Source organism: Heptranchias perlo, unplaced genomic scaffold (genome assembly GCF_035084215.1).
Source record: "Heptranchias perlo isolate sHepPer1 unplaced genomic scaffold, sHepPer1.hap1 HAP1_SCAFFOLD_553, whole genome shotgun sequence".
Taxonomy (NCBI): Eukaryota; Metazoa; Chordata; class Chondrichthyes; order Hexanchiformes; family Hexanchidae; genus Heptranchias; species Heptranchias perlo.
In genome coordinates this window covers 7,501-150,274 of record NW_027139574.1, presented here as the reverse complement: position 1 = coordinate 150,274, position 142,774 = coordinate 7,501, and the positions used below count along the sequence as shown (strand labels likewise).

Genomic DNA, 142,774 nt, shown 5'->3' with positions numbered 1-142,774 from the left:
TAGGTGAGGTATATCCTGTGTGTGAGGTGAGGTATATCCTGTGTGTGGGGTGAGGTATATCCTGTCCGTGGGGTGAGGTATATCCTGTGTGTGAAGTGAGGGATATCCTGTGTGTGGGTGAGGTATATCCTGCGTGTGAGGTGAGGTATATCCTGTGTGTGAGGTGAGGTATATCCTGTGTGTGAGGTGAGGTATATCCTGTGTGTGAGGTGAGGTATATCCTGTCCGTGAGGTGAGGTATATCCTGTGTGTGAGGTGAGGTATATCCTGTGTGTGGGGTGAGGTATATCCTGTGGTGAGGTGAGGTATATCCTGTGTGTGAGGTGAGGTATATCCTGTGTGTGGGGTGAGGTATATCCTGTCCGTGGGGTGAGGTATATCCCTGTCCGTGAGGTGAGGTATATCCTGTGTGTGAGGTGAGGTATATCCTGTGTGTGGGGTGAGGTATATCCTGTCCGTGAGGTGAGGTATATCCTGTGTGTGAGGTGAGGTATATCCTGTGTGTGAGGTGAGGTATATCCTGTGTGTGAGGTGAGGTATATCCTGTGTGTGGGGTGAGGTATATCCTGTGTGTGGGGTGAGGTATATCCTGTGTGTGAGGGTGAGGTATATCCTGTGTGTGGGGTGAGGTATATCCTGTGTGTGAGGTGAGGTATATCCTGTGTGTGAGGTGAGGTACATCCTGTGTGTGGGGTGAGGTATATCCTGTGTGTGGGGTGAGGTATATCCTGTGTGTGGGGTGAGGTATATCCTGTGTGTGGGGTGAGGTATATCCTGTGTGTGAGGTGAGGTATATCTGTGTGTGAGGGTGAGGTATATCCTGTGTGTGAGGTGAGGTATATCCTGTGTGTGGGGTGAGGTATATCCTGTGTGTGGGGTGAGGTATATCCTGTCCGTGAGGTGAGGTATATCCTGTGTGTGAGGTGAGGTATATCCTGTGTGTGAGGTGAGGTATATCCTGTCCGTGAGGTGAGGTATATCCTGTGTGTGGGGTGAGGTATATCCTGTGTGTGAGGTGAGGTATATCCTGTGTGTGAGGTGAGGTATATCCTGTCCGTGAGGTGAGGTATATCCTGTGTGTGGGGTGAGGTATATCCTGTGTGTGAGGTGAGGTATATCCTGTGTGTGAGGTGAGGTATATCCTGTGTGTGAGGTGAGGTATATCCTGTGTGTGAGGTGAGGTATATCCTGTGTGTGAGGTGAGGTATATCCTGTGTGTGAGGTGAGGTATATCCTGTGTGTGAGGTGAGGTATATCCTGTGTGTGAGGTGAGGTATATCCTGTGTGTGGGTGAGGTATATCCTGTGTGCGAGGTGAGGTATATCCTGTGTGTGAGGTGAGGTATATCCTGTGTGTGGGGTGAGGTATATCCTGTGTGTGAGGTGAGGTATATCCTGTGTGTGGGGTGAGGTATATCCTGTGTGTGAGGTGAGGTATATCCTGTGTGTGAGGTGAGGTATATCCTGTGTGTGGGGTGAGGTATATCCTGTGTGTGAGGTGAGGTATATCCTGTGTGTGAGGTGAGGTATATCCTGTGTGTGGGGTGAGGTATATCCTGTGTGTGGGGTGAGGTATATCCTGTGTGTGGGGTGAGGTATATCCTGTGTGTGAGGTGAGGTATATCCTGTGTGTGAGGTGAGGTATATCCTGTGTGTGGTGTGAGGTATATCCTGTGTGTGAGGTGAGGTATATCCTGTGTGTGAGGTGAGGTATATCCTGTGTGTGAGGTGAGGTATATCCTGTGTGTGGGGTGAGGTATATCCTGTGTGTGAGGTGAGGTATATCCTGTGTGTGAGGTGAGGTATATCCTGTGTGTGAGGTGAGGTATATCCTGTGTGTGAGGTGAGGTATATCCTGTGTGTGAGGTGAGGTATATCCTGTGTGTGGGTGAGGTAAATCCTGTGTGTGAGGTGAGGTATATCCTGTGTGTGAGGTGAGGTATATCCTGTGTGTGAGGTGAGGTATATCCTGTCCGTGAGGTGAGGTATATCCTGTGTGTGAGGTGAGGTATATCCTGTGTGTGGGGTGAGGTATATCCTGTGTGTGGGGTGAGGTATATCCTGTGTGTGGGGTGAGGGATATCCTGTGTGTGAGGTGAGGTATATCCTGTGTGTGAGGTGAGGTATATCCTGTGTGTGAGGTGAGGTATATCCTGTGTGTGGGTGAGGTATATCCTGTGTGTGAGGTGAGGTATATCCTGTCGTGAGGTGAGGTATATCCTGTGTGTGAGGTGAGGTATATCCTGTGTGTGAGGTGAGGTATATCCTGTCGTGGGGTGAGGTATATCCTGTGTGTGAGGTGAGGTATATCCTGTGTGTGGGGTGAGGTATATCCTGTGTGTGGGGTGAGGTATATCCTGTGTGTGAGGTGAGGTATATCCTGTCCGTGGGGTGAGGTATATCCTGTGTGTGGGGTGAGGTATATCCTGTGTGTGGGGTGAGGTATATCCTGTGTGTGAGGTGAGGTATATCCTGTGTGTGAGGTGAGGTATATCCTGTGTGTGGGGTGAGGTATATCCTGTCCGTGGGGTGAGGTATATCCTGTGTGTGGGGTGAGGTATATCCTGTGTGTGAGGTGAGGTATATCCTGTGTGTGAGGTGAGGTATATCCTGTGTGTGAGGTGAGGTATATCCTGTGTGTGGGGTGAGGTATATCCTGTGTGTGGGGTGAGGTATATCCTGTCCGTGAGGTGAGGTATATCCTGTGTGTGGGGTGAGGTATATCCTGTGTGTGGGGTGAGGTATATCCTGTGTGTGGGGTGAGGTATATCCTGTGTGTGAGGTGAGGTATATCCTGTGTGTGAGGTGAGGTATATCCTGTGTGTGAGGTGAGGTATATCCTGTGTGTGGGGGTGAGGTATATCCTGTGTGTGGGGTGAGGTATATCCTGTGTGTGAGGTGAGGTATATCCTGTGTGTGAGGTGAGGTATATCCTGTGTGTGAGGTGAGGTATATCCTGTGTGTGAGGTGAGGTATATCCTGTGTGTGAGGTGAGGTATATCCTGTGTGTGAGGTGAGGTATATCCTGTGTGTGAGGTGAGGTATATCCTGTGTGTGGGTGAGGTATATCCTGTGTGTGGGGTGAGGTATATCCTGTGTGTGAGGTGAGGTATATCCTGTGTGTGAGGTGAGGTATATCCTGTGTGTGAGGTGAGGTATATCCTGTGTGTGAGGTGAGGTATATCCTGTGTGTGAGGTGAGGTATATCCTGTGTGTGAGGTGAGGTATATCCTGTGTGTGAGGTGAGGTATATCCTGTGTGTGGGGTGAGGTATATCCTGTGTGTGAGGTGAGGTATATCCTGTGTGTGAGGTGAGGTATATCCTGTGTGTGAGGTGAGGTATATCCTGTGTGTGAGGTGAGGTATATCCTGTGTGTGAGGTGAGGTATATCCTGTGTGGTGTGGGTGAGGTATATCCTGTGTGTGAGGTGAGGTATATCCTGTGTGTGGGGTGAGGTATATCCTGTGTGTGAGGTGAGGTATATCCTGTGTGTGAGGTGAGGTATATCTGTGTGTGAGGGTGAGGTATATCCTGTGTGTGAGGTGAGGTATATCCTGTGTGTGGGTGAGGTATATCCTGTGTGTGAGGTGAGGTATATCCTGTGTGTGAGGTGAGGTATATCCTGTGTGTGAGGTGAGGTATATCCTGTGTGTGAGGTGAGGTATATCCTGGTGGTTCGTGTGAGGTGAGGTATATCCTGTGTGTGAGGTGAGGTATATCCTGTGTGAGGTGAGGTATATCCTGTGTGTGAGGTGAGGTATATCCTGTGTGTGAGGTGAGGTATATCCTGTGTGTGAGGTGAGGTATATCCTGTCCGTGAGGTGAGGTATATCCTGTGTGTGAGTGAGGTATATCCTGTGTCGTGAGGTGAGGTATATCCTGTGTGTGAGGTGAGGTATATCCTGTGTGTGGGGTGAGGTATATCCTGTGTGTGAGGTGAGGTATATCCTGTGTGTGAGGTGAGGTATATCCTGTGTGTGAGGTGAGGTATATCCTGTGTGTGAGGTGAGGTATATCCTGTGTGTGAGGTGAGGTATATCCTGTGTGTGAGGTGAGGTATATCCTCTGTGTGAGGTGAGGTATATCCTGTGTGTGAGGTGAGGTATATCCTGTGTGTGAGGTGAGGTATATCCTGTGTGTGGGGTGAGGTATATCTGTGTGAGGTGAGGTATATCCTGTGTGTGAGGTGAGGTATATCCTGTGTTTGGTGAGGTATATCCTGTATGTGAGGGTGAGGTATATCCTGTGTGTGTGGTGAGGTATATCCTGTGTGTGGGTGAGGTATATCCTGTGTGTGAGGTGAGGTATATCCTGTGTGTGGGGTGAGGTATATCCTGTGTGTGAGGTGAGGTATATCCTGTGTGTGAGGTGAGGTATATCCTGTGTGTGAGGTGAGGTATATCCTGTCCGTGTGGGTGAGGTATATCCTGTGTGTGGGGTGAGGTATATCCTGTCCGTGTGGGTGAGGTATATCCTGTGTGTGAGGTGAGGTATATCCTGTCCGTGGGGTGAGGTATATCCTGTCCGTGGGGTGAGGTATATCCTGTGTGTGAGGTGAGGTATATCCTGTGTGTGAGGTGAGGTATATCCTGTGTGTGAGGTGAGGTATATCCTGTGTGTGGGGTGAGGTATATCCTGTGTGTGAGGTGAGGTATATCCTGTGTGTGAGGTGAGGTCTTTCCTGTGTGTGAGGTGAGGTATATCCTGTGTGTGAGGTGAGGTATATCCTGTGTGTGAGGTGAGGTATATCCTGTGTGTGAGGTGAGGTATATCCTGTGTGTGAGGTGAGGTATATCCTGTGTGTGGGGTGAGGTATATCCTGTGTGTGAGGTGAGGTATATCCTGTGTGTGGGGTGAGGTATATCCTGTGTGTGGGGTGAGGTATATCCTGTGTGTGAGGTGAGGTATATCCTGTGTGTGGGGTGAGGTATATCCTGTGTGTGAGGTGAGGTATATCCTGTGTGTGGGTGAGGTATATCCTGTGTGTGAGGTGAGGTATATCCTGTGTGTGGGTGAGGTATATCCTGTGTGTGATGTGAGGTATATCCTGTGTGTGGGTGAGGTATATCCTGTGTGTGAGGTGAGGTATATCCTGTGTGTGGGGTGAGGTATATCCTGTGTGTGAGGTGAGGTATATCCTGTGTGTGGGGTGAGGTATATCCTGTGTGTGAGGTGAGGTATATCCTGTGTGTGAGGTGAGGTATATCCTGTGTGTGATGTGAGGTATATCCTGTGTGTGAGGTGAGGTATATCCTGTGTGTGGGTGAGGTATATCCTGTGTGTGGGGTGAGGTATATCCTGTGTGTGAGGTGAGGTATATCCTGTGTGTGGGGTGAGGTTTATCCTGTGTGTGAGGTGAGGTATATCCTGTGTGTGAGGTGAGGTATATCCTGTGTGTGAGGTGAGGTATATCCTGTCCGTGAGGTGAGGTATATCCTGTGTGTGAGGTGAGGTATATCCTGTGTGTGGGGTGAGGTATATCCTGTGTGTGAGGTGAGGTATATCCTGTGTGTGAGGTGAGGTATATCCTGTGTGTGAGGTGAGGTATATCCTGTGTGTGAGGTGAGGTATATCCTGTGTGTGAGGTGAGGTATATCCTGTGTGTGAGGTGAGGTATATCCTGTGTGTGAGGTGAGGTATATCCTGTGTGTGAGGTGAGGTATATCCTGTGTGTGAGGTGAGGTATATCCTGTGTGTGAGGTGAGGTATATCCTGTGTGTGAGGTGAGGTATATCCTGTGTGTGAGGTGAGGTATATCCTGTGTGTGAGGTGAGGTATATCCTGTGTGTGAGGTGAGGTATATCCTGTGTGTGGGGTGAGGTATATCCTGTGTGTGAGGTGAGGTATATCCTGTGTGTGGGGTGAGGTATATCCTGTGTGTGGGGTGAGGTATATCCTGTGTGTGAGGTGAGGTATATCCTGTGTGTGGGTGAGGTATATCCTGTGTGTGAGGTGAGGTATATCCTGTGTGTGAGGTGAGGTATATCCTGTGTGTGAGGTGAGGTATATCCTGTGTGTGGGGTGAGGTATATCCTGTGTGTGAGGTGAGGTATATCCTGTGTGTGAGGTGAGGTATATCCTGTGTGTGAGGTGAGGTATATCCTGTGTGTGGGGTGAGGTATATCCTGTGTGTGAGGTGAGGTATATCCTGTGTGTGAGGTGAGGTATATCCTGTGTGTGAGGTGAGGTATATCCTGTGTGTGGGGTGAGGTATATCCTGTGTGTGGGGTGAGGTATATCCTGTGTGTGGGTGAGGTATATCCTGTGTGGTGGATTGGTGAGGTATATCTGTGGTGAGGATATCCTGTGTTGGGTGAGGTATATCCTGTGTGTGGGTGAGGTATATCCTGTGTGTGGGGTGAGGTATATCCTGTGTGTGAGGTGAGGTTATCCTGTGTGTGAGGTGAGTATATCCTGTGTGAGGTGAGTAATCCTGTGTGTGGTGAGGTATATCCTGTGTGTGGGGTGACGGTATATCCTGTGTGTGGGGTGAGGTATATCCTGTGTGTGGGTGAGGTATATCCTGTGTGTGAGGTGAGGTATATCCTGTGTGTGAGGTGAGGTATATCCTGTCGTGAGGTGAGGTATATCCTGTGTGTGGGTGAGGTATATCCTGTGTGTGAGGTGAGGTATATCCTGTGTGTGAGGTGAGGTATATCCTGTGTGTGAGGTGAGGTATATCCTGTGTGTGAGGTGAGGTATATCCTGTGTGTGAGGTGAGGTATATCCTGTGTGTGAGGTGAGGTATATCCTGTGTGTGAGGTGAGGTATATCCTGTGTGTGAGGTGAGGTATATCCTGTCCGTGAGGTGAGGTATATCCTGTGTGTGGGGTGAGGTATATCCTGTGTGTGAGGTGAGGTATATCCTGTGTGTGAGGTGAGGTATATCCTGTGTGTGAGGTGAGGTATATCCTGTGTGTGGGGTGAGGTATATCCTGTGTGTGAGGTGAGGTATATCCTGTGTGTGAGGGTGAGGTATATCCTGTGTGAGAGGTGAGGTATATCCTGTGTGTGAGGTGAGGTATATCCTGTGTGTGAGGTGAGGTATATCCTGTGTGTGAGGTGAGGTATATCCTGTGTGTGAGGTGAGGTATATCCTGTGTGTGAGGTGAGGTATATCCTGTGTGTGAGGTGAGGTATATCCTGTGTGTGAGGTGAGGTATATCTGTGTGTGGGGTGAGGTATATCCTGTGTGTGAGGTGAGGTATATCCTGTGTGTGGGGTGAGGTATATCCTGTGTGTGAGGTGAGGTATATCCTGTGTGTGAGGTGAGGTATATCCTGTGTGTGAGGTGAGGTATATCCTGTGTGTGAGGTGAGGTATATCCTGTGTGTGGGGTGAGGTATATCCTGTGTGTGGGTGAGGTATATCCTGTGTGTGAGGTGAGGTATATCCTGTGTGTGAGGTGAGGTATATCCTGTGTGTGGTGTGAGGTATATCCTGTGTGTGAGGTGAGGTATATCCTGTGTGTGAGGTGAGGTATATCCTGTGTGTGAGGGTGAGGTATATCCTGTGTGTGAGGTGAGGTATATCCTGTGTGTGAGGTGAGGTATATCCTGTGTGTGAGGTGAGGTATATCCTGTGTGTGAGGTGAGGTATATCCTGTGTGTGGGGTGAGGTATATCCTGTGTGTGAGGTGAGGTATATCCTGTGTGTGAGGTGAGGTATATCCTGTGTGTGAGGTGAGGTATATCCTGTCGTGAGGTGAGGTATATCCTGTGTGTGAGGTGAGGTATATCCTGTGTGTGGGGTGAGGTATATCCTGTGTGTGAGGTGAGGTATATCCTGTGTGTGGGGTGAGGTATATCCTGTGTGTGAGGTGAGGTATATCCTGTGTGTGAGGTGAGGTATATCCTGTGTGTGGGGTGAGGTATATCCTGTGTGTGAGGTGAGGTATATCCTGTCGTGACGGTTGAGGTATATCCTGTGTGTGAGGTGAGGTATATCCTGTGTGTGAGGTGAGGTATATCCTGTGTGTGAGGTGAGGTATATCCTGTCGTGTGGGTGAGGTATATCCTGTGTGTGAGGTGAGGTATATCCTGTGTGTGGAGGTGAGGTATATCCTGTGTCGTGTGGGTGAGGTATATCCTGTGTGTGAGGTGAGGTATATCCTGTCCGTGTGGTGAGGTATATCCTGTCGTGTGGGTGAGGTATATCCTGTGTGTGGGGTGAGGTATATCCTGTGTGTGAGGTGAGGTATATCCTGTGTGTGAGGTGAGGTATATCCTGTGTGTGAGGTGAGGTATATCCTGTGTGTGGGGTGAGGTATATCCTGTGTGTGGGGTGAGGTATATCCTGTGTGGGTGGTATCCTGTGTGAGGGTATATCCTGTGTGTGGGTGAGGTATATCCTGTGTGTGGGTGAGGTATATCCTGTGTGTGAGGTGAGGTATATCCTGTGTGTGAGGTGAGGTATATCCTGTGTGTGAGGTGAGGTATATCCTGTGTGTGGGTGAGGTATATCCTGTGTGTGGGGTGAGGTATATCCTGTGTGTGAGGTGAGGTATATCCTGTGTGTGAGGTGAGGTATATCCTGTGTGTGAGGTGAGGTATATCCTGTGTGTGAGGTGAGGTATATCCTGTGTGTGAGGTGAGGTATATCCTGTGTGTGAGGTGAGGTATATCCTGTGTGTGAGGTGAGGTATATCCTGTGTGTGGGGTGAGGTATATCCTGTGTGTGGGTGAGGTATATCCTGTGTGTGAGGTGAGGTATATCTGTGTGTGAGGTGAGGTATATCCTGTGTGTGAGGTGAGGTATATCCTGTGTGTGAGGTGAGGTATATCCTGTGTGTGAGGTGAGGTATATCCTGTGTGTGAGGTGAGGTATATCCTGTGTGTGAGGTGAGGTATATCTGTGTGTGGGGTGAGGTATATCCTGTGTGTGAGGTGAGGTATATCCTGTGTGTGAGGTGAGGTATATCCTGTGTGTGAGGTGAGGTATATCCTGTGTGTGAGGTGAGGTATATCCTGTGTGTGAGGTGAGGTATATCCTGTGTGTGAGGTGAGGTATATCCTGTGTGTGAGGTGAGGTATATCCTGTGTGTGGGGTGAGGTATATCCTGTGTGTGAGGTGAGGTATATCCTGTGTGTGAGGTGAGGTATATCCTGTGTGTGAGGTGAGGTATATCCTGTGTGTGAGGTGAGGTATATCCTGTGTGTGAGGTGAGGTATATCCTGTGTGTGAGGTGAGGTATATCCTGTGTGTGAGGTGAGGTATATCCTGTGTGTGAGGTGAGGTATATCCTGTGTGTGGGGTGAGGTATATCCTGTGTGTGAGGTGAGGTATATCCTGTGTGTGAGGTGAGGTATATCCTGTGTGTGAGGTGAGGTATATCCTGTGTGTGAGGTGAGGTATATCCTGTGTGTGGGGTGAGGTATATCCTGTGTGTGAGGTGAGGTATATCCTGTGTGTGGGTGAGGTATATCCTGTGTGTGAGGTGAGGTATATCCTGTGTGTGAGGGTGAGGTATATCCTGTGTGTGAGGTGAGGTATATCCTGTGTGTGAGGTGAGGTATATCCTGTGTGTGAGGTGAGGTATATCCTGTGTGTGAGGTGAGGTATATCCTGTGTGTGAGGTGAGGTATATCCTGTGTGTGAGGTGAGGTATATCCTGTGTGTGGGGTGAGGTATATCCTGTGTGTGAGGTGAGTATATCCTGTGTGTGAGGTGAGGTATATCCTGTGTGTGAGGTGAGGTATATCCTGTGTGTGAGGTGAGGTATATCCTGTGTGTGAGGTGAGGTATATCCTGTGTGTGAGGTGAGGTATATCCTGTGTGTGAGGTGAGGTATATCCTGTGTGTGAGGTGAGGTATATCCTGTGTGTGGGGTGAGGTATATCCTGTGTGTGAGGTGAGGTATATCCTGTGTGTGAGGTGAGGTATATCCTGTGTGTGTGGTGAGGTATATCCTGTGTGTGAGGTGAGGTATATCCTGTGTGTGAGGTGAGGTATATCCTGTGTGTGGGTGAGGTATATCCTGTGTCGTGAGGGTGAGGTATATCCTGTGTGTGAGGTGAGGTATATCCTGTGTGTGGGGTGAGGTATATCCTGTGTGTGAGGTGAGGTATATCCTGTGTGTGAGGTGAGGTATATCCTGTGTGTGAGGTGAGGTATATCCTGTGTGTGAGGTGAGGTATATCCTGTGTGTGAGGTGAGGTATATCCTGGTGTGGGTGAGGTATATCCTGTGGTGAGGTGAGGTATATCCTGTGTGTGAGGTGAGGTATATCCTGTGTGTGAGGTTGAGGTATATCCTGTGTGTGGGGTGAGGTATATCCTGTGTGTGAGGTGAGGTATATCCTGTGTGTGAGGTGAGGTATATCCTGTGTGGTGGTGAGGTATATCCTGTGTGTGAGGTGAGGTATATCCTGTGTGTGGGTGAGGTATATCCTGTGTGTGAGGTGAGGTATATCCTGTGTGTGAGGTCGAGGTATATCCTGTGTGTGGGGTGAGTATATCCTGTGTGTGAGGTGAGGTATATCCTGTGTGTGAGGTGAGGTATATCCTGTGTGTGAGGTGAGGTATATCCTGTTGAGTGAGGTATATCCTGTTGTGTGGGTGAGGTATATCCTGTGTGTGGGGTGAGGTATATCCTGTGTGTGGGTGAGGTATATCTGTGTGTGAGGTGAGGTATATCCTGTCGTGTGGGTGAGGTATATCCTGTGTGTGAGGTGAGGTATATCCTGTGTGTGAGGTGAGGTATATCCTGTGTGTGAGGTGAGGTATATCCTGTGTGTGAGGTGAGGTATATCCTGTGTGTGGGTGAGGTATATCCTGTGTGTGAGGTGAGGTATATCCTGTGTGTGAGGGTGAGGTCTTATCCTGTGTGTGAGGTGAGGTATATCCTGTGTGTGAGGTGAGGTATATCCTGTGTGAGGTGAGGTATATCCTGTGTGTGGGGTGAGGTATATCCTGTGTGTGAGGTGAGGTATATCCTGTGTGTGGGGTGAGGTATATCCTGTGTGTGAGGTGAGGTATATCCTGTGTGTGGGGTGAGGTATATCCTGTGTGTGAGGTGAGGTATATCCTGTGTGTGAGGTGAGGTATATCCTGTGTGTGATGTGAGGTATATCCTGTGTGTGGGGTGAGGTATATCCTGTGTGTGGGGTGAGGTATATCCTGTGTGTGGGGTGAGGTATATCCTGTGTGTGAGGTGAGGTATATCCTGTGTGTGGGGTGAGGTATATCCTGTGTGTGAGGTGAGGTATATCCTGTGTGTGAGGTGAGGTATATCCTGTGTGTGGGTGAGGTATATCCTGTGTGTGAGGTGAGGTATATCCTGTGTGTGAGGTGAGGTATATCCTGTGTGTGGGGTGAGGTATATCCTGTGTGTGAGGTGAGGTATATCCTGTGTGTGAGGTGAGGTATATCCTGTGTGTGAGGTGAGGTATATCCTGTGTGTGAGGTGAGGTATATCCTGTGTGTGAGGTGAGGTATATCCTGTGTGTGAGGTGAGGTATATCCTGTGTGTGAGGTGAGGTATATCCTGTGTGTGAGGTGAGGTATATCCTGTGTGTGAGGTGAGGTATATCCTGTGTGTGAGGTGAGGTATATCCTGTGTGTGAGGTGAGGTATATCCTGTGTGTGAGGTGAGGTATATCCTGTGTGTGGGGTGAGGTATATCCTGTGTGTGAGGTGAGGTATATCCTGTGTGTGGGGTGAGGTATATCCTGTGTGTGGGGTGAGGTATATCCTGTGTGTGATGTGAGGTATAGTCCTGTGTGTGAGGTGAGGTATATCCTGTGTGTGGGGTGAGGTATATCCTGTGTGTGAGGTGAGGTATATCCTGTGTGTGAGGGTGAGGTATATCCTGTGTGTGAGGTGAGGTATATCCTGTGTGTGAGGTGAGGTATATCCTGTGTGTGGGTGAGGTATATCCTGTGTGTGAGGTGAGGTATATCCTGTGTGTGGGGTGAGGTATATCCTGTGTGTGGGGTGAGGTATATCCTGTGTGTGGGGTGAGGTATATCCTGTGTGTGAGGTGAGGTATATCCTGTGTGTGAGGTGAGGTTTATCCTGTGTGTGAGGTGAGGTATATCCTGTGTGTGAGGTGAGGTATATCCTGTGTGTGGGGTGAGGTATATCCTGTGTGTGAGGTGAGGTATATCCTGTGTGTGGGGTGAGGTATATCCTGTGTGTGAGGTGAGGTATATCCTGTGTGTGAGGTGAGGTATATCCTGTGTGTGAGGTGAGGTATATCCTGTCGTGAGGTGAGGTATATCCTGTGTGTGAGGTGAGGTATATCCTGTGTGTGGGGTGAGGTATATCCTGTGTGTGAGGTGAGGTATATCCTGTGTGTGAGGTGAGGTATATCCTGTGTGTGAGGTGAGGTATATCCTGTGTGTGAGGTGAGGTATATCCTTTGTGTGAGGTGAGGTATATCCTGTGTGTGAGGTGAGGTATATCCTGTGTGTGGGGTGAGGTATATCCTGTGTGTGAGGTGAGGTATATCCTGTGTGTGGGGTGAGGTATATCCTGTGTGTGGGGTGAGGTATATCCTGTGTGTGGGGTGAGGTATATCCTGTGTGTGAGGTGAGGTATATCCTGTGTGTGAGGTGAGGTATATCCTGTGTGTGGGGTGAGGTATATCCTGTGTGTGAGGTGAGGTATATCCTGTGTGTGAGGTGAGGTATATCCTGTCCGTGAGGTGAGGTATATCCTGTGTGTGAGGTGAGGTATATCCTGTCCGTGAGGTGAGGTATATCCTGTGTGTGAGGTGAGGTATATCCTGTGTGAGAGGTGAGGTATATCCTGTGTGTGAGGTGAGGTATATCCTGTGTGTGAGGTGAGGTATATCCTGTGTGTGAGGTGAGTTATTTCATGTGTTGGTACTTGATTTTATTTTTCTTTTGATGGGATCTTGCTGTGCACGCAACGACTCCTGCCTCTCCCTCCATGACCAGAGTTTGGAATGAAAGTTTTCTCAATTTTATGGACGGGCGGCTGAGACCCATTGCCTGCGACTCCTGCCCCGTGAGTGATCGTCAGCACGGTCCGTGTGTCCTGGAGGGCCACGAGTGCAGGAATTGCCTCCAGTCGGTCGAACTCAAGCTGAGGGTTTCTGAGGTTGAGGGGCGGCTGGAGTCACTGCAGAGCGTCGGGGAGGCTGAAGGTTTCCTGGATCGTCCGTTCCAGGAGGTGGTCACTCCCCCAGCCACAGAGTGTCCAGGATAGCAAGTGGGTGGCCATCTGACAGGGTGGGAAGAGGCAGGCAGTGCCGGAGTCTTCTGGGTGTGGCCACTCTCACTCCGGTATCAGCATCGAGTATCAGTGAGGGTGACGACACCTCGAAGGAGCGGAGTCCTGAGCGTTGGAACCTTGGGGCAAAGGTCTGCACAGGGTGGGCAAAGTGAAGTGTCGAAATACAGTCATCATCGGGGGTTCGATAGTCAGGAGGACAGACAGGCGTTTCTGTGACTGCCGTTGTGAGTCTCACATGGTGTGTTGCCTCCCTCGTGCCAGGGTAAAGGACATCACTGGGAGAGTGCAGAACATTCTGCGGGGGGAAAGGGGAACAGCCAGAAGTTCTTGTCCATGTGGGAACCAACGACACAGGGAAGGGAAGGGATGAGGTCTCGCGGTCAGAGTTTCAGGAGTGAGGGAGGAAGTGAAAAATGAGGACCTCAAAGGGAGTGATCTCTGGATTGCTCCCAGTGCCACGTGCTAGTGATTACAGAAATAGGAAGGTCAGGCAGGTTAATGTGTGGCTCGAGATATCACAAGTGGCTCGAGATATCACAAGTGGCTCGAGATATCACAAGTCAGGAGTGTGATGGAATACTCTCCACTTGCCTGGATGAGTGCAGCTCCAACAACACTCAAGAAGCTCGACACCATCCAGGACAAAGCAGCCCGCTTGATTGGCACCCCATCCACCACCCTAAACATTCACTCCCTTCACCACCGGCGCACTGTGGCTGCAGTGTGGACCATCCACAGGATGCACTGCAGCAACTCGCCAAGGCTTCTTCGACAGCACCTCCCAAACCCGCGACCTCTACCACCTGGAAGGACAAGGGCAGCAGGCACATGGGAACATCACCACCTGCACGTTCCCCTCCAAGTCACACACCATCCCGACTTGGAAATATATCGCCGTTCCTTCATCGTCGCTGGGTCAAAATCCTGGAACTCCCTTCCTAACAGCACTGTGGGAGAACCTTCACCACACGGACTGCAGCGGTTCAAGAAGGCGGCTCACCACCACCTTCTCAAGGGGCAATTAGGGATGGGCAATAAATGTCGGCCTTGCCAGCGACGTCCACATCCCGTGAACGAATAAAAAAAATAAATAAATTGGTGCAGGAGGGAGGGCTTCAGATTGTTGGGGCATTGGGACCAGTTCTGGGGCAGGAGGGACCTGTTCAAGACAGATGGGTAGCACCTCAACAGAGCTGGGACCAATGTCCTCATGAGGAGGTTCAGTAGTGGGGAGAGGGGGGTTAAATGAATTTGCCAGGGGGATGGGCACCAGGATGTAGTATTGGAAAGGAGGAACAAGGTGCACAAAGGATTGGGAGCGACAGATCGCACTAGGTTAAGAAATAGTACAGTATTAGATAGGATCAGACTAAGACAATACGAGAAGGTCTACGATAGGTTCACAGTGCACGTGTGTCAACACACAAAGTGTGGTAAACAAGGTCGGTGAGCTACAGGCGCAAATAGTCACATGGGAATATGATGTCATGGCAATAACGGAGACCGGGCTCAGAAAAGGGCAGGATTGGGTACTAAATACTCCGGGATACAAAGTGTTCAGGAAAGATCGGGAAGGAAAAAATGGAGGGGGGTATGGTGGCAGTATTGATTAAGGAGAATCTTGCAGTGCTGGAGAGAGAGGATGTCCTGGAGGGGTCAAGGACAGAATCTATTTGGTTCGAGTTAAGAAACAATAGAGGTGTCATTACACTACTGGGTGTATTCTATAGGCCACCAACTAGTGGGAAGGATATAGAGGAGTAAATTTGCAGGGAAATTACAGAGAGGTGCAAGAACTATAGACTAGTGATAATGGGGGACTTCAATTATCCTAATATAGACTGGGATAGTAACAGTGTGAAGGGCAGAGAGGGGGAGGAGTTCCTGACATGTTCAAGAGAACTTTCTTGATCAGTATGTTTCTGGTCCAATGAGGCAGGAGGCATTGCTGGATCTGGTTCTAGGGAATGAGGTGGGTCGAGTGAAGCAAGTGTCAGTGGGGGAACAGTGATCATAGTAACATATGGTATAGATTATTTATGGAAAAAGACAAGGAGCAACCTAGAGTAAAAATACCCAATTGGAGGAGGGCCAATTTCAGTGGGTTGAGAACGGATCTGGCCCGGGTAAATTAGAATCAAAGATTGGCAGGCAAAACTGTCGTCTAACAATGGGTGGCCTTTAAGGAGGAGATGGTTCAGATGCAGTCCAGGTACATTCCCACAATGGGGGGAAGGGTAGGGCAACTAAAGCCAGAGCTCTCTGGATGACAAAAGAGATAGAGAGTAAGATGAAGCGGAAAAAGAGGGAGTATGTCAGGTGTCAGGTTGATAATACAAGTGAGAACCAGGCTGAACATACAAAGTTCAGAGGGGAAGTGAAAAAGAAAATATGAGGGGCAAAGAGGGAGTATGAGAATAGACTAGCGACCATCATAAAAGGGAATCCAAAAGTCTTCTATAGGCATGTAAATAGTAAACGGGTCGTCAGAGGAGGGCTGGGGCCGATTAGGGACCAAAAAGGAGACCTACTTATTGAGGCAGTGGGCATGGCTGAGGCACTAAATGAGTACTTTGCATTTGTCTTTACCAAGGAAGAAGATGCTGCCAGAATCTCAGTAAAAGAGGAGGTCGTTGAGATACTGGATGGGGTGAAAATTGATCAAGGAGGTACTAGAATGGCTAGCTGTACTTAAAGTAGATAACTCACCCGGTCCGGATGGGATACACCCGAGGATGCTGAGGGAAGTAAGGCGAGAAATTGCTGAGGTACTGGCCATAATCTTCCAAACATCCTTAGACATGGGAGTGGTGCCAGAGGACTGGAGAATTGCAAATGTTACACCCTTGTTCAAAAAAGGGTGTCAGGATAAACCCAGCAACTACAGGCCGGTCAGTTTAACCTCGGTGGTGGGGAAACTTTTAGAAACAATAATCCGGGACAGAATTAACAGTCACTTCGACAAGTGTGGATTAATTAAGGAAAGGCAGCACGGATTGTTGAAGGCAAATCGTGTTTAAATAACTTGATTGAGTTTTTGATGAGGTAACAGAGAGGGTCAATGAGGGCAGTGCGGTTGATGTGGTGTATATGGACTTTCAAAAGGCATTTGATAAAGTGCCACATAATAGGTTGTCAGCAAAGTTGAAGCCTATAGAATAAAAGGGGCAGTGGCAGCATGGATATGAAAGTGACTGAGTGACAGGAAACAGAGAGTAGTGGTGATCGGTTGTTTTTCGGACTGGAGGGAGGTGTACAGTGGTGTTCCCCAGGGGTCAGTGCTGGGACCACTGCTTTTCTTGATATATATTAATGACCTGGACTTGGGTGTACAGGGCACAATTTCAAAATTTGCAGATGACACAAAACTTGGAAGTGTAGTGAACAGTGAGGAGGACAACAGTGTGCTGAGAGTTCGGTACGTGTGGGAGTTGAAGGGTTAATCTCTTTAAGGGTTAATCTCTTTAAATCTAGTGCATATTGCTTCAACTGTTTAAGGTCAATTTAAAAGTTTAAATTTCTAAGTTTCTGTCTGGCTTCAGCAGAGAGCTGCTGTAGCAAGTTAATTGGTTAGCTAGATTCAATTGGTCCCTGAAGGTGGGGCAGGCCTGACTCATCTGAGTCTCAACTGTAGAAATACAGGGGCCTGTCAGTGCGGACAGCACGGTGTGAGGACAACACAGTGTGCTGAGAGTTCGGTACGTGTGGGAGTTTGGTAAAGTGGGGGAAGGAGGTGCTGCTTTGCCTTGCTTTTCCTGCAGAGCGGTAGTGGACCTGAGAGCGGTGAGCGGCGGTAAAGAGCGAGACCAGAGCGGGGATAAAAACAGCGCAGAGAGAGCGAGAGTCCAGTCGGTGAGCGGCGGTAAAGAGCGAGACCAGAGCGGGGATAAAAACAGCGCAGAGAGAGCGAGAGTCCAGTCGGTGAGCGGCGGTAAAGAGCGAGACCAGAGCGGGGATAAAAACAGCGCGGAGAGAGCGAGAGTTCAGTCGGTGAGCGGCGGGAGAGAGCGAGACCAGAGCGGGGATAAAAACAGCGCGGAGAGAGCGAGAGTTCAGTCGGTGAGCGGCGGGAGAGAGCGAGACCAGAGCGGGGATAAAAACAGCGCAGAGAGAGCGAGAGTCCAGTCGGTGAGCGGCGGTAAAGAGCGAGACCAGAGCGGGGATAAAAACAGCGCAGAGAGAGCGAGAGTCCAGTCGGTGAGCGGCGGTAAAGAGCGAGACCAGAGCGGGGATAAAAACAGCACGGAGAGAGCGAGAGTTCAGTCGGTGAGCGGCGGGAGAGAGCGAGACCAGAGCGGAGATATAAACAGCGCGGAGAGAGCGAGAGTTCAGTCGGTGAGCGGCGGGAGAGAGCGAGACCAGAGCGGGGATAAAAACAGCGCGGAGAGAGCGAGAGTTCAGTCGGTGAGCGGCGGGAGAGAGCGAGACCAGAGCGGGGATAAAAACAGCGCGGAGAGAGCGAGACCAGAGCGGGGATAAAAACAGCGCGGAGAGAGCGAGAGTTCAGTCGGTGAGCGGCGGGAGAGAGCGAGACCAGAGCGAGGATATAAACAGCGCGGAGAGAGTGAGAGTTCAGTCGGTGAGCGGCGGGAGAGAGCGAGACCAGAGCGGAGATATAAACAGCGCGGAGAGAGCGAGAGTCCAGTCGGTGAGCGGCGGGAGAGAGCGAGACCAGAGCGGGGATATAAACAGCGCGGAGAGAGCGAGAGTCCAGTCGGTGAGCGGCGGGAGAGAGCGAGACCAGAGCGGGGATATAAACAGCGCGGAGATAGCGAGACCAGAGCTCACTCTGAGAGCGAGACTCTGAGACCAGCGGCAGTTCGGGGTGACGTCACCAGTCAGAAAGTGACGCGGCACAGGGGAGGCAGCTGATTGGTGAGTAGGTTCAGGTGAGTATTTCTACCATTTTACTGTAAGTAAAGTAATAAGAAAGGGAAGATCTGCAGGTTTTATAGCAGATAGTGGTTTTTTTTAGTGAACCTTGGTCCCTAGTATAGTATAGTTAACATTTTCTAATTTCAACGTAATTTAAAAGGGGTAACTAAGCTAAGGCAAGTCATGGCAGCAGACCTCGCACCCGTGATATGCTCCTCCTGCAAGATGTGGGAAGTCATGGACACTACCAGTGTCCCTGCCGACCATGTGTGCGGGAAGTGTGTCCACCTGCAGCTACTGACCGATCGTATCTCGGAGCTGGAGCTGCGGGTGGACTCACTGTGGAGCATCCGCGATGCAGAGAAACTCGTGGATAGCACGTTTAGCGAGTTGGTCACACCGCAGGTAAAGGGTATACAGGCAGGAAGTGAATGGGTGACCACCAGGAAGAGTAAGAGATGCAGGCAGGTCGTGCAGGGGTCCCCTGTGGCCATCCCCCTCTCAAACAGATATGCCACTTTGGATGCTGTTGGGGGGGATGACTTATCAGGGGAAGGCAGCAGCAGCCAACTTCCTGGCACCACGGGTAGCTCTGCTGCACAGGCTGGGAGGAAAAAGAGTGGCAGAGCTATAGTGATAGGGGACTCAATTGTAAGGGGAATAGACAGGCGTTTCTGCGGCCGCAACCGAGACTCCAGGATGGTGTGTTGCCTCCCTGGTGCAAGGATCAAGGATGTCTCGGAGCGGCTACAGAACATTTTGGAGGGGGAGGGCGAACAGCCAGCTGTCGTGGTGCACATAGGCACCAACGATATAGGTAAAAAAGGGGATGAGGTCCTAAAAGCAGAATATAGGGAGTTAGGAGGTAAATTAAAAAATAGGACCTCAAAGGTAGTAATCTCAGGATTGCTGCCAGTGCCACGTGCTAGTCAGAGTAGAAATAGGAGGATATTTCAAATGAATACGTGGCTAGAGGAATGGTGCAAGAGGGAGGGATTCAAATTCCTGGGACACTGGAAACGGTTCTGGGGGAGGTGGGACCAGTACAAACCGGATGGTCTGCACCTGGGCAGGGCCGGGACCGCTGTCCTAGGAGGAGTGTTTGCTAGTGCTGTTGGGGAGGGTTTAAACTAAAGTGGCAGGGGGTTGGGAACCTGAGCAGGGAGAGAGAGGAAAGCGTAACAGGAAGGGACAGAAGGTATGGAGTAATAGGTAAAGTGTTAAAAAAGGAAAAAGCAGGAACTAAGCGTCACAAAACAGATTTGAAAGTTCTTTATCTGAATGCACGTAGCATTCGTAATAAAATGGACGAGTTAACGGCACAAATAACTACGTATGGGTATGATCTTGTGGCCATTACAGAAACATGGCTGCAGGGTGACAACGACTGGGAATTAAATATGCCAGGGTATTTAACAATCAGGAAGGACAGGCAGGAAGGAAGGGGAGGTGGGGTGGCTATGTTAATAAAGGAAGGAATCACTGTAATACAGAGAAATTATATTGGGACAAAGCATCAAGATAATGAAACAGTTTGGGTGGAGATAAGGAATAATAAGGGAAAAAAAACATTAGTGGGCGTAGTATATAGGCCTCCTAATAGTTGCAACTCTGCTGGAAGAAGTATTAATCAGGAGATAGTCGGGGCATGTAATAAGGGAACAGCCATAATTATGGGGGATTTTAATTATCATATTAACTGGACAAATCAAATTGGGCAGAGCAGCCTTGAGGACGAGTTCATTGAGTGCATCAGGGATGGATTTCTTGAGCAGTATGTAACTGATCCTACAAGGGGGCAGGCAACCTTGGACCTGGTCCTGTGTAATGAGTCAGGATTAATTAATAATGTCCTAGTTAAGGATCCCCTTGGAACGAGCGACCACAACATGGTTGAATTCCATATCCAATTAGAGGGTGAGAAGGTTGATTCTCAAACAAGCGTACTGAGCTTGAATAAAGGAGACTATGATGGTATGAGAGCGGAATTGATTAAAGTGGACTGGGAAAATAGATTAAAGGGTAAGACGGTACATGAGCAGTGGTGTTCATTTAGGGAGTTATTTTACAACTTTCAAAATAAATATATTCCACTGAGGAAAAAAGGGTGTAAAAGAAATGACAGCCATCCGTGGCTAAGTAAAGAAATCAAGGATAGTATCCGACTAAAAACAAGGACATATAAGGTAGCCAAAGTTAGTGGGAGGATAGAAGATTGGGAATTCTTCAAAAGACAGCAAAAAGTAACTAAAGGATTGATTAAGAAAGGGAAGTTAGATTATGAAAAGAAATTAGCAAAAAATATAAAAACAGATAGCAAGAGTTTCTATAGTTATATAAAAAGAAAAAGGGTGGCTAAGGCAAACATAGGTCCCTTCGAGGATGAGACCGGGAAATTAATGGTGGGAAACATGGAGATGGCAAAAATGCTGAACAAATATTTTGTTTCAGTCTTTACAGTAGAGGACACTAAGAATATCCCAACACTGGACAAACAGGGGACTCTCGGGGGGGAGGAGCTAAATACGATTAAAATCACTCAGGAGATGGTACTCAGTAAAATAATGGGACTCAAGGCGGATAAATCCCCTGGACCTGATGGCTTCCATCCTAGGGTCTTGAGGGAAGTGGCAGTAGGGATTGTGGATGCTTTGGTGATAGTTTTCCAAAATTCCCTGGACTCAGGAGAGGTCCCGGCAGATTGGAAAACTGCTAATGTAACACCGTTATTTAAAAAGGGTAGTAGGCAGAAGGCTGGAAATTATAGGCCAGTTAGCTTAACATCTGTGGTGGGTAAAATTTTGGAGTCTATTATTAAGGAGACAGTAACGGAACATTTAGATAAGCATAATTTAATAGGACAAAGTCAGCATGGCTTTATGAAGGGGAAGTCATGTCTGACAAATTTGCTTGAGTTCTTTGAGGATATAACGTATAGGGTGGATAAAGGGGAACCAGTGGACATAGTGTATTTAGACTTCCAGAAGGCATTCGACAAGGTGCCACATAAAAGATTATTACTTAAGATAAAAAATCACGGGATTGGGGGTAATATTCTGGCATGGGTGGAGGATTGGTTATCGAACAGGAAGCAGAGAGTTGGGATAAATGGTTCATTTTCGGACTGGCAACCAGTAACCAGTGGTGTTCCACAGGGGTCGGTGCTGGGTCCCCAACTCTTTACAATCTATATTAACGATTTGGAGGAGGGGACCGAGTGCAACATATCAAAATTTGCAGATGATACAAAGATGGGAGGGAAAGTAGAGAGTGAGGAGGACATAAAAAACCTGCAAGGGGATATAGACAGGCTGGGTGAGTGGGCGGAGATTTGGCAGATGCAATATAATATTGGAAAATGTGAGGTTATGCACTTTGGCAGGAAAAATCAGAGAGCAAGTTATTTTCTTAATGGCGAGAGACTGGAAAGTACTGCAGTACAAAGGGATCAGGGGGTCCTAGTGCAAGAAAATCAAAAAGTTGGTATGCAGGTGCAGCAGGTGATCAAGAAAGCCAACGGAATGTTGGCTTTTATTGCTAGGGGGATAGAATATAAAAACAGGGAGGTATTGCTGCAGTTATATAAGGTATTGGTGAGACCGCACCTGGAATACTGCATACAGTTTTGGTCTCCATACTTAAGAAAAGACATACTTGCTCTCGAGGCAGTACAAAGAAGGTTCACTCGGTTAATCCCGGGGATGAGGGGGCGGACATATGAGGAGAGGTTGAGTAGATTGGGACTCTACTCATTGGAGTTCAGAAGAATGAGAGGCGATCTTATTGAAACATATAAGATTGTGAAGGGTCTTGATCGGGTGGATGCAGTAAGGATGTTCCCAAAGATGGGTGAAACTAGAACTAGGGGGCATAATCTTAGAATAAGGGGCTGCTCTTTCAAAACTGAGATGAGGAGAAACTTCTTCACTCAGAGGGTGGTCGGTCTGTGGAATTTGCTGCCCCAGGAAGCTGTGGAAGCTACGTCATTAGATAAATTTAAAACAGAAATAGACAGTTTCCTAGAAGTAAAGGGAATTAGGGGTTATGGGGAGCGGGCAGGAAATTGGACATGAAGCTGAGTTCGGATCGGTCAATGCCCTGTGGGTGGCGGAGAGGGCCCAGGGGCTATGTGGCCGGGTCCTGCTCCGACTTCTTGTGTTCTTTAGATTTGTGGTTGGGATCAGATCAGCCATGATCTTATTGAATGGCGGAGCAGGCTCGAGGGGCCGATTGGCCTACTCCTGCTCCAATTTCTTATGTTCTTATGTTCTTATGATAGTGATAGACTTCAAGAGGATATGGACAGGCTGGTGGAATGGGCGGACACGAGGCAGATAACATTTAACGCAGAGAAGTGTGAAATGATATATTTTGGCAAGAAGAACGAGGAGAGGCAAAATAAACTAAATGGCACAATTTTAAAGGGGGTGCAGGAACAGAGAGACCTGGGGGTGAATGTACACAAATCTTTGAAGGTGGCAGGACAGGTTGAGAAGGCTGTTAAAAAAGGAATATAGGATTCTGGGCTTTATTAATAGAGGCACAAGAGTACAAAAGCAAGGAAGTTACGCTAAACTTTTATAAAACACAGGTTAGGCCTCAGCTGGAGTATTGGGTTCAGTTCTGGGCACCGCACTTTAGGAAGGATGTGAAGGCCTTAGAGAGGGTGCAGAGGAGATTTACTGGAATGGTTCCAGGGATGAGGGACTTCAGTTATGTGGATAGACTGGAGAAGCTGGGATTGTTCTCCTTAGAACAGAGAAGGTTAAGAGGAGATTTGATAGAAATGTTCAAAATCATGAAGGGTTTAGATAAAGTAAATAAAGAGAAACTGTTCCCATTGGCGGAAGGGTCGAGAACCGGAGGTCACAGATTTAAGGTGATTGGCAAAAGAACCAAAGACAACATGAGGGAAAACATCTTTACACAGCGAGTAGTTATAATCTGGAATGTTCTGCCTGAAAGGGAGGTGGAAGTAGATTCAATCGTGGCTTTCAAAAGGGAATTGGATAAATACTTGAAGGGAAAAAAGTTGCAGTGCTGCAGGGAGAGAGCGGGGCCTGTACACTGTCTCCCTCTGTTTACACGGTTAAACCCTGCCCCTCGCCTGGAACTCCGTCTGAACGATATCGACAGGCGGGCCAGAGGGGGAGACAGAAGAGGAAGTTGACACTGAGAGTCACATGGTGTTTGGGTTCACACTTCCTCAATTAGTCGGACCATTGACCCGGGGAATGTGTGCTGAACTCTCCCCATTCAGCCCATATCGTGGTTCCAGTCACACTGACAGAGAGACACGTGGATTTAATCACACCACAATCACCCAAACAAAGATCGTCGGTCGGATGAGTTGGCTACGACCTGGTCTGTTTGGAATGCAGGAGGGTCGGGTCGGGGTGCTGAGGGAGAGTTTTGGCCTGAGCCCAGCGTTGTCGGGCTCTGATCTCGATGGTTAGATTTGTGGTCGAGAACAGTAAGCTTGTGGGGATGGTATTGCAGTGGTTCACATACTGAGGTCGAACCCCACAATGGGGCAAGTTATGAGACTTCAGGTCAGAAACCTCGTCCTTTTATGGTCGGCAGCAGAGCAAAGACTGACCGATAAAGGTGACAGATTTTGAATGGCCATATGCGGAGGGAATCTGCCTTTTATACAGGGTCTTTCACAACCTCAGGGCGTCCCAAAGAGTTTTACAGCCACTGAAGTACTTTTTGAACTGTTGTAATGTGGGAAACGCAGCCGCCAATATGCGCACAGCAAGATCCCACAAACGGCAATGTGATAATGGTCAGATCATCTGTGTTTTGTGATGTCTGTTGCGGGATAAATATTGGCCCCTGTACACCAGGGAGAACTCGCCCCTGCCTTTCCCTGAATAGAGGCCGTGGGATCTTTAACACCCGAGAGGGCAGACGGGGTCTTGGTTTAACATCTCGTCCGAAAGACAGTGCAGCGCTCCCTCGGTACTGGCACTGGGAGTGTCGGCCGAGAGTACAGGCTCGAGTCCCTGGAGAGGCGTTTCTGAGGTGGGAGAGTGCTGCCCTCTGAATCACAGCAATCTCGGCCCGGGTGAGATGTGGCCACTCGGTCACCCAGTGACTTCTGCTCCCTAATCCCTCGTGTCTTTGGACTTTGTTCCCGTGCCTCTTGTTCTGGGTTGGAATATCTGCCGTTCTGCCTGATCCTCACTTCCCTTTTGCTTGTGTGGAAATCTTGGTGCGAGAGGCAAAAATCATCTTCGGTCATGATCACCGTACCAGAGAGTTCAGAGACAATGTTCGCCACAATCTTACTCTTTACTGGACTGAAGGAAAGGTATTCTCCACCTCAGTCTCAGTCAGGGAATCTTTGTACAGTTCCTATCCTGCTCTTTGATCTGGCCTCTGGGTGATTCGAAATCTTGTCGGTAAATCTGACTGCTACTCTTAGCTTGAATGATGTACCGTAGGAGAGGGGCCTTTTCCACCTCTCCGGAGAGGACAGGGCTGAGTATAGAGTCAGGACCCCGCCAGTGTGAACTCATTCAGCAAATGAGGGATCGACTCCTGTCAGTGTGCCAACCGTTACAGGAGCTGGGGCTCTCTCCCTCTCTCTCTCTCTCTTTCCCTCTGTCTCTCTTTCTTCCCCTTTTTCTTACTCTCGTTCGGTCTCTCTTTTACCCTCCGTCGTTCTGCCCCTCTTTCTCTCTCTGTCTCTCTTTTACCCTCTGTCGTTCTGGCCCTCTTTCTCGCCCTGTCTCTCTTTTACCCTCTGTCGTTCTGCCCCTCTTTCTCTCCCTGTCTCTCTTTTACCCTCTGTCGTTCTGCCCCTCTTTCTCTCTCTGTCTCTCTTTTACCCTCTGTCGTTCTGCCCCTCTTTCTCGCCCTGTCTCTCTTTTACCCTCTGTCATTCTGGCACTCTTTCTCTCTCTGTCTCTCTTTTACCCTCTGTCGTTCTGCCCCTCTTTCTCTCTCTGTCTCTCTTTTACCCTCTGTTGTTCTGCCCTTCTTTCTCTCTCTGTCTCTCTTTTACCCTCTGTCGTTCTGCCCCTCTTTCTCTCCCTGTCTCTCTTTTACCCTCTGTCGTTCTGCCCCTCTTTCTCGCCCTGTCTCTCTTTTACCCTCTGTCGTTCTGCCCCTCTTTCTCTCTCTGTCTCTCTTTTACCCTCTGTCGTTCTGCCCCTCTTTCTCTCCCTGTCTCTCTTTTACCCTCTGTCGTTCTGCCCCTCTTTCTCTCTCTGTCTCTCTTTTACCCTCTGTCGTTCTGCCCCTCTTTCTCTCCCTGTCTCTCATTTACCCTCTGTCGTTCTGCCCTTCTTTCTCTCTCTGTCTCTCTTTTACCCTCTGTCGTTCTGCCCTTCTTTCTCTCTCTGTCTCTCTTTTACCCTCTGTCATTCTGCCCCTCTTTCTCTCTCTGTCTCTCTTTTACCCTCTGTCGTTCTGCCCCTCTTTCTCTCCCTGTCTCTCATTTACCCTCTGTCGTTCTGCCCCTCTTTCTCTCTCTGTCTCTCTTTTACCCTCTGTCGTTCTGCCCCTCTTTCACTCCCTGTCTCTCTTTTACCCTCTGTCGTTCTGCCCCTCTTTCTCTCCCTGTCTCTCTTTTACCCTCTGTCGTTCTGCCCCTCTTTCTCTCCCTGTCTCTCTTTTACCCTCTGTCATTCTGCCCCTCTTTTCCCTGTCTCTCTTTCTCTCTTTCTCCCTGATTTTGAAACACCATTGGGACTTGAACACTGCGTTTTAGCACTCACTATGATAGGCCAGACTGGGAGATCACTCACCATGAAAGGCCAGACTGGGAGATCACTCACCATGATAGGCCAGACTGGGAGATCACTCACTGTGATAGGCCAGACTGAGAGATCACCCACTGTGATAGGCCAAACTGGGAGATCACTCACTGTGATAGGCCAGACTGGGAGATCACTCACTGTGATAGGCCAGACTGGGAGATCACTCACTGTGATAGGCCAGACTGGGAGATCACTCACTGTGATAGGCCGGTGTGGGAGATCACTCACTGTGATAGGCCGGTGTGGGAGATCACTCACTGTGATAGGCCGGTGTGAGAGATCACTCACTGTGATAGGCCGGTGTGAGAGATCACTCACTGTGATAGGCCGGTGTGAGAGATCACTCACTGTGATAGGCCGGTGTGAGAGATCACTCACTGTGATCGGCCGATGTGAGAGATCACTCACTGTGATAGGCCGGTGTGAGAGATCACTCACTATGATAGGCCGATGTGAGAGATCACTCACTGTGATAGGCCGGTGTGAGAGATCACTCACTGTGATAGGCTGGTGTGAGAGATCACTCGCTGTGATAGGCCGGTGTGAGAGATCACTCACTGTGATAGGCTGGTGTGAGAGATCACTCACTGTGATAGGCCAGTGTGAGAGATCACTCACTGTGATAGGCTGGTGTGAGAGATCACTCGCTGTGATAGGCCGGTGTGAGAGATCACTCACTGTGATAGGCCGGTGTGGGCGATCACTCACTGTGATAGGCCGGTGTGAGAGATCACTCACTGTGATAGGCCGTTTTGGGAGATCACTCACTGTGATAAGCCGGTGTGAGAGATCACTCACTGTGATTGGCCGGTGTGAGAGATCACTCACTGTGATAGGCCGGTTTGGGAGATCACTCACTGTGATAGGCCGGTGTGAGAGATCACTCACTGTGATAGGCCGGTGTGGGAGATCACTCACTGTGACAGGCCGGTGTGAGAGATCACTCACTGCGATAGGCCGGTGTGAGAGATCACTCACTGTGATCGGCCGGTGTGAGAGATCACTCACTGTGATCGGCCGGTGTGAGAGATCACTCACTGTGATAGGCTGGTTTGGGAGATCACTCACTGTGATCGGCCGGTGTGAGAGATCACTCACTGTGATAGGCCGGTTTGGGAGATCACTCACTGTGATTGGCCGGTGTGAGAGATCACTCACTGTGATAGGCCGGTGTGGGAGATCACTCACTGTGATCGGCCGGTTTGGGAGATCACTCACTGTGATAGGCCGGTGTGAGAGATCACTCACTGTGACAGGCCGGTGTGGGCGATCACTCACTGTGATAGGCCGGTGTGGGCGATCACTCACTGTGATAGGCCGGTGTGAGAGATCATTCACTGTGATAGGCCGGTGTGGGAGATCACTCACTTTGATCGGCCGGTGTGAGAGATCACTCACTGTGATCGGCCGGTGTGAGAGATCACTCACTGTGATAGGCCGGTGTGGGAGATCACTCACTGTGATCGGCCGGTGTGGGAGATCACTCACTGTGATAGGCCGATGTGAGAGATCACTCACTGTAATAGGCCGGTTTGGGAGATCACTCACTGTGATCGGCCGGTGTGAGGGATCACTCACTGTGATAGGCCGGTGTGGGAGATCACTCACTGTGATCGGCCGGTGTGGGAGATCAGTCACTGTGATAGGCCGGTGTGAGGGATCACTCACTGTGATAGGCCGGTGTGGGAGATCACTCACTGTGATCGGCCGGTGTGGGAGATCACTCACTGTGATAGGCCGGTGTGAGAGATCACTCACTGTGATCGGCCGGTGTGGGAGATCACTCACTGTGATAGGCCGGTGTGGGAGATCACTCACTGTGATCGGCCGGTGTGAGAGATCACTCACTGTGATCGGCCGGTGTGAGAGATCACTCACTGTGATAGGCCGGTGTGGGCGATCACTCACTGTGATCGGCCGGTGTGAGAGATCACTCACTGTGATAGGCCGGTTTGGGAGATCACTCACTGTGATAGGCCGGTGTGAGAGATCACTCACTGTGATCGGCCGGTGTGAGAGATCACTCACTGTGATAGGCCGGTGTGAGAGATCACTCACTGTGATCGGCCGGTGTGGGAGATCACTCACTGTGATCGGCCGGTGTGGGAGATCACTCACTGTGATAGGCCGGTGTGGGAGATCACTCACTATGATAGGCCGGTGTGGGAGATCACTCACTGTGATAGGCCGGTGTGGGAGATCACTCACTGTGATAGGCTGGATGGTGAGAATCAGCTGATTGCTCTCGAGGAGGCCATTGCCATCGGGCGGTGTCCCGAACACCCCCCACATTCATAAGTAGTTTTCTAAAACTAACATTTCGAAATAAATAACCTGACACTCCAGCCCTAAACCTGTAGAGTAACAACACAACAACAACTTGCATTTATATAGCGCCTTGGATGTAGTAAAATGTCCCAAGGGGCTTCACAAGAGCGATTATCAAACTAAATTTGACACTGAGCCAAATAAGGAGATATTAGGACAGGTGACCAAAAGCTTGGTCAAACAGGTAGGTTTTAAGAGGGCCTTAAAGGAGGAGAGAGAGGCGGAGAGGTTTAGGGAGGGAATTCCAGAATTCAGGGCCCAGGCAGCTGAAGGCACGGCCGCCAATGGTGGAGCGATTAAAATCGGGGACGCACAAGAGGTCAGAATTGGAGGAGCGCAGAGATCTCGGAGGGTCGTAGGGCTGGAGGAGGTTACAGAGATAGAGAGAGGGGCGAGGGCCATGGAGGGATTTGCAAAACAAGGGGGAGAATTTTAAATTCGAGGCATTCCTGGAACGAGAGCCAGTGTCGGTCAGCGAGCACCGGGGGTGATGGGAGAACGGGACTTGGTGCGAGTTTGGATACGGGGCAGTTTTGGAGGAGCTCAAGTTTATGGAGGGTGAAATACGGGAGGCCGGCCAGGAGAGCATTGGAATAGTCCAGTCTGGAGGTAAACAAAAGGCAAGGGACGAGGGTTTGAGGAGAAGGTGAGCTGAGGCGGGGGCGGAGACGGGCGATGTTACAGGAGCAGGCTGCTTCCTGCATCACACTCACACACTGTTTGAGGAACGACTGTGCCTTTTTATATGTGTTGTTTGGTGATAAGGCCCAGATGTGCAAACCGGCCAGCTGGACAATTTATCAACGAGCTCTGCTTGTCTCAGATCCTTAAAATCAGATCAACAGGTCAGGCCACAGCTTGAGTACTGTGTACAGTTCTGGTCACCACATTACAGGGAGGATGTGATTGCACTCGAGAGGGTACAGAGGAGATTTACGAGGATGTTGCCAGGACTGGAGAATTTTAGCGATGAGGAAAGATTGGATAGGCTGGGGTTGTTTTCCTTGGAACAGAGGAGGCTGAGGGGAGATTTAATTGAGGTGTATTATGAGGGGCCTCGATAGAGTGGACAGGAAGGACCTATTTCCCTTAGCAGAGAAGTCAATAACCAGGGGGGCACAGATTTAAAGTAATTGGTAGAAGGATTAGAGGGGAGCTGAGGAGAAATGTTTTCACCCAGAGGGCCAACTCTCGGTTGGTGACGGTCCTACACAGGGGGACCCACGTCTATTTGCTGAACCCCTCCTTTTTAAAATTCGTTCCGGGGGGATGTGGGCGTCGCTGGCAAGGCCGGCATTTATTGCCCATCCCTCATCGTCCTGAGAAGGTGGTGATGGGCCTTCACCTGGGACCATTGCAGTCTGATCCAACATGCTGGGTGATCTCAGAGGGCCATTTGGAGTCAACTACGTTTGGGTGGGGACTGGAGTCACGTGGAGGCCCAGACCGGGTGAGGACGGCTGGTTTCCTTCCCGAAAGGACATCAGTGAACCCGTTGGGTTTTTTTACGACAATCCGGCAGTTTCATGGGCACTTTTACTGAGACCAGATTTTTGTTTCCAGATTTTATGAACTGAATTTAAATTCTCGACAGTGGGGTTTGAAGTCCAGATCTCTGGATGACTGGTCCAGCAACAGAATCCCGCCATGACCCCCAGTGAACAGAGAAAGAGGGACAGTGGGGAAAAGAGAATGCTGCGGGTCCATGGTTCAATGGGACGTCCCGAGTGTGGGAGTTGTTTGGGGTCATTAGTGGAGGGAAGATCAGGAGAGATAGGATCCTGGAGCAGGAATAACTTCCCCCTCCCTCCCTCTCCCCCCATCCCTCCGCCCTCACCGTCCCCTCCCCCTCTCGCCCCTCCCCCTCTCGTCCCTCCCCCTCTCCTCCCTCCCCCTCTCCTCCCTCCCTCTCCCCCCATCCCTCTCGTCCTCACCGTCCCCTCCCCCTCTCGTCCTCACCGTCCCCTCCCCCTCTCGTCCTCACCGTCCCCTCCCCCTCTCGCCCCTCCCCCTCTCGCCCCTCCCCCTCTCGTCCCTCCCCCTCTCGTCCCTCCCTCTCTCGTCCCTCCCTCTCTCGTCCCTCCCCCTCTCGTCCCTCCCCCTCTCGTCCCTCCCTCTCTCGTCCCTCCCCCTCTCGTCCCTCCCCCTCTCGTCCCTCCCCCTCTCGTCCCTCCCTCTCTCGTCCCTCCCCCTCTCGTCCCTCCCCCACTCGTCCCTCCCCCTCTCCTCCCTCCCTCTCTCGTCCTTCCCTCTCTCGTCCCTCCCCCTCTCGTCCCTCCCCCTCTCGTCCCTCCCTCTCTCCTCCCTCCCTCTCTCGTCCCTCCCTCTCTCGTCCCTCCCTCTCTCGGCCCTCCCCCTCTCCTCCTTCCCTCTCTCCTCCCTCCCTCTCTCCTCCCTCCCCCTCTCCTCCCTCCCTCTCTCGTCCCTCCCTCTCTCGGCCCTCCCGCTCTCCTCCCTCCCCCTCTCCTCCCTCCCTCTCTCCTCCCTCCCCCTCTCCTCCCTCCCCCTCCCCCCACGTCCTCTGTCCTTCTCAATTCCACTCCAGGATATGTCGAAACATGTCACCGTTTGCAAAACGTCCTCTGCAGGAAACCCTAAGATGTCGCAGTCCCGTGAGACTCCGTCCGTGACAGGGGGTCAGGGAATCAGAGCCTCTGAACCACGTCTGGAGCCTGCCTTTAACATGGCGGCAGGGTCTCAGCGAGGGCGGGGTCGGGGGGCGAGCGGGAAACCCAGAAAACATTGCCTGACCTTTTCGTACGCGACCGTTACTCAATTGAAGGCCCTTAACGTGGCTTCCGGGTTTGGCGTCTCGCTGCGGACGCACTCCGGGCCAGAATATCGCGCTGGGTCCTGGAATATTTAAAGGGCCATTGCAAGCATGGCTTTCTGTGGGAGGAAGGAGACATTTAAAGGGCCAGAGCAGCAGAGGAGCGAGCCGGCTTCTGATTCAGCTGACTCCGCACTTGTGTTGTTTCTGGCTGGCGTGAGGAGCAGGAGGGACGGGCTGTACCCGGGGGATAGGAGGGAGTGGCCGGGCCTCTGCCACCCAGGAGGGCCTGGCTCGAGGTGGCAGAGGAGCTGAGCAGCAGGCCGTGGGTGCAGGGAGCGATTTAATGACCTAACCAGGTCAGGAAAAGTACACTTACTGTTTGACCAACATCCTATGGTGTCCATCAACCCCCGCCTCACACTCTGACCCGCGAAGCCTGCTCCCTCACATCACTCCTCGCACCCACTTAAGGCTCAAAATCAACTTACCTTCACTTTCTGGGCACTGCCTCACCTCCTCATTTGTGACCCTCCCACTCCCACTCACCCCAATCCCGATCCAGTGATGAATCTGTCTGATGCTCACCCTCTGATGCTTTGCCCAAAGCAATGCACCCATCGGGTGAGCCCCTCACCCTCACTCACTCGTCCGTCCCCTAGTAGGAGAGGAGAGGGCAAAGTGGATGGGCGAGGGGTAGGACTGGAGGGGGGCCTCCGCAAATGGTGGTCCTGACGGAGGAGGAGGTGTTTGAGCCCAGACGGACGGTGGAATGACTGGCCGGCCAGTCTGGCACTCTACAAAACGGCTGGTGACAGAACTTTTAACATCTCTCCACACACAACACGAATTGATGTTCTCAATGATTGGCCTGCTCCACACCTCAGGATGCTCATCGCAAACTAACTTCTCCGATGTTTCTTAATATTGTTCTATCTTCTCTTCACAGATTGCTGAGGAACCACAAGGCATGGGGGAGGGTGATTCCTCAGAGGAGCTCCAGGCCTCTGAGGGGGCACCGTCACATCTGAGCGAGCCATCCACCAGCACAGATACTCGCACCTCGGTGGGTCCCCGTCCTCAGTGAGTTGGGTTGTCACCTGGTGAGTCACCACTCACAAGTGAGCAGGAGCAGACACTGGTGGCAGGGGCAGCCGCGGAGAGCCCGTGTCGGTGGGAGCGCTCCTCTCCGGGCTCTGGACACAGATGCTGAACCCCGAGGACCATCGTTGAGATTGAGAACCATCGAGGTGCAGATGCACCTTTGCCAGGTAATGGAAGGCGGGTCACACACACGCACTCTCCACAGTAGCGGAGAGGATGGAAGAGGCCACCTCCAGCTTCAGTGGGCTGGTGGTGAAGGGAATGTCTGCGGTGGAGAGAAGGGCAGCCTCCGTTGAGTTCAGGCACGGCTCTCTAATGAGTCGGTGTGGGCCCTCACCACAGCTGTGTGGACTCAGCAGACGGGTGCTTGAGCACTGGCCTTACAAGGCATCCCACATGTCCTCCAAACTGTTGTCCAGCAGGGTGGTGGGAGTGATGTGGGCCCGGCCCAGGAGAGGGATGATGGCGAAAGGGGACATGGAAGTGGGGACGCCACTCAAAGCGCCCCCACCTCTCACCCCCTGACCAGTTACCCTCAATGCTGCCTCCTCTCCCGATGGCCGAGTCTGCCCCTGAGCAGGTGCAGGTGGACCAGTCTTTGGCGGGGCCCTCGCGGGCTCCAAAACCCAGAGGGCATCTGAGCAGTCCAGGCAGGGACCTGAGCAAGCTGCCACTATCTCTGCTCAAACCACAGGAGATGCACCACGTCAGAGTGGGAGGAAGAGGTCGTGGACGGTTTTGTGATCACCGAGTGTGACTGACAGAATGTGGCGGTTTCATGTCGATTTGTTTTTTGTTACATTAAATGTTCTAATCGTCACTTTCACGGCCACGTCTTGTCCGTTCTGGAGTCCCTTTCATTAAAGAGTCACTTTCATGTTCCTCATCAGGAACGGCAAGACTTGATGTCACCCATTGGGTGTGTTTACATTGGGGGTATGTGTGGCTGTCGCACTGTTCTGTGCAAACGGAGGGGGGGCTGGGGGTGGGGTGTGGGAGGGGTTGGGGGGTGGGGGTGGGGGAGGGGTTGGGGGGGGGTGGGGGTGATGGTCATTCCAGGTGGTCTGAGTTCTTCACTATCTTCACTTTGTAGATCTCCTTATCAGGATCGATCGAGTATAACTGACTCGGGGCATCACGAGCAGCCAACTGAGTCACTGCTCCGCCCGTGGATTCTCCCTCTTCATCCTCCTCCTCCTCCTCCTCATCCTACTCCTCCTCCTGCTCCTCCTCCTGCTCTTCCTCCTCCTCCTCCCCCTCCTCATCCTCCTCCTCCTGCTCTTCCTCCTCCTCCTGCTCTTCATTCCCTTCCCCTCCTCCTCCTCCTCCTCCTCCTCATCCCCTTCCCCTCCTCCTCCTCCTCCTCCTGCTCTTCATCCTCCTCATCCTCCTCCTCCTCCTCCTCATCCTCCTCCTCCTGCTCCTCCTCCTGCTCTTCCTCCTCCTCCTCCTCCTGCTCTTCATTCCCTTCCCCTCCTCCTCCTCATCCCCTTCCCCTCCTCATCCTCCTCCTCCTGCTCCTCATCCTACTCCTCCTCCTGCTCCTCCTCCTCCTGCTCTTCATCCTCCTCCTCCTCCTCCTCCTACTGCTCCTCATCCCCTTCCCCTCCTCCTCCTCATCCTACTCCTCCTGCTCCTTATCCCCTTCCCCTCCTCCTCCTCATCCTCATCCTCCTCCTCCTGCTCCTTATCCTACTCCTGCTCCTCCTTCTCCTCTTCCTCCTGCTCCTCCTCCTCCTGCTCCTCCTCCTCATCCTCCTCCCCCTGCTCTTCCTCCTGCTCCTCCTCCTCCTGCTCCTCCTCCTCATCCTCCTCCCCCTGCTCTTCCTTCTGTTCCTCCTCCTCATCCTCCTCCTGTTCCTCCTCCTCATCCTCCTCATCCTCCTCCTCCTCCTCCTCCTCCTGCTCCTCCCCCTCCTCTGCTTCTTCTACGATGTTGCCGGCTGATGAAGATGCTTCATGAGTGAGTGTCTGGAACGAGCTGCCAGAGGCAGTAGTAGAGGCGGGTACAATTTTGTCTTTTAAAAAGCATTTGGACAGTTACATGGGGAAGATGGGTATCGAGGGATATGGGCCAAGTGCAGGCAATTGGGACTAGCTTAGTGGTATAAACTGGGCGACATGGACATGTTGGGCCGAAGGGCCTGTTTCCATGTTGTAACTTCTATGATTCTATGATTCTATGATTCTATGACCTCCTCCACCGGTGACCCTCCGTGTTGAGCGATGTGGTATAGTTCACAACACACGACTATTATTCTGCACCCCCTCTCCGGTGAGTACTGACGGGGTCCCCCAGATCAATCCAGGCACCTGAAGTGCATCTTCATGGCTTGTTCAGTGACAGGCCTGGTGGGTGATGTGACTGTCGTTGTATTGATGCTTTGCCTCGCTGGTGGGGTTCCTCACAGGTGTCATGAGCCACGTCTGCAGGAGGTATCCCTTGTCTCCAAGGGGCCAGCCCTTAAGTCTATCTTTGTGCGTGGAAGAGGGCCGGGATGTTGGACTCACGCAGAATGAGGGAATCATGACAGCTGCCCGGGAATTTGTCGCACATTTGCAGAAACCTCTCCCGGTGGTCGCAAACCAGATGCGCAGTGATGGGGTGATCTCCCCTTCGGTCGATGAGGAGTCCTAGCTCACGTGGAGGCCCTCGGATTGCTACGTGTGTCCAATCAATGGCGGCCTGCACCCTTGGGAAGCCAGTCGGAGAGTGGAAACCCATTGCCCTCTGGGTCTGGCTGATGTCGTCGATGGGGAAGTTGACGTCGTCTGATGCCCAGGCAAACAAGCCGTCCGTGACCTGTCGTATACGCTTACGTTGCGGACAACTGAGAGCTCCTGGTGAGGTCACTGGTGGCGCCCTGGAAGGATCCGGAGGCGAAGGAATTGGTGGTGACTAACTGCGACAGGCGGTGCGTGGTCACCAGGCCCAGTCGGGAGTAGCTCTGCAGATGTCTGTGACCGCCTGGTGACTCAATCTGAGCCTTCGTAGGCACAGCTCCTCAGAGAGGTCCAGGAAGCTCAGCCTCTGTCTGTTGACCCTCTCACGAGGGTAATGCCTCCTGCGACCTCGGCCCCTCCGTTGTTCCCCTCTCTGCAGGTCCTTGTGTCTCGTGGAGTTGAAACTCCCAGAACTCCTGTGGATGGTGACCTGCGTCCTCCTGAGATGTTCTGCTGAGTAAATCCAATGCACCCCCGCCATCCTGATGGTGTCAGTTTGAGGGGGGTCCAACGTGTAGGTAAATTTGTGAGCACAAGATCCCTGAATGTGAACAAAGAAATCTCAGGCTAAACAGAAAGATCTCCGAGCCGAAGGTTTGTCTGGGAGAACTTGATAGATGAGGTGAATGGGCAAAACTGTGGCAAATGGAATTCAATGTGGACAAATGTGAGGTCATACGCTTTGGATCAAAAAAGGATAGAACAGGGTACTTTCTAAATGGTACAAAGTTAAACAGTGGATGTCCAAAGGGACTTAGGGGTTCAGGTACATAGATCATTGAAGTGTCATGAACAGGTGCAGAAAATAATCAATAAGGCTAATGGAATGCTGGCCTTTATATCTAGAGGATGAGAGTACAAGGGGGCAGAGGTTATGCTGCAGCTATACAAAACCCTGGTTAGACCGCACCTGGAGTACTGTGAGCAGTTCTGGGCACCGCACCTTCGGAAGGACATGTTGGCCTTGGAGGGAGTGCAGCGTAGGTTTACTAGAATGATACCCGGACTTCAAGGGTTAAGTTACGAGGAGCGATTACACAAATTGGGGTTGTATTCTCTGGAGTTTCGAAGGTTAAGGGGTGATCTGATCGAAGTTTATAAGATATTAAGGGGAACAGATAGGGTGGATAGAGAGAAACTATTTCCGCTGGTTGGGGATTCTAGGAGTAGGGGGCACAGTCTAAAAATTAGAGCCAGACCTTTCAGGAGTGAGATTAGAAAACATTTCTACACACAAAGGGTGGTAGAAGTTTGGAACTCTCTTCCGCAAACGGCAATTGATACTAGCTCAATTGTTAAATTTAAATCTGAGATAGATAGCTTTTTGGCAACCAAAGGTATTAAGGGATATGGGCCAAAGGCAGGTATATGGAGTTAGATCACAGATCAGCCATGATCTTATCAAATGGCGGAGCAGGTACGAGGGGCCGAATGGCCTACTCCTGTTCCTATGTTCCTAACTGATTGCCCTGCTAGAAAAACTCGCCTTTTCTTCACGTTTCAATCGCTGGGTTAAAGTTCCAAATGAGGGTCGACTGCAACTAGTCTCTGTTTCCATGGTGTGTTTCAGAGGCCATGGGAAACACGCTGAGGTGGTATTTAAAATCGTTTCCATGCCTCAATCCACAAAAAAATAAACACTTTAACTGCTTTAAGTCTTTTAATTGATGGTTTAAATATCGGCCTGCTGGCTTTCTGAAGTGTTCTCGTCCGGGTGGAACGCGACAGTCGGCGGCTTGGAGCCGGGATTCATTCCCGCTCGGAAAAACTTCATGCCCCCTGAACTCCCCCATCCATGGGGGCAAGAGTCCTGGCTGATCCATCGCTGGGAAGCTGTCCAGTCAGGTGGCTCGTTCGGTGGCTCGTCCTTCTGACAGTTAACCGGTTATTTTTTTTATTATTCGTTCATGGGACGTGGGTGTCGCTGGCGAGGCCGGCATTTATTGCCCATCCATAATTGCCCTTGAGAAGGTGGTGGTGAGCCGCCTTCTTGAACCGCTGCAGTCCGTGTGGTGAAGGTTCTCCCACAGTGCTGTTAGGAAGGGAGTTCCAGGATTTTGACCCAGCGACGATGAAGGAACGGCCGATATATTTCCAAGTCAGGATGATGTGTGACTTGGAGGGGAACGTGCAACTGCTGCCCTGTATCCTAACTCACACCAAGTCCCGTTCACCCATCACCCCCTGTGCTCGCTGACCGACATTGGCTCCTGGTCCTGCAATGCCTCATTTTAAAATTCTCGGCCTTGTTTTCAAATCCCTCCATGGCCTTTCCCCTCTCCCTAACTCTGTAACCCCCTCCAGCCCTACAACCCTCTGAGATCTCTGCGCTCCTCCAATTCTGGCCTCTTGCGCATCCCCGATGTTAATCCCCCCACTGTTGGCGGCCGTGCCTTCAGCTGCCCGGGCCCTGAGCTCTGGAATCCCCTCCCTAAACCTCTCCGCCTCTCTCTCCTCCTTTTAAGACGCTCCTTAAAACCTTCCTCTTTGACCCAGGTTTTGGTCACCTGTCCTAAAATCTCCTTCGTTGTCTCAGTGTCGATTTCTGTCTGTTTTACGCTCCTGTGAAGCGCCTTGGGACATTTTACTGTGTTAAAAGCACGACATAAATGCAAATTGTTGTTGGAGTGCTGATGGAGTTCGATGAAGAGCGGAGGGAGAAGGCTCGTGTAGAGCATAAACACCGGCACAGACCAAAAAATTGATCAAAAGGGAGAAAATAGAATATGAGAGTAAACTAGCAATAAATATAAAAACAGATTGTAAGAGCTTCTACAAGTATGTAAAAAGGAAGAGAGCAGCAAAAGTAAACGTTGGTCCCTTAGAGGCTGAGACAGGAGAAATTATAATGGGGAATCAGGAAATGGAAGATGCGTTAAACAAATATTTTGTATCTGTCTTCACAATGGAAGGCACAAAAACAAACCAGAAATAGTGGGGAACCAAGGGGCTAATGAGAGTGAGGAACTTAAAGTAATTAATATCAGTGGAGAAAAAGCACTTGAGAAACTAATGGGACTAAAAGCTGATAAATCCCCTGGACCTGAAGGTCGACATCCAAGGGTTCGAAAAGAGGTGGCTGCAGAGATTGTGGATCCATTGGTTGTGATCTTCCAAAATTCCCTAGATTCTAGAACGGTCCCCCTGGATTGGAAGGTGGAAAATGTAACCCCACTATTCAAGAAAGGAGGGAGAGAGAAAACAGGGAACTACAGGCCAGTTAGCCTGACATCAGTCGTCAGGAAAATGCTGGAATTCATTATTAAGGAAGTGGTAACAGGGCACTTAGAAAATCATAATATGATGAGGCAGAGTCAACATGGTTTTTTTCATTCATGGGATGTGGGCGTCGCTGGCGAGGCCGGCATTTATTGCCCATCCCTAATTGCCCTTGAGAAGGTGGTGGTGAGCCGCCTTCTTGAACCACTGCAGTCCGTGTGGTGAAGGTTCTCCCACAGTGCTGTTAGGAAGGGAGTTCCAGGATTTTGACCCAGCGACGATGAAGGAACGGCGATATATTTCCAAGTTGGGATGGTGTGTGACTTGGAGGGGAACGTGCAGGTGGTGGTGTTCCCATGTGCCTGCTGCCCTTGTCCTTCTAGGTGGTAGAGGTCGTGGGTTTGGGAGGTGCTGTCGAAGAAGCCTTGGCGAGTTGCTGCAGTGCATCCTGTGGATGGTACACACTGCAGCCACAGTGCGCCGGTGGTGAAGGGAGTGAATGTTTAGTGTGGTGGATGGGGTGTCATTCAAGTGGGCTGCTTTGTCCTGGATGGTGTTGAGCTTCTTGAGTGTTGTTGGAGCTGCACTCATCCAGGCAAGTGGAAAGTATTCCATCACACTCCTGACTTGTGTCTTGTAGATGGTGGAAAGGCTTCAGGGAGTCAGGAGGTGAGTCACTCGCCGCAGAATATCCAGCCTCTGACCTGCTCTTGTAGCCACAGTATTTATATGGCTGGTCCAGTTAAGTTTCTGGTCAATGGTGACCCCCAGGATGTTGATGGTGGGGGATTCGGCGATGGTAATGCCGTTGAATGTCAAGGGGAGGTGGTTAGACTCTCTCTTGTTGGAGATGGTCATTGCCTGGCACTTGTCTGGTGCGAATGTTACTTGCCACTTAAGAACCCAAGCCTGGATGTTGTCCAGGTCTTGCTGCATGTGGGCTCGGACTGCTTCATTATCTGAGGGGTTGCGAATGGAACTGAACACCGTGCAATCATCAGCGAACATCCCTATTTCTGACCTTATGATGGAGGGAAGGTCATTGATGAAGCAGCAGAAGATGGTTGGGCATAGGACACTGCCCTGAGGAACTCCTGCAGCAATGTCCTGGGGCCGAGATGATTGGCCTCCAACAACGTTGTGTTCTCAGTTGGACCGACTGGCCCGTTTCCTTTCTGTACATTGTATGTCGTTCGATGTAATTCGATGTCTCTGAAATATTATTTGAAATATTACAAACTGTGATAACTCTGCCACTGTTTCTCCGCTGTTTGTACTTCTCGAGCGAGAGATTACTAACTTGGACCAACTTTATCTTCTCAGCCGGGTGAAATTCTGCTGATTGCAGATCTGTACTTCCGGTGAAATGGGCGGTTTGGATCTGCTGATAGGGAGGTCACCGCCCTGCTGGTTTCAGTCGCTGCCAGGCTCTCCTTTGAGCGGGCCAGTTACCCATGTCTTATTGGCACAGGTTGACTCTCGCTCGCCCGCCCTGTATGTTTGAGCCGGTCAGCAAGACCCGGGATTGGGAAATGATGAAACTCCCTCATTCTCCCCCGGGTTAACATTCAGCCTTCGAGTGGCTTCACTCCACAGGAGGCTGGGTACGGAGGCAGACACTCGATTATAACCCTCGCTTTCCCAGCCAGAATGGTGCTCGGGAGAGGGTTCGAATCAGGCCTGAGGTCACTCCGTTCCCGCCCGAAGCCATCTTATCGTCACTGAGTTTCAAGTCGGCCGAGGCTCCCTCCTCGTCACCCGATGAGGGGACTTTAACATGGAGTTAGGAGCAGTCCCACCCACTGTGACCCCCTGGATCACGGCTGGAGGCCAAGGAATGGCTGACTGTAAACTGACTCTTCAGTGAACTCCTTGTGGAGCAGGAGGAGCAGGATCACTCCCTCCCCCCGCCTCTCCCCCCCTCCCCCCCTCCCCCCACCTCTCCCCCCCTCGCCTCCTGCCCCCACCTCTCCCCCTCCCCCCTCCTCTCCCCCTCCCCCCGCCTCTCCCCCTCCCCCCGCCTCTCCCCCTCCCCCCGCCTCTCCCCCTCCCTCCTCGCCCCCTCCCCCGCCTCTCCCCCTCCCCCCGCCTCTCCCCCTCCCTCCTCGCCCCCTCCCCCGCCTCTCCCCCTCCCCCCGCCTCCCCCCCTCCCCCCTCCTCTCCCCCTCCCCCCGCCTCTCCCCCTCCCCCCGCCTCTCCCCCTCCCTCCTCGCCCCCTCCCCCGCCTCTCCCCCTCCCCCCGCCTCTCCCCCTCCCTCCTCGCCCCCTCCCCCGCCTCTCCCCCTCCCCCCGCCTCTCCCCCTCCCCCCGCCTCGCCCCTCCCCCCGCCTCTCCCCCTCCCTCCTCGCCTCCTCCCCCCTCCTCTCCCCCCACTCGCCCCCTCCCCCCACCTCTCCCCCTCCCCCCTCGCCTCCTCCCCCACCTCTCCCCCTCCCCCCTCGCCTCCTCCCCCCCCCATTCGCCTCCGCCCACCCAACCTGATCTCTCCCTGATCCCCTCGATCCCACACCACACCTCCCCTCTCCCCCTCTCCTCCCCTCCCCTCTCCCCCTCACCCCATCCCCTCTCTCCCTCCCCCATCCCCTCTCTCCGTCCCCATCCCCTCTCCCCCTCACCCCATCCCCTCTCCCCCTCTCCTCCCCTATTCCCCTCACCCCATCCCCTCTCCCCCTCTCCTCCCCTATTCCCCTCACCCCATCCCCTCTCTCCCTCCCTCATCCCCTCTGCCCCTCCCCGTCCCCCTCCCCTTCCTCCTCTCTCCCACTCCTCCCCTCTCCCTTCTCTCCCACCTCTCTCCTCCGCCTCGCCTCTGCCCCGTCCCTGAGCCCCACACTCCGCCATTGGTCCCCCTCCCGGAGCCCCGCCCCCACACTCCGCCATTGGTCCCCCCTCCCGGAGCCCCGCCCCCACACTCCGCCATTGGTCCCCCTCCCGGAGCCCCTCCCCCACACTCCGCCATTGGTCCCCCTCCCGGAGCCCCGCCCCCCACACTCCGCCATTGGTCCCCCCCTCCTGGGGCCCCGCCCCCACACTCCGCCATTGGTCCCCCTCCCGGGGCCTTCCCGCGGCCAGTTGGAAAGTGACCAGGCTCCTCATTACCCGATTGGCTGATTTATCCCGACTTCAATATTTTTATCATTAATAAACGTTCAGAGAGAATGAAAAATAAAATCTCACCCAATTATTTTTCACGTCCCGATGAGTTGTCTCTGGATTTGATGCCAGAGATTAATCTGCAATTCCTGGAGCCTCCGGGACCTGACTGGAGGGTTTCCTCACTCGATTCTGATCTGTGAGTGCTCCTCCTCTCCCCTCCTGCCCCGCAGATATCCTCACTCGAGGTCCTGGTGTCTCCCGAGGGACCTCGAGGGACTCCACAAACAAGGCCCCGTCTCCCCAAACTGAAACCCCCTGTCTCCTGTCACCGGGCCGGGATTTCAGTGCAGGATTGTCCTGAGATGCTAACTCCAGGCTCCCGCTTAGAAACACACACTCGGAACCAGCCGGAGTCCAGCTCTGACCCTGGGACAGGACTCAAGCTCGCACCCTGAGACAGGCCCAATCCAGGATAGTGAAACACGTCCTTTCCCTGCATGAACTGACCGCAGTCCCTCAGTGTGGCGGCAACCAACTCAAAACTATAATTCCTGGTCTGTTGCCAACTCTCCTGGATTGTCGAGGGGTCTCCAGAGATTGAAGAATTATCTCCTGGGCCCCGCTGGGAGCAAAATCATCGGGACGTTAAAATAATTGCGTCCTTTTAAAAATTTTCTTGGACGTCTTTCGCTTCTTAACTCTCAAAGAGCATTGGAGATTGGAGAAATCGACTGTTAAGAATCATCCAATTGGGGAACAAAGTTTCGCGATTGGCCAAGGGAAGGCAGGCCCTCACGATGATGGGCGACCAATGGAGAGGAGCAACACCACAGGCTTGAGTTTGCTTGTCTGTGGGATATCGATGGTGGTCAAACCTCCAGGGACATGTCACCCGGAGTTGGCGACTCCAGTCGGGATGAGGCAGAGATGTGCTGACCTCGCTCCTCCTGAGGCCCAGGGGCCTATCGGAGAACACAGGAGACTCAGGTGGGAGTTAGAACCCCCCCCTCGTAGGGGGATCGGCCGCCGTCCGTCCCTCGGCGGACTCTGGCCGAGCGACTCGTTGCTTCCCATTTCATGCTCTGGGCTTCCCCTTGGTCAATGGCCATGGAGGAGTGTCCGTCCAGACTCCCCCTCCCAACCCGTTACCAGGGAAAGAATTCCATCCCACCCATTCCCCCTCAATTCAAAAGGGAATTGGCGTTTAAAGGGTTCGATTTTTGGCCGCCTTCCCCTGGCATCAACAGGGGGGTGATAACGACCTCAGACTGGGGTCGTGACCTTCCCGTTACCACCGGAGATGCGGACGGCGCCGTTTTGACGATTACTGTGGGCCCTGGAGGAGCCGGAGTGAGCCTCAGGGACCCACGAGAAGAACCCGGGCCGCTGTTTCGCCGGGACCCTCGCCCTCCGCGATCGAGGCTCCCCCTCCTCCCCGACTCTGCCTTAACTTGTTGCCGGCCTGGCCTGGCCCGATTCCCAAGCCGCAATGCGCTCAGCTCCCTCGAGGACGCCTGCTCCCCTCCCAACGGATCGTCTGGCCAATGGAAATCAGGCTGGGCAGGAGAATCGCGGGGGAGGCCTCTTCACCCCCACAATGGACGAGGGGGTCAGAGGTGACAATCGATCGGTCAATCGCAATGTCTGGGCAGCAGTTGACAAACCGAACCTCAGAGGCTCTCTCTGGGAGACGGCAAACAGGGAGATTTGCAGCATTGCAGGCGACGGCAGGAGTGGGCTCCAGTTGCTGCTAAACTCGCTCTGCACAGAAGGCCTTGGTCACCAAACCAAAACCACAAAACAACACATATTTCACCCCCACACTTCAACTCGACACTCCCTCTGGCACTGGTCAGATTTACAGCTCTCATTAATTCTGGCATAACCTCCCCTCATGAGCAACACAGTGATCTGAGGGGGACATCCCGGGCCTGAGACCCCCTGAACCTGACCCTGGGCCCACTGATCTCAGGGGGACATCCCAGGCCTGAGACCCCTGTCTCTGGGCCCGGTGATCTGAGGGGGACATCCCAGGCCTGAGACCCCCTGAACCTGACCCTGGGCCCACTGATCTCAGGGGGACATCCCAGGCCTGATACCCCCTGAACCTGTCCCTGGGCCCACTGATCTCAGGGAGACATCCCAGGCCTGAGACCCCCTGAACCTGACCCTGGGCCCACTGATCTCAGGGAGACATCCCAGGCCTGATACCCCCTGAACCTGTCCCTGGGCCCGGTGATCTCAGGGAGACATCCCAGGCCTGAGACCCCCTGAACCTGACCCTGGGCCCACTGATCTCAGGGGGACATCCCAGGCCTGATACCCCCTGAACCTGTCCCTGGGCCCGGTGATCTGAGGGGGACATCCCAGGCCTGAGACCCCTGAACCTGACCCTGGGCCCGGTGATCTGAGGGGGACATCCCAAGCCTGAGACCCCTGTCTCTGGGCCCGGTGATCTGAGGGGGACATCCCAGGCCTGAGACCCCCTGAACCTGTCCCTGGGCCCGGTGATCTGAGGGGGACATCCCAGGCCTGAGACCCCTGTCTCTGGGCCCGGTGATCTGAGGGGGACATCCCAGGCCTGAGACCCCCTGAACCTGACCCTGGGCCCGGTGATCTCAGGGAGACATCCCAGGCCTGAGACCCCCTGAACCTGTCCCTGGGCCCAGTGGTCTTCCAGCTGAGGCAGGACATGAACACTGGTCTGCACCCCTCCTCGCCCTGCAGTGGCAGCACCCGCTCCCCGACTGTGACCGTTCCCAGGTCTCGCTGTGATGACTCATCCTGAGAGATGAGAGGTGGGTCGAAGTGGAAACTGACTCATTTCAGGCCTCCCCCAGTTCACATCCGTCAAACCCAGGCGGCCGTTACTGACGATAATCTCACGGCAATCGACAGACAGCTGTGAGCAGCACAGAGCAGAACCAAACCGAGCACAGCACTGTCAGTCTGTTCACCGCTCCCCCGGTCTGCCCTCACTGGACCCCCTCACTGGACCCCCATCACTGGACCCCCCCTCACTGGACCCCCCCTCACTGTACCCCCATCACTGGACCCCCATCACTGTACCCCCTCCTCACTGGACCCCCCATCACTGTACCCCCCCTCACGGTACCCCCTCCTCACTGGACCCCCCCTCACTGTCCCCCCCTCACTGTACCACCTCCTCACTGTACCCCCTCCTCACTGTACCCCCCTCACTGTACCCCCTCCTCACTGTACCCCCTCCTCACTGTCCCCCCCTCACTGTACCCCCTCCTCACTGTACCCCCCTCACTGTACCCCCTCCTCACTGTACCCCCTCCTCACTGTACCCCCTCCTCACTGTACCCCCTCCTCACTGTACCCCCCTCACTGTACCCCCTCCTCACTGTACCCCCTCCTCACTGTCCCCCCCTCACTGTACCCCCCTCACTGTACCCCCTCCTCACTGTCCCCCCCTCACTGTACCCCCCTCACTGGACCCCCATCACTGGACCCCCCCTCACTGGACCCCCTCCTCACTGTACCCCCTCCTCACTGTCCCCCCCTCACTGTACCCCCCTCACTGTACCCCCTCCTCACTGTACCCCCTCCTCACTGTCCCCCCCTCACTGTACCCCCCTCACTGTACCCCCTCCTCACTGTCCCCCCCTCACTGTACCCCCCTCACTGGACCCCCATCACTGGACCCCCCCTCACTGGACCCCCCCTCACTGTACCCCCATCACTGGACCCCCATCACTGTACCCCCTCCTCACTGTACCCCCTCCTCACTGTACCCCCTCCTCACTGTCCCCCCCTCACTGTACCCCCCTCACTGTACCCCCTCCTCACTGTACCCCCCTCACTGTACCCCCTCCTCACTGTCCCCCCCTCACTGTACCCCCCTCACTGGACCCCCATCACTGGACCCCCCCTCACTGGACCCCCCCTCACTGTACCCCCATCACTGGACCCCCATCACTGGACCCCCTCCTCACTGGACCCCCTCACTGGACCCCCATCACTGGACCCCCCCTCACTGGACCCCCCCTCACTGTACCCCCATCACTGGACCCACATCACTGGACCCCCTCCTCACTGGACCCCCCATCACTGTACCCCCCCTCACTGTACCCCCTCCTCACTGGACCCCCCCTCACTGTCCCCCCCTCACTGGACCACCTCCTCACTGGACCCCCCCTCACTGGACCCACCCTCACTGGACCCCCCATCACTGTACCCCCCCTCACTGAACCCCCTCCTCACTGTATCCCCCCCTCACTGTGAGAATCCCTACGTGGTCAGTTTTCGGTAAAATATTAAAATGTCTACGTGGCAAAGAAGCAGAATGCAAAATGGTTAGAAAGGGTTAATTAGTTAGTAACTGAGATTGGTACAAGTGGCCTGGCCCTCCTGCTGGGCCATATGTTTGCTTAGTCAGCAGGCCTGCATTGTCTTAGCAATGATAGGTCTTTGATGTGAGTCAAGGACTGGTCTGAATGTCTCCATGTTTATGGCAGATCAATATAGGTAACGAGCTTAGCCAAAGTTGAAAGACATTCCAGGTTGGGAGATAAGGAACAGAAGGGACAGGGAAGAACATTCTAAGTTGGAAAGTGAGGAAGTTATCCCCTTTGATGTCTAACAGCAACATGATCAGCACATGGACGATCTGTGATTGGCCGGAAATAATGTAACCTCACATGGCAACCTATGCCCGGCTTATGATTGGTGTTGACCCTCGTTAAGTATGTTCCAACCCTATTGATTTGTATAAAAACGTGTGGATTTCTGTGTTCTTGTTCTTGCTCTGCCAGCATAGAGGGACTCTATCAGGAGTCCAAATCAATGCTGCAGACTAAGAACCCTGCTATTAAAGATGTGTTAAACTTTAAAATGTATTCGACTTCAGTTATTACTGAACCAGACTGAGGGGAAAGAATCCGGATCGTCAACTGGACCCCCATCACTGGACCCCCTCCTCACTGGACCCCCCCTCACTGTCCCCCCTCCTCACTGTCCCCCCTCCTCACTGTCCCCCCTCCTCACTGTCCCCCCTCCTCACTGTCCCCCCTCCTCACTGTCCCCACTCCTCACTGTCCCCCCTCCTCACTGTCCCCACTCCTCACTGTCTCCCCTCCTCACTGTCCCCCCTCCTCACTGTCCCCACTCCTCACTGTCCCCACTCCTCACTGTCCCCACTCCTCACTGTCCCCACTCCTCACTGTCCCCACTCCTCACTGTCCCCCCTCCTCACTGTCCCCACTCCTCACTGTCTCCCCTCCTCACTGTCTCCCCACCTCACTGTCCCCACTCCTCACTGTCTCCCCTCCTCACTGTCCCCACTCCTCACTGTCCCCACTCCTCACTGTCCCCCCTCCTCACTGTCTCCCCACCTCACTGTATCCCCCTCCTCACTGTACTCCCCCTCACTGAACCCCCTCCTCACTGTCCCCCCTCCTCACTGTCCCCACTCCTCACTGTCTCCCCTCCTCACTGTCCCCACTCCTCACTGTCTCCCCACCTCACTGTCCCCACTCCTCACTGTCTCCCCTCCTCACTGTCTCCCCTCCTCACTGTCCCCACTCCTCACTGTCCCCACTCCTCACTGTCCCCCCTCCTCACTGTCCCCACTCCTCACTGTCTCCCCTCCTCACTGTCCCCCCTCCTCACTGTCCCCCCTCCTCACTGTCCCCACTCCTCACTGTCCCCACTCCTCACTGTCTCCCCTCCTCACTCTCCGCACTCCTCACTGTCTCCCCTCCTCACTGTACCCCCCTCCTCACTGTCCCCCCTCCTCACTGTCCCCCCTGCTCTCTGTCCCCCCTCCTCACTGTCCCCCCTCCTCACTGTCCCCCCTCCTCACTGAACCCCCTCCTCACTGAACCCCCTCCTCTCTGTCCCCCCTCCTCACTGTCCCCCCTCCTCACTGTCCCCCCTCCTCACTGAACCCCCTCCTCACTGAACCCCCTCCTCACTGTCCCCCCTCCTCACTGTCCCCCCTCCTCATTGTACCCCCCCTCACTGAACCCCCTCCTCACTGTCCCCCCTCCTCACTGTCCCCCCTCCTCATTGTACCCCCTCCAAACTGTATCCACTCCTCACTGAACCCCCTCCTCACTGTAACCCCCTCACTGTCCCCCCTCCTCACTGTCCCCACTCCTCACTGTCCCCCCTCCTCACTGTATCCACTCCTCACTCTAATCCCTCCTCACTGTCCGCCCTCCTCAGTGTGCCCCCTCCTCACTGTCCCCCCTCCTCACTGCCCCCCCTCCTCACTGCCCCCCCTCTTCACTGAACCCCCTCCTCACTGTCCCCCCTCCTCACTTTCCCCCCTCCTCACTGTCCCCCCTCCTCACTGTACCCCCCTCCTCACTGTCCCCCCTCCTCACTGCCCCCCCTCCTCACTGTACCCCCCTCCTCACTGTCCCCCCTCCTCACTGTCCCCCCCCTCACTGTCCCCCCTCCTCACTGTCCCCCCTCTTCACTGTCCCCCCTCCTCACTGTCCCCCCTCTTCACTGTCCCCCCTCCTCACTGTCCCCCCTCCTCACTGTCCCCCCTCCTCACTGTCCCCCCTCCTCACTGCCCCCCCTCCTCACTGCCCCCCCTCCTCACTGTCCCCCCTCCTCACTGTCCCCCCTCCTCACTGTCCCCCCTCCTCACTGTCCCCCCTCCTCACTGTCCCCCCTCCTCACTGTCCCCCCTCCTCACTGTCCCCCCTCCTCACTGTCCCCCCCCCTCACTGAATCCCCCTCCTCACTGTCCCCCCTCCTCACTGTCTCCCCTCATCACTGTCTCCCCTCCTCACTGTAACCCCCTCCTCACTGAATCCCCCCCCTCACTGTCCCCCCTCTTCACTGAATCCCCCTCCTCACTGTCCACCCTCCTCACTGTCCCCCCTCCTCACTGTCCCCCCTCCTCACTGTCCCCCCTCCTCACTGTACCCCCTCCTCACTGTACCCCCTCCTCACTGTCCCCCCTCCTCACTGTCCGCCCTCCTCACTGTCCCCCCCCTCACTGAATCCCCCTCCTCACTATCCCCCCTCCTCACTGTCCCCCCTCCTCATGTCCCCCCTCCTCACTGTCCCCCCTCCTCACTGTCCCCCCTCCTCACTGTCCCCCCTCCTCACTGTCCCCCCTCCTCACTGTCCCCCCTCCTCACTGTCCCCCCTCCTCACTGTCCCCCCTCCTCACTGTCCCCCCTCCTCACTGTCCCCCCCCCTCACTGTCCCCCCTCCTCACTGTACCCCCTCCTCACTGTCCCCCCTCCTCACTGTCCCCCCTCCTCACTGTCTCCCCTCCTCACTGTAACCCCCTCCTCACTGTCCCCCCTCCTCACTGTACCCCCTCTTCACTGTCCCCCCTCCTCACTGTCCCCCCTCCTCACTATCCCCCCTCCTCACTGTCCCCCCTCCTCACTGTAACCACTCCTCACTGTCTCCCCTCCTCACTGTCCCCCCTCCTCACTATCCCCCCTCCTCACTGTCCCCCCTCCTCACTGTCCCCCCTCCTCACTGTCCCCCCCTCCTCACTGTCCCCCCCCTCACTGTCCCCCCTCCTCACTGTCCCCTCTCCTCACTGTAACCCCCTCCTCACTGTCCCCCCTCCTCACTGTAACCCCCTCCTCACTGTCCCCCCTCCTCACTGTCCACCCTCCTCACTGTCCCCCCTCCTCACTGTCCCCCCTCCTCACTGTCCCCCCTCCTCACTGTCCCCCCTCCTCACTGTCCCCCCCCCTCACTGTCCCCCCTCCTCACTGTCCCCCCCCCTCACTGTCCCCCCTCCTCACTGTCCCCCCTCCTCACTGTCCCCCCCCCTCACTGTCCCCCCTCCTCACTGTCCCCCCCCCTCACTGTCCCCCCCCCTCACTGTCCCCCCTCCTCACTGTCCCCCCTCCTCACTGTCCCCCCTCCTCACTGTCCCCCCTCCTCACTGCCCCCCCTCCTCAATGTCCCCCCTCCTCACTGTCCCCCCTCCTCACTGTCCCCCCTCCTCACTGTCCCCCCTCCTCACTGCCCCCCCTCCTCAATGTCCCCCCTCCTCACTGTCCCCCCTCCTCACTGTCTCCCCTCCTCAGTGTCCCCCCTCCTCAGTGTATCCCCTCCTCACTGTCCCCCCTCCTCACTGTCTCCCCTCCTCAGTGTCCCCCCTCCTCAGTGTCCCCCTGCTCACTGTATCCCCTCCTCACTGTCCCCCCTCCTCACTGTCCCTCCTCCTCACTGTCCCCCCTCCTCACTGTCCCCCCCCCTCACTGAATCCCCCTCCTCACTGTCTCCCCTCATCACTGTCCCCCCTCCTCACTGTCTCCCCTCCTCACTGTCCACCCTCCTCACTGTACCCCCTCCTCACTGTCCCCCCTCCTCACTGTCCACCCTCCTCACTGTACCCCCTCCTCACTGTACCCCCTCCTCACTGTCCACCCTCCTCACTGTCCCCCCTCCTCACTGAATCCCCCTCCTCACTGTCTCCCCTCATCACTGTCTCCCCTCCTCACTGTCTCCCCTCCTCACTGTCCACCCTCCTCACTGTCCCCCCTCCTCACTGTCCCCCCCCTCACTGAATCCCCCTCCTCACTGTCCACCCTCCTCACTGTCCCCCCTCCTCACTGTCCCCCCCCTCACTGAATCCCCCTCCTCACTGTCCCCCCTCCTCACTGTCTCCCCTCATCACTGTCTCCACTCCTCACTGAATCCCCCTCCTCACTGTCTCCCCTCCTCACTCTCCCCCCTCCTCACTGCTCCCCCTCCTCACTCTCCCCCCTCCTCACTGTCCCCCCTCCTCACTGATCCTCCTCCACACTGAACCCCCTCCTCACTGTCCCCCCTCCTCACTGTCCCCCCCTCCTCACTCTCCCCCCTCCTCACTGCTCCCCCTCCTCACTCTCCCCCCTCCTCACTGCCCACCCCCTCACTGAACCCCCTCCTCACTCTCCCCCCTCCTCACTGCTCCCCCTCCTCACTCTCCCCTCTCCTCACTGTCCCCACTCCTCACTGATCCTCCTCCACAATGAACCCCCTCCTCACTGTCTCCCCTCCCCACTGTCCCCCCTCCTCAGTGTCCCCCCTCCTCAGTGTCCCCCCCCTCACTGTCCCCCCTCCTCACTGTCCCCCCTCCTCAATTTATCCCCCTCCTCACTGTCCCCCCTCCTCACTGTATCCCCCTCCTCACTGTCCCCCCACCTCACTGTCCCCCCTCCTCACTGTCCCCCCACCTCACTGTAACCCCCTCCTCACTGTAACCCCCTCCTCACTCTCCCCCCTCCTCACTGTCCCCCCTCCTCACTGATCCTCCTCCACACTGAACCCCCTCCTCACTGTCCCCCCTCCTCACTGTCCCCCCTCCTCACTCTCCCCCCTCCTCACTGCTCCCCCTCCTCACTCTCCCCCCTCCTCACTGCCCCCCCCCTCACTGAACCCCCTCCTCACTCTCCCCCCTCCTCACTGCTCCCCCTCCTCACTCTCCCCTCTCCTCACTGTCCCCACTCCTCACTGATCCTCCTCCACAATGAACCCCCTCCTCACTGTCTCCCCTCCTCACTGTCTCCCCTCCTCACTGTCTCCCCTCCCCACTGTCCCCCCTCCTCAGTGTCCCCCCTCCTCAGTGTCCCCCCCCTCACTGTCCCCCCTCCTCACTGTCCCCCCTCCTCAATTTATCCCCCTCCTCACTGTCCCCCCTCCTCACTGTATCCCCCTCCTCACTGTCCCCCCACCTCACTGTCCCCCCTCCTCACTGTCCCCCCACCTCACTGTAACCCCCTCCTCACTGTAACCCCCTCCTCACTGTACCCCCTCCTCACTGTATCCCCCTCCTCACTGTATCCCCCTCCTCACTGTTCTCCCTCCTCACTGTCCCCCCTCCTCACTGTCCCCCCTCCTCACTGTCCCCCCACCTCACTGTCCCCCCTCCTCACTGTCCCCCCTCCTCACTTTCCCCCTCCTCACTGTCCCCCCTCTTCACTGTCCCCCCTCCTCACTGTCCCCCCTCCTCACTGTAACCCCCTCCTCACTGTATCCCCCTCCTCACTGTATCCCCCTCCTCACTGTTCTCCCTCCTCACTGTCCCCCCTCCTCACTGTCCCCCCTCCTCACTGTATCCCCCTCCTCACTGTCCCCCCTCCTCACTGTCCCCCCTCCTCACTGTATCCCCTCCTCACTGTATCCCCCTCCTCACTGTCCCCCCTCCTCACTGTCCCCCCACCTCACTGTCCCCCCTCCTCACTGTCCCCCCTCCTCACTGTCCCCCCCCCCTCACTGTCCCCCCTCCTCACTGTACCCCCTCCTCACTGTCCCCCCACCTCACTGTATCCCCCTCCTCACTGTATCCCCCCTCCTCACTGTACTCCCTCCTCACTGTATCCCCCTCCTCACTGTACCCCCTCCTCACTGTAACCCCCTCCTCACTGTCCCCCCACCTCACTGTACTCCCTCCTCACTGTATCCCCCTCCTCACTGTATCCCCCTCCTCACTGTATCCCCCTCCTCACTGTACTCCCTCCTCACTGTATCCCCCTCCTCACTGTATCCCCCTCCTCACTGTATCCCCCTCCTCACTGTATCCCCCCTCCTCACTGTTCTCCCTCCTCACTGTATCCCCCTCCTCACTGTGTCCCCCTCCTCACTGTTCTCCCTCCTCACTGTATCCCCCTCCTCATTGTATCCCCCTCCTCACTGTATCCCCCTCCTCACTGTACTCCCTCCTCACTGTACCCCCTCCTCACTGTATCCCCTCCTCACTGTACTCCCTCCTCACTGTATCCCCCTCCTCACTGTATCCCCCTCCTCACTGTATCCCCCTCCTCACTGTATCCCCCCTCCTCACTGTTCTCCCTCCTCATTGTTCTCCCTCCTCACTGTATCCCCCCTCCTCACTGTTCTCCCTCCTCACTGTATCCCCCTCCTCACTGTATCCCCCTCCTCACTGTATCCCCCTCACTCTAACCCCCCCTCACTCTAACCCCTCCTCACTCTAACCCCTCCTCACTCTAACCCCTCCTCACTCTAACCCCTCCTCACTCTAACCCCTCCTCACTCTAACCCCTCCTCACTCTAACCCCTCCTCACTCTATCCCCTCCTCACTCTATCTCCATTCACTTCATGCACTGTGAGTGTTCGATGGGACAGTATAAATCGACCTTGAGCTTCTCTGCTGTGAGGAGAACAATCCCAGCTTCTCCACATAACTGAATTATTCAACAAGCATTTGTTGTTAAGCCCACTCTGTATCTAACCCTGTACCTGCCCTGGGAGTGTTTGATGGGACAGTGTAGAGGGAGCTTTACTCTGTATCTAACCCGTGCTGTACCTGACATGGGAGTGTTTGATGGGACAGTGTAGAGGGAGCTTTACTCTGTATCTAACCCTGTACCTGCCCTGGGAGTGTTTGATGGGACAGTGTAGAGGGAGCTTTACTCTGTATCTAACCCTGTACCTGCCTTGGGAGTGTTTGATGGGACAGTGTAGAGGGAGCTTTACTCTGTATCTAACCCTGTACCTGCCCTGGGAGTGTTTGATGGGACAGTGGAGAGGGAGCTTTACTCTGTATCTAACCCGTGCTGTACCTGCCCTGGGAGTGTTTGATGGGACAGTGTAGAGGGAGCTTTACTCTGTATCTAACCCGTGCTGGACCTGCCCTGGGAGTGTTTGATGGGACAGTGTGGAGGGAGCTTTACTCTGTATCTAACCCTCTACCTGCCCTGGGAGTGTTCAATGGACAGTGTAGAGGGAGCTTTACTCTGTATCTAACCCGTGCTGTACCTGCCCTGGGAGTGTTTGACGGGACAGTGTAGAGGGAGCTTTACTCTGTATCTAACCCTGTACCTGCCCTGGGAGTGTTTGATGGGACAGTGTAGAGGGAGCTTTACTCTGTATCTAACCCTGTACCTGCCCTGGGAGTGTTTGACGGGACAGTGTAGAGGGAGCTTTACTCTGTATCTAACCCTGTACCTGCCCTGGGAGTGTTTGATGGGACAGTGTAGAGGGAGCTTTACTCTGTATCTAACCCTGTACCTGCCCCGGGAGTGTTCAATGGACAGTGTAGAGGGAGCTTTACTCTGTATCTAACCCGTGCTGTACCTGCCCTGGGAGTGTTTGATGGGACAGTGTAGAGGGAGCTTTACTCTGTATCTAACCCTGTACCTGCCCTGGGAGTGTTTGACGGGACAGTGTAGAGGGAGCTTTACTCTGTATCTAACCCTGTACCTGCCCCTGGGAGTGTTTGATGGGACAGTGTAGAGGGAGCTTTACTCTGTATCTAACCCATGCTGTACCTGCCCTGGGAGTGTTTGATGGGACAGTGTAGAGGGAGCTTTACTCTGTATCTAACCCTGTACCTGCCCTGGGAGTGTTTGATGGGACAGTGTAGAGGGAGCTTTACTCTGTATCTAACCCTGTACCTGCCCCTGGGAGTGTTTGATGGGACAGTGTAGGGGGAGCTTTACTCTGAATCTAACCCTGTACCTGACCCTGGGAGTGTTTGATGGGACAGTGTAGAGGGAGCTTTACTCTGTCTCTAACCCTGTACCTGCCCTGGGAGTGTTTGATGGGACAGTGTAGAGGGAGCTTTACTCTGTATCTAACCCTGTACCTGACCCTGGGAGTGTTTGATGGGACAGTGCAGAGGGAGCTTTACTCTGTATCTAACCCTGTACCTGCCCTGGGAGTGTTTGATGGGACAGTGTAGAGGGAGCTTTACTCTGTATCTAACCCTGTACCTGCCCTGGGAGTGTTTGATGGGACAGTGTAGAGGGAGCTTTACTCTGTATCTAACCCTGTACCTGCCCTGGGAGTGTTTGATGGGACAGTGTAGAGGGAGTTTTACTCTGTATCTAACCCTGTACCTGCCCTGGGAGTGTTTGATGGGACAGTGTGGAGGGAGCTTTACTCTGTATCTAACCCTGTACCTGCCCTGGGAGTGTTTGATGGGACAGTGTAGAGGGAGCTTTACTCTGTATCTAACCCTGTCCCTGCCCTGGGAGTGTTTGATGGGACAGTGTGGAGGGAGCTTTACTCTGTATCTAACCCTGTACCTGCCCTGGGAGTGTTTGATGGGACAGTGTAGAGGGAGCTTTACTCTGAATCTAACCCTGTACCTGACCCTGGGAGTGTTTGATGGGACAGTGTAGAGGGAGCTTTACTCTGTCTCTAACCCTGTACCTGCCCTGGGAGTGTTTGATGGGACAGTGTAGAGGGAGCTTTACTCTGTCTCTAACCCTGTACCTGCCCTGGGAGTGTTTGATGGGACAGTGTAGAGGGAGCTTTACTCTGTCTCTAACCCTGTACCTGCCCTGGGAGTGTTTGATGGGACAGTGTAGAGGAAGCTTTACTCTGTATCTAACCCGTGCTGTACCTGCCCTGGGAGTGTTTGATGGGACAGTGTAGAGGGAGCTTTACTCTGTCTCTAACCCTGTACCTGCCCTGGGAGTGTTTGATGGGACAGTGGAGAGGGAGCTTTACTCTGTATCTAACCCTGTACCTGCCCCTGGGAGTGTTTGACGGGACAGTGTAGAGGGAGCTTTACTCTGTATCTAACCCTGTACCTGCCCCTGGGAGTGTTTGACGGGACAGTGTAGAGGGAGCTTTACTCTGTCTCTAACCCTGTACCTGCCCTGGGAGTGTTTGATGGGACAGTGGAGAGGGAGCTTTACTCTGTCTCTAACCCTGTACCTGCCCTGGGAGTGTTTGATGGGACAGTGTAGAGGGAGCTTTACTCTGTCTCTAACCCTGTACCTGCCCTGGGAGTGTTTGATGGGACAGTGTAGAGGAAGCTTTACTCTGTATCTAACCCGTGCTGTACCTGCCCTGGGAGTGTTTGATGGGACAGTGTAGAGGGAGCTTTACTCTGTCTCTAACCCTGTACCTGCCCTGGGAGTGTTTGATGGGACAGTGGAGAGGGAGCTTTACTCTGTATCTAACCCTGTACCTGCCCCTGGGAGTGTTTGACGGGACAGTGTAGAGGGAGCTTTACTCTGTATCTAACCCTGTCCCTGCCCTGGGAGTGTTTGATGGGACAGTGTAGAGGGAGCTTTACTCTGTATCTAACCCTTGCTGTACCTGCCCTGGGAGTGTTTGACGGGACAGTGTAGAGGGAGCTTTACTCTGTATCTAACCCTGTACCTGCCCTGGGAGTGTCGGAGGCCTAAAATAGAAATTATTCCATTCCCCTATTTCAATATGCAAAAAATAAAATCACAAAACAAGTGAGTGAGATGGAGCCGTGTTGTGTTTTGAAAATGACACTGTATTGCACCATGTTACATCTTGTTAAATAAAGTTGGCCACTTCTGTGGTTTTCTTGTAACTCCCTCTGTGTTCTCCCTCCGTGTCCGCTGCCATCACACTCCTGGTGTTCCATCTGCAGAGCACAAAATTATGGACTGCCTTCATCAGGTTGGTTTTCTGGAAAGCTTCCGTGGTGAAGTAATAGACGACGGGGTCCAGGACGGCGTTGGTGCTGGCGAGGAGCTGAGCCGCTCGGAAAAGCTGTTCGGCCGTGTGAGGCGAGTGCTTGGCCCAGGCTTCGTAGAAACACAGCACCAGGTGGTAGGGCAGGAAACAGCCGGTGAAGACCAGGAAATTGGCCAGGATCATGTTCTGGGTTTTGCGGGCTTGCTGGAGCTGCGAGCTGCTGGTCAGACTCTTTCTCACCGTGACCAGGGCCAGGAGCGAGCAGGTCAGCACCAGGCAGAAGGGGAGTCCAAAACCAATGGTGAGGGTGGGCACCAGGGACAGGCTCTTTGTCACAGCGATGGGCTTAAGGCAGTTGAGGCAGGGGTCGGCAGATTTGCTGAGCTTGGAGCGCAGGTAGAAGGGCAGGCTGGCCCCCACGGTCAGGAGCCAGACCACCACGCTGACCCAGGGCGCCACCCGATGCAGGCGCCACATCTGCACCTTGAGGGGCAGCACCGTGGCCAAGCAGCGGTCCAGGCTGATGCAGGCCAGGAAGAAAATGCTGGTGTACATGTTCACCAGGAAGATGATGGTGGCGATCTCGCAGGGGAGGCTGGTGTGATCAGACGGCCGGTGGTAGTAGGAGATGCGGAAGGGCAGGAAGCAGACCAGCAGCAAGTCGGCGAAGGCCAGGTTCCGCATGTACACCGTCGTACTGGACCGCAGGCAAATGTGGCACTGGAAGATCCACAGGGCCGCCACATTGAAGAAGAGTCCGAGGACGATGATCACACAGTAGAGCAGGGTGAAGACCATCTCGGCGCTGCGGGCGGCACCGTCAGTGCTATTCGACCAAGGGGAGCACTGCGATTCATTCGCCATCAGGCTCCTAGAAAGAGAGGGTCAAAAGGGTCAGAGTGTCCCGGACTGTACCAACACCTATAAAGGGTCAGAGTGTCCCGGACTGTACCAACACCTATAAAGGGTCAGAGTAACCCGGACTGTACCAACACCTATAAAGGGTCAGAGTGTCCCGGACTGTACCAACACCTATAAAGGGTCAGAGTGTCCCGGACTGTACCAACACCTATAAAGGGTCAGAGTGTCCCGGACTGTACCAACACCTATAAAGGGTCAGAGTGTCCCGGACTGTACCAACACCTATAAAGGGTCAGAGTGTCCCGGACTGTACCAACACCTATAAAGGGTCAGAGTGTCCCGGACTGTACCAACACCTATAAAGGGTCAGAGTGTCCCGGACTGTACCAACACCTATAAACGGTCAGAGTGTCCCGGACTGTACCAACACCTATAAAGGGTCAGAGTGTCCCGGACTGTACCAACACCTATAAAGGGTCAGAGTGTCCCGGACTGTACCAACACCTATAAAGGGTCAGAGTGTCCCGGACTGTACCAACACCAATAAACGGTCAGAGTGTCCCGGACTGTACCAACACCGATAAAGGGTCAGAGTGTCCCGGACTGTACCAACACCTATAAACGGTCAGAGTGTCCCGGACTGTACCAACACCTATAAACGGTCAGAGTGTCCCGGACTGTACCAACACCTATAAACGGTCAGAGCGTCCCGGACTGTACCATCTTAAAGATTGGCAGTACTCAAAGTCGAACAGTCACTCGGTCGGGATGGGATGCATCCTCGGTTGCTGTGAAATTGCGGAGGCTCTGGCCACCTTCTTTCAATCCTCCTTAAATAGGGGAGTGGTGTCAGAGGACTGGAGGATTGCAAATGTTTCACCCCTGTTCAAAAAAGGGGAGTGGGATAAACCCGGCAATTACAGGCCAGTCAGTCTGACGTCAGTGGTGGGGAAACTTTTCGAGACAGTAATCTGAGACAAAATTAACAGTCACTTGCAGAAATATGTGTTAATAAATGATAACCAAGGCGGATTTGTTAAAGTCAAATCGTGTTTGACAAACTTGATTGAGTTCTTTGATGGAGTAACAGTGAGGGTTGATGAGGGCAGTGTGGTTGATGTGGTGTATCCGGACTTTCAAAAGGTGTTTGACAAAGTGCCGCATAACGACTTGCTCGCAAAATTAAACCCCAATGGGATTAAAGGGACAGTCCCAGTGTGGATACAAAATTGTCTCAGGGACAGAAAGCAGAGAGTAGTGGTGAACGGTTGTTTTTCAGACTGGAGGGAAGTATACAGTGATGTTCCCCAGGGGTCAGTATTAGGACCACTGCTCTTTTTGATATATATTAATGACCTGGACTTGGGTATAGAGGGTATAATTTCAAAATTTGCAGATGACAAAAACTTTGGAATGTAGTAAACATTAGTGAAGACAAATGTAGGTCCCTTACAGTCAGAAATGGGGGAAATTATAATGGGGAACAAAGAAATGGCAGAACAATTAAACACAAACTTTGCTTCTGTCTTCACAAAGGAGGACACAAATAACCAGAAATGTTAGGGAACCAAGGGTCTAGTGAGAGGGAGGAACTGAAGGAAACCAGTATTCGTAAAAAAATAATGCTCGGGAAATTAATGGGGTTAAAGGCTGACAAATCCCCAGGGCCTGATAATCTACATCCCAGAGTACTAAAGGAAGTGGCCCTGGAAATAGTGGGTGCATTGGTGATCATCTTCCAAAATTCTACAGACTCTGGAACAGTTCCTACAGATTGGAGGGTGGCAAATGTAACCCCACTATTTAAAAAAAGGACAAAGAGAAAAAACAGGGAATTACAGACCGGTTAGCCTCACATCAGTAGTGGGGAAAATGCTGGACTCTATTATAAAAGATGTGATAACAAAACATTTGGAAGGCATTAATGGGATTGGACAAAGTCAGCATGGGTTTATGAAAGGGAAATCATGCTTCACAAATCTACTGGAGTTTTTTGAGGATGTAACTAGTAGAATAGATCGGGGAGAACCAGTGGATGTGGTGTATTTGGATTTTCAGAAGGCTTTTGATAAGGTCCCACACAAGAGGTTAGTGTGCAAAATTAAATCACATGGGATTGGGGGAATATACTGGCATGGATTGAGAATTGGTTGACAGACAGGAAACAGAGAGTAGGAATAAACGGGTCTTTTTCCGGGTGGCAGGCAGTGACTAGTGGGGTACCGCAGGGATCAGTGCTTGGGCCCCAGCTATTCACAATATATATCAATGATTCGAATGAGGGAACTAAATGTAACATTTCCAAGTTTGCAGATGACACAAAGCTGGGGTGGAATGTGAGCTGTGAGGAGGATGCAAAGAGGCTCCAATGTGATTTAGACAAGTTGGGTGAGTGGGCAAGAACATGGCAGATGCAGTATAACGTAGATAAGTGTGAGGTTATCCACTTTGGTGCATGGTTCATACTCCTGTGACTCGGCCAACGTTGTCTACCTCACACGTTGCAGGAAAGGATGCCCCAGAGCATGGTACATTGGCGAGACCATGCAGACACTGCGACAACGGATGAACGGACACCGCGCAACAATCGCCAGACAGGAGGGTTCCCTCCCAGTCGGGGAACACTTCAGCAGTCATGGACATTCAGCCACAGACCATCGGGTAAGCATACTCCAAGGCGGCCTTCGAGACACATGACAACGCAAAATCGTCGAGCAGAAATTGATAGCCAAGTTCCGCACCCATGAGGACGGCCTCAACCGGGATCTTGGGTTCATGTCACGCTACACGTTACCCCACCAGTGAACAAATGTTATCTGTTTTTAATATAACGGGTCATTGACTGTCTTCCTTCTCTCTCTCTTTTTTTTGGGGGGGTTTGTATATTCGGTGGCCTTTTAGGTGACACCTTTCTGTCTGCTCACTGTGATTGCCTTGGCAACGGGCAGTAATCACCAGGCTTTGTTCTGTGATTTTCAAATGCGAAGGATTCGAAAATCTCATTTCCACACCGTTCACCTGAGGAAGGAGGAAGCCTCCGAAACCTTGTGGAATTTAAAATAAATTTGTTGGACTATAACTTGGTGTTGTAAAATTGTTTACAATTGTCAACCCCAGTCCATCACCGGCATCTCCACATCACAGAAGGCAGTGGAGGCCAATCATTAGATGTATTCAAGAAGGAGATCGATATATTTCTTAATGATAAAGGGATCAAGGGATATGGGGAAAAAGCAGGAACAGGGTGCTGAGTTAGACGATCAGCCATGATCATTTTGAATGGTGGAGCAGGCCCGAAGGGCCGAATGGCCTACTCTTCCTCCTATTTTCTATGTTTTTTCTATGTTTCGGATAGTAACAGACTTCAGGAGGATATAGACAGACTGGTGAAATGGGCAGACACATGGCAGATGGAATTTAACACAGAGAAGTGTGAAGTGACACATTTCGGTAGGAAGAATGAGGAGAGGCAAAATAAACTAAATGGTACAATTTTAAAGGGGTTACAGGAACAGAGAGACCTGGGGGTGAATGAACACAAATCTTTGAAGGTGGCAGGACAAGTTGAGAAGGCTGTTAAACAAACAAATGGGATCCTGGGCTTTATGAATAGAGGCACAGAGAACAAAAGCAAGAAAATTGGTTAGGCCTCAGCTGAAGTACTGGGTTCAATTCTGGGCACCGCACTTTAGGAAGGATGTGAAGGCCTTAGAGAGGGTGTGGAAGAGATTTACTAGAATGGAACCAGGGATGAGGGACTTCAGTTATGTGGAGAGACTGGAGAAGCTGGGGTTGTTCTCCTTAGAACAGAGAAGGTTAAGAGGAGATTTGATCGAGGTGTTCAAAATCATGAAGGGTTTTGATGGAGTAAATAAAGAGAAACTGTTTCCAGTGACAGAAGGGTCGGTAACCAGAGGACACAGATTTAAGGTGATCGGCAAAAGAACCAGAGGCGACATGAGGAAACATTTTTTTACGCAGCGAGTTGTTCTGATCTGGAATTCACTGCCTGAAAAGGTGGTGGAAGCAGATTCAATAGTAACTTTCAAAAGGGAATTGGATAAATATTTGAAGGGATGAATTAACAGGGTTATGGGGAAAGAGCAGGGGAGAGGGACTAATTGGACAGGTCTCCCAAAGAGCAGCACAGGCTCGATGGGCCAAATGGCCTCCGTCTGTCCTGCACCTATTAAGATACAACGACATCCCGAGGGAGGTAACACAGAATCTCCATATTCACCCCAACACCTTGAAATACACACAGTCCGACCCCTATAAACACACACAGTCCGACCCCTTAAACACACACAGTCCGACCCCTATAAACACACACAGTCCGACCCCTATAAACACCCACACCCCGACCCCTATAAACACACACAGTCCGACCCCTTAAACACACACAGTCCGACCCCTATAAACACACACAGTCCGACCCCTATAAACACACACACCCCGACCCCTATAAACACCCACACCCCGACCCCTATAAACACACACAGTCCGACCCCTATAAACACACACAGTCCGACCCCTATAAACACACACAGTCCGACCCCTATAAACACACACAGTCCGACCCCTATAAACACACACAGTCCGACCCCTATAAACACACACAGTCCGACCCCTATAAACACACACAGTCCGACCCCTATAAACACAAACACCCCGACCCCTATAAACACACACAGTCCGACCCCTATAAACACACACAGTCCGACCCCTATAAACACACACAGTCCGACCCCTATAAACACACACAGTCCGACCCCTATAAACACACACAGTCCGACCCCTATAAACACACACAGTCCGACCCCTATAAACACACACACCCCGACCCCTATAAACACACACAGTCCGACCCCTATAAACACACACAGTCCGACCCCTATAAACACACACAGTCCGACCCCTATAAACACACACCCCGACCCCTATAAACACACACAGTCCGACCCCTATAAACACACACAGTCCGACCCCTATAAACACACACGCCCCGACCCCTATAAACACACACAGTCCGACCCCTATAAACACACACAGTCCGACCCCTATAAACACACACACCCCGACCCCTATAAACACACACAGTCCGACCCCTATAAACACACACACCCCGACCCCTATAAACACACACAGTCCGACCCCTATAAACACACACAGTCCGACCCCTATAAACACACACAGTCCGACCCCTATAAACACACACAGTCCGACCCCTATAAACACACACCCTGACCCCTATAAACACACACACCCCGACCCCTATAAACACACACCCTGACCCCTATAAACACACACAGTCCGACCCCTATAAACACACACAGTCCGACCCCTATAAACACACACACCCCGACCCCTATAAACACACACAGTCCGACCCCTATAAACACACACAGTCCGACCCCTATAAACACACACAGTCCGACCCCTATAAACACACACAGTCCGACCCCTATAAACACACACACCCCGACCCCTATAAACACACACAGTCCGACCCCTATAAACACACACCCCGACCCCTATAAACACACACAGTCCGACCCCTATAAACACACACAGTCCGACCCCTATAAACACACACAGTCCGACCCCTATAAACACACACAGTCCGACCCCTATAAAAACACACAGTCCGACCCCTATAAACACACACAGTCCGACCCCTATAAACACACACACCCCGACCCCTATAAACACACACAGTCCGACCCCTATAAACACACACAGTCCGACCCCTATAAAAACACACAGTCCGACCCCTATAAACACACACAGTCCGACCCCTATAAACACACACACCCCGACCCCTATAAACACACACAGTCCGACCCCTATAAACACACACAGTCCGACCCCTATAAACACACACAGTCCGACCCCTATAAACACACACAGTCCGACCCCTATAAACACACACAGTCCGACCCCTATAAAAATACACAGTCCGACCCCTATAAACACACACACCCCGACCCCTATAAACACACACAGTCCGACCCCTATAAACACACACAGTCCGACCCCTATAAACACACACACCCCGACCCCTATAAACACACACAGTCCGACCCCTATAAACACACACAGTCCGACCACTTAAACACACACAGTCCGACCCCGATAAACACACACAGTCCGACCCCTATAAACACACACAGTCCGACCCCTATAAACACACACAGTCCGACCCCTTAAACACACACAGTCTGACCCCTATAAACACACACAGTCCGACCCCTTAAACACACACAGTCCGACCCCTTAAACACACACAGTCCGACCCCGAAAAACACACACAGTCCGACCCCTTAAACACACACAGTCTGACCCCTATAAACACACACAGTCCGACCCCTTAAACACACACAGTCCGACCCCTATAAACACACACAGTCCGACCCCTATAAACACACACAGTCCGACCCCTATAAACACACACAGTCCGACCCCTATAAACACACACAGTCCGACCCCTATAAACACACACAGTCCGACCCCTATAAACACACACAGTCCGACCCCTATAAACACACACAGTCCGACCCCTATAAACACACACAGTCCGACCCCTATAAACACACACAGTCCGACCCCTATAAACACACACAGTCCGACCCCTATAAACACACACAGTCCGACCCCTATAAACACACACAGTCCGACCCCTATAAACACACACAGTCCGACCCCTTAAACACACACAGTCTGACCCCTATAAACACACACACCCCGACCCCAATAAACACACACAGTCCGACCCCTTAAACACACACAGTCCGACCCCTATAAACACACACAGTCCGACCCCTATAAACACACACAGTCCGACCCCTATAAACACACACAGTCCGACCCCAATAAACACACACAGTCCGACCCCTATAAACACACACAGTCCGACCCCTGAAACACACACAGTCCGACCCCTATAAACACACACAGTCCGACCCCTATAAACACACACAGTCCGACCCCTATAAACACACACAGTCCGACCCCTGAAACACACACAGTCCGACCCCTTAAACACACACAGTCCGACCCCTATAAACACACACAGTCCGACCCCTTAAACACACACAGTCCGACCCCTATAAACACACACAGTCCGACCCCAATAAACACACACAGTCCGACCCCTATAAACACACACCCCGACCCCTATAAACACACACAGTCCGACCCCTATAAACACACACAGTCCGACCCCTATAAACACACACAGTCCGACCCCTATAAACACACACAGTCCGACCCCTTAAACACACACAGTCCGACCCCTATAAACACACACACCCCGACCCCTATAAACACACACAGTCCGACCCCTTAAACACACACAGTCCGACCCCAATAAACACACACAGTCCGACCCCTATAAACACACACAGTCCGACCCCAATAAACACACACAGTCCGACCCCTTAAACACACACAGTCCGACCCCTATAAACACACACAGTCCGACCCCTTAAACACACACAGTCCGACCCCAATAAACACACACAGTCCGACCCCTATAAACACACACAGTCCGACCCCAATAAACACACACAGTCCGACCCCTTAAACACACACAGTCCGACCCCTATAAACACACACACCCCGACCCCTATAAACACACACAGTCCGACCCCTTAAACACACACACAGTCCGACCCCAATAAACACACACAGTCTGACCCCTATAAACACACACAGTCCGACCCCAATAAACACACACAGTCCGACCCCTTAAACACACACAGTCCGACCCCTATAAACACACACAGTCCGACCCCTATAAACACACACAGTCCGACCCCTATAAACACACACAGTCCGACCCCTTAAACACACACAGTCCGACCCCTATAAACACACACAGTCCGACCCCAATAAACACACACAGTCCGACCCCTTAAACACACACAGTCCGACCCCTATAAACACACACAGTCCGACCCCTTAAACACACACAGTCCGACCCCAATAAACACACACAGTCCGACCCCTATAAACACACACAGTCCGACCCCAATAAACACACACAGTCCGACCCCTTAAACACACACAGTCCGACCCCTATAAACACACACACCCCGACCCCTATAAACACACACAGTCCGACCCCAATAAACACACACAGTCCGACCCCTTAAACACACACAGTCCGACCCCTATAAACACACACACCCCGACCCCTTAAACACACACACAGTCCGACCCCAATAAACACACACAGTCTGACCCCTATAATCACACACAGTCCGACCCCTGAAACACACACAGTCCGACCCCTATAAACACACACAGTCCGACCCCTATAAACACACACAGTCCGACCCCTATAAACACACACAGTCCGACCCCTTAAACACACACAGTCCGACCCCTTAAACACACACAGTCCGACCCCAATAAACACACACAGTCCGACCCCTATAAACACACACACCCCGACCCCTATAAACACACACAGTCCGACCCCTATAAACACACACAGTCCGACCCCAATAAACACACACAGTCCGACCCCTTAAACACACACAGTCCGACCCCTATAAACACACACAGTCCGACCCCTTAAACACACACAGTCCGACCCCAATAAACACACACAGTCCGACCCCTATAAACACACACAGTCCGACCCCAATAAACACACACAGTTCGACCCCTATAAACACACACAGTCCGACCCCTTAAACACACACAGTCCGACCCCTTAAACACACACAGTCCGACCCCTATAAACACACACAGTCCGACCCCTATAAACACACACAGTCCGACCCCTATAAACACACACAGTCCGACCCCTATAAACACACACAGTCCGACCCCAATAAACACACACAGTCCGACCCCTATAAACACACACAGTCCGACCCCAATAAACACACACAGTCCGACCCCTATAAACACACACAGTCCGACCCCTATAAACACACACAGTCCGACCCCAATAAACACACACAGTCCGACCCCTTAAACACACACAGTCCGACCCCTATAAACACACACAGTCCGACCCCTATAAACACACACAGTCCGACCCCAATAAACACACACAGTCCGACCCCTATAAACACACACAGTCCGACCCCAATAAACACACACAGTCCGACCCCTATAAACACACACACCCCGACCCCTTAAACACACACAGTCCGACCCCTTAAACACACACAGTCCGACCCCTATAAACACACACAGTCCGACCCCTATAAACACACACAGTCCGACCCCAATAAACACACACAGTCCGACCCCTATAAACACACACAGTCCGACCCCAATAAACACACACAGTCCGACCCCTATAAACACACACAGTCCGACCCCAATAAACACACACAGTCCGACCCCTTAAACACACACAGTCCGACCCCTTAAACACACACAGTCCGACCCCTATAAACACACACAGTCCGACCCCTATAAACACACACAGTCCGACCCCTATAAACACACACACCCCGACCCCTATAAACACACACAGTCCGACCCCTATAAACACACACAGTCCGACCCCTATAAACACACACACCCCGACCCCTATAAACACACACAGTCCGACCCCTATAAACACACACACCCCGACCCCTATAAACACACACAGTCCGACCCCTATAAACACACACAGTCCGACCCCTATAAACACACACAGTCCGACCCCTATAAACACACACACCCCGACCCCTATAAACACACACAGTCCGACCCCTATAAACACACACACCCCGACCCCTATAAACACACACAGTCCGACCCCTATAAACACACACAGTCCGACCCCTATAAACACACACACCCCGACCCCTATAAACACACACAGTCCGACCCCTATAAACACACACACCCCGACCCCTATAAACACACACAGTCCGACCCCTATAAACACACACACCCCGACCCCAAAAAACACACACAGTCCGACCCCTATAAACACACACAGTCCGACCCCTATAAACACACACAGTCCGACCCCTTAAACACACACAGTCCGACCCCTATAAACACACTCACCCCGACCCCTATAAACACACACACCCCGACCCCTATAAACACACACAGTCCGACCCCTTAAACACACACACCCCGACCCCTATAAACACACACAGTCCGACCCCTATAAACACACACAGTCCGACCCCTATAAACACACACAGTCCGACCCCTATAAACACACACACCCCGTCCCCTATAAACACACACACCCCGACCCCTATAAACACACACAGTCCGACCCCTATAAACACACACAGTCCGACCCCTTAAACACACACAGTCCGACCCCTATAAACACACACAGTCCGACCCCTATAAACACACACAGTCCGACCCCTATAAACACACACAGTCCGACCCCTATAAACACACACAGTCCGACCCCTATAAACACACACAGTCCGACCCCTATAAACACACACAGTCCGACCCCTATAAACACACACAGTCCGACCCCTTAAACACACACAGTCCGACCCCTATAAACACACACAGTCCGACCCCTTAAACACACACAGTCCGACCCCTATAAACACACACAGTCCGACCCCTATAAACACACACAGTCCGACCCCTATAAACAGACACACCCCGACCCCTATAAACACACACACCCCGACCCCTATAAACACACACACACCGACCCCTATAAACACACACAGTCCGACCCCTTAAACACACACACCCCGACCCCTATAAACACACACAGTCCGACCCCTATAAACACACACAGTCCGACCCCTTAAACACACACACCCCGACCCCTATAAACACACACAGTCCGACCCCTATAAACACACACAGTCCGACCCCTATAAACACACACACCCCGACCCCTATAAACACACACAGTCCGACCCCTTAAACACACACACCCCGACCCCTATAAACACACACAGTCCGACCCCTATAAACACACACACCCCGACCCCTATAAACACACACAGTCCGACCCCTATAAACACACACAGTCCGACCCCTATAAACACACACACCCCGACCCCTATAAACACACACAGTCCGACCCCTATAAACACACACACCCCGACCCCTATAAACACACACAGTCCGACCCCTATAAACACACACAGTCCGACCCCTATAAACACACACACCCCGACCCCTATAAACACACACAGTCCGACCCCTATAAACACACACACCCCGACCCCTATAAACACACACAGTCCGACCCCTATAAACACACACACCCCGACCCCAAAAAACACACACAGTCCGACCCCTATAAACACACACAGTCCGACCCCTATAAACACACACAGTCCGACCCCTTAAACACACACAGTCCGACCCCTATAAACACACTCACCCCGACCCCTATAAACACACACACCCCGACCCCTATAAACACACACAGTCCGACCCCTTAAACACACACACCCCGACCCCTATAAACACACACAGTCCGACCCCTATAAACACACACAGTCCGACCCCTATAAACACACACAGTCCGACCCCTATAAACACACACACCCCGTCCCCTATAAACACACACACCCCGACCCCTATAAACACACACAGTCCGACCCCTATAAACACACACAGTCCGACCCCTTAAACACACACAGTCCGACCCCTATAAACACACACAGTCCGACCCCTATAAACACACACAGTCCGACCCCTATAAACACACACAGTCCGACCCCTATAAACACACACAGTCCGACCCCTATAAACACACACAGTCCGACCCCTATAAACACACACAGTCCGACCCCTATAAACACACACAGTCCGACCCCTTAAACACACACAGTCCGACCCCTATAAACACACACAGTCCGACCCCTTAAACACACACAGTCCGACCCCTATAAACACACACAGTCCGACCCCTATAAACACACACAGTCCGACCCCTATAAACAGACACACCCCGACCCCTATAAACACACACACCCCGACCCCTATAAACACACACACACCGACCCCTATAAACACACACAGTCCGACCCCTTAAACACACACACCCCGACCCCTATAAACACACACAGTCCGACCCCTATAAACACACACAGTCCGACCCCTTAAACACACACACCCCGACCCCTATAAACACACACAGTCCGACCCCTATAAACACACACAGTCCGACCCCTATAAACACACACACCCCGACCCCTATAAACACACACAGTCCGACCCCTTAAACACACACACCCCGACCCCTATAAACACACACAGTCCGACCCCTATAAACACACACACCCCGACCCCTATAAACACACACAGTCCGACCCCTTAAACACACACACCCCGACCTCTATAAACACACACAGTCCGACCCCTACAAACACACACAGTCCGACCCCTTAAACACACACACCCCGACCCCTTAAACACACACAGTCCGACCCCTATAAACACACACAGTCCGACCCCTATAAACACACACAGTCCGACCCCTATAAACACACACAGTCCGACCCCTATAAACACACACAGTCCGACCCCTATAAACACACACAGTCCGACCCCTATAAACACACACACCCCGACCCCGTAAACACACACAGTCCGACCCCTATAAACACACACCACCCGACCCCTATAAACACACACAGTCCGACCCCTATAAACACACACAGTCCGACCCCTTAAACACACACAGTCCGACCCCTATAAACACACACAGTCCGACCCCTATAAACACACACCCCAACCCCTATAAACACACACACCCCAACCCCTATAAACACACAGCCTGACCCCAATAAACACACACACACCGACCCCAATAAATACACACAGTCCGACCCCTATAAACACACACCCCGACCCCTATAAACACACACAGTCCGACCCCTATAAACACACACACCGACCCCTATAAACACACACCCCGACCCCTATAAACACACACCCCGACCCCTATAAACACACACCCCGACCCCAATAAACACACACAGTCCGACCCCTATAAACACACACCCCGACCCCTGTAAACACCCACACCCCGACCCCTATAAACACACACAGTCCGACCCCGAAAACACACACACCCCGACCCCTGTAAGCACCCACACCCTGACCCCTATAAACACACACACCCCGACCCCTATAAACACACACCCTGACCCCTATAAACACACACACACTGACCCCTATAAACACACACACCCCGACCCCTATAAACACACACACCCCGACCCCTATGAACACACACCCCGACCCCTATAAACACACACAGTCCGACCCCTATAAACACACACACCCCGACCCCTATAAACACACACACCCCGACCCCTATAAACACACACACCCCGACCCCTATAAACACACACCCCGACCCCTGTAAACACACACAGTCCGACCCCTATAAACACACACAGTCCGACCCCTATAAACACACACACCCCGACCCCTATAAACACACACACCCCGACCCCTATAAACACACACACCCCGACCCCTATAAACACACACCCCGACCCCTATAAACACACACCCCGACCCCTATAAACACACACACCCCGACCCCTATAAACACACACACCTCGACCCCTATAAACACACACCCCGACCCCTATAAACACACACCCCGACCCCTATAAACAGAATCTGACCCCTATAAACCCACACCCCCCGTCCCCTATAAACACACACACCCCGACCCCTATAAACACACACACCCCGACCCCTATAAACACACACACCCCGACCCCGATAAACACACACAGTCCGACCCCTATAAACACACACAGTCCGACCCCTATAAACACACACAGTCCGACCCCTATAAACACACACAGTCCGACCCCTATAAACACACACAGTCCGACCCCTATAAACACACACAGTCCGACCCCTATAAACACACACAGTCCGACCCCTATAAACACACACAGTCCGACCCCTATAAACACACACCCTGACCCCTATAAACACATACCCTGACCCCTATAAGCACACACACCCCGACCCCTATAAACACACACCCCGACCCCGATAAACACACACCCCGACCCCTATAAACACACACACCCCGACCCCTATAAACACACACCCCGACCCCTATAAACACACACACCCCGACCGCTATAAACACACACCCCGACCCCTATAAACACACACACCCCGACCCCTATAAACACACACCCCCCGACCCCTATAAACACACACCGTCCGACCCCTATAAACACACACACCCCGACCCCTATAAACACACACAGTCCGACCCCTATAAACACACACAGTCCGACCCCTATAAACACACACCCCGACCCCGATAAACACACACAGTCCGACCCCTATAAACACACACAGTCCGACACCTATAAACACACACAGTCCGACCCCTATAAACACACACCCCGACCCCTATAAACACACACAGTCCGACCCCTATAAACACACACAGTCCGACCCCTATAAACACACACAGTCCGACCCCTATAAACACACACCCTGACCCCTATAAACACATACCCTGACCCCTATAAGCACACACACCCCGACCCCTATGAACACACACCCTGACCCCTATAAACACACACCCCGACCCCTATAAACACACACACCCCGACCCCTATAAACACACACCCCGACCCCTATAAACACACACACCCTGACCCCTATAAACACACACCCCGACACCTATAAACACACACACCCCGACCCCTATAAACCCACACCCCCCGTCCCCTATAAACAGACACACCCCGACCCCTATAAACACACACCCCGACCCCGATAAACACACACAGTCCGACCCCTATAAACACACACAGTCCGACCCTATTAAACACACACAGTCCGACCCCTATAAACACACACACCCCGACCCCTATAAACACACACAGTCCGACCCCTATAAACACACACCCCGACCCCTATAAACACACACAGTCCGACCCCTATAAACACACACAGTCCGACCCCTATAAACACACACAGTCCGACCCCTATAAACACACACCCTGACCCCTATAAACACATACCCTGACCCCTATAAGCACACACACCCCGACCCCTATAAACACACACCCCGACCCCTATAAACACACACCCCGACCCCTATAAACACACACACCCCGACCCCTATAAACACACACAGTCCGACCCCTATAAGCACACACCCCGACCCCTATAAACACACACAGTCCGACCCCTATAAACACACACCCCGACCCCTATAAACACACACACCCCGACCCCAATAAACACACACAGTCCGACCCCTATAAACACACACCCCGACCCCTATAAACACACACAGTCCGACCCCTATAAACACACACCCCGACCCCTATAAACACACACACCCCGACCCCAATAAACACACACAGTCCGACCCCTATAAACACACACCCCGACCCCTATAAACACACACAGTCTGACCCCTGAAACACACACAGTCCGACCCCTATAAACACACACAGTCCGACCCCTATAAACACACACAGTCCGACCCCTTAAACACACACACCCCGACCCCTATAAACACACACAGTCCGACCCCTATAAACACACACACCCTGACCCCTATAAACAGACACAGTCCGACCCCTATGAACACACACACCCCGACCCCTATAAACACACACAGTCCGACCCCTATAAACACACACACCCTGACCCCTATAAACACACACAGTCCGACCCCTATAAACACACACAGTCCGACCCCTATAAACACACACAGTCCGACCCCTATAAACACACACAGTCCGACCCCTATAAACACACACAGTCCGACCCCTATAAACACACACAGTCCGACCCCTATAAACACACACACTCCGACCCCTATAAACACACACAGTCCGACCCCTATAAACACACACAGTCCGACCCCTATAAACACACACACCCCGACCCCTATAAACACACACACCCCGACCCCTATAAACACACACAAACCGACCCCTATAAACACACACCCCCGACCCCTATAAACACACACAGTCCGACCCCTATAAACACACACCCCCCGACCCCTATAAACACACACAGTCCGACCCCTATAAACACACACAGACCGACCCCTATAAACACACCCCCCCGACCCCTATAAACACACACAGTCCTACCCCTATAAACACACACAGTCCGACCCCTATAAACACACACACCCCGACCCCTATAAACACACACCCCCGACCCCTATAAACACACACAGTCCGACCCCTATAAACACACACCCCCGACCCCTATAAACACACACACCGACCCCAATAAACACACACCCCGACCCCTATAAACACACACACCCCAACCCCTATAAAAACACACCCTGACCGCAATAAACACACACCCCGACCCCTATAAACACACACCCCGACCCCTATAAACACACACACCCCAACCCCTATAAACACACAGCCTGACCCCAATAAACACACACACACCGACCCCAATAAACACACACCCTGACCCCTATAAACACACACAGTCCGACCCCGAAAACACACACACCCCGACCCCTATAAACACACACCCTGACCCCTATAAACACACACACGCCGACCGCTATAAACACACACACCCCGACCCCTATAAACACACAACCCGACCCCTATAAACACACACAGTCCGACCCCTATAAACACACACACCCCGACCCCTATAAACACACACCCCGACCCCATAAACACGCACAGTCCGACCCCTATAAACATACACACCCCGACCCCTATAAACACACACACCGACCCCTATAAACACACACACCCCGACCCCTATAAACACACACACCCCGACCCCTATAAACACACACAGTCCGACCCCTATAAACACACACACCCCGACCCCTATAAACACACACCCCGACCCCTATAAACACACACCCCGACCCCTATAAACACACACCCCGACCCCTACAAACACACACCCCGACCCCTATAAACACACACACCCCGACTCCTATAAACACACACACCCCGACCCCTATAAACACACACCCCGACCCCTACAAACACACACCCCGACCCCTATAAACACACACACCCCGACCCCTATAAACACACACACCCCGACCCCTATAAACACACACCCCGACCCCTATAAACACACACCCCGACCCCTATAAACACACCCTGACCCCTATAAACACACACACCCCGACCCCTATAAACACACACAGTCCGACCCCAATAAACACACACCCCCCGACCCCTATAAACACACACAGTCCGACCCCTATAAACACACACACCCCGACCCCTATAAACACACACCCCGACCCCTATAAACACACACAGTCCGACCCCGATAAACACACACCCCCCGACCCCTATAAACACACACACCCCTACCCCTATAAACACACACCCCGACCCCTATAAACACACACAGTCCGACCCCGATAAACACACACACCCCGACCCCTATAAACACACACCCCGACCCCTATAAACACACACAGTCGGACCCCTATAAACACACACACCCCGACCCCTATAAACAAACACCCCGACGCCTATAAACACACACAGTCCGACCCCTATAAACACACACAGTCCGACCCCAATAAACACACACCCCGACCCCTATAAACACACACACCCCGACCCCTATAAACACACACCCCCCGACCCCTATAAACACACACAGTCCGACCCCTATAAACACACACACCCCGACCCCTATAAACACACACACCCCGACCCCTATAAACACACACAGTCCGACCCCTATAAACACACACCCCGACCCCTATAAACACACACAGTCCGACCCCTATAAACACACACCCCGACCACAATAAACACACACAGTCCGACCCCTATAAACACACACCCCGACCCCTATAAACACACACATTCCGACCCCTATAAACACACACCCCGACCCCTATAAACACACACAGTCCGACCCCTATAAACACACACCCCGACCCCAATAAACACACACAGTCCGACCCCTATAAACACACACCCCGACCCCTATAAACACACACAGTCCGACCCCTTAAACACACACAGTCCGACCCCTATAAACACACACAGTCCGACCCCTATAAACACACACACCCCGACCCCTATAAACACACACACCCCGACCCCTATAAACACACACAAACCGACCCCTATAAACACACACCCCCGACCCCTATAAACACACACAGTCCGACCCCTATAAACACACACCCCCCGACCCCTATAAACACACACAGTCCGACCCCTATAAACACACACAGACCGACCCCTATAAACACACACAGTCCGACCCCTATAAACACACACAGTCCGACCCCTATAAACACACACACCCCGACCCCTATAAACACACACAAACCGACCCCTATAAACACACCCCCCCGACCCCTATAAACACACACAGTCCTACCCCTATAAACACACACAGTCCGACCCCTATAAACACACACACCCCGACCCCTATAAACACACACCCCCGACCCCTATAAACACACACAGTCCGACCCCTATAAACACACACCCCCGACCCCTATAAACACACACACCGACCCCAATAAACACACACCCCGACCCCTATAAACACACACACCCCAACCCCTATAAAAACACACCCTGACCGCAATAAACACACACCCCGACCCCTATAAACACACACCCCGACCCCTATAAACACACACACCCCAACCCCTATAAACACACAGCCTGACCCCAATAAACACACACACACCGACCCCAATAAACACACACCCTGACCCCTATAAACACACACAGTCCGACCCCGAAAACACACACACCCCGACCCCTATAAACACACACCCTGACCCCTATAAACACACACACGCCGACCGCTATAAACACACACACCCCGACCCCTATAAACACACAACCCGACCCCTATAAACACACACAGTCCGACCCCTATAAACACACACACCCCGACCCCTATAAACACACACCCCGACCCCATAAACACGCACAGTCCGACCCCTATAAACATACACACCCCGACCCCTATAAACACACACACCGACCCCTATAAACACACACACCCCGACCCCTATAAACACACACACCCCGACCCCTATAAACACACACAGTCCGACCCCTATAAACACACACACCCCGACCCCTATAAACACACACCCCGACCCCTATAAACACACACCCCGACCCCTATAAACACACACCCCGACCCCTACAAACACACACCCCGACCCCTATAAACACACACACCCCGACCCCTATAAACACACACACCCCGACCCCTATAAACACACACCCCGACCCCTATAAACACACACCCCGACCCCTATAAACACACACACCCCGACCCCTATAAACACACACACCCCGACCCCTATAAACACACACCCCGACCCCTATAAACACACACCCCGACCCCTATAAACACACCCTGACCCCTATAAACACACACACCCCGACCCCTATAAACACACACAGTCCGACCCCAATAAACACACACCCCCCGACCCCTATAAACACACACAGTCCGACCCCTATAAACACACACACCCCGACCCCTATAAACACACACCCCGACCCCTATAAACACACACAGTCCGACCCCGATAAACACACACCCCCCGACCCCTATAAACACACACACCCCTACCCCTATAAACACACACCCCGACCCCTATAAACACACACAGTCCGACCCCGATAAACACACACACCCCGACCCCTATAAACACACACCCCGACCCCTATAAACACACACAGTCGGACCCCTATAAACACACACACCCCGACCCCTATAAACAAACACCCCGACGCCTATAAACACACACAGTCCGACCCCTATAAACACACACAGTCCGACCCCAATAAACACACACCCCGACCCCTATAAACACACACACCCCGACCCCTATAAACACACACCCCCCGACCCCTATAAACACACACAGTCCGACCCCTATAAACACACACACCCCGACCCCTATAAACACACACACCCCGACCCCTATAAACACACACAGTCCGACCCCTATAAACACACACCCCGACCCCTATAAACACACACAGTCCGACCCCTATAAACACACACCCCGACCACAATAAACACACACAGTCCGACCCCTATAAACACACACCCCGACCCCTATAAACACACACATTCCGACCCCTATAAACACACACCCCGACCCCTATAAACACACACAGTCCGACCCCTATAAACACACACCCCGACCCCAATAAACACACACAGTCCGACCCCTATAAACACACACCCCGACCCCTATAAACACACACAGTCCGACCCCTTAAACACACACAGTCCGACCCCTATAAACACACACACCCCGACCCCTATAAACACACACACCCCGACCCCTATAAACACACACAGTCCGACCCCTTAAACACACACAGTCCGACCCCTATAAACACACACAGTCCGACCCCTTAAACACACACAGTCCGACCCCTATAAACACACACACACCGACCCCTATAAACACACACACCCCGACCCCTTTCAACACACACAGACCGACCCCTATAAACACACACACCCCGACCCCTATAAACAGACACAGTCCGACCCCTATAAACAGACACAGTCCGACCCCTATAAACACACACAGTCCGACCCCTATAAACACACACAGTCCGACCCGTATAAACACACACAGTCCGACCCCTTAAACACACACAGTCCGACCCCTATAAACACACACACACCGACCCCTATAAACACACACACCCCGACCCCTATAAACACACACAGTCCGACCCCTTAAACACACACAGTCCGACCCCTATAAACACACACAGTCCGACCCCTTAAACACACACAGTCCGACCCCTATAAACACACACACACCGACCCCTATAAACACACACACCCCGACCCCTTTCAACACACACAGACCGACCCCTATAAACACACACACCCCGACCCCTATAAACAGACACAGTCCGACCCCTATAAACACACACAGTCCGACCCCTATAAACACACACAGTCCGACCCCTATAAACACACACAGTCCGACCCCTATAAACACACACAGACCGACCCCTATAAACACACACACCCCGACCCCTATAAACAGACACAGTCCGACCCCTATAAACACACACAGTCCGACCCCTATAAACACACACAGTCCGACCCGTATAAACACACACAGTCCGACCCCTATAAACACACACAGTCCGACCCCTATAAACACACACAGTCCGACCCCTATAAACACACACAGTCCGACCCCTATAAACACACACAGTCCGACCCCTATAAACACACACAGTCCGACCCCTATAAACACACACACCCCTACCCCTATAAACACACACCCCGACCCCTATAAACACACACAGTCCGACCCCGATAAACACACACACCCCGACCCCTATAAACACACACCCCGACCCCTATAAACACACACAGTCGGACCCCTATAAACACACACACCCCGACCCCTATAAACAAACACCCCGACGCCTATAAACACACACAGTCCGACCCCTATAAACACACACAGTCCGACCCCAATAAACACACACCCCGACCCCTATAAACACACACACCCCGACCCCTATAAACACACACCCCCCGACCCCTATAAACACACACAGTCCGACCCCTATAAACACACACACCCCGACCCCTATAAACACACACACCCCGACCCCTATAAACACACACAGTCCGACCCCTATAAACACACACCCCGACCCCTATAAACACACACAGTCCGACCCCTATAAACACACACCCCGACCACAATAAACACACACAGTCCGACCCCTATAAACACACACCCCGACCCCTATAAACACACACATTCCGACCCCTATAAACACACACCCCGACCCCTATAAACACACACAGTCCGACCCCTATAAACACACACCCCGACCCCAATAAACACACACAGTCCGACCCCTTAAACACACACAGTCCGACCCCTATAAACACACACACACCGACCCCTATAAACACACACAGTCCGACCCCTTAAACACACACAGTCCGACCCCTATAAACACACACAGTCCGACCCCTTAAACACACACAGTCCGACCCCTATAAACACACACACACCGACCCCTATAAACACACACACCCCGACCCCTTTCAACACACACAGACCGACCCCTATAAACACACACACCCCGACCCCTATAAACAGACACAGTCCGACCCCTATAAACACACACAGTCCGACCCCTATAAACACACACAGTCCGACCCCTATAAACACACACAGTCCGACCCCTATAAACACACACAGTCCGACCCCTATAAACACACAGCCCCCGACCCCTATAAACACACACAGTCCGACCCCTATAAACATACACAGTCCGACCCCTATAAACACACACCCCGACCCCAAAAAACACACACACTCCAACCCCTATAAACACACACACACCGACCCCTATAAACACACACACCAACCCCAAAAACACACACACACCGACCCCTATAAACACACACCCCGACCCCTATAAACACACACACCGACCCCTATAAACACACACACCCCGACCCCTATAAACACACACCCTGACCCCTATAAACACACACACCGACCCCGAAAAAACACACACACCCCAACCCCTATAAACACACGCACCCCGACCCCTATAAACACACACACCCCGACCCCTATAAACACACACAGTCCGACCCCGATAAACACACACAGTCCGACCCCTATAGACACACACAGTCCGACCCCTATAAACACACACAGTCCGACCCCGATAAACACACACAGTCCGACCCCTATAAACACACACAGTCCGACCCCTATAAACACACACAGTCCGACCCCTATAAACACACACAGTCCGACCCCTATAAACACACACACAGTCCGACCCCTATAAACACACACACCCCGACCCCTATAAACACACACAGTCCGACCCCTATAAACACACACAGTCCGACCCCTATAAACACACACACAGTCCGACCCCTATAAACACACACACCCCGACCCCTATAAACACACACAGTCCGACCCCTATAAACACACACAGTCCGACCCCTATAAACACACACAGTCCGACCCCTATAAACACACACAGTCCGACCCCTATAAACACACACAGTCCGACCCCTATAAACACACACAGTCCGACCCTGATAAACACACACAGTCCGACCCCTATAAACACACACAGTCCGACCCCTATAAACACACACACCCCGACCCCAAAAACACACACACCCCGACCCCTTAAACACACACAGTCCGACCCCTTAAACACACACACCCCGACCCCTATAAACACACACACCCCGACCCCTATAAACACACACAGTCCGACCCCTATAAACACACACAGTCCGACCCCTATAAACACACACAGTCCGACCCCTTAAACACACACAGTCCGACCCCTATAAACACACACAGTCCGACCCCTTAAACACACACAGTCCGACCCCTATAAACACACACAGTCCGACCCCTTAAACACACACAGTCCGACCCCTATAAACACACACAGTCCGACCCCTTAAACACACACAGTCCGACCCCTATAAACACACACAGTCCGACCCCTTAAACACACACAGTCCGACCCCTATAAACACACACAGTCCGACCCCTATAAACACACACAGTCCGACCCCTTAAACACACACAGTCCGACCCCTATAAACACACAGTCCGACCCGTATAAACACACACAGTCGGACCCCTATAAACACACACAGTCCGACCCCTATAAACACACACAGTCCGACCCCTATAAACACACACAGTCCGACCCCTTAAACACACACAGTCCGACCCCTTAAACACACACAGTCCGACCCCTATAAACACACACACCCCGACCCCTAAAACACACACGGTCCGACCCCTATAAACACACACAGTCCGACCCCTATAAACACACACAGTCCGACCCCTATAAACACACACAGTCCGACCCCTATAAACACACACAGTCCGACCCCTTAAACACACAGTCCGACCCCTATAAACATACACACCTCAACCCCTACAAACACACACACCCCGACCCCTATAAACACACACAGTCCGACCCCTATAAACACACACAGTCCGACCCCTATAAACATACACACCTCAACCCCTACAAACACACACACCCCGACCCCTATAAACACACACACCCCGACCCCTATAAACACACACACCCCGACCCCTATAAACACACACAGTCCGACCCCTATAAACACACACAGTCCGACCCCTATAAACACACACACCCCGACCCCTATAAACACACACACCCCGACCCCTACAAACACACACACCCCGACCCCTATAAACACACACACCTCAACCCCTACAAACACACACCCCGACCCCGAAAACACACACACCCCGACCCCTATAAACACACACAGTCCGACCCCTATAAACACACACACACCGACCCCTATAAACACACACACCCCGACCCCTATAAACACACACACACACCCCGACCCCTATAAACACACACACACACCCCGACCCCGAAAACACACACACCCCGACCCCTATAAACACACACAGTCCGACCCCTATAAACACACACAGTCCGACCCCTATAAACACACACCCCGACCCCTGTAAACACACACCCCGACCCCTATAAACACACACAGTCCGACCCCTATAAACACACACACCCCGACCCCTATAAACACACACAGTCCGACCCCTATAAACACACACAGTCCGACCCCTATAAACACACACAGTCCGACCCCTATAAACACACACAGTCCGACCCCTATAAACACACACAGACCGACCCCTATAAACACACACAGTCCGACCCCTATAAACACACACAGTCCGACCCCTATAAACACACACACCCCGACCCCTATAAACACACACACCCCGACCCCGAAAACACACACACCCCGACCCCTATAAACACACACAGTCCGACCCCTATAAACACACACAGTCCGACCCCTATAAACACACACAGTCCGACCCCTATAAACACACACACCCCGACCCCTATAAACACACACAGTCCGACCCCTATAAACACACACAGTCCGACCCCTATAAACACACACAGTCCGACCCCTATAAACACACACACCCCGACCCCTATAAACACACACAGTCCGACCCCTATAAACACACACAGTCCGACCCCTATAAACACACACAGTCCGACCCCGATAAACACACACAGTCCGACCCCTATAAACACACACAGTCCGACCCCGATAAACACACACAGTCCGACCCCTATAAACACACACAGTCCGACCCCGATAAACACACACAGTCCGACCCCTATAAACACACACAGTCCGACCCCTATAAACACACACAGTCCGACCCCTATAGACACACACAGTCCGACCCCTACAAACACACACAGTCCGACCCCTATAAACACACACAGTCCGACCCCTTTAAACACACACAGTCCGACCCCTATAAACACACACAGTCCGACCCCTTAAACACACACAGTCCGACCCCTATAAACACACACAGTCCGACCCCTATAAACACACACAGTCCGACCCCGAAAAACACACACAGTCCGACCCCTATAAACACACACAGTCCGACCCCTATAAACACACACAGTCCGACCCCTATAAACACACACAGTCCGACCCCGAAAAACACACATCGTCCGACCCCTATAAACACACACAGTCCGACCCCTATAAACACACACACCCCGACCCCTATAAACGCACACAGTCCGACCCCTATAAACACACACACACCGACCCCTATAAACACACACAGTCCGACCCCTATAAACACACACAGTCCGACCCCTATAAACACACACAGTCCGACCCCTATAAACACACACAGTCCGACCCCTTAAACACACACAGTCCGACCCCTATAAACACACACAGTCCGACCCCGATAAACACACACAGTCCGACCCCTATAAACGCACACAGTCCGACCCCTATAAACGCACACAGTCCGACCCCTATAAACACACACATTCCGACCCCTATAAACACACACAGTCCGACCCCTATAAACACACACAGTCCGACCCCTATAAACACACACAGTCCGACCCCTATAAACACACACAGTCCGACCCCTTAAACACACACAGTCCGACCCCTATAAACACACACAGTCCGACCCCTATAAACACACACAGTCCGACCCCTATAAACACACACAGTCCGACCCCTATAAACACACACAGTCCGACCCCTATAAACACACACAGTCCGACCCCTTAAACACACACAGTCCGACCCCTATAAACACACACAGTCCGACCCCTATAAACACACACAGTCCGACCCCTATAAACACACACAGTCCGACCCCTTAAACACACACAGTCCGACCCCTTAAACACACACAGTCCGACCCCTTAAACACACACAGTCCGACCCCTATAAACACACACAGTCCGACCCCTATAAACACACACAGTCCGACCCCTATAAACACACACAGTCCGACCCCTATAAACACACACAGTCCGACCCCTATAAACACACACAGTCCGACCCCTATAAACACACACAGTCCGACCCCTTAAACACACACAGTCCGACCCCTATAAACACACACAGTCCGACCCCTATAAACACACACAGTCCGACCCCTATAAACACACACAGTCCGACCCCTATAAACACACACACCCTGACCCCTATAAACACACACAGTCCGACCCCTATAAACACACACAGTCCGACCCCTATAAACACACACAGTCCGACCCCTATAAACACACACAGTCCGACCCCTTAAACACACACAGTCCGACCCCTATAAACACACACAGTCCGACCCCTATAAACACACACAGTCCGACCCCTATAAACACACACAGTCCGACCCCTATAAACACACACAGTCCGACCCCTTTAAACACACACAGTCCGACCCCTATAAACACACACAGTCCGACCCCTATAAACACACACAGTCCGACCCCTATAAACACACACAGTCCGACCCCTTAAACACACACAGTCCGACCCCTATAAACACACACAGTCCGACCCCTATAAACACACACAGTCCGACCCCTATAAACACACACAGTCCGACCCCTATAAACACACACAGTCCGACCCCTTAAACACACACAGTCCGACCCCTATAAACACACACAGTCCGACCCCTTAAACACACACAGTCCGACCCCTATAAACACACACAGTCCGACCCCTTAAACACACACAGTCCAACCCCTATAAACACACACAGTCCGACCCCTTAAACACACACAGTCCAACCCCTATAAACACACACAGTCCGACCCCTTAAACACACACAGTCCGACCCCTATAAACACACACAGTCCGACCCCTATAAACACACACAGTCCGACCCCTATAAACACACACACCCCGACCCCGATAAACACACACAGTCCGACCCCTATAAACACACACAGACCGACCCCTATAAACACACACACCCCGACCCCTATAAACACACACAGTCCGACCCCTATAAACACACACACCCCGACCCCTATAAACACACACAGTCCGACCCCTATAAACACACACAGTCCGACCGCTATAAACACACACAGTCCGACCGCTATAAACACACACAGTCCGACCCCTATAAACACACACCCCCCGGCCCCTATAAACACACACAGTCCGACCCCTTAAACACACACAGTCCGACCCCTATAAACACACACAGTCCGACCCCTATAAACACACACAGTCCGACCCCTTAAACACACACAGTCCGACCCCTATAAACGCACACAGTCCGACCCCTTAAACACACACAGTCCGACCCCTTAAACACACACAGTCCGACCCCTATAAACACACACAGTCCGACCCCTATAAACACACACAGTCCGACCCCTATAAACACACACACCCCGACCCCTATAAACACACACAGTCCGACCCCTATAAACACACACAGTCCGACCCCTATAAACACACACAGTCCGACCCCTTAAACACACACAGTCCGACCCCTATAAACACACACAGTCCGACCCCTATAAACACACACAGTCCGACCCCTTAAACACACACAGTCCGACCCCTATAAACACACACAGTCCGACCCCTATAAACACACACAGTCCGACCCCTTAAACACACACAGTCCGACCCCTATAAACACACACAGTCCGACCCCTATAAACACACACAGTCCGACCCCTATAAACACACACAGTCCGACCCCTATAAACACACACAGTCCGACCCCTATAAACGCACACAGTCCGACCCCTTAAACACACACAGTCCGACCCCTATAAACACACACAGTCCGACCCCTATAAACACACACAGTCCGACCCCTATAAACACACACAGTCCGACCCCTATAAACACACACCTCCGACCCCTATAAACACACACAGTCCGACCCCTATAAACACACACAGTCCGACCCCTTAAACACACACAGTCCGACCCCTATAAACACACACAGTCCGACCCCTATAAACACACACAGTCCGACCCCTATAAACACACACACCGACCCCTATAAACACACACAGTCCGACCCCTATAAACACACACAGTCCGACCCCTTAAACACACACAGTCCGACCCCTATAAACGCACACAGTCCGACCCCTTAAACACACACAGTCCGACCCCTATAAACACACACAGTCCGACCCCTATAAACACACACACCCTGACCCCTATAAACACACACAGTCCGACCCCTATAAACACACACACCCCGACCCCTATAAACACACACACCCCGACCCCTTAAACACACACAGTCCGAACCCTATAAACACACACAGTCCGACCCCTATAAACACACACAGTCCGACCCCTATAAACACACACACCCCGACCCCTATAAACACACACAGTCCGACCCCTATAAACACACACAGTCCGACCCCTATAAACACACACAGTCCGACCCCTATAAACACACACAGTCCGACCCCTATAAACACACACAGTCCGACCCCTATAAACACACACAGTCCGACCCCTATAAACACACACAGTCCGACCCCTTAAACACACACACCGACCCCTATAAACACACACAGTCCGACCCCTATAAACACACACCCCCCGGCCCCTATAAACACACACCCCCCGACCCCTATAAACACACACAGTCCGACCCCTATAAACACACACAGTCCGACCCCTATAAACACACACAGTCCGACCCCTATAAACACACACCCCCCGGCCCCTATAAACACACACCCCCCGACCCCTATAAACACACACAGTCCGACCCCTATAAACACACACAGTCCGACCCCTATAAACACACACCCCCCGACCCCTATAAACACACACAGTCCGACCCCTATAAACACACACAGTCCGACCCCTATAAACACACACAGTCCGACCCCTATAAACACACACAGTCCGACCCCTATAAACACACACAGTCCGACCCCTATAAACACACACAGTCCGAGCCCTATAAACACACACACCCCGACCCCTATAAACACACACAGTCCGACCCCTATAAACACACACAGTCCGACCCCTATAAACACACACACCCCGACCCCTATAAACACACACAGTCCGACCCCTATAAACACACACAGTCCGACCCCTATAAACACACACACACCGACCCCTATAAACACACACAGTCCGACCCCTATAAACACACACAGTCCGACCCCTTAAACACACACAGTCCGACCCCTATAAACACACACAGTCCGACCCCTATAAACACACACAGTCCGACCCCTATAAACACACACAGTCCGACCCCTATAAACACACACAGTCCGACCCCTATAAACACACACAGTCCGACCCCTATAAACACACACACCCCGACCCCTATAAACACACACAGTCCGACCCCGATAAACACACACAGTCCGACCCCTATAAACACACACAGTCCGACCCCTATAAACACACACAGTCCGACCCCTATAAACACACACAGTCCGACCCCTTAAACACACACAGTCCGACCCCTTAAACACACACAGTCCGACCCCTTAAACACACACAGTCCGACCCCTTAAACACACACAGTCCGACCCCTATAAACACACACAGTCCGACCCCTATAAACACACACAGTCCGACCCCTATAAACACACACAGTCCGACCCCTATAAACACACACAGTCCGACCCCTATAAACACACACAGTCCGACCCCTATAAACACACACAGTCCGACCCCTATAAACACACACAGTCCGACCCCTATAAACACACACAGTCCGACCCCTTAAACACACACAGTCCGACCCCTTAAACACACACAGTCCGACCCCTATAAACACACACAGTCCGACCCCTTAAACACACACAGTCCGACCCCTTAAACACACACAGTCCGACCCCTTAAACACACACAGTCCGACCCCTATAAACACACACAGTCCGACCCCTATAAACACACACAGTCCGACCCCTATAAACACACACAGTCCGACCCCTATAAACACACACAGTCCGACCCCTATAAACACACACAGTCCGACCCCTATAAACACACACAGTCCGACCCCTATAAACACACACAGTCCGACCCCTATAAACACACACAGTCCGACCCCTTAAACACACACAGTCCGACCCCTTAAACACACACAGTCCGACCCCTATAAACACACACAGTCCGACCCCTTAAACACACACAGTCCGACCCCTTAAACACACACAGTCCGACCCCTATAAACACACACAGTCCGACGCCTTAAACACACACAGTCCGACCCCTATAAACACACACACACCGACCCCTATAAACACACACAGTCCGACCCCTATAAACACACACAGTCCGACCCCTATAAACACACACAGTCCGACCCCTTAAACACACACAGTCCGACCCCTATAAACACACACACCCCGACCCCTATAAACACACACACCCCGACCCCTATAAACACACACAGTCCGACCCCTTAAACACACACACCCCGACCTCTATAAACACACACAGTCCGACCCCTATAAACACACACAGTCCGACCCCTATAAACACACACAGTCCGACCCCTATAAACACACACAGTCCGACCCCTATAAACACACACACCCCGACCCCTATAAACACACACAGTCCGACCCCTATAAACACACACAGTCCGAACCCTTAAACACACACAGTCCGACCCCTATAAACACACACAGTCCGACCCCTATAAACACACACAGTCCGACCCCTATAAACACACACAGTCCGAACCCTTAAACACACACAGTCCGACCCCTATAAACACACACACCCCGACCCCTATAAACACACACAGTCCGACCCCTATAAACACACACAGTCCGACCCCTATAAACACACACACCCCGACCCCTATAAACACACACACCCCGACCCCTATAAACACACACAGTCCGACCCCTATAAACACACACAGTCCGACCCCTTAAACACACACAGTCCGACCCCTATAAACACACACAGTCCGACCCCTTAAACACACACACCCCGACCCCTATAAACACACACAGTCCGACCCCTATAAACACACACACCCCGACCCCTATAAACACACACAGTCCGACCCCTTAAACACACACAGTCCGACCCCTATAAACACACACAGTCCGACCCCTTAAACACACACAGTCCGACCCCTATAAACACACACAGTCCGACCCCTTAAACACACACAGTCCGACCCCTTAAACACAAACAGTCTGACCCCTATAAACACACACAGTACGACCCCTTAAACACACACACCCCGACCCCTATAAACACACACAGTCCGACCCCTTAAACACACACAGTCCGACCCCTATAAACACACACACCCCGACCCCTATAAACACACACAGTCCGACCCCTATAAACACACACAGTCCGACCCCTATAAACACACACAGTCCGACCCCTATAAACACACACAGTCCGACCCCTATAAACACACACACCCCGACCCCTATAAACACACACAGTCCGACCCCTATAAACACACACAGTCCGACCCCTATAAACACACACACCCCGACCCCTATAAACACACACAGTCCGACCCCTATAAAAACTCACACCCCGACCCCTATAAACACACACAGTCCGACCCCTATAAACACACACAGTCCGACCCCTATAAACACACACACCCCGACCCCTATAAACACACACAGTCCGACCCCTATAAACACACACAGTCCGACCCCGAAAAACACACACACCCCGACCCCTATAAACACACACAGTCCGACCCCTATAAACACACACAGTCCGACCCCTTAAACACACACACCGCGACCCCTATAAACACACACAGTCCGACCCCTATAAACACACACAGTCCGACCCCTATAAACACACACAGTCCGACCCCTTAAACACACACACCCCGACCCCTATAAACACACACAGTCCGACCCCTATAAACACACACAGTCCGACCCCTATAAACACACACAGTCCGACCCCTTAAACACACACAGTCCGACCCCTATAAACACACACAGTCCGACCCCTATAAACACACACAGTCCGACCCCTATAAACACACACAGTCCGACCCCTATAAACACACACACCCCGACCCCTTAAACACACACAGTCCGACCCCTATAAACACACACAGTCCGACCCCTATAAACACACACAGTCCGACCCCTATAAACACACACAGTCCGACCCCTATAAACACACACAGTCCGACCCCTATAAACACACACAGTCCGACCCCTATAAACACACACAGTCCGACCCCTATAAACACACACAGTCGGACCCCTATAAACACACACAGTCCGACCCCTTAAACACACACAGTCCGACCCCTATAAACACACACACCCCGACCCCTATAAACACACACAGTCCGACCCCTTAAACACACACAGTCCGACCCCTATAAACACACACAGTCCGACCCCTATAAACACACACACCCCGACCCCTATAAACACACACAGTCCGACCCCTTAAACACACACAGTCCGACCCCTATAAACACACACACCCCGACCCCTATAAACACACACACCCCGACCCCTATAAACACACACAGTCCGACCCCTTAAACACACACAGTCCGACCCCTATAAACACACACCCCGACCCCTATAAACACACACAGTCCGACCCCTATAAACACACACAGTCCGACCCCTATAAACACACACCCCGACCCCTATAAACACACACAGTCCGACCCCTATAAACACACACAGTCCGACCCCTTAAACACACACACCCCGACCCCTATAAACACACACAGTCCGACCCCTATAAACACACACCCCGACCCCTATAAACACACACAGTCCGACCACTATAAACACACACAGTCCGACCCCTATAAACACACACAGTCCGACCCCTATAAACACACACAGTCCGACCCCTATAAACACACACAGTCTGACCCCTATAAACACACACAGACCGACCCCTATAAACACACACAGTCCGACCCCTATAAACACACACAGTCCGAACCCTTAAACACACACAGTCCGACCCCTATAAACACACACAGTCCGACCCCTTAAACACACACAGTCCGACCCCTATAAACACACACAGTCCGACCCCTATAAACACACACAGTCCGACCCCTATAAACACACACAGTCCGACCCCTATAAACACACACAGTCCGACCCCTATAAACACACACAGTCCGACCCCTATAAACACACACAGTCCGACCCCTATAAACACACACACCCCGACCCCTATAAACACACACAGTCCGACCCCTATAAACACACACAGTCCGACCCCTATAAACACACACAGTCCGACCCCGAAAAACACACACACCCCGACCCCTATAAACACACACAGTCCGACCGCTTAAACACACACACCCCGACCCCTATAAACACACACAGTCCGACCCCTATAAACACACACAGTCTGACCCCTATAAACACACACAGACCGACCCCTATAAACACACACAGTCCGACCCCTTAAACACACACAAACCGACCCCTATAAACACACACAGTCCGACCCCTATAAACACCCACAGTCCGACCCCTATAAACACACACAGTCTGACCCCTATAAACACACACAGACCGACCCCTATAAACACACACAGTCCGACCCCTATAAACACACACAGTCCGAACCCTATAAACACACACACCCCGACCCCTATAAACACACACAGTCCGACCCCTATAAACACACAGAGTCCGACCCCTATAAACACACACAGTCCGACCCCTATAAACACACACAGTCCGACCCCTTAAACACACACAGTCCGACGCCTATAAATACACACAGTCCGACCCCTATAAACACACACAGTCCGACCCCTATAAACACACACAGTCCGACCCCTATAAACACACACAGTCCGACCCCTATAAAAACACACAGTCCGACCCCTATAAACACACACAGTCCGACCCCTATAAACACACACAGTCCGACCCCTTAAACACACACAGTCCGACGCCTATAAACACACACAGTCCGACCCCTATAAAAACACACAGTCCGACCCCTATAAACACACACAGTCCGACCCCTTAAACACACACAGTCCGACGCCTATAAACACACACAGTCCGACCCCTATAAAAACACACAGTCCGACCACTTAAACACACACAGTCCGACGCCTATAAACACACACAGTCCGACCCCTATAAACACACACAGTCCGACCCCTTAAACACACACAGTCCGACCCCTATAAACACACACAGTCCGACCCCTATAAACACACACAGTCCGACCCCTTAAACACACACAGTCCGACGCCTATAAACACACACAGTCCGACCCCAATAAACACAGACACCCCGACCCCTATAAACACACACAGTCCGACCCCTATAAAAACACACAGTCCGACCCCAATAAACACACACACCCCGACCCCTATAAACACACACAGTCCGACCCCTATAAACACACACAGTCCGACGCCTATAAACACACACAGTCCGACGCCTATAAACACACACAGTCCGACCCCTATAAAAACACACAGTCCGACCCCAATAAAAACACACACCCCGACCCCTATAAACACACACAGTCCGACCCCTATAAACACACACAGTCCGACCCCTATAAAAACACACAGTCCGACCCCAATAAACACACACACCCTGACCCCTATAAACACACACAGTCCGACCCCTATAAACACACACACCCCGACCCCTTAAACACACACAGTCCGACCCCTATAAACACACACAGTCCGACCCCTATAAACACACACAGTCCGACCCCTATAAAAACACACAGTCCGACCCCAATAAAAACACACACCCCGACCCCTATAAACACACACAGTCCGACGCCTATAAACACACACAGTCCGACCCCTATAAACACACACAGTCCGACCCCTATAAACACACACAGTCCGACGCCTATAAACACACACAGTCCGACCCCTATAAACACCCACAGTCCGACGCCTATAAACACACACAGTCCGACCCCTATAAAAACACACAGTCCGACCCCAATAAACACACACACCCCGACCCCTATAAACACACACAGTCCGACGCCTATAAACACACACAGTCCGACCCCTATAAACACACACAGTCCGACCCCTATAAACACACACAGTCCGACCCCTTAAACACACACAGTCCGACGCCTATAAACACACACAGTCCGACCCCTATAAACACACACAGTCCGACCCCTATAAACACACACAGTCCGACCCCTATAAACACACACAGTCCGACCCCTATAAACACACACAGTCCGACCCCTATAAACACACACAGTCCGACCCCTATAAACACACACAGACCGACCCCTATAAACACACACAGTCCGACCCCTATAAACACACACAGTCCGACCCCTATAAACACACACAGTCCGACCCCTATAAACACACACAGTCCGACCCCTATAAACACACACAGTCCGACCCCTTAAACACACACAGTCCGACCCCTATAAACACACACAGTCCGACCCCTATAAACACACACAGTCCGACCCCTATAAACAAACACATTCCGACCCCTATAAACACACACAGTCCGACGCCTATAAACACACACAGTCCGACCCCTATAAACACACACAGTCCGACCCCTTAAACACACACAGTCCGACCCCTATAAACACACACAGTCCGACCCCTACAAACACACACAGTCCGACCCCTATAAACACACACAGTCCGACCCCTATAAACACACACAGTCCGACCCCTATAAACACACAAAGTCCGACCCCTTAAACACACACAGTCCGACCCCTTAAACACACACACCCCGACCCCTATAAACACACACACCCCGACCCCTATAAACACACACAGTCCGACCCCTATAAACACACACAGTCCGACGCCTATAAACACACACAGTCCGACCCCTATAAACACACACAGTCCGACCCCTATAAACACACACAGTCCGACCCCTATAAACACACACAGTCCGACCCCTATAAAAACACACAGTCCGACCCCTATAAACACACACACCCTGACCCCTATAAACACACACAGTCCGACGCCTATAAACACACACAGTCCGACCCCTATAAAAACACACAGTCCGACCCCAATAAACACACACACCCTGACCCCTATAAACACACACAGTCCGACCCCTATAAACACACACAGTCCGACCCCTTAAACACACACAGTCCGACGCCTATAAACACACACAGTCCGACCCCTATAAACACACACAGTCCGACCCCTATAAACACACACAGTCCGACCCCTATAAACACACACAGTCCGACCCCTTAAACACACACAGTCCGACCCCTATAAACACACACAGTCCGACCCCTATAAACACACACAGTCCGACCCCTATAAACACACACAGTCCGACCCCTTAAACACACACAGTCCGACCCCTATAAACACACACAGTCCGACCCCTATAAACAAACACATTCCGACCCCTATAAACACACACAGTCCGACGCCTATAAACACACACAGTCCGACCCCTATAAACACACACAGTCCGACCCCTTAAACACACACAGTCCGACCCCTATAAACACACACAGTCCGACCCCTATAAACACACACAGTCCGACCCCTATAAACACACACACCCTGACCCCTATAAACACACACAGTCCGACCCCTATAAACACACACACCCTGACCCCTATAAACACACACAGTCCGACCCCTATAAACACACACAGTCCGACCCCTATAAACACACACAGTCCGACCCCTATAAACACACACAGTCCGACCCCTATAAACACACACAGTCCGACCCCTTAAACACACACAGTCCGACCCCTATAAACACACACAGTCCGAACCCTATAAACACACACAGTCCGACCCCTTAAACACACACAGTCCGACCCCTTAAACACACACAGTCCGACCCCTATAAACACACACAGTCCGACCCCTATAAACACACACAGTCCGACCCCATAAACACACACAGTCCGACCCCTATAAACACACACAGTCCGACCCCTATAAACACACACAGTCCGACCCCTATAAACACACACCCCGACCCCTATAAACACACACAGTCCGACCCCTATGAACACACATAGTCCGACGCCGATAAACACACACAGTCCGACCCCTATAAACACACACAGTCCGACCCCTATAAACACACACAGTCCGACCCCTATAAACACACACAGTCCGACCCCTTAAACACACACAGTCCGACCCCTATAAACACACACAGTCCGACCCCTATAAACACACACAGTCCGACCCCATAAACACACACAGTCCGACCCCTATAAACACACACAGTCCGACCCGTATAAACACACACACCGACCCCTATAAACACACACAGTCCGACCCCTATAAACACACACACCGACCCCTATAAACACACACAGTCCGACCCCTATAAACACACACAGTCCGACCCCTATAAACACACACAGTCCGACCCCTATAAACACACACAGTCCGACCCCTATAAACACACACACAGTCCGACCCCTATAAACACACACACCCCGACCCCTATAAACACACACAGTCCGACCCCTATAAACACACACAGTCCGACCCCTTAAACACACACAGTCCGACCCCTTAAACACACACAGTCCGACCCCTATAAACACACACAGTCCGACCCCTATAAACACACACAGTCCGACCCCTATAAACACACACAGTCCGACCCCTATAAACACACACAGTCCGACCCCTATAAACACACACAGTCCGACCCCTATAAACACACACAGTCCGACCCCTATAAACACACACAGTCCGAGCCCTATAAACACACACAGTCCGACCCCTATAAACACACACAGACCGACCCCTATAAACAAACACAGTCCGACCCCTATAAACACACACAGTCCGACCCCTATAAACACACACAGTCCGACCCCTATAAACACACACAGTCCGACCCCTTAAACACACACAGTCCGACCCCTATAAACACACACAGTCCGACCCCTATAAACACACACAGTCCGACGCCTATAAACACACACAGTCCGACCCCTATAAACACACACAGTCCGACCCCTATAAACACACACAGTCCGACCCCTATAAACAAACACATTCCGACCCCTATAAACACACACAGTCCGACCCCTATAAACACACACAGTCCGACCCCTATAAACAAACACATTCCGACCCCTATAAACACACACAGTCCGACCCCTATAAACACACACAGTCCGACCCCGACAAACACACACAGTCCGACCCCTATAAACACACACAGTCCGACCCCTATAAACACACACAGTCCGACCCCTATAAACACACACAGTCCGACCCCGATAAACAAACACATTCCGACCCCTATAAACACACACAGTCCGACGCCTATAAACACACACAGTCCGACCCCTATAAACACACACAGTCCGACCCCGAAAAACACACACACCCCGACCCCTATAAACACACACAGTCCGACCCCTATAAACACACACACCCCGACCCCGAAAAACACACACACCCCGACCCCTATAAACACACACAGTCCGACCCCTATAAACACACACAGTCCGACCCCTTAAACACACACAGTCCGACCCCTATAAACACACACAGTCCGACCCCTATAAACACACACAGTCCGACCCCTATAAACACACACAGTCCGACCCCTATAAACACACACAGTCCGACCCCTATAAACACACACAGTCCGACCCCTGAAACACACACACCCCGACCCCTATAAACACACACAGTCCGACCCCTATAAACACACACAGTCCGACCCCTATAAACACACACCCCCCGGCCCCTATAAACACACACAGTCCGACCCCTATAAACACACACAGTCCGACCCCTATAAACACACACACCCCGACCCCTATAAACACACACAGTCCGACCCCTATAAACACACACAGTCCGACCCCTATAAACACACACAGTCCGACCCCTATAAACACACACAGTCCGACCCCTATAAACACACACACCCCGACCCCTATAAACACACACACCCCGACCCCTATAAACACACACAGTCCGACCCCATAAACACACACAGTCCGACCCCTATAAACACACACACCCCGACCCCTTAAACACACACAGTCCGACCCCTATAAACACACACAGTCCGACCCCTTAAACACACACAGTCCGACCCCTATAAACACACACAGTCCGACCGCTATAAACACACACACCCCGACCCCTATAAACACACACAGTCCGACCCCTATAAACACACACAGTCCGACCCCTATAAACACACACAGTCCGACCCCTTAAACACACACAGTCCGACCCCTATAAACACACACAGTCCGACCCCTATAAACACACACAGTCCGACCGCTATAAACACACACACCCCGACCCCTATAAACACACACAGTCCGACCCCTATAAACACACACAGTCCGACCCCTATAAACACACACAGTCCGACCCCTATAAACACACACAGTCCGACCCCTATAAACACACACAGTCCGACCCCTTAAACACACACAGTCCGACCCCTATAAACACACACAGTCCGACCCCTATAAACACACACAGTCCGACCCCTATAAACACACACAGTCCGACCCCTATAAACACACACAGTCCGACCCCTATAAACACACACAGTCCGACCCCTATAAACACACACAGTCCGACCCCTATAAACACACACAGTCCGACCCCTATAAACACACACAGTCCGACCCCTATAAACACACACAGTCCGACCCCTATAAACACACACAGTCCGACCCCTATAAACACACACAGTCCGACCCCTATAAACACGCACAGTCCGACCCCTATAAACACACACAGTCCGACCCCTATAAACACACACAGTCCGACCCCTATAAACACACACAGTCCAACCCCTATAAACACACACAGTCCGACCCCTATAAACAAACACATTCCGACCCCTATAAACACACACAGTCCGACCCCTATAAACACACACAGTCCGACCCCTATAAACACACACAGTCCGACCCCTTAAACACACACCCTGACCCCTATAAACACACACAGTCCGACCCCTATAAACACACACACCCCGACCCCTATAAACACACACAGTCCGACCCCTATAAACACACACACCCCGACCCCTATAAACACACACACCCCGACCCCTATAAACACACACAGTCCGACCCCTATAAACACACACATTCCGACCCCTATAAACACACACAGTCCGACCCCTTAAACACACACAGTCCGACCCCTATAAACACACACAGTCCGACCCCTATGAACACACACAGTCCGACCCCTATAAACACACACAGTCCGACCCCTATAAACACACACAGTCCGACCCCTATAAACACACACAGTCCGACCCCTATAAACACACACACCCCGACCCCTATAAACACACACAGTCCGACCCCTATAAACACACACAGTCCGACCCCTATAAACACACACAGTCCGACCCCTATAAACACACACAGTCCGACCCCTATGAACACACACAGTCCGACCCCTATAAACACACACACCCCGACCCCTATAAACACACACAGTCCGACCCCTATAAACACACACACCCCGACCCCTATAAACACACACAGTCCGACCCCTATAAACACACACAGTCCGACCCCTATAAACACACACAGTCCGACCCCGATAAACACACACAGTCCGACCCCTATAAACACACACAGTCCGACCCCTATAAACACACACAGTCCGACCCCTATAAACACACACAGTCCGACCCCTATAAACACACACAGTCCGACCCCTTAAACACACACAGTCCGACCCCTATAAACACACACAGTCCGACCCCTATAAACACACACAGTCCGACCCCTATAAACACACACCCCCCGACCCCTATAAACACACACAGTCCGACCCCTATAAACACACACAGTCCGACCCCTATAAACACACACAGTCCGACCCCTATAAACACACACAGTCCGACCCCTATAAACACACACCCCCCGACCCCTATAAACACACACAGTCCGACCCCTATAAACACACACAGTCCGACCCCTATAAACACACACAGTCCGACCCCTATAAACACACACAGTCCGACCCCTATAAACACACACAGTCCGACCCCTATAAACACACACAGTCCGACCCCTATAAACACACACAGTCCGACCCCTTAAACACACACAGTCCGACCCCTATAAACACACACAGTCCGACGCCTATAAACACACACAGTCCGACCCCTATAAACACACACCCCCCGACCCCTATAAACACACACAGTCCGACCCCTATAAACACACACAGTCCGACCCCTATAAACACACACAGTCCGACCCCTTAAACACACACAGTCCGACCCCTATAAACACACACAGTCCGACGCCTATAAACACACACAGTCCGACCCCTATAAACACACACAGTCCGACCCCTATAAACACACACAGTCCGACGCCTATAAACACACACAGTCCGACCCCTATAAACACACACAGTCCGACGCCTATAAACACACACAGTCCGACCCCTATAAACACACACAGTCCGACCCCTATAAACACACACAGTCCGACCCCTATAAACACACACAGTCCGACGCCTATAAACACACACAGTCCGACGCCTATAAACACACACAGTCCGACCCCTATAAACACACACAGTCCGACCCCTATAAACACACACAGTCCGACCCCTATAAACACACACCCCCCGACCCCTATAAACACACACAGTCCGACCCCTATAAACACACACAGTCCGACCCCTATAAACACACACAGTCCGACCCCTTAAACACACACAGTCCGACCCCTATAAACACACACAGTCCGACCCCTTAAACACACACAGTCCGACCCCTATAAACACACACAGTCCGACCCCTATAAACACACACACCCCGACCCCTATAAACACACACACCCCGACCCCTATAAACACACACAGTCCGACCCCTATAAACACACACACCCCGACCCCTTAAACACACACAGTCCGACCCCTATAAACACACACAGTCCGACGCCTATAAACACACACAGTCCGACCCCTATAAACACACACAGTCCGACCCCTATAAACACACACAGTCCGACCCCTATAAGCACACACAGTCCGACCCCTTAAACACACACAGTCCGACCCCTATAAACACACACAGTCCGACCCCTATAAACACACACAGTCCGACCCCTATAAACACACACAGTCCGACCCCTTAAACACACACAGTTCGACCCCTATAAACACACACAGTCCGACCCCTTAAACACACACAGTCCGACCCCTATAAACACACACAGTCCGACCCCTATAAACACACACAGTCCGACCCCTATAAACACACACAGTCCGACCCCTATAAACACACACAGTCCGACGCCTATAAACACACACAGTCCGACGCCTATAAACACACACAGTCCGACCCCTATAAACACACACAGTCCGACCCCTATAAACACACACAGTCCGACCCCTATAAACACACACAGTCCGACCCCTTAAACACACACAGTCCGACCCCTATAAACACACACAGTCCGACCCCTATAAACACACACAGTCCGACGCCTATAAACACACACAGTCCGACCCCTTAAACACACACAGTCCGACCCCTATAAACACACACAGTCCGACCCCTATAAACACACACAGTCCGACCCCTATAAACACACACACCCTGACCCCTATAAACACACACAGTCCGACGCCTATAAACACACACAGTCCGACCCCTATAAACACACACAGTCCGACGCCTATAAACACACACACCCCGACCCCTATAAACACACACAGTCCGACCCCTATAAACACACACAGTCCGACCCCTATAAACACACACAGTCCGACGCCTATAAACACACACACCCCGACCCCTATAAACACACACACCCCGACCCCTATAAACACACACAGTCCGACCCCTATAAACACACACAGTCCGACCCCTATAAACACACACAGTCCGACCCCTATAAACACACACAGTCCGACCCCTATAAACACACACAGTCCGACCCCTATAAACACACACAGTCCGACCCCTATAAAAACACACAGTCCGACCCCTATAAACACACACAGTCCGACCCCTATAAACACACACAGTCCGACCCCTATGAACACACACAGTCCGACCCCTATAAACACACACAGTCCGACCCCTATAAACACACACAGTCCGACCCCTATAAACACACAGTCCGACCCCTTAAACACACACAGTCCGACCCCTATAAACACACACACCCCGACCCCTATAAACACACACACCCCGACCCCTATAAACACACACAGTCCGACCCCTATAAACACACACACCCCGACCCCTATAAACACACACAGTCCGACCCCTATAAACACACACAGTCCGACCCCTATAAACACACACAGTCCGACCCCTATAAACACACACAGTCCGACCCCTATAAACACACACAGTCCGACCCCTATAAACACACACAGTCCGACCCCTATAAACACACACACCCCGACCCCTATAAACACACACAGTCCGACCCCTATAAACACACACAGTCCGACCCCTATAAACACACACAGTCCGACCCCTATAAACACACACAGTCCGACCCCTATAAACACACACAGTCCGAGCCCTATAAACACACACAGACCGACCCCTATAAACACACACAGTCCGACCCCTATAAACACACACAGACCGACCCCTATAAACACACACAGTCCGACCCCTATAAACACACACACCCCGACCCCTATAAACACACACAGTCCGACCCCTATAAACACACACAGTCCGACCCCTATAAACACACACAGTCCGACCCCTATAAACACACACAGTCCGACCCCTTAAACACACACACCCCGACCCCTACAAACACACACAGTCCGACCCCTATAAACACACACAGTCCGACCCCTATAAACACACACAGTCCGACCCCTATAAACACACACAGTCCGACCCCTATAAACACACACACCCCGACCCCTATAAACACACACAGTCCGACCCCTATAAACACACACAGTCCGACCCCTATAAACACACACAGTCCGACCCCTATAAACACACACAGTCCGACCCCTATAAACACACACAGTCCGACCCCTTAAACACACACACCCCGACCCCTATAAACACACACAGTCCGACCCCTATAAACACACACACCCCGACCCCTATAAACACACACAGTCCGACCCCTATAAACACACACAGTCCGACCCCTATAAACACACACACCCCGACCCCTATAAACACACACCCCGACCCCTATAAACACACAAAGTCCGACCCCTTAAACACACACCCCGACCACTATAAACACACAAAGTCCGACCCCTTAAACACACACCCCGACCACTATAAACACACACAGTCCGACCCCTATAAACACACACACCCCGACCCCTATAAACACACACCCCGACCCCTATAAACACACACACCCCGACCCCTATAAACACACACCCCGACCACTATAAACACACACAGTCCGACCCCTATAAACACACACAGTCCGACCCCTATAAACACACACAGTCCGACCCCTATAAACACACACAGTCCGACCCCTATAAACACACACAGTCCGACCCCTATAAACACACACAGTCCGACCCCTATAAACACACACAGTCCGACCCCTATAAACACACACAGTCCGACCCCTATAAACACACACACCCCGACCCCTATAAACACACACACCCCGACCCCTACAAACACACACAGTCCGACCCCTATAAACACACACAGTCCGACCCCTATAAACACACACAGTCCGACCCCTATAAACACACACAGTCCGACCCCTATAAACACACACAGTCCGACCCGTATAAACACACACAGTCCGACCCCTATAAACACACACAGTCCGACCCCTATAAACACACACAGTCCGACCCCTATAAACACACACAGTCCGACCCCTTAAACACACACACCCCGACCCCTATAAACACACACAGTCCGACCCCTATAAACACACACAGTCCGACCCCTATAAACACACACAGTCCGACCCCTATAAACACACACAGTCCGACCCCTATAAACACACACAGTCCGACCCCTATAAACACACACAGTCCGACCCCTATAAACACACACAGTCCGACCCCTATAAACACACACAGACCGACCCCTATAAACACACACAGTCCGACCCCTATAAACACACACAGTCCGACCCCTATAAACACACACAGTCCGACCCCTATAAACACACACACCCCGACCCCTATAAACACACACAGTCCGAACCCTTAAACACACACAGTCCGACCCCTATAAACACACACAGTCCGACCCCTTAAACACACACAGTCCGACCCCTATAAACACACACAGTCCGACCCCTATAAACACACACAGTCCGACCCCTATAAACACACACAGTCCGACCCCTATAAACACACACACCCCGACCCCTATAAACACACACAGTCCGACCCCTTAAACACACACAGTCCGACCCCTATAAACACACACAGTCCGACCCCTATAAACACACACAGTCCGACCCCTTAAACACACACACCCCGAACCCTTAAACACACACAGTCCGACCCCTATAAACACACACAGTCCGACCCCTATAAACACACACAGTCCGACCCCTATAAACACACACAGTCCGACCCCTATAAACACACACAGTCCGACCCCGAAAAACACACACAGTCCGACCCCTATAAACACACACACCCCGACCCCTATAAACACACACACCCCGACCCCTATAAACACACACAGTCCGACCCCTATAAACACACACAGTCCGACCCCTTAAACACACACCCCCCGACCCCTATGAACACACACAGTCCGACCCCTATAAACACACACAGTCCGACCCCTATAAACACACACAGTCCGACCCCTATAAACACACACAGTCCGACCCCTATAAACACACACAGTCCGACCCCTATAAACACACACACCCTGACCCCTATAAACACACACAACCCGACCCCTATAAACACACACAGTCCGACCCCTTAAACACACACAGTCCGACCCCTATAAACACACACCCCGACCCCTATAAACACACACACCCCGACCCCTATAAACACACACAGTCCGACCCCTATAAACACACACAGTCCGACCCCTTAAACACACACAGTCCGACCCCTATAAACACACACAGTCCGACCCCTATAAACACACACAGTCCGACCCCTATAAACACACACACCCCGACCCCTATAAACACACACACCCCGACCCCTTAAACACACACAGTCCGACCCCTATAAACACACACAGTCCGACCCCTATAAACACACACAGTCCGACCCCTTAAACACACACAGTCCGACCCCTATAAACACACACAGTCCGACCCCTTAAACACACACAGTCCGACCCCTATAAACACACACAGTCCGACCCCTATAAACACACACAGTCCGACCCCTATAAACACACACAGTCCGACCCCCATAAACACACACACCCCGACCCCTATAAACACACACACCCCGACCCCTATAAACACACACAGTCCGACCCCTATAAACACACACACCCCGACCCCTATAAACACACACAGTCCGACCCCTATAAACACACACACCCCGACCCCTATAAACACACACACCCCGACCCCTATAAACACACACAGTCCGACCCCTATAAACACACACAGTCCGACCCCTATAAACACACACACCCCGACCCCTATAAACACACACACCCCGACCCCTATAAACACACACAGTCCGACCCCTATAAACACACACACTCCGACCCCTATAAACACACACAGTCCGACCCCTATAAACACACACACCCCGACCCCTATAAACACACACACCCCGACCCCTATAAACACACACAGTCCGACCCCTATAAACACACACAGTCCGACCCCTATAAACACACACACCCCGACCCCTATAAACACACACACCCCGACCCCTATAAACACACACAGTCCGACCCCTATAAACACACACAGTCCGACCCCTATAAACACACACAGTCCGACCCCTATAAACACACACAGTCCGACCCCTATAAACACACACAGTCCGACCCCTATAAACACACACAGTCCGACCCCTATAAACACACACAGTCCGACCCCTATAAACACACACAGTCCGACCCCTATAAACACACACAGTCCGACCCCTATAAACACACACAGTCCGACCCCTATAAACACACACACCCCGACCCCTATAAACACACACAGTCGGACCCCTATAAACACACACACCCCGACCCCTATAAACACACACAGTCCGACCCCTATAAACACACACAGTCCGACCCCTATAAACACACACAGTCGGACCCCCATAAACACACACACCCCGACCCCTATAAACACACACAGTCCGACCCCTATAAACACACACAGTCCGACCCCTATAAACACACACAGTCCGACCCCTATAAACACACACAGTCGGACCCCCATAAACACACACACCCCGACCCCTATAAACACACACAGTCCGACCCCTATAAACACACACAGTCCGACCCCTATAAACACACACACCCCGACCCCTATAAACACACACACCGCGACCCCTATAAACACACACAGTCCGACCCCTATAAACACACACACCCCGACCCCTATAAACACACACACCGCGACCCCTATAAACACACACAGTCCGACCCCTATAAACACACAAAGTCCGACCCCGATAAACACACACACTCCGACCCCTATAAACACACACAGTCCGACCCCTATAAACACACACAGTCCGACCCCTATAAACACACACACCCCGACCCCTATAAACACACACACCCCGACCCCTATAAACACACACAGTCCGACCCCTATAAACACACACAGTCCGACCCCTATAAACACACACAGTCCGACCCCTATAAACACACACAGTCCGACCCCTATAAACACACACAGTCCGACCCCTATAAACACACACAGTCCGACCCCTATAAACACACACAGTCCGACCCCTATAAACACACACAGTCCGACCCCTATAAACACACACAGTCCGACCCCTATAAACACACACACCCCGACCCCTATAAACACACACAGTCGGACCCCTATAAACACACACACCCCGACCCCTATAAACACACACAGTCCGACCCCTATAAACACACACAGTCCGACCCCTATAAACACACACAGTCGGACCCCCATAAACACACACACCCCGACCCCTATAAACACACACAGTCCGACCCCTATAAACACACACAGTCCGACCCCTATAAACACACACAGTCCGACCCCTATAAACACACACAGTCCGACCCCTATAAACACACACAGTCGGACCCCTATAAACACACACAGTCCGACCCCTATAAACACACACACCCCGACCCCTATAAACACACACAGTCCGACCCCTATAAACACACACAGTCCGACCCCTATAAACACACACACCCCGATCCCTATAAACACACACAGTCCGACCCCTATAAACACACACAGTCCGACCCCTATAAACACACACACCCCGACCCCTATAAACACACACAGTCCGACCCCTATAAACACACACCCCGACCCCCATAAACACACACACCCCGACCCCTATAAACACACACAGTCCGACCCCTATAAACACACACAGTCCGACCCCTATAAACACACACAGTCCGACCCCTATAAACACACACACCCCGACCCCTATAAACACACACAGTCCGACCCCTATAAACACACACAGTCCGACCCCTATAAACACACACAGTCCGACCCCTATAAACACACACAGTCCGACCCCTATAAACACACACAGTCCGACCCCTATAAACACACACAGTCCGACCCCTATAAACACACACACCCCGACCCCTATAAACACACACACCCCGACCCCTATAAACACACACACCCCGACCCCTATAAACACACACAGTCCGACCCCTATAAACACACACAGTCCGACCCCTATAAACACACACAGTCCGACCCCTATAAACACACACACCCCGACCCCTATAAACACACACAGTCCGACCCCTATAAACACACACACCCCGACCCCTATAAACACACACACCCCGACCCCTATAAACACACACAGTCCGACCCCTATAAACACACACAGTCCGACCCCTATAAACACACACACCCCGACCCCTATAAACACACACAGTCCGACCCCTATAAACACACACAGTCCGACCCCTATAAACACACACAGTCCGACCCCTATAAACACACACAGTCCGACCCCTATAAACACACACAGTCCGACCCCTATAAACACACACAGTCCGACCCCTATAAACACACACAGTCCGACCCCTATAAACACACACAGTCCGACCCCTATAAACACACACACCCCGACCCCTATAAACACACACAGTCCGACCCCTATAAACACACACAGTCCGACCCCTATAAACACACACAGTCGGACCCCCATAAACACACACACCCCGACCCCTATAAACACACACAGTCCGACCCCTATAAACACACACAGTCCGACCCCTATAAACACACACACCCCGACCCCTATAAACACACACAGTCCGACCCCTATAAACACACACAGTCCGACCCCTTAAACACACACAGTCCGACCCCTATAAACACACACCCCCCGACCCCTTAAACACACACAGTCCGACCCCTTAAACACACACAGTCCGACCCCTATAAACACACACAGTCCGACCCCTATAAACACACACACCCCGACCCCTATAAACACACACACCCCGACCCCTATAAACACACACAGTCCGACCCCTATAAACACACACAGTCCGACCCCGATAAACACACACACCCCGACCCCTATAAACACACACACCCCGACCCCTATAAACACACACAGTCCGACCCCTATAAACACACACAGTCCGACCCCTATAAACACACACAGTCCGACCCCTATAAACACACACAGTCGGACCCCCATAAACACACACAGTCCGACCCCTATAAACACACACAGTCCGACCCCTATAAACACACACAGTCCGACCCCTATAAACACACACAGTCGGACCCCCATAAACACACACAGTCCGACCCCTATAAACACACACAGTCGGACCCCTATAAACACACACAGTCCGACCCCTATAAACACACACAGTCCGACCCCTATAAACACACACAGTCCGACCCCTATAAACACACACAGTCCGACCTCTATAAACACACACACCCCGACCCTGATAAACAAACACAGTCCGACCCCTATAAACACACACAGTCCGACCCCTATAAACACACACAGTCCGACCCCTATAAACACACACAGTCCGACCCCTTAAACACACACAGTCCGACCCCTATAAACACACACAGTCCGACCCCTATAAACACACACACCCCGACCCCTATAAACACACACAGTCCGACCCCTATAAACACACACAGTCCGACCCCTATAAACACACACAGTCCGACCCCTATAAACACACACAGTCCGACCCCTATAAACACACACAGTCTGACCCCTATAAACACACACAGTCCGACCCCTATAAACACACACAGTCCGACCCCTATAAACACACACAGTCCGACCCCTATAAACACACACAGTCCGACCTCTATAAACACACACACCCCGACCCCGATAAACAAACACAGTCCGACCCCTATAAACACACACAGTCCGACCCCTTAAACACACACAGTCCGACCCCTTAAACACACACCCCGACCCCTATAAACACACACACCCCGACCCCTATAAACACACACAGTCCGACCCCTATAAACACACACAGTCCGACCCCTTAAACACACACAGTCCGACCCCTATAAACACACACAGTCCGACCCCTATAAACACACACAGTCCGACCCCTTAAACACACACAGTCCGACCCCTTAAACACACACAGTCCGACCCCTATAAACACACACAGTCCGACCCCTATAAACACACACCCCCCGACCCCTTAAACACACACAGTCCGACCCCTTAAACACACACAGTCCGACCCCTATAAACACACACAGTCCGACCCCTATAAACACACACAGTCCGACCCCTATAAACACACACAGTCCGACCCCTTAAACACACACAGTCCGACCCCTTAAACACACACAGTCCGACCCCTATAAACACACACAGTCCGACCCCTATAAACACACACCCCCCGACCCCTTAAACACACACAGTCCGACCCCTTAAACACACACAGTCCGACCCCTATAAACACACACAGTCCGACCCCTTAAACACACACAAACCGACCCCTATAAACACACACAGTCCGACCCCTATAAACACACACAGTCCGACCCCTATAAACACACACAGTCTGACCCCTATAAACACACACAGACCGACCCCTATAAACACACACAGTCCGACCCCTATAAACACACACAGTCCGAACCCTTAAACACACACAGTCCGACCCCTATAAACACACACAGTCCGACCCCTATAAACACACACACCCCGACCCCTATAAACACACACAGTCCGACCCCTATAAACACACACAGTCCGACCCCTATAAACACACACACACTGACCCCTATAAACACACACAGTCCGACCCCTATAAACACACACAGTCCGACCCCTATAAACACACACACCCCGACCCCTATAAACACACACAGTCCGACCCCTATAAACACACACAGTCCGAACCCTTAAACACACACAGTCCGACCCCTATAAACACACACAGTCCGACCCCTATAAACACACACAGTCCGACCCCTATAAACACACACAGTCCGACCCCTATAAACACACACAGTCCGACCCCTATAAACACAGACACCCCGACCCCTATAAACACACACAGTCCGACCCCTATAAACACACACAGTCCGAACCCTTAAACACGCACAGTCCGAACCCTTAAACACGCACAGTCCGACCCCTATAAACACACACAGTCCGACCCCTATAAACACACACACCCCGACCCCTATAAACACACACAGTTCGACCCCTTAAACACACACAGTCCGACCCCTTAAACACACACAGTCCGACCCCTATAAACACACACAGTCCGACCCCAATAAACACACACACCCTGACCCCTATAAACACACACAGTCCGACCCCTATAAACACACACAGTCCGACCCCTTAAACACACACAGTCCGACCCCTATAAACACACACAGTCCGACCCCTATAAACACACACAGTCCGACCCCTTAAACACACACAGTCCGACCCCTATAAACACACACAGTCCGACCCCTATAAACACACACAGTCCGACCCCTTAAACACACACAGTCCGACCCCTATAAACACACACAGTCCGACGCCTATAAACACACACAGTCCGACCCCTATAAAAACACACAGTCCGACCCCAATAAACACACACACCCCGACCCCTATAAACACACACAGTCCGACCCCTATAAACACACACAGTCCGACGCCTATAAACACACACAGTCCGACGCCTATAAACACACACAGTCCGACCCCTATAAACACACACAGACCGACCCCTATAAACACACACATCCCGACCCCTATAAACACACACAGTCCGACCCCTATAAACACACACAGTCCGACCCCTATAAAAACACACAGTCCGACCCCAATAAAAACACACACCCCGACCCCTATAAACACACACAGTCCGACCCCTATAAACACACACATTCCGACCCCTATAAAAACACACAGTCCGACCCCAATAAAAACACACACCCCGACCCCTATAAACACACACAGTCCGACCCCTATAAACACACACATTCCGACCCCTATAAAAAAACACAGTCCGACCCCTATAAAAACACACAGTCCGACCCCTATAAACACACACAGTCCGACGCCTATAAACACACACAGTCCGACGCCTATAAACACACACAGTCCGACCCCGATAAAAACACACAGTCCGACCCCAATAAACACACGCACCCTGACCCCTATAAACACACACAGTCCGACCCCTATAAACACACACACCCCGACCCCTTAAACACACACAGTCCGACCCCTTAAACACACACAGTCCGACGCCTATAAACACACACAGTCCGACCCCTTAAACACACACAGTCCGACCCCTATAAACACACACAGTCCGACCCCTATAAACACACACAGTCCGACCCCTATAAACACACACACCCCGACCCCTATAAACACACACAGTCCGACCCCTATAAACACACACAGTCCGACCCCTATAAACACACACAGTCCGACCCCTATAAACACACACAGTCCGACCCCTATAAACACACACAGTCCGACCCCTTAAACACACACAGTCCGACCCCTATAAACAAACACATTCCGACCCCTATAAACACACACAGTCCGACGCCTATAAACACACACAGTCCGACCCCTATAAACACACACAGTCCGACCCCTATAAACACACACAGTCCGACCCCTATAAACACACACAGTCCGACCCCTATAAACACACATAGTCCGACGCCGATAAACACACACAGTCCGACCCCTTAAACACACACAGTCCGACCCCTATAAACACACACAGTCCGACCCCTTAAACACACACAGTCCGACCCCTATAAACACACACAGTCCGACCCCTATAAACACACACAGTCCGACCCCTTAAACACACACAGTCCGACCCCTATAAACACACACAGTCCGACGCCTATAAACACACACAGTCCGACCCCTATAAACACACACAGTCCGACCCCTATAAACACACATAGTCCGACGCCGATAAACACACACAGTCCGACCCCTTAAACACACACAGTCCGACCCCTATAAACACACACAGTCCGACCCCTATAAACACACACAGTCGGACCCCTATAAACACACACAGTCCGACCCCTATAAACACACACAGTCCGACCCCTTAAACACACACAGTCCGACCCCTATAAACACACACAGTCCGACCCCTATAAACACACACAGTCCGACCCCTATAAACACACACAGTCCGACCCCTATAAACACACACACCCCGACCCCTATAAACACACACAGTCCGACCCCTTAAACACACACAGTCCGACCCCTATAAACACACACAGTCCGACCCCTATAAACACACACAGTCCGACCCCTTAAACACACACAGTCCGACCCCTATAAACACACACAGTCCGACCCCTATAAACACACACAGTCCGAACCCTTAAACACACACAGTCCGACCCCTATAAACACACACAGTCCGACCCCTATAAACAGACACAGTCCGACCCCTATAAACACACACAGTCCGACCCCTATAAACACACACAGTCCGACCCCTATAAACACACACAGTCCGACCCCTATAAACACACACAGTCCGACCCCTATAAACACACACAGTCCGACCCCTATAAACACACACAGTCCGAACCCTTAAACACACACAGTCCGACCCCTATAAACACACACAGTCCGACCCCTATAAACACACACAGTCCGACCCCTATAAACACACACAGTCCGACCCCTATAAACACACACAGTCCGACCCCGAAAAACACACACAGTCCGACCCCTATAAACACACACAGTCCGACCCCTATAAACACACACAGTCCGACCCCTAAAAACACACACAGTCCGACCCCTATAAACACACACAGTCCGACCCCTATAAACACACACAGTCCGACCCCTATAAACACACACAGTCCGACCCCTATAAACACACACAGTCCGACCCCTAAAAACACACACAGTCCGACCCCTATAAACACACACAGTCCGACCCCTATAAACACACACAGTCCGACCCCTTAAACACACACCCCCGACCCCTATGAACACACACAGTCCGACCCCTATAAACACACACAGTCCGACCCCTATAAACACACACAGTCCGACCCCTATAAACACACACAGTCCGACCCCTATAAACACACACAGTCCGACCCCTATAAACACACACACCCTGACCCCTATAAACACACACAACCCGACCCCTATAAACACACACAGTCCGACCCCTTAAACACACACAGTCCGACCCCTATAAACACACACCCCGACCCCTATAAACACACACAGTCCGACCCCTATAAACACACACAGTCCGACCCCTATAAACACACACAGTCCGACCCCTATAAACACACACAGTCCGACCCCTATAAACACACACCCCAACCCCTATAAACACACACACCCCGACCCCTATAAACACACACAGTCCGACCCCTATAAACACACACAGTCCGACCCCTATAAACACACACAGTCCGACCCCTTAAAACACACACAGTCCGATCCCTATAAACACACACAGTCCGACCCCTATAAACACACACAGTCCGACCCCTATAAACACACACAGTCCGACCCCTATAAACACACACAGTCCGACCCCTTAAACACACACAGTCCGACCCCTATAAACACACACCCCGACCCCTTAAACACACACAGTCCGACCCCGATAAACACACACAGTCCGACCCCTATAAACACACACAGTCCCGACCCCTATAAACACACACACCCTGACCCCTATAAACACACACAGTCCGACCCCTTAAACACACACAGTCCGACCCCTATAAACACACACAGTCCGACCCCTATAAACACACACACCCCGACCCCTATAAACACACACAGTCCGACCCCTATAAACACACACACCCCGACCCCTATAAACACAAACAGTCCGACCCCTTAAATACACACAGTCCGACCCCTATAAACACACACAGTCCGACCCCTTAAACACACACAGTCCGACCCCTATAAACACACACAGTCCGACCCCTATAAACACACACAGTCTGACCCCTATAAACACACACACCCCGACCCCTATAAACACACACAGTCCGACCCCTTAAACACACACAGTCCGACCCCTATAAACACACACAGTCCGACCCCTATAAACACACACAGTCCGACCCCTTAAACACACACAGTCCGACCCCTATAAACACACACAGTCCGACCCCTATAAACACACACAGTCCGACCCCTATAAACACACACAGTCCGACCCCTATAAACACACACAGTCCGACCCCTATAAACACACACAGTCCGACCCCTATAAACACACACAGTCCGACCCCTTAAACACACACAGTCCGACCCCTATAAACACACACAGTCCGACCCCTTAAACACACACAGTCCGAACCCTATAAACACACACAGTCCGACCCCTATAAACACACACAGTCCGACCCCTTAAACACACACAGTCCGACCCCTTAAACACACACAGTCCGACCCCTATAAACACACACAGTCCGACCCCTATAAACACACACAGTCCGACCCCTATAAACACACACCCCCCGACCCCTTAAACACACACAGTCCGACCCCTTAAACACACACAGTCCGACCCCTATAAACACACACAGTCCGACCCCTATAAACACTCACCCCCCGACCCCTTAAACACACACAGTCCGACCCCTATAAACACACACAGACCGACGCCTATAAACACAGACACCCCGACCCCTCTAAACACACACAGTCCGACCCCTATAAACACACACCCCCCGACCCCTTAAACACACACAGTCCGACCCCTATAAACACACACCCCCGACCCCTTAAACACACACAGTCCGACCCCTATAAACACACACAGTCCGACCCCTATAAACACACACAGTCCGACCCCTATAAACACACACAGTCCGACCCCTATAAACACACACAGTCCGACCCCTATAAACACACACAGTCCGACCCCTTAAACACACACAGTCCGACCCCTATAAACACACACACAGTCCGACCCCTATAAACACACACAGTCCGACCCCTATAAACACACACAGTCCGACCCCTATAAACACACACAGTCCGACCCCTATAAACACACACAGTCCGACCCCTATAAACACACACAGTCCGACCCCTATAAACACACACAGTCCGACCCCTATAAACACACACAGTCCGACCCCTATAAACACACACAGTCCGACCCCTATAAACACACACAGTCCGACCCCTATAAACACACACAGTCCGACCCCTTAAACACACACAGTCCGACCCCTTAAACACACACAGTCCGACCCCTATAAACACACACAGTCCGACCCCTATAAACACACACAGTCCGACCCCTATAAACACAAACAGTCCGACCCCTATAAACACACACAGTCCGACCCCTTAAACACACACAGTCCGACCCCTATAAACAAACACAGTCCGACCCCTATAAACACAGACACCCCGACCCCTATAAACACACACAGTCCGACCCCTATAAACACACACAGTCCGACCCCTATAAACACACACAGTCCGACCCCTATAAACAAACACAGTCCGACCCCTATAAACACAGACACCCCGACCCCTATAAACACACACAGTCCGACCCCTATAAACACACACAGTCCGATACCCATAAACACACACAGTCCGACCTCTTTAAACACAGACACCCCGACCCCTATAAACACACACAGTCCGACCCCTATAAACACACACAGTCCGACCCCTTAAACACACACAGTCCGACCCCTATAAACACAAACAGTCCGACCCCTATAAACACACACAGTCCGACCCCTATAAACACACACAGTCCGACCCCTATAAACACACACACCCCGACCCCGATAAACACACACACCCGACCCCTTAAACACACACAGTCCGACCCCTATAAACACACACAGTCCGACCCCTTAAACACACACAGTCCGACCCCTATAAACACACACAGTCCGACCCCTATAAACACAGACACCCCGACCCCTATAAACACACACAGTCCGACCCCTATAAACACACACAGTCCGACCCCTATAAACACACACAGTCCGACCCCTATAAACACACACAGTCCGACCCTTAAACACACACAGTCCGACCCCTATAAACACACACAGTCCGACCCCTATAAACACACACAGTCCGACCCCGATAAACACACACAGTCCGACCCCTTAAACACACACAGTCCGACCCTATAAACACACACACACCGACCCCTATAAACACACACAGTCCGACCCCTATAAACACACACAGTCCGACCCCTATAAACACACACAGTCGGACCCCTATAAACACACACACCCCGACCCCTATAAACACACACACCCCGACCCCTATAAACACACACAGTCCGACCCCTTAAACACACACACCCCGACCCCTATAAACACACACACCCCGACCCCTATAAACACACACACCCCGACCCCTATAAACACACACACCCCGACCCCTATAAACACACACAGTCCGACCCCTTAAACACACACAGTCCGACCCCTATAAACACACACACACCCCGACCCCTATAAACACACACACCCCGACCCCTATAAACACACACAGTCCGACCCCTTAAACACACACAGTCCGACCCCTATAAACACACACAGTCCGACCCCTTAAACACACACAGTCCGACCCCTATAAACAAACACAGTCCGACCCCTATAAACACAGACACCCCGACCCCTATAAACACACACAGTCCGACCCCTATAAACACACACAGTCCGACCCCTATAAACACACACAGTCCGACCCCTATAAACACACACAGTCCGACCCCTATAAACACAGACACCCCGACCCCTATAAACACACACAGTCCGACCCCTATAAACACACACAGTCCGACCCCTATAAACAAACACAGTCCGACCCCTATAAACACAGACACCCCGACCCCTATAAACACACACAGTCCGACACCCATAAACACACACAGTCCGACCTCTTTAAACACAGACACCCCGACCCCTATAAACACACACAGTCCGACCCCTATAAACACACACAGTCCGACCCCTTAAACACACACAGTCCGACCCCTATAAACACAAACAGTCCGACCCCGATAAACACACACACCCCGACCCCTTAAACACACACAGTCCGACCCCTATAAACACACACAGTCCGACCCCTTAAACACACACAGTCCGACCCCTATAAACACACACAGTCCGACCCCTATAAACACAGACACCCCGACCCCTATAAACACACACAGTCCGACCCCTATAAACACACACAGTCCGACCCCTATAAACACACACAGTCCGACCCCTATAAACACACACAGTCCGACCCCTATAAAACACACACAGTCCGACCCCTATAAACACACACAGTCCGACCCCTATAAACACACACAGTCCGACCCCTATAAACACACACAGTCCGACCCCTATAAACACACACAGTCCGACCCCTATAAACACACACAGACCGACCCCTATAAACACACACAGTCCGACCCCTTAAACACACACAGTCCGACCCCTATAAACACACACAGTCCGACCCCTATAAACACACACAGTCCGACCCCTATAAACACACACAGTCCGACCCCTATAAACACACACAGTCCGACCCCTATAAACACACACAGTCCGACCCCTATAAACACACACAGTCCGACCCCTATAAACACACACAGTCCGACCCCTATAAACACACACAGTCCGACCCCTATAAACACACACACCCCGACCCCTATAAACACACACAGTCCGACCCCTATAAACACACACAGTCCGACCCCTATAAACACACACAGTCCGACCCCTTAAACACACACAGTCCGACCCCTATAAACACACACACCCCGACCCCTATAAACACACACACCCCGACCCCTATAAACACACACAGTCCGACCCCTATAAACACACACAGTCCGACCCCTATAAACACACACAGTCCGACCCCTTAAACACACACAGTCCGACCCCTATAAACACACACAGTCCGACCCCTTAAACACACACAGTCCGACGCCTATAAACACACACAGTCCGACCCCTATAAACACACACAGTCCGACCCCTTAAACACACACAGTCCGACCCCTATAAACACACACAGTCCGACTCCTATAAACACACACAGTCCGACCCCTATAAACACACACAGTCCGACCCCTATAAACACACACAGTCCGACCCCTTAAACACACACAGTCCGACGCCTATAAACACACACAGTCCGACCCCTATAAACACACACAGTCCGACCCCTTAAACACACACAGTCCGACCCCTATAAACACACACAGTCCGACCCCTTAAACACACACAGTCCGACCCCTATAAACACACACAGTCCGACCCCTATAAACACACACAGTCCGACCCCTTAAACACACACAGTCCGACCCCTATAAACACACACAGTCCGACCCCTATAAACACACACAGTCCGACCCCTATAAACACACACAGTCCGACCCCTATAAACACACACAGTCCGACCCCTATAAACACACACAGTCCGACCCCTATAAACACACACAGTCCGACCCCTATAAACACACACAGTCCGACCCCTATAAACACACACAGTCCGACCCCTATAAACACACACAGTCCGACCCCTATAAACACACACAGTCCGACCCCTTAAACACACACAGTCCGACCCCTTAAACACACACAGTCCGACCCCTATAAACACACACAGTCCGACCCCTTAAACACACACAGTCCGACCCCTATAAACACACACAGTCCGACCCCTATAAACACACACAGTCCGACCCCTATAAACACACACACCCCGACCCCTATAAACACACACAGTCCGACCCCTATAAACACACACAGTCCGACCCCTTAAACACACACAGTCCGACCCCGATAAACACACACAGTCCGACCCCTATAAACACACACAGTCCGACCCCTATAAACACACACAGTCCGACCCCTATAAACACACACAGTCCGACCCCTATAAACACACACAGTCCGACCCCTATAAACACACACAGTCCGACCCCTATAAACACACACAGTCCGACCCCTATAAACACACACAGTCCGACCCCTATAAACACACACAGTCCGACCCCTATAAACACACACAGTCCGACCCCTATAAACACACACAGTCCGACCCCTATAAACACACACAGGCCGACCCCTTAAACACACACATTCCGACCCCTATAAACACACACAGTCCGACCCCTATAAACACACACAGGCCGACCCCTTAAACACACACAGTCCGACCCCTATAAACACACACAGTCCGACCCCTTAAACACACACAGTCCGACCCCTATAAACACACACAGTCCGACCCCTATAAACACACACAGTCCGACCCCTTAAACACACACAGTCCGACCCCTATAAACACACACAGTCCGACCCCTTAAACACACACATTCCGACCCCTATAAACACACACAGTCCGACCCCTATAAACACACACAGTCCGACCCCTATAAACACACACAGTCCGACCCCTATAAACACACACATTCCGACCCCTATAAACACACACAGTCCGACCCCTATAAACACACACAGTCCGACCCCTTAAACACACACAGTCCGACCCCTATAAACACACACAGTCCGACCCCTATAAACACACACAGTCCGACCCCTATAAACACACACAGTCCGACCCCTATAAACACACACAGTCCAACACCTTAAACACACACATTCCGACCCCTATAAACACACACAGTCCGACCCCTTAAACACAAACAGTCCGACCCCTATAAACACACACAGTCCGACCCCTATAAACACACACAGTCCGACCCCTTAAACACACACAGTCCGACCCCTATAAACACACACAGTCCGACCCCTATAAACACACACAGTCCGACCCCTATAAACACACACAGTCCGACCCCTATAAACACACACACCCCGACCCCTATAAACACACACAGTCCGACCCCTTAAACACACACAGTCCGACCCCTATAAACACACACAGTCCGACCCCTATAAACACACACAGTCCGACCCCTTAAACACACACACCCCGAACCCTTAAACACACACAGTCCGACCCCTATAAACACACACAGTCCGACCCCTATAAACACACACACCCCGACCCCTATAAACACACACAGTCCGACCCCTATAAACACACACAGTCCGACCCCTTAAACACACACAGTCCGACCCCTATAAACACACACAGTCCGACCCCTTAAACACACACAGTCCGACCCCTGTAAACACACACAGTCCGACCCCTATAAACACACACACCCCGACCCCTATAAACACACACAGTCCGACCCCTATAAACACACACAGTCCGACCCCTATAAACACACACAGTCCGACCCCTATAAACACACACAGTCCGACCCCTTAAACACACACAGTCCGACCCCTTAAACACACACAGACCGACCCCTATAAACACACACAGTCCGACCCCTATAAACACACACATTCCGACCCCTATAAACACACACACCCCGACCCCTTAAACACACACAGTCCGACCCCTATAAACACACACAGTCCGACCCCTTAAACACACACAGTCCGACCCCTATAAACACACACAGTCCGACCCCTTAAACACACACAGTCCGACCCCTATAAACACACACAGTCCGACCCCTATAAACACACACAGTCCGACCCCTTAAACACACACAGTCCGACCCCTATAAACACACACAGTCCGACCCCTATAAACACACACAGTCCGACCCCTATAAACACACACAGTCCGACCCCTATAAACACACACAGTCCGACCCCTATAAACACACACAGTCCGACCCCTATAAACACACACAGTCCGACCCCTATAAACACACACAGTCCGACCCCTATAAACACACACAGTCCGACCCCTTAAACACACACAGTCCGACCCCTATAAACACACACAGTCCGACCCCTATAAACACACACAGTCCGACCCCTATAAACACACACAGTCCGACCCCTATAAACACACACAGTCCGACCCCTATAAACACACACACCCCGACCCCTATAAACACACACAGTCCGACCCCTATAAACACACACACCCCGACCCCTATAAACACACACAGTCCGACCCCTATAAACACACACAGTCCGACCCCGATAATCACACACAGTCCGACCCCTATAAACACACACAGGCCGACCCCTTAAACACACACATTCCGACCCCTATAAACACACACAGTCCGACCCCTTAAACACACACAGTCCGACCCCTATAAACACACACACCCCGACCCCTATAAACACACACAGTCCGACCCCTATAAACACACACAGTCCGACCCCTTAAACACACACAGTCCGACCCCTATAAACACACACAGTCCGACCCCTATAAACACACACAGTCCGACCCCTATAAACACACACAGTCCGACCCCTATAAACACACACACCCCGACCCCTATAAACACACACAGTCCGACCCCTTAAACACACACAGTCCGACCCCTATAAACACACACAGTCCGACCCCTATAAACACACACAGTCCGACCCCTTAAACACACACACCCCGAACCCTTAAACACACACAGTCCGACCCCTATAAACACACACAGTCCGACCCCTATAAACACACACAGTCCGACCCCTTAAACACACACAGTCCGACCCCGAAAAACACACACAGTCCGACCCCTATAAACACACACAGTCCGACCCCTATAAACACACACAGTCCGACCCCGATAAACATACACAGTCCGACCCCTATAAACACACACAGTCCGACCCCTATAAACACACACAGTCCGACCCCTTAAACACACACACCCCGACCCCTATAAACACACACAGTCCGACCCCTATAAACACACACAGTCCGACCCCTATAAACACACACACACCCCGACCCCTATAAACACACACACCCCGACCCCTATAAACACACACAGTCCGACCCCTATAAACACACACAGTCCGACCCCTTAAACACACACAGTCCGACCCCTATAAACACACACAGTCCGACCCCTATAAACACACACAGTCCGACACCTATAAACACACACACCCCGACCCCTATAAACACACACACCGACCCCTATAAACACACACACCGACCCCTATAAACACACACAGTCCGACCCCTATAAACACACACAGTCCGACCCCTTAAACACACACAGTCCGACCCCTATAAACACACACAGTCCGACCCCTTAAACACACACAGTCCGACCCCTATAAACACACACAGTCCGACCCCGATAAACACACACACACCGACCCCTATAAACACACACAGTCCGACCCCTATAAACACACACAGTCCGACCCCTATAAACACACACAGTCCGACCCCTTAAACACACACAGTCCGACCCCTATAAACACACACAGTCCGACACCTATAAACACACACAGTCCGACACCTATAAACACACACACCCCGACCCCTATAAACACACACAGTCCGACCCCTATAAACACACACAGTCCGACCCCTTAAACACACACAGTCCGACCCCTATAAACACACACAGTCCGACCCCTATAAACACACACAGTCCGACACCTATAAACACACACACCCCGACCCCTATAAACACACACAGTCCGACCCCTATAAACACACACAGTCCGACCCCTATAAACACACACAGTCCGACCCCTTAAACACACACAGTACGACCCCTATAAACACACACAGTCCGACCCCTATAAACACACACACCCCGACCCCTATAAACACACACAGTCCGACCCCTATAAACACACACAGTCCGACCCCTATAAACACACACAGTCCGACCCCTATAAACACACACAGTCCGACCCCTATAAACACACACAGTCCGACCCCTATAAACACACACAGTCCGACCCCTATAAACACACACAGTCCGACCCCTATAAACACACACAGTCCGACCCCTATAAACACACACAGTCCGACACCTATAAACACACACAGTCCGACACCTATAAACACACACACCCCGACCCCTATAAACACACACAGTCCGACCCCTATAAACACACACAGTCCGACCCCTATAAACACACACAGTCCGACCCCTATAAACACACACAGTCCGACCCCTATAAACACACACACCCTGACCCCTATAAACACACACAGTCCGACCCCTATAAACACACACAGTCCGACCCCTATAAACACACACAGTCCGACCCCTATAAACACACACAGTCCGACCCCTATAAACACACACAGTCCGACCCCTATAAACACACACACAGACCGACCCCTATAAACACACACAGTCCGACCCCTATAAACACACACAGTCCGACCCCTATAAACACACACAGTCCGACCCCTATAAACACACACACCGACCCCTATAAACACACACAGTCCGACCCCTATAAACACACACAGTCCGACCCCTTAAACACACACAGTCCGACCCCTATAAACACACACACCCCGACCCCTATAAACACACACACAGACCGACCCCTATAAACACACACAGTCCGACCCCTATAAACACACACACAGTCCGACCCCTATAAACACACACACCCCGACCCCTATAAACACACACACAGACCGACCCCTATAAACACACACAGTCCGACCCCTATAAACACACACAGTCCGACCCCTATAAACACACACAGTCCGACCCCTATAAACACACACAGTCCGACCCCTATAAACACACACAGTCCGACCCCTTAAACACACACAGTCCGACCCCTATAAACACACACAGTCCGACCCCTATAAACACACACAGTCCGACCCCTATAAACACACACAGTCCGACCCCTATAAACACACACAGTCCGACCCCTTAAACACACACAGTCCGACCCCTTAAACACACACAGTCCGACCCCTATAAACACACACAGTCCGACCCCTTAAACACACACAGTCCGACCCCTATAAACACACACAGTCCGACCCCTTAAACACACACAGTCCGACCCCTATAAACACACACAGTCCGACCCCTATAAACACACACAGTCCGACCCCTATAAACACACACAGTCCGACCCCTTAAACACACACAGTCCGACCCCTTAAACACACACAGTCCGACCCCTATAAACACACACAGTCCGACCCCTATAAACACACACAGTCCGACCCCTATAAACACACACAGTCCGACCCCTATAAACACACACAGTCCGACCCCTATAAACACACACAGTCCGACCCCTATAAACACACACAGTCCGACCCCTATAAACACACACAGTCCAACCCCTATAAACACACACAGTCCGACCCCTATAAACACACACAGTCCGACCCCTATAAACACACACAGTCCAACCCCTATAAACACACACAGTCCGACCCCTATAAACACACACAGTCCGACCCCTATAAACACACACAGTCCGACCCCTATAAACACACACAGGCCGACCCCTTAAACACACACATTCCGACCCCTATAAACACACACAGTCCGACCCCTATAAACACACACAGGCCGACCCCTTAAACACACACATTCCGACCCCTATAAACACACACAGTCCGACCCCTATAAACACACACAGTCCGACCCCTATAAACACACACAGTCCGACCCCTATAAACACACACAGTCCGACCCCTTAAACACACACAGTCCGACCCCGATAAACACACACAGTCCGACCCCTTAAACACACACAGTCCAACCCCTTAAATACACACAGTCCGACCCCTATAAACACACACAGTCCGACCCCTATAAACACACACAGTCCGACCCCTATAAACACACACAGTCCGACCCCTATAAACACACACAGTCCGACCCCTATAAACACACACAGTCCAACCCCTTAAACACACACATTCCGACCCCTATAAACACACACAGTCCGACCCCTATAAACACACACAGTCCGACCCCTTAAACACACACAGTCCGACCCCTATAAACACACACAGTCCGACCCCTATAAACACACACAGTCCGACCCCTATAAACAAACACAGTCCGACCCCTATAAACACACACAGTCCGACCCCTATAAACACACACAGTCCGACCCCTTAAACACACACAGTCCGACCCCTATAAACACACACAGTCCGACCCCTATAAACACACACAGTCCGACCCCTATAAACACACACAGTCCGACCCCTATAAACACACACACCCCGACCCCTATAAACACACACAGTCCGACCCCTTAAACACACACAGTCCGACCCCTATAAACACACACAGTCCGACCCCTATAAACACACACAGTCCGACCCCTTAAACACACACACCCCGAACCCTTAAACACACACAGTCCGACCCCTATAAACACACACAGTCCGACCCCTATAAACACACACACCCCGACCCCTATAAACACACACAGTCCGACCCCTATAAACACACACAGTCCGACCCCTATAAACACACACAGTCCGACCTCTATAAACACACACAGTCCGACCCCTATAAACACACACAGTCCGACCCCTATAAACACACACACCCCGACCCCTATAAACACACACAGTCCGACCCCTTAAACACACACAGTCCGACCCCTATAAACACACACAGTCCGACCCCTATAAACACACACAGTCCGACCCCTATAAACACACACAGTCCGACCCCGATAAACATACACAGTCCGACCCCTATAAACACACACAGTCCGACCCCTATAAACACACACAGTCCGACCCCTTAAACACACACACCCCGACCCCTATAAACACACACACACCCCGACCCCTATAAACACACACACCCCGACCCCTATAAACACACACAGTCCGACCCCTATAAACACACACAGTCCGACCCCTTAAACACACACAGTCCGACCCCTATAAACACACACAGTCCGACCCCTATAAACACACACAGTCCGACACCTATAAACACACACAGTCCGACCCCTATAAACACACACAGTCCGACCCCTATAAACACACACAGTCCGACCACTATAAACACACACAGTCCGACCCCTTAAACACACACAGTCCGACCCCTATAAACACACACAGTCCGACCCCTTAAACACACACAGTCCGACCCCTATAAACACACACAGTCCGACCACTATAAACACACACAGTCCGACCCCTATAAACACACACAGTCCGACCCCTATAAACACACACAGTCCGACCCCTATAAACACACACAGTCCGACACCTATAAACACACACAGTCCGACCCCTATAAACACACACAGTCCGACCCCTATAAACACACACAGTCCGACACCTATAAACACACACAGTCCGACCCCTATAAACACGCACAGTCCGACCCCTTAAACACACACAGTCCGACCCCTATAAACACACACAGTCCGACCCCTATAAACACACACAGTCCGACCCCTTAAACACACACAGTACGACCCCTATAAACACACACAGTCCGACCCCTATAAACACACACAGTCCGACCCCTATAAACACACACACCCCGACCCCTTAAACACACACAGTCCGACCCCTATAAACACACACAGTCCGACCCCTATAAACACACACACCCCGACCCCTATAAACACACACAGTCCGACCCCTATAAACACACACAGTCCGACCCCTATAAACACACACACCCCGACCCCTATAAACACACACACCCCGACCCCTATAAACACACGCAGTCCGACCCCTATAAACACACACAGTCCGACCCGTATAAACACACACAGTCCGACCCCGATAAACACACACAGTCCGACCCCTATAAACACACACACCCCGACCACTATAAACACACACACCCTGACCCCTATAAACACACACAGTCCGACCCCTATAAACACACACAGTCCGACCCCTATAAACACACACACACCGACCCCTATAAACACACACACCCCGACCCCTTAAACACACACAGTCCGACCCCTTAAACACACACAGTCCGACCCCTATAAACACACACAGTCCGACCCCTATAAACACACACAGTCCGACCCCTATAAACACACACAGTCCGACCCCTATAAACACACACACCCCGACCCCTTAAACACACACAGTCCGACCCCTTAAACACACACAGTCCGACCCCTATAAATGCACACAGTCCGACCCCTATAAACACACACAGTCCGACCCCTATAAACACACACAGTCCGACCCCTATAAACACACACAGTCCGACCCCTATAAACACACACAGTCCGACCCCTATAAACACACACAGTCCGACCCCTATAAACACACACAGTCCGACCCCTTAAACACACACAGTCCGACCCCTTAAACACACACAGTCCGACCCCTTAAACACACACAGTCCGACCCCTATAAACACACACAGTCCGACCCCTATAAACACACACAGTCCGACCCCTATAAACACACACAGTCCGACCCCTATAAACACACACAGTCCGACCCCTATAAACACACACAGTCCGACCCCTATAAACACACACACACCGACCCCTATAAACACACACACCCCGACCCCTTAAACACACACAGTCCGACCCCTATAAACACACACAGTCCGACCCCTATAAACACACACACACCGACCCCTATAAACACACACACCCCGACCCCTTAAACACACACAGTCCGACCCCTATAAACACACACAGTCCGACCCCTATAAACACACACAGACCGACCCCTATAAACACACACAGTCCGACCCCTATAAACACACACAGTCCGACCCCTATAAACACACACAGTCCGACCCCTTAAACACACACAGTCCGACCCCTATAAACGCACACAGTCCGACCCCTATAAACACACACAGTCCGACCCCTATAAACACACACAGTCCGACCCCTATAAACACACACACCCCGACCCCTATAAACACACACAGTCCGACCCCTATAAACACACACAGTCCGACCCCTATAAACACACACAGTCCGACCCCTATAAACGCACACAGTCCGACCCCTATAAACACACACAGTCCGACCCCTATAAACACACACAGTCCGACCCCTATAAACACACCCCCCCGACCCCTATAAACACACACAGTCCGACCCCTATAAACACACACAGTCCGACCCCTATAAACACACAGTCCGACCCCTATAAACACACACAGTCCGACCCCTATAAACACACACAGTCCGACCCCTATAAACACACACAGTCCGACCCCTATAAACACACACCCCCCGGCCCCTATAAACACACACAGTCCGACCCCTATAAACACACACCCCCCCGGCCCCTATAAACACACACAGTCCGACCCCTATAAACACACACAGTCCGACCCCTATAAACACACACACTCCGACCCCTATAAACACACACAGACCGACCCCTATAAACACACACAGTCCGACCCCTATAAACACACACAGTCCGACCCCTATAAACACACACAGACCGACCCCTATAAACACACATAAACCGACCCCTATAAACACACACAGACCGACCCCTATAAACACACACAGACCGACCCCTATAAACACACACAGACCGACCCCTATAAACACACACAGTCCGACCCCTATAAACACACACAGTCCGACCCCTATAAACACACACAGTCCGACCCCTATAAACACACACACCCCGACCCCTATAAACACACACACCCCGACCACTATAAACACACACACCCCGACCCCTATAAACAGACACAGTCCGACCCCTATAAACACACACACCCCGACCCCGATAAACACACACACCCTGACCCCTATAAACACACACACCCCGACCCCTATAAACACACACAGTCCGACCCCTACAAACACACACACCCCGACCCCTACAAACACACACACCCCGACCCCTATAAACACACACACCCCGACCCCTATAAACACACACACACCGACCCCTATAAACACACACACCCCGACCCCTATAAACACACACACCCCGACCCCTATAAACACACACACCCCGACCCCTATAAACACACACAGTCCGACCCCAATAAACACGCACCCCGACCCCTATAAACACACACACCCCGACCCCTATAAACACACACACCCCGACCCCTATAAACACACACACCCCAACCCCTATAAACACACACAGTCCGACCCCTATAAACACACACAGTCCGACCCCTATAAACACACACAGTCCGACCCCTATAAACACACACAGTCCGACCCCTATAAACACACACACCCCGACCCCTATAAACACACACACCCCGACCCCTACAAACACACACACCCCGACCCCTATAAACACACACACCCCGACCCCTATAAACACATACCCCGACCCCGATAAACACACACCCCGACCCCTATAAACACACACCCCGACCCCTATAAACACACACACCCCGACCCCTATAAACACACACAGGCCGACCCCTATAAACACACACACCCCGACCCCTAAAACACACACACCCCGACCCCTTAAACACACACAGTCCGACCCCTATAAACACACACAGACCGACCCCTTAAACCCACACAGTCCGACCCCTTAAACACACACAGTCCGACCCCTATAAACACACACACCCCGACCCCTATAAACACACACACCCCGACCCCTATAAACACACACAGTCCGACCCCTATAAACACACACAGTCCGACCCCTATAAACACACACATCCCGACCCCTATAAACACACACACCCCGACCCCTATAAACACACACACCCCGACCCAGATAAACACACACAGTCCGACCCCTATAAACACACACAGTCCGACCCCTATAAACACACACAGTCCGACCCCTATAAACACACACACCCCGACCCCTATAAACACACACACCGACCCCTATAAACACACACACCCCGACCCCTTAAACACACACAGTCCGACCCCTATAAACACACACACCCCGACCCCTTAAACACACACAGTCCGACCCCTTAAACACACACAGTCCGACCCCTTAAACACACACAGTCCGACCCCTTAAACACACACAGTCCGACCCCTATAAACACACACACCCCGACCCCTTAAACACACACAGTCCGACCCCTTAAACACACACAGTCCGACCCCTTAAACACACACAGTCCGACCCCTTAAACACACACACCCCGACCCCTATAAACACACACAGTCCGACCCCTTAAACACACACAGTCCGACCCCTTAAACACACACAGTCCGACCCCTTAAACACACACAGTCCGACCCCTATAAACACACACAGTCCGACCCCTATAAACACACACAGTCCGACCCCTATAAACACACACAGTCCGACCCCTATAAACACACACAGTCCGACCCCTATAAACACACACAGTCCGACCCCTTAAACACACACAGTCCGACCCCTATAAACACACACAGTCCGACCCCTATAAACACACACAGTCCGACCCCTATAAACAAACACAGTCCGACCCCTATAAACACACACAGTCCGACCCCTATAAACACACACACCCCGACCCCTATAAACACACACACCCCGACCCCTATAAACACACACACCCCGACCCCTATAAACACACACAGTCCGACCCCTATAAACACACACAGTCCGACCCCGATAAACACACACAGTCCGACCCCTATAAACACACACAGTCCGACCCCTATAAACACACACAGTCCGACCCCTATAAACACACACAGTCCGACCCCTATAAACACACACACCCCGACCCCTATAAACACACACAGTCCGACCCCTATAAACACACACAGTCCGACCCCTATAAACACACACAGTCCGACCCCTATAAACACACACAGTCCGACCCCTATAAACACACACAGTCCGACCCCTATAAACACACACAGACCGACCCCTTAAACACACACAGTCCGACCCCTTAAACACTAACAGTCCGACCCCTATAAACACACACAGTCCGACCCCTATAAACACACACACTCCGACCCCTATAAACACACACACCGACCCCTATAAACACACACAGTCCGACCCCTATAAACACACACACTCCGACCCCTATAAACACACACACCGACCCCTATAAACACAAACCCCCCGGCCCCTATAAACACACACAGTCCGACCCCTATAAACACACACACCGACCCCTATAAACACACACAGTCCGACCCCTATAAACACACACAGTCCGACCCCTATAAACACACACCCCGACCCCTATAAACACACACAGTCCGACCCCTATAAACACACACACCCCGACCCCTATAAACACACACACCCCGACCCCTATAAACACACACAGTCCGACCCCTATAAACACACACAGTCCGACCCTGATAAACACACACAGTCCGACCCCTATAAACACACACAGTCCGACCCCTATAAACACACACAGTCCGACCCTGATAAACACACACAGTCCGACCCCTATAAACACACACAGTCCGACCCCTATAAACACACACAGTCCGACCCCTATAAACACACACAGTCCGACCCCTATAAACACACACAGTCCGACCCCTATAAACACACACATCCCGACCCCTATAAACACACACACCCCGACCCCTATAAACACACACACCCCGACCCAGATAAACACACACAGTCCGACCCCTATAAACACACAACTCCCGACCCCTATAAACACACACAGTCCGACCCGTATAAACACACACACAGTCCGACCCCTATAAACACACACAGTCCGACCACTATAAACACACACAGTCCGACCCCTATAAACACGCACAGTCCGACCCCTATAAACACACACAGTCCGACCCCTTAAACACACACACCCCGACCCCTATAAACACACACAGTCCGACCCCTTAAACACACACAGTCCGACCCCGATAAACACACACAGTCCGACCCCTTAAACACACAACCCGACCCCTATAAACACACACCCCCCGACCCCTTAAACACACACAGTCCGACCCCTTAAACACACACCCCCCGACCCCTATAAACACACACAGTCCGACCCCTTAAACACACAACCCGACCCCTATAAACACACACCCCCCGACCCCTATAAACACACACAGTCCGACCCCTATAAACACACACAGTCCGACCCCTATAAACACACACAGTCCGACCCCTATAAACACACACCCCCCGACCCCTATAAACACACACAGTCCGACCCCTTAAACACACAACCCGACCCCTATAAACACACACCCCCCGACCCCTTAAACACACACAGTCCGACCCCTTAAACACACACCCCCCGACCCCTATAAACACACACCCCCCGACCCCTATAAACACACACCCCGACCCCTATAAACACACACAGTCCGACCCCTATAAACACACACAGTCCGACCCCTATAAACACACACAGTCCGACCCCTTAAACACACACACCCCGACCCCGATAAACACACACCCCCCGACCCCTATAAACACACACAGTCCGACCCCTTAAACACACACAGTCCGACCCCTATAAACACACACAGTCCGACCTCTTAAACACACACACCCCGACCCCGATAAACAAACACAGTCCGACCCCTTCAACACACACAGTCCGACCCCTATAAACACACACAGTCCGACCTCTTAAACACACACACCCCGACCCCGATAAACAAACACAGTCCGACCTCTTAAACACACACACCCCGACCCCGATAAACAAACACACCCCGACCCCTATAAACACACACCCCCCGACCCCTATAAACACACACAGTCCGACCCCTATAAACACACACAGTCCGACCCCTATAAACACACACAGTCCGACCCCTATAAACACACACACCCCGACCCCTATAAACACACACACCCCGACCCCGATAAACAAACACAGTCCGACCCCGATAAACACACACACTCCGACCCCTATAAACACACACACCCCGACCCCTATAAACACACACACTCCAACCCCTATAAACACACACACCCCGACCCCTATAAACACACACAGTCCGACCCCTATAAACACACACACCCCGACCCCGATAAACAAACACAGTCCGACCCCTATAAACACACAAAGCCCGACCCCTATAAACACACACTCTGACCCCAAAAACACAAACCCCCCGAACCCTATAAACACACACCCCGACCCCTATAAACACACACAGTCCGACCCCTATAAATACACACCCCCCGACCCCGAAAACACACACAGTCCGACCCCTTAAACACACACACCCCGACCCCTATAAACACACACCACCCGACCCCTATAAACACACACAGTCCGACCCCTTAAACACAGACACCCCGACCCCTATAAACACACACAGTCCGACCCCTATAAACACACACACCCCGACCCCGATAAACACACACAGTCCGACCCCTATAAACACAAACCCCCCGACCCCTATAAACACACACCCCGACCCCTATAAACACACACATCCCGACCCCAAAAACACACACACCCCGACCCCTATAAACACACACCCTGACCCCTATAAACACACACACCCCGACCCCGATAAACAAACACAGTCCGACCCCTATAAACAGAAACCCCCCGACCCCTATAAACACACACCCTGACCCCTATAAACACACACCCCGAACCCTATAAACACACACCCGACCCCTATAAACACACAAAGCCCGACCCCTATAAACACACACTCTGACACCAAAAACACAAACCCCCCGACCCCTATAAACACACACCCTGACCCCTATAAACACACACCCCGACCCCTATAAACACACACACCCCGACCCCTATAAACACACATCCCGACCCCTATAAACACACACACCCCGACCCCTATAAACACACACCCTGACCCCGATAAACACACACACCCCGACCCCGATAAACACACACACCCCGACCCCTATAAACACACACCCCCCGAACCCTATAAACACACACCCCGACCCCTATAAACACACACAGACCGACCCCTATAAACACACACAGTCCGACCCCTATAAACACACACAGTCCGACCCCTATAAACACACACAGTCCGACCCCTATAAACACACACCCCGACCCCTATAAACACACACATCCCGACCCCAATAAACACACACAGTCCGACCCCTATAAACACACACCCCGACCCCTATAAACACACACAGTCCGACCCCTATAAACACACACAGTCCGACCCCTATAAACACACACCCCGACCCCTATAAACACACACACCCCGACCCCTATAAACACACACAGTCCGACCCCTTAAACACACACACACCGACCCCTATAAACACACACAGTCCGACCCCTATAAACACACACAGTCCGACCCCTATAAACACACACAGTCCGACCCCTTAAACACACACACCCCGACCCCTATAAACACACACAGTCCGACCCCTATAAACACACACAGTCCGACCCCTATAAACACACACAGTCCGACCCCTATAAACACACACAGTCCGACCCCTATAAACACACACAGTCCGACCCCTATAAACACACACAGTCCGACCCCTATAAACACACACAGTCCGACCCCTATAAACACACACAGTCCGACCCCTATAAACACACACAGTCCGACCCCTATAAACACACACACAGTCCGACCCCTATAAACACACACAGTCCGACCCCTATAAACACACACACCCCGACCCCTATAAACACACACAGTCCGACCCCTATAAACACACACAGTCCGACCCCTATAAACACACACAGTCCGACCCCTATAAACACACACAGTCCGACCCCTATAAACACACACAGTCCGACCCCTATAAACACACACAGTCCGACCCCTATAAACACACACAGTCCGACCCCTATAAACACACACAGTCCGACCCCTATAAACACACACAGTCCGACGCCTATAAACACACACACCCCGACCCCTATAAACACACACAGTCCGACCCCTTAAACACACACAGTCCGACCCCTATAAACACACACAGTCCGACCCCTATAAACACACACAGTCCGACCCCTATAAACACACACACCCCGACCACTATAAACACACACAGTCCGACCCCTATAAACACACACAGTCCGACCCCTTAAACACACACACCCCGACCCCTATAAACACACACAGTCCGACCCCTATAAACACACACAGTCCGACCCCTATAAACACACACAGTCCGACCCCTTAAACACACACAGTCCGACCCCTATAAACACACACAGTCCGACGCCTATAAACACACACAGTCCGACCCCTATAAACACACACAGTCCGACCCCTATAAACACACACAGTCCGACCCCTATAAACACACACAGTCCGACCACTATAAACACACACAGTCCGACCCCTATAAACACACACAGTCCGACCCCTATAAACACACACAGTCCGACCCCTATAAACACACACAGTCCGACCCCTATAAACACACACAGTCCGACCCCTTAAACACACACAGTCCGACCCCTATAAACACACACAGTCCGACGCCTATAAACACACACAGTCCGACCCCTATAAACACACACAGTCCGACCCCTATAAACACACACAGTCCGACCCCTATAAACACACACAGTCCGACCCCTATAAACACACACAGTCCGACCCCTATAAACACACACAGTCCGACCCCTTAAACACACACAGTCCGACCCCTATAAACACACACAGTCCGACGCCTATAAACACACACAGTCCGACCCCTATAAACACACACAGTCCGACCCCTATAAACACACACAGTCCGACCCCTATAAACACACACAGTCCGACCCCTATAAACACACACAGTCCGACCCCTATAAACACACACAGTCCGACCCCTTAAACACACACCCCCCGGCCCCTATAAACTCACACACCCCGACCCCTATAAACACACACAGTCCGACCCCTATAAACACACACAGTCCGACCCCTTAAACACACACCCCCCGACCCCTATAAACTCACACACCCCGACCCCTATAAACACACACAGTCCGACCCCTATAAACACACACACCTAAACTCTCCCCATCCCCCTTCCGCATTCCCCCCACTTCTAAATACCCCACATTGTTTCCAGTTACATACATGGTGGATCAGTGGATGGAGCTGGCTTCTTCCTGACTGGCTCCCAGCCAGAGTGGGACGTTGTCTTCAGGAACACTGACACTCGCCTCGTCACTCCCCCTTGTCACTCTCCCCTCGTCACACTCCCCTCGTCACACTCCCCTCGTCACACTCCCCTTCACTACCTCCTTGTCACACTCCACTCGTCACTAACCCCTCGTCACTCCCCCTTGTCACTCCCCCCTTGTCACTCCCCCCTCGTCACACTCCCCTCGTCACTCCCCCCTCGTCACTCCCCCCTCGTCACACTCCCCTCGTCATTACCCCTTCATCACTCCCCTCGTCGCACTCCTTTCGTCACTCACCCTCGTCTCACTTCCCTCGTCACACGGCCCTCGTCTCACGGCCCTCCTCACTCCCCCCTCGTCACACTCCCCTTGTCACTACCCCCCTCGTCATACGGCCCTCGTCACTCAACCTCGTCGCTCGCCCCTCGTCACTCCCCCCCGTCATACGGCCCTCGTCACTCCACCCTGCTCACTCCCCCCTCGTCACACTCCCCTCGTCACTCCCCTCGTCACTCCCCCTTCCTCACTCTCCCCTCGTCGCATGGCCCTCGTCACCCCCCCACTCTGTCACTCCCCCCCTGTCACTCCTCCCTCGTCACTCGCCCCTCCGTCACTCCCCCCTCCGTCACTCCCCCCCTCGTCACTCCCGGGTGCGGAGTTTCCTGTCAGTGCGCTGCCTCGATCAGCCCCGCAAATCCGCCGACAACTGGAGGAGAGAAACAAAGGGCTCGTCAGCTGTCACGACCTCAGGACGCCTCAAAGTCGACTCACAGCCCTTCACAGCCGACACCCCGGTCGCACACTCGCTGAGGTTCAGGTCGAGTTTGAGGGTCTCGCCGCTCTGTTTCAATTCGCTGACGCATTTTGCCACAGAGCTGAGAGGGAAAATCCGGACGAAACCCAGACGGGCGAGACCCCACCCATCCTCTGCTCTTCGTCCGCCACAGGTTCCAGCGCACTGACAGGGCGATGTCCCCACTCCTGTCAAGTGAACGCATTGCCTCATGTGGTAAATTGTGAAAGTTTGGAGGCGGGTTTGGTCAGAACAGACTGTTTCCTGTGATCGAGGGGAACCAGAAGAAGGGGCCAGCGATACAAGGTTAAATGGGATAAGATTTCGAACAGAGGACAGGAGAAACCTCTTCACACAGAGAGTTGTGAGGCCGTGGAGCTCACCTCCAGGGGGAGAAACACACAGATCAAAAAAGGAGAGAACAGGGTACTTTCTAAATGGTAAAAAGTTAAAAACAGTGGATGTCCAAAGGGACTTAGGGGTTCAGGTACATCGATCATTGAAGTGTCATGAACAGGTGCAGAAAATAATCAAGAAGGCTAATCGAATGCTGGCCTTTATATCTCGAGGACTAGAGTACAAGGGGGCAGAAGTTATGCTGCAGCTATACAAAACCCTGGTTAGACCGCACCTGGAGTACTGTGAGCAGTTCTGGGCACCGCACCTTCGGAAGGACATATTGGCCTTGGAGGGAGTGCAGCGTAGGTTTACTAGAATGATACCCAGACTCCAAGGGTTAAGTTACGAGGAGAAATTACACAAATTGGGGTTGTATTCTCTGGAGTTTCGAAGGTTAAGGGGTGATCTGATCGAAGTTTATAAGATATTAAGGGGAACAGATAGGGTGGATAGAGAGAAACTATTTCCGCTGGTTGGGGATTCTAGGAGTAGGGGGCACAGTCTAAAAATTAGAGCCAGACCTTTCAGGAGTGAGATTAGAAAACATTTCTACACACAAAGGGTGGTAGAAGTTTGGAACTCTCTTCCGCAAATGGCAATTGATACTAGCTCAATTGCTAAATTTAAATGTGAGATAGATAGCTTTTTGGCAACCAAAGGTATTAAGGGATATGGGCCAAAGGCGGGTATATGGAGTTAGATCACAGATCAGCCATGATCTTATCAAATGGCGGAGCAGGTATGAGGGGCCGAATGGCCTACTCCTGTTCCTATGTTCCTCGGACTCCCCTCACACTGAAAGCTGTGAACGGACAGTTGGCCAGCCAGCCCGGACGCAGGGTGATGGACAATTTGATGTGTCTGTCCTCAGTGGTCAGATTGCTGATGTTGACTGGCTGGGTGGGCCTTTAGAGAATGGCTGGTGAGGGATGCACTGGGCGGAGGGGGTTTCTGCAGAACTATCGGCCGGTGAGAGTCGACACCTTCAGAAGAGGGAGAGGGGAACTCACAAGGGCGAAAGGAGAGTCGGCCCGGGCAGGTTTGGAAGTCTGACGATGACCCGGGCTGCTCTGCAGTGAGGTGGAACAGTAAACAGCGAGAGATGGGTCATCCTGAGTCAGCCTGGCTGGCTGTGGGAGGCACGTGAGGGGATTTGGTTACATGTCAGTGTTTACTAGCTGTGTGCGATCCTGTGTGACACAAGCTGTTGTTCCCCAATCTCAGCCCTGGTCCATTAACCCATCACTCAGGACTTGGCTGCACCCCGATATTTGCACGGGGAGTCGCTGGCTTCTTAAAGGGACAGTGCCCTTAGGTGTTTGGTGTGACTCTGCAGTGAGTGACACAGAGGGCAATGGAATTGTTCCCCTCCTGTCTGTGAGATCCCTTTAATTCACAGGGCTACAAGCGAGGAGACTCTAAATTAGACACTTCGAACAATCCTGGCCATGAACAGGACATTTCAAACACACAAAGTCAAATCGGAATGGCTGACTGGGAATGGACGATTGTTTTATCGAACGATGCTGCCTTTGGTCAGGGATTGTTACACAGAGTGGTCACTGTGGGTCTGGACAGGCCTCACAGCTCTGTACAGCATTCATGTCAGCCGTGGCTCATTGGGTGTCTCCTCTGAATCGGAAGGTCATAGGTTCAAATCTCACCGCAGCGACTTGAGCCCCATAATCCAGGCCGACACTCCAGAACAGCACTGGGGGAGTGCTGCACTGTCAGAGGTGCCGTCTTTCAGATGAGGCATTGGGGGGATGTAAAATATCCAAAGGCATTTTGTGAAGAGCAGGGGTGGTGTCCTGGGCCCTCAACCAACATCAACAAAACAGATTATCTGCTCATTTATCACATTGCTGTTTGTGGGATCTTGCTGTGCACAAATTGGCTGCCATGTTTCCGACATGACAACAGTGTCTACACTTCAAAAAGTACTTCATCGGCTGTAAAGCACATTGGGACAGCCAGAGGTGAGACCATAAATACAAGTCCGAGAATATATAAGTTCAGCGTTTTGGAGACAAACGAGGAAAGAGTGGGTCCAGTGTGAGTGAGCAGACCTTCTCCCCACCTGACCCAGAGACAGCCCAACCAATGAGACCTGCAAGGTGTGCAGCAATAAAGCAAGAATATTTTAAAACCCTGCGGAGGATTGAATGGAGGGAGGGGAGAGCTTCATTTAAACTGTTCCCCATCCCCAAATTCACACTGTCCGATTTGACGGCTGTTTTGTGTTCCTCACTCAATTTAAAAATTCTGATTGCACACTTTTTATTTCTGTTCGAATCAGTCATTAAAACTTGTTCAACCAAAATCTGATTGGAATTGTTCGCATCAGATAATATTGAACAAGTTATAACTGCTCGATCCGAGTGCAACTGAAGAAACCCATTTGATAATTAATATCAATTGATCATGACATTTTTCAATTATCCATTATTCTGGACTTTTGCTCTGTTTGTTATATATCCTGAAGAATATTATTTAAAAAGATCTTCGATTCAAAGTTGAGTTTTTTTTACAGTGATGCACACGACTTGCACATCGATGCACAAACCCAGATTTATTCCAAACATGGGCGAAAACAATTCGAGGGAACATTGCTCAGGAAAGTGGGGAGAATTCCACTGCTATCCTTCGAAATTTACAATGGGATCTTTTACATCCATCTGAGAGGGCAGACGGGGTCTCGGTTAATGTATTATCCAAAGGACGGCCCCTCCGACAGTGCAGCACTCCCTCAGTACTGACCCTCCGACAGTGCAGCGCTCCCTCAGTACTGACCCTCCGACAGTGCAGCGCTCCCTCAGTACTGACCCTCCGACAGTGCAGCGCTCCCTCAGTACTGACCCTCCGACAGTGCAGCTCTCCCTCAGTACTGACCCTCCGACAGTGCAGCAATCCCTCAGTACTGACCCTCCGACAGTGCAGCGCTCCCTCAGTCCCACACTAGCCTGGATTATGGCTGAAATCCAAGGAGTGGGACAAATCCTATCTGGCCGTCGGGGCGGGTACGTGACCCTCGAGGGCAGATGGGACCTCGGTTTAATGTCTTATTTAAAGGACGGCCCCTCCGACAGTGCAGCGCTCCCTCAGTACTGACCCTCCGACAGTGCAGCGCTCCCTCAGTACTGACCCTCCGACAGTGCAGCGCTCCCTCTGTACTGACCCTCCGACAGTGCAGCGCTCCCTCTGTACTGACCCTCCGACAGTGCAGCGCTCCCTCAGTACTGACCCTCCGACAGTGCAGCGCTCCCTCAGTATGACCCTCCTACAGTGCAGCACTCCCTCAGTACTGACCCTCCGACAGTGCGGCGCTCCCTCAGTACTGACCCTCCGACAGTGCAGCACTCCCTCAGTACTGACTCTCCGACAATGCAGCACTCCCTCAGTACTGACCCTCCGACAGTGCAGCATTCCCTCAGTACTGACCCTCCGACAGTGCAGCACTCCCTCAGTACTGACCCTCCGACAGTGCAGTACTCCCTCAGTACTGGCCCTCCGACAGTGCAGTACTCCCTCAGTACTGACCCTCCGACAGTGCAGCACTCCCTCCATACTGACCCTTCCACATTGCAGCGCTCCCTCAGTACTGACCCTCCGACAGTGCAGCGCTCCCTTAGTACTGACCCTCCGACAGTGCAGCGCTCCCTCAGTACTGACCCTCCGACAGTGCAGCACTCCCTCAGTACTGACCCTCCGACAGTGCAGTGCCTCCTCAGTACTGACCCTCCGACAGTGCAGCGCTCCCTCAGTACTGACCCTCCGACAGTGCAGCGCTCCCTCAGTACTGACCCTCTGACAGTGCAGTGCTCCCTCAGTACTGACCCTCCGACAGTGCAGCGCTCCCTCAGTACTGACCCTCCGACAGTGGAACTTAAAGATGCTTTTACACTCTGTGAATCATCAATGAAATTTTTACCATTTTAACATCTGACAATGGCACTGAATCTCTTGGTGTTCCCGACAAATATAGTGACGAGATTTGCTTGGAATTGAAACGAGGGCCTAAATTGCCTGAATGATAAATCCTTCTTGCAGCTGCATGCCTTTCCGAGCTCAGAGTGACCATAAACACACAATCCCGCTCAGTCCTGCATCAAACGGCTCAGTGGATGTGAAGACGAGGAAGCCTGAAGGTGATGTGGACAGTAGACAAGAGTCAGCGCCATCTTGGAGCTGGGTTCATGGTGACACAGCGGAGATCTCACAATGTCTGTGGAGCTCACAGCAAGGTTAAAAGAAATGGACACCACCATATCATTCAAAATATCTGAACAACGGTTTCCTGAGTTTTCTTAATCAAAATAACTGAGAGATGATGGCACAGGTCCAAAGTTAAAATGTTAAAAAAAGCACTTCTGCATTTTTCATAAAATATTTTTGCGTCATCGTGGGTCAAATGTAGACCAGGAATAAAAGTTCTCAATTGGGGAAAGGCCGATTTTACTAAGCCGAGTGGACTGGAAACAGCTACCTGAAGGTAAATCAGTGTAAGAGCAGTGGGAGGCATTAAACGGGGAGATTCAAGGGTTCAGAGTAAACACGTTCCCACAAAGAGAAAGGGTGGGACTGCCAAATCTCGAGCCATACAGGGTAAGATAAGAAAAAAGAGGGAAGCTTATGTCAGACACTGAGAGCTCAATACTGCAGAAAGCCGAGAGGAGGATAGAAAGTGCAGGGGTGAAATTAAAAAGGAAATTAGGAAAGCAAAGAGAGGGCGTGAAAAATTACTGGCAAATAAAATTAAGGAAAACCCAAAAATGTTTTCTAAATACATAAACAGCAAGAGGATAACTAAGGAAAGAGTAGAGAGCAGAAAGGTAACCTGTGTGTGGAGGTGGAAGATGTGGGTTTGGGTCTTAATGAATATTTTGCGTCTGTCTTCACAAAAGAGAGGGACGATGGAGAGATTATAGTAAAGGAGGAGGAGTATGAAATATTGGATGGGATAAACATAATGAGAGAGGAAGTATTAAAGGGTTTAGCATCTTTGAAAGTGGATAAATCGCCAGGCCCGGATGAAATGTATCCCAGGCTGTTAAAAGAAGCAAGGGAGGAAATAGCGGAGGCTCTGACCATCATTTTCCAATCCTCTCTGGATACAGGCATGGCGTCAGAGGATTGGAGGACTGCTAACGTTGTACCGTTGTTTAAAAAGGGAGAAAAAGAGATAGATTGAGTAATTATAGGCCAGTGAGTCTAACCTCGGTGGTGGGAAAATTATTGGAATCAATTCTGAGGGACAGGATAAACCGTCATTTCGAAAGGCACGGACTGATCAAGGACAGTCAGCACGGATTTGTTCAGGGAAGGTCGTGTCTGACTAACTGGACTGAATTTTTTGAGGAGGTAACAAGGAGGGTCAATGAGGGTCGTGCTTTTGATGTCGTCTACATGGATTTTAGCAAGGCTTTCGACAAAGCCCCACATGGCAGACTGGTCATAAAAATACAAGCCCATGGGATCCAAGGGAGAGTGGGGAGTTGGATCTATAATTGGCTCAGTGGCAGGAAGCAAAGGGTAATGGTCGACAGGTGTTTTTGTGACTGGAAGGCTGTTTCCAGTGGGGTTCCACAGGGCTCAGTACTGGGTCCTTTACTTTTTGTGATATATATTAATGATTTGGACTTAAATGTTGGGGGCATGATTAAGAAGTTTGCAGATGATACAAAAATTGGCCGTGTGGTTGATAGTGAGGAGGAAAGCTGTAGACTGCAGGAAGATATCGATGGACTGGTCAGGTGGGCAGAAAAGTGGCAAATGGAATTCAATCCAGAGAAGTGTGAGGTAATGGATTTGGGGAGAGCAAACAAGGCAAGGGAATAGACAATAAATGGGAGGATACTGAGAGGTGTAGAGGAAGTGAGGGACCTTGGAGTGCATGTCCACAGATCCCTGAAGGTAGCAGGGCAGGTAGATAAGGTGGTTAAGAAGGCATATGGGATACTTTCCTTTATTAGCCGAGGCATAGAATATAAGAGCAGGGAGGTTATGCTGGAACTGTATAAAACACTAGTTAGGCCACAGCTTGAGTACTGTGTACAGTTCTGGTCACCACATTACAGGAAAGATGTGATTGCACGAGAGAGGGTACAGAGGAGATTTACGAGGATGTTGCCAGGACTGGAGAATTTTAGCGATGAGGAAAGATTGGATTGGCTGGGGTTGTTTTCCTTGGAACAGAGGAGGCTGAGGGGTGATTTAATTGAGGTGTATTATGAGGGGCCTCGATAGAGTGGACAGGAAGGACCTATTTCCCTTAGCAGAGAGGTCAATAATCAGGGGGCACAGATTTAAAGTAATTGGTAGAAGGATTAGAGGGGAGCTGAGGAGAAATGTTTTCACCCAGAGGGTGGTGGGAGTCTGGAACTCACTGCCTGAAAGGGTGGAAGAGGCAGAAACCCTCAACTCATTTAAAAGGTACTTGGATGTGCACTTGAAGTGTCGTAAACTACAAGGCTACGGACCAAGAGCTGGAAAGTGGGATTAAGCTGGATAGATCTTTCTCGGCTGGCACGAACACAATGGGCCGAATGGCCTCCTTCTGTTCCATAACTTTCAAAGAGTCAATGATTCTCATATCCACACAAGGCAGTAAACTCCCCAAATTGTAACGACTGTGATTTCCTGCAATCGTGGCTCAGTTTGTGAATTGAACCGTGGTCACAGAGTGTGGCTGCAGATTCCATTACTGTTCGACACCTTAGAGTCCAGCTCGCAGCAGGCCCATCGCAGGTCCATCGTAGGAAGCTCGCAGCCCCATCACAGGTCCATCGCAGGCCCATCGCAGGCCCATCGTAGGAAGCTCGCAGGCCCATCACAGGCCCATCGTAGGAAGCTCGCAGGCCCATCACAGGCCCATCGCAGGCCCATCGTAGGAAGCTCACAGGCCCATCACAGCCCCATCACAGGTCCATCGCAGGCCCATCACAGCCCCATCACAGGTCCATCGCAGGCCCATCGTAGGAAGCTCGCAGCCCCATCACAGCCCCATCACAGGCCCATCGCAGGCCCATCGCAGCCCCATCACAGGCCCATCGCAGGCCCATCACAGGCCCATCGCAGGCCCATCACAGCCCCATCACAGGTCCATCGCAGGCCTATCGCAGGCCCATCGTAGGAAGCTCGCAGGCCCATCACAGGCCCATCGTAGGAAGCTCGCAGGCCCATCACAGCCCCATCACAGGTCCATCGCAGGCCCATCGCAGGCCCATCGTAGGAAGCTCGCAGCCCCATCACAGGTCCATCGCAGGCCCATCGCAGGCCCATCGTAGGAAGCTCGCAGGCCCATCACAGGTCCATCGCAGGCCCATCACAGCCCCATCACAGGTCCATCGCAGGCCCATCGTAGGAAGCTCGCAGGCCCATCACAGCCCCATCACAGGTCCATCGCAGGCCCATCGCAGGCCCATCACAGGCCCATCACAGGTCCATCGCAGGCCCATCACAGGCCCATCACAGGCCCATCGCAGGCCCATCACAGGTCCAT

General features: G+C 52.0%; 1 protein-coding gene across 1 annotated transcript; it reads right to left on the bottom strand.

The window, feature by feature from the left end:
- Positions 1-55,264: 55,264 nt before the first annotated feature.
- Positions 55,265-134,193, bottom strand: LOC137315672 (lysophosphatidic acid receptor 6-like). Its single transcript, XM_067980181.1, has 2 exons — positions 134,035-134,193; positions 55,265-56,323 (listed from the first exon to the last, which is right to left on the bottom strand). Coding segments are annotated over exons 1-2 (1,017 nt in total). The 5' UTR covers positions 134,037-134,193; the 3' UTR covers positions 55,265-55,308.
- Between the last annotated feature and the right edge of the window lie 8,581 nt (positions 134,194-142,774).